The 131,665-nt window shown below is 52.7% G+C and overlaps 15 protein-coding genes across 40 annotated transcripts in view; 7 read left to right on the top strand and 8 right to left on the bottom strand.

Annotated features, from left to right (window-relative positions):
• Window positions 1-230, top strand: part of ALDOA (aldolase, fructose-bisphosphate A) — a 5,870-nt gene extending 5,640 nt beyond the window's left edge. For all 3 annotated transcript variants that reach the window (XM_081089357.1, XM_081089356.1, XM_081089355.1), the window contains one exon: window positions 1-230. This exon is cut by the window's left edge and continues 73 nt beyond it. In XM_081089357.1, the coding sequence (XP_080945483.1) occupies window positions 1-23 (23 nt within the window). In that variant the 3' untranslated portion in view covers window positions 24-230.
• A 3,023-nt stretch (window positions 231-3,253) lies between these two features.
• PPP4C (protein phosphatase 4 catalytic subunit) lies at window positions 3,254-11,387 on the top strand. Of its 3 annotated transcripts, none has more exons than XM_081089883.1 (9): window positions 3,254-3,359; window positions 3,516-3,672; window positions 7,578-7,629; window positions 8,139-8,189; window positions 8,376-8,477; window positions 9,086-9,259; window positions 9,357-9,483; window positions 10,287-10,476; window positions 10,562-11,387. In XM_081089883.1, the coding sequence occupies exons 2-9, from the start codon at window positions 3,575-3,577 to the stop codon at window positions 10,689-10,691; spliced, it is 924 nt and encodes a 307-aa protein (XP_080946009.1). In that variant the 5' UTR covers window positions 3,254-3,359; window positions 3,516-3,574; the 3' UTR covers window positions 10,692-11,387. The 3 variants fall into 3 exon arrangements, with proteins under 3 accessions (XP_080946009.1, XP_080946010.1, XP_080946011.1); XM_081089885.1 differs by having other exon boundaries at window positions 3,286-3,359; window positions 8,139-8,267; XM_081089884.1 differs by lacking the exon at window positions 8,376-8,477 and having other exon boundaries at window positions 3,257-3,359.
• Window positions 11,381-15,722, bottom strand: TBX6 (T-box transcription factor 6; the record flags this gene model as incomplete). Its single annotated transcript, XM_081089888.1, has 8 exons — window positions 11,381-11,991; window positions 12,073-12,256; window positions 12,339-12,412; window positions 13,453-13,523; window positions 13,606-13,752; window positions 13,835-14,102; window positions 15,287-15,521; window positions 15,605-15,722. 8 exons carry the CDS (start codon window positions 15,720-15,722, stop codon window positions 11,784-11,786), a joined length of 1,305 nt encoding a protein of 434 aa, XP_080946014.1. The 3' UTR covers window positions 11,381-11,783.
• Window positions 15,723-16,747: 1,025 nt separating this feature from the next.
• Window positions 16,748-20,009, bottom strand: YPEL3 (yippee like 3). Of its 2 annotated transcripts, none has more exons than XM_081089886.1 (5): window positions 19,865-20,009; window positions 19,013-19,195; window positions 18,867-18,910; window positions 18,569-18,677; window positions 16,748-17,233 (listed from the first exon to the last, which is right to left on the bottom strand). In XM_081089886.1, exons 2-5 carry the CDS (start codon window positions 19,127-19,129, stop codon window positions 17,144-17,146), a joined length of 360 nt encoding a protein of 119 aa, XP_080946012.1. In that variant the 5' UTR covers window positions 19,130-19,195; window positions 19,865-20,009; the 3' UTR covers window positions 16,748-17,143. The 2 variants fall into 2 exon arrangements, with proteins under 2 accessions (XP_080946012.1, XP_080946013.1); XM_081089887.1 differs by having other exon boundaries at window positions 19,765-20,001.
• A 1,171-nt stretch (window positions 20,010-21,180) lies between these two features.
• Window positions 21,181-27,557, bottom strand: GDPD3 (glycerophosphodiester phosphodiesterase domain containing 3). Of its 2 annotated transcripts, XM_081089869.1 has the most exons (10): window positions 26,753-27,555; window positions 26,448-26,490; window positions 26,106-26,241; window positions 25,984-26,029; window positions 25,713-25,831; window positions 25,539-25,628; window positions 25,079-25,212; window positions 23,089-23,148; window positions 22,933-22,984; window positions 21,181-21,374 (listed from the first exon to the last, which is right to left on the bottom strand). In XM_081089869.1, the coding sequence occupies exons 1-10, from the start codon at window positions 26,889-26,891 to the stop codon at window positions 21,237-21,239; spliced, it is 957 nt and encodes a 318-aa protein (XP_080945995.1). In that variant the 5' UTR covers window positions 26,892-27,555; the 3' UTR covers window positions 21,181-21,236. The 2 variants fall into 2 exon arrangements, with proteins under 2 accessions (XP_080945995.1, XP_080945996.1); XM_081089870.1 differs by lacking the exon at window positions 26,448-26,490 and having other exon boundaries at window positions 26,753-27,557.
• On the bottom strand, window positions 27,530-33,800 carry MAPK3 (mitogen-activated protein kinase 3; the record flags this gene model as incomplete). The annotated part of the gene is made up of 9 exons (XM_081089868.1): window positions 27,530-28,116; window positions 28,920-29,074; window positions 29,167-29,276; window positions 29,432-29,563; window positions 29,947-30,061; window positions 30,321-30,437; window positions 30,618-30,807; window positions 32,502-32,684; window positions 33,631-33,800. The coding sequence occupies 8 exons, from the start codon at window positions 33,798-33,800 to the stop codon at window positions 28,952-28,954; spliced, it is 1,140 nt and encodes a 379-aa protein (XP_080945994.1). The 3' UTR covers window positions 27,530-28,116; window positions 28,920-28,951.
• A 38,042-nt stretch (window positions 33,801-71,842) lies between these two features.
• CORO1A (coronin 1A) lies at window positions 71,843-77,767 on the top strand. Of its 3 annotated transcripts, none has more exons than XM_081089352.1 (11): window positions 71,843-71,933; window positions 73,899-74,097; window positions 75,415-75,537; window positions 75,628-75,757; window positions 75,840-76,024; window positions 76,151-76,270; window positions 76,472-76,576; window positions 76,686-76,831; window positions 76,948-77,005; window positions 77,112-77,327; window positions 77,551-77,767. In XM_081089352.1, exons 2-11 carry the CDS (start codon window positions 73,900-73,902, stop codon window positions 77,653-77,655), a joined length of 1,386 nt encoding a protein of 461 aa, XP_080945478.1. In that variant the 5' UTR covers window positions 71,843-71,933; window position 73,899; the 3' UTR covers window positions 77,656-77,767. The 3 variants fall into 3 exon arrangements, with proteins under 3 accessions (XP_080945478.1, XP_080945480.1, XP_080945479.1); XM_081089354.1 differs by lacking the exon at window positions 71,843-71,933 and adding an exon at window positions 72,155-72,343; XM_081089353.1 differs by lacking the exon at window positions 71,843-71,933 and adding an exon at window positions 73,303-73,425.
• Window positions 77,768-80,232: 2,465 nt separating this feature from the next.
• BOLA2B (bolA family member 2B) lies at window positions 80,233-80,988 on the bottom strand. The gene is made up of 3 exons (XM_081088988.1): window positions 80,850-80,988; window positions 80,664-80,761; window positions 80,233-80,376 (listed from the first exon to the last, which is right to left on the bottom strand). The coding sequence occupies exons 1-3, from the start codon at window positions 80,910-80,912 to the stop codon at window positions 80,277-80,279; spliced, it is 261 nt and encodes an 86-aa protein (XP_080945114.1). The 5' UTR covers window positions 80,913-80,988; the 3' UTR covers window positions 80,233-80,276.
• Window positions 80,989-81,332: 344 nt separating this feature from the next.
• Window positions 81,333-84,621, top strand: SLX1A (SLX1 homolog A, structure-specific endonuclease subunit; the record flags this gene model as incomplete). Of its 3 annotated transcripts, none has more annotated exons than XR_013995864.1 (6): window positions 81,333-81,520; window positions 82,013-82,064; window positions 82,160-82,498; window positions 84,043-84,170; window positions 84,268-84,408; window positions 84,481-84,611. XR_013995864.1 is itself a non-coding variant. In XM_081088964.1 (6 exons), the coding sequence occupies 6 exons, from the start codon at window positions 81,333-81,335 to the stop codon at window positions 84,508-84,510; spliced, it is 825 nt and encodes a 274-aa protein (XP_080945090.1). In that variant the 3' UTR covers window positions 84,511-84,621. The 3 variants fall into 3 exon arrangements, 1 of the variants encoding a protein (XP_080945090.1); XR_013995865.1 differs by having other exon boundaries at window positions 84,261-84,408; XM_081088964.1 differs by having other exon boundaries at window positions 84,321-84,408; window positions 84,481-84,621.
• Window positions 84,622-84,856: 235 nt separating this feature from the next.
• LOC308517700 (sulfotransferase 1A1-like) lies at window positions 84,857-92,194 on the top strand. 2 transcript variants are annotated; one of them, XM_081088973.1, is made up of 8 exons: window positions 84,857-85,826; window positions 89,339-89,521; window positions 89,624-89,749; window positions 89,838-89,935; window positions 90,918-91,044; window positions 91,140-91,234; window positions 91,680-91,860; window positions 91,995-92,194. In XM_081088973.1, exons 2-8 carry the CDS (start codon window positions 89,374-89,376, stop codon window positions 92,105-92,107), a joined length of 888 nt encoding a protein of 295 aa, XP_080945099.1. In that variant the 5' UTR covers window positions 84,857-85,826; window positions 89,339-89,373; the 3' UTR covers window positions 92,108-92,194. The 2 variants fall into 2 exon arrangements, with proteins under 2 accessions (XP_080945099.1, XP_080945100.1); XM_081088974.1 differs by lacking the exons at window positions 84,857-85,826; window positions 91,140-91,234 and having other exon boundaries at window positions 87,981-89,521; window positions 90,918-91,072; window positions 91,661-91,860; window positions 91,995-92,185.
• A 127-nt stretch (window positions 92,195-92,321) lies between these two features.
• On the bottom strand, window positions 92,322-95,427 carry LOC308518589 (SAGA-associated factor 29-like; the record flags this gene model as incomplete). Its single annotated transcript, XM_081090305.1, has 6 exons — window positions 92,322-92,517; window positions 93,163-93,325; window positions 93,428-93,463; window positions 93,607-93,753; window positions 93,823-93,952; window positions 95,400-95,427. The coding sequence occupies 6 exons, from the start codon at window positions 95,425-95,427 to the stop codon at window positions 92,401-92,403; spliced, it is 621 nt and encodes a 206-aa protein (XP_080946431.1). The 3' UTR covers window positions 92,322-92,400.
• Window positions 93,622-97,612, bottom strand: LOC308517703 (uncharacterized protein). 2 transcript variants are annotated; one of them, XM_081088987.1, is made up of 5 exons: window positions 97,253-97,612; window positions 97,068-97,165; window positions 96,684-96,779; window positions 95,464-95,552; window positions 93,622-93,753 (listed from the first exon to the last, which is right to left on the bottom strand). In XM_081088987.1, exons 1-4 carry the CDS (start codon window positions 97,553-97,555, stop codon window positions 95,519-95,521), a joined length of 531 nt encoding a protein of 176 aa, XP_080945113.1. In that variant the 5' UTR covers window positions 97,556-97,612; the 3' UTR covers window positions 93,622-93,753; window positions 95,464-95,518. The 2 variants fall into 2 exon arrangements, with proteins under 2 accessions (XP_080945113.1, XP_080945112.1); XM_081088986.1 differs by lacking the exon at window positions 93,622-93,753 and adding an exon at window positions 93,920-93,952 and having other exon boundaries at window positions 97,253-97,609.
• Window positions 97,550-101,172, top strand: LOC308517702 (structure-specific endonuclease subunit SLX1-like). Of its 2 annotated transcripts, none has more exons than XR_013995866.1 (6): window positions 97,550-97,922; window positions 98,415-98,466; window positions 98,562-98,900; window positions 100,440-100,567; window positions 100,654-100,805; window positions 100,878-101,172. XR_013995866.1 is itself a non-coding variant. In XM_081088985.1 (6 exons), the coding sequence occupies exons 1-6, from the start codon at window positions 97,735-97,737 to the stop codon at window positions 100,905-100,907; spliced, it is 825 nt and encodes a 274-aa protein (XP_080945111.1). In that variant the 5' UTR covers window positions 97,550-97,734; the 3' UTR covers window positions 100,908-101,172. The 2 variants fall into 2 exon arrangements, 1 of the variants encoding a protein (XP_080945111.1); XM_081088985.1 differs by having other exon boundaries at window positions 100,718-100,805.
• LOC308517698 (sulfotransferase 1A1) lies at window positions 100,983-105,590 on the top strand. Of its 4 annotated transcripts, XM_081088967.1 has the most exons (10): window positions 100,983-100,999; window positions 101,293-101,496; window positions 102,154-102,224; window positions 103,241-103,423; window positions 103,526-103,651; window positions 103,740-103,837; window positions 104,316-104,442; window positions 104,538-104,632; window positions 105,076-105,256; window positions 105,391-105,588. In XM_081088967.1, the coding sequence occupies exons 4-10, from the start codon at window positions 103,276-103,278 to the stop codon at window positions 105,501-105,503; spliced, it is 888 nt and encodes a 295-aa protein (XP_080945093.1). In that variant the 5' UTR covers window positions 100,983-100,999; window positions 101,293-101,496; window positions 102,154-102,224; window positions 103,241-103,275; the 3' UTR covers window positions 105,504-105,588. The 4 variants fall into 4 exon arrangements, with proteins under 4 accessions (XP_080945093.1, XP_080945094.1, XP_080945092.1 ...); XM_081088968.1 differs by lacking the exon at window positions 100,983-100,999 and having other exon boundaries at window positions 101,010-101,496; window positions 102,164-102,224; XM_081088966.1 differs by lacking the exon at window positions 100,983-100,999 and having other exon boundaries at window positions 101,185-101,496.
• A 127-nt stretch (window positions 105,591-105,717) lies between these two features.
• On the bottom strand, window positions 105,718-130,590 carry SGF29 (SAGA complex associated factor 29). 10 transcript variants are annotated; one of them, XM_081088981.1, is made up of 12 exons: window positions 130,375-130,590; window positions 129,776-129,954; window positions 125,336-125,437; window positions 114,173-114,261; window positions 109,941-110,016; window positions 109,256-109,328; window positions 108,254-108,318; window positions 107,220-107,349; window positions 107,004-107,150; window positions 106,825-106,860; window positions 106,560-106,722; window positions 105,718-105,913 (listed from the first exon to the last, which is right to left on the bottom strand). In XM_081088981.1, the coding sequence occupies exons 4-12, from the start codon at window positions 114,245-114,247 to the stop codon at window positions 105,797-105,799; spliced, it is 882 nt and encodes a 293-aa protein (XP_080945107.1). In that variant the 5' UTR covers window positions 114,248-114,261; window positions 125,336-125,437; window positions 129,776-129,954; window positions 130,375-130,590; the 3' UTR covers window positions 105,718-105,796. The 10 variants fall into 10 exon arrangements, with proteins under 10 accessions (XP_080945107.1, XP_080945103.1, XP_080945102.1 ...); XM_081088977.1 differs by lacking the exon at window positions 129,776-129,954 and having other exon boundaries at window positions 130,375-130,587; XM_081088976.1 differs by lacking the exon at window positions 125,336-125,437 and having other exon boundaries at window positions 105,718-106,462; window positions 130,375-130,577.
• Between the last annotated feature and the right edge of the window lie 1,075 nt (window positions 130,591-131,665).

Genomic DNA, 131,665 nt, shown 5'->3' with positions numbered 1-131,665 from the left:
TCATCTCTAACCATGCCTACTAAGCAGAGGTGATCTAAGGCTGCCCCTCGAACACTCCAGGCCCCGCCCCCTCCCACACTCACTCTTGAAGAGGCCTCATCCCGGGCTCCAGGCTGCTCTTTCCCAGCACTTTTGCCTCCCTTGTGACATTGGTTGCGTGGTGTTGTCTGTGTATGCCAACTCCAATGCCCTTTCCAGCCCACTGCCAATAAACAACTATTTAAGGGGGAGTTTCTTGTCCATGTTTGTAGCGTTGGGGTCAGGGGAGTGTCTGGGGAGGTGGCCGAGTCCAGAAGAAAGAGCTCTTGTTTTATGTTCTTCCTTCCTGGGTAGGAAAATGGTGAAGGGATGGGGTAAGACTTTCCTGTTTCATTTTATAGTTGCCCAGGGTTTCAAGAGGAGAGCTTGTGAAATTTTCTTCAACCATCAGAGGCTCTTCCCCCTTCCACTAGCAGCATCAGATAAGGCTCACAGTCGGGGAGTGTGTGTAACTGCTGGTTGTAGGAGGCTGCAGGCTCAGCCGCTTAGGCCTAGACCTCAAGGGTGCAGAAGGCCCTGTGACAAAAACAGCCACAGACAACAGCTGAGATTTCCTGAGTCTCTGAGCCAGGCAACATGAAAACGTTCTGTATGAGTAGATGTTTTTCCCAGTCAAGCTTCAGGCTTTATTGCTGGAGATCACACTCTTTCTTGGTGGAAACAAGAATATTAATGCAGCCTGGCGAGTGTGGTTCAGTGGTTGTGGGTTGACCCGTGAACCAAGAGGTCCTCGGTTCGATTCCCACTCAGGGCACTTGCCCGGGTTGTGAGTTCGATCCCCAGGGGGGATATGCAGGAGGCAGCCGGTCGATGATGTTTTTCTCTTGATGTTTCTGTCTGTCTCTAAAAAATCAATAAAACATACTTTCTTTTTTTTAACGAATATTAATGCAGCCCTGCAGGTGTGGGCCCAGCTAGGTTTCAGAGGTGGAGTGTGGATTTAGAAACCAGGAGGTCATGTTTTGATTGCAGGCTCGAACTCCCTAGGGGCATGCGAGAGGCAGTGGATCAATGATTCTCATCATTGGTGTTTCTCTCACCCTGTCCCTCTCTGAAATCAATAAAAAGATATTTAAAAAAAAGAATATTAATGCATATTTCCTTAATCTACACTGTTGAGTCTGTCAGTCTTACCATTTTAATAGGAAATGGGATTAAACTGGCTACTTAGTCTTCTTGGGCTGTGGAACCCCTTGAAGAATCTGGAATCCTCTCCAACACCAACAATGTGCAGAGACAGAACTCGGGTTCCAGGTTAAGAATGAAGCCTCCAGCAGCTAGCTGCTGCATTCCATGGAGCCAGAACAAGGGCCCTGCACTTACCCCTGTCATGCTGTTGCAGAAAACGGGGAAAAAAATCAAGCAACACTTAGAGTTTGGAATTACACATTTTTTTAAATCACCGGTGGGCTTAGAGAAAAATAAATTCAAATTCTAAGCAGACCTACAAGCAGAACTTTCCTTTTTATTAAAGAGCCAGCCCTATGTGTGCTTAGTGGTTATCTCGCTGGAAGCTGTGGCCTTGAAAACAACACAATGATATCCAATTAAAAAATACATCTAGCCAAAACCCATTTGGCTCAGTGGATAGAGCATCGGCCTGCGGACTGAAGGGTCCCGGGTTCGAGTCCGGTCAAGGGCATGTACCTTGGTTGTGGGCATATCCCCAGTGGGAGGTGTGCAGGAGGCAGCTGATCAATGTTTCTCATCGATGTTTCTATCTCCCTTCCTCTCTGTAAAAAGTCAATAAAATATATTAAAAATAAATAAATAAATAAATAAATAAATAAATAAAACATCTGGTATGGCTTGGGAGTATGGGCGTGTCTAGTGTCTGGCCTACAAGGCCAGACAGCTAAGTTTATCTTCCTTATTATTCAAGCAGCCTAGAAAGCAAAGTTATATTTTTAGAATAAGAGGCTGTCTAAAACAGAATTTCAAACAGTAGTTTTACAAAATAGGGGTTAGCCTTCTCTGCCTCGGACCCTCCCCCAATCACCCAGGCTGGGTGCAGCAGTAAATACACCAGATATTCTCAACTGTTGAAGGTCCTAGTCATAACCAGGGACCTAGTATTCCTGCCACTTCTCAGATTTTCTGATATGGACCCTTTCCTGTCTGAGCTTCCTTCTAGAGGAAAAAAAAAAATCTTGGTCTTCTGATCTCTCTGGACCTACTAAATCCATGTAGTAATAGATATAGAACTGATTAACCCTAGGACCTTCTAGGAGTTTAAGAACTTGGCCCTTTCCTTCTCTGTACATTTCTATATGTTGCCGACATACAAAATCAACACTCTCCCACAGCCCCTGCAAACTCTGGCCCTCATTCTGTGCCTACGGTCAACCCTGAAACACCTGAAATAAAGCAAATGAAAACTGAAGGTCATGGAAGACGGTGAAAAGGACATTCCAAAAGGGAGCACCTCCGTACAAGACTCGTTTAAGGACTAGTTGCTTCCTCTGCCTGCAGGAACAGAGACTAGGGGAGCAGAGGAACGCGAATACCACTGCAGGGAGCTTTGGGCTTCTTATGACTGAACTCTGCAAAGTGTGATTGATGGGTGGAAGCTAAATCAGAACACAGCTGTTCTGGGTTCAAATTTCAACCTTGACTCAAACCCCAATTCTTAGCTATGCAAATGTGAACAAGTTACTTAACCTCTCTAAGCTCGTTTCCTCCTTTAAAAAGAAAAGGGATAAAATGTGAAGACGACAGAAAGCAACGGAGGGGTGTCGAGGGGACCCCGCAATCAGAGGCCATGCGGACCGGCACAGGCGTGGCGAACTTTGTGCCTCTAACGGGGAGGTCTTCCCGGCAGAGTCCCCCGTGGCCGCGGGAGGCGGTCGGGCTGAGGCTGCCTCGCCCACCGGGCAGCATTCGGGGCGCCCGGTGCCAGGGCGGGCGGCCGGGGGGGAGCCAGGCGAGTCCATCCTCGGGCTGTCATGGCGGAGGCCGACCAACACAGGCCAACAACACGTGTATCCACGTCCCTGGCGGAGCCGGCCGGGCCTCGGCCTCCCCAACTGAGCCGGGGGCGACCCGGCCCCGAGATCGCACCCCACGGCCACAGTGACTTCCGCCCGAGGCTCACTTCCGGGTCCCGGCTCCCCTCGGCCCCGGCCCGGAGGTGGGGGCGGGGGCGCGGCGCGGGGCAGGGCGTGTATGACGTCACATCCGACGCGCGGCGGAACTCGCCTCCTTTGCTTCCGCGGAGGGGCCGGAAGTAGAAGCGGCGGCGGCGGCGGCCCGGAGCGGAGGGAAGGAGGGTGAAGGCGGGGAGCCCCGGAGCCGGAGCCGGAGCCGAAGTCACAGCGGCGGTAAGAGCCAGGGACCCCCTAGACTACCGGCCCCCGCGGGGCCAGCCGGGGCGGTGGGCCGTGAGGGGGGCGGGCCAGCCTCGGAATCGAGTCCCCCCCCCCCCCCCCAGCGGACCCCCGAGGGACCTTCTCACCCGCTCGCTTCGCCTCTCCCAGGAGAGCCCTGTGCGGCGCGGAGGGGCGGCGGCCCCGGCTCGGACCCGCCGGGGTGGGCCATGGCGGAGATCAGCGACCTGGACCGGCAGATCGAGCAGCTGCGGCGCTGCGAGCTCATCAAGGAGAGCGAAGTCAAGGCCCTGTGCGCCAAGGCCCGGTGAGCCCCGGCGCGGGAGGCCCGCGGCCCCGGCCTGGAAACGCTCCCGGAGGAGAGCGGACGGAGGCCTGGGCCCGAGCAGCCCGCGGGGACGGCAGGCCTGGACCGAGACTTGGAGTGCGGGGGGATGTGTTCAGTGAGGCGGCGAGTGACAGAAAGTACGGGGGACGCGCAGGGAAGCGCCCCTACTATGTGCCGGGGGGACTGACCTTTGCGGGTAGGCCTTGCAGAGGAAGAGGACACGCAGGAACGTCAGCAAGAACCGAAGTGCAAGGCAGGGACGCTAAAGACCCTGGTTTCTAACACAGAGCCCAGCCACAACCCCGGAGGGTGGGCATGGTGCCCCCCTTTGACAGACAGATGAGGGCTCTCCTGTTCAGAGCCAGCCCAGCGAGGGCGGGAGGGAGCCTGAGCCAGTGCTCGGGTCCTGTTCTTTTCAGGCCACGACGCGAGGTGGAGTGAGTGGGGTCCTCTCGTGTGCAGGCTGGGAGCCTGAGACATGGCGGCAAATAGGTCAGCGTAGAATTCAGCGTGAATTCGTGGCACGAGGGAGGCCCGGCTTCGAGCTCTGTGGGAGCAGGAACGCGTAGTGATTAAAATCCCGGGCTCCGGGAGGTCATGGCTGTAGGTTGGAATCTGAGCTTTGCCACTTACTGTCTGTGCTGGTGGTCCCTGAGGTCTCCCGAACGCTTTGTTGTTTTTCATCTGTAAGTTGGGCATCATAGTACTGAATAAGATGGCTGGAAGAGTCCGTAAGTTGGTGCTTGGGGTGAAGTTAGCAGAGTGCTTTGGTGCAGCGTGAGTGCTCAGCAATCCTTAGGTGTCACTGCTGTCACTGTGTAGGGAGATGGCAGTGCTGGTACGGACTGAAGTCATCAGGGAACTTCTAACAGAAAGTGGCCTTGAAAGAGGGAAATAATTAGGGTAGCGGATGGGAGCAGGGCCAGGGAGGGCGGCCGTCCCAGCAGGATGAGAGGAAAGATTGGAGGTCCTGAGGCGTGTGGGCAGCCGTGAGGAGACCAGTTACCTGCCTCCTCTGAGGTGCTGTGTGACTGGCTTCCGCCAAGCTGGAGACTTGTGAGAAAAGAGCCAGCCTGGCCGGGGTGGCTGAGTGACAGCATCGACCTATGAACCAGGAGGTCACGTTTTGATTCCTGGGTGGGGAACATGCCTGGGTTGAGGACTTGATCCCCAGAAGGGGATGTGCAGGAGGCAGCCAGTCAATGATTCTTTCTCTTCATTGATGTTTATATCTCCCTCTCCCTCCTCCTCTGAAATTAATAAAAATCTATTTAAAACAGAGAGAGAAAAGAGCAGAATTACCCTACATTTACTGAATAGCAGAAGCACTATTAGCCTGGCTTTGTACTGGCAAAGAATTTATATCCATTTCCTCCCCACCACAATCTTGTGAGGTTGGAATTGTTTGCTCCATTTTACAGAACGGAGGCTGTGACTCCTAGAGGCATAGTGACTCGACTAAAGATCACCCAGAGAGAGGGGGGCAGAGCTGGGTGCCGAACTTGTGGCTCTTTGCTTGGCTCCCTCCCACCCCAGACACTCTAGCCCCCAGACAGGGCCTGTGTGGGTTTGGTGAACAGGCAAGGCCCCTTTTTAAATGCTTGTTTGTGGCTCTTCCATGTTTTGTCTGCTTCCTCTGTCTTGATGGCATTTTTAGGAACTTAAAACCAATTGCTGCCTGGCACCATTCTTTTTCCCATATGTCTTATCTGCCCCCGTAGGACCTGGATCAATTTGGTGGTGGTGATAGCTAAAGCTTGGGAAGCATGGTGGAGTTTCCAGAATAACAGAGAAGTTATATATTCAGTCACCATTGTGTTTGGCAGCAGCCCTCTGGAATAGGAGGGCAGGAGTGAGTATTTGAGAAGAGAAATGAGTCTTAGAGGAGATAATGTCTTACCCACAGCCTGACTGATGGTTGGAGGGGAGGTTGATTTTGCATTCAGATCTTTTACTGCTCTCCATGCTCATGGGCAGCCAGGCAGAGACAGTTAGACTATGAGAGGCTACAGAGGACGGAGGGGTGGGAGGTTGTGTCCAGCTGAGATTGAGCCGGAGCTAGGAGGAGGTACTAGAGAGGCTCGAGTTGGCCGCCATTATCTCAGGCCCAGTGTGAAGGAGGCGAATTCTAGCACCTGGCCATGGCTTCCTGGGGGCCCACCAGTGACCCAGGCCAAGGCTGGTAGTGTCGAGAGCTTTGGCTTGCTCAGAGGGTATACAGACTGGACCCTGGGAATTACAGAGGCCTGAAGTGTGTGAGCTGACTTGCTCTTATTAAAAAGTCAGCATATTCGAAGAGCAGGGATTTTGCGTCAGGTGGTCTTCAGTACGAATCCCATCGCTGAACAGTATGACCCCGGTCAAGTGACTTGACCTCTCCAAGTATTTGAAATCATCATGAAACTCAAATGAGAGTCTTCATATCCAGAGACAGGCCCTGGCACTTGGTGAGCACTTAGAAAGGCAGTGTTAGCTGTGGACGTAAAGCTGAGCAGGTGCGAGCCCTGAGAGGGCTGGTGATGTGCTGCTGGTGACAGAGATGGGGTCAGAGGCGGGGTCTCCATTCCACACCATGCTGGGGCCCTACTGGCAGGCACTGCGGTGAAGTTTTGACCCCGAGTCCGGGAGAGGCTGGCATAAATTCTCAGGAAGTTGGGCTCCTGGGTTCCAATTGAGACACCAGCTTTGTGACCTTGATCCTGCCCCTTTTTTTCTGTGAGCCTCGGTTTTTTACCTGCCGGATGGGGAGGAAAAGAAGCTCCCCCAGTCAGTTGAAAAGGTTGTTATCAGCAATTGATGAGGAATGATGTTCAACACAAGATGCAGAACAGGTTGGAGATCCTGGTTGCTGCAGGGCCCCCAGGCTACAGCCAGGGCCTTCCTCCCATTCCTAGAAAGCAAAGCACACCTCCTTGGAGCTGCCTTTGTCATGCGGCGTGCCCTGAGGGGTCTATAGGAACCGAGTCCAGGAGACCGGCAGAGTCAGGGCTGAGCCAGGCCTGGGCCACATCAGAGTGGCTTGATGAGAGCGCACAGACCCTAGAGTCAGGTTGCTTTGGTTCAAGTCCCACCTGTATGACTTCAACCATTTTCTTCATCTGAGAAGTGGGAGTCATCACAGTGCCTGCCTTTGATTGCATGTGTCATCCATGCAAAGCTCATACTAGAGGCCTGGCGTATGGTGTTAACTGGAATGTTCACCGCTGCTATTACCATCAAGGATGAAATCTGGAAATTGTACTAAAATCGGGTGTCTGAACCTGACAGTGGTTTTAGGTCATGCTCACTCACTTATGTCAGACGCATTGCAAGGAAAGATGACAGAATGAAGTCCTCACTTCCTCTAACTAAATAATGAAAAAAAGCAACAACGTATCACTTTGAAGATCCCTTTGATGACGGCCTGCCCAGGGCGAGCCCCTTGTGCCTTTAGACAGCCTGGGAGAAGGCCCCTGTGGGGTGGAGAGGAGCTGCAGGAGCTCCGCCAGGGCACAGCCTCGGAGCACTCGAGCGGAGCGGGCAGGGCAGGGAGCAGAGGGCTCTGCAGAGATGTGTTTGCTGGGAGTGCGGGCGCGTGAGAGGAAGCGGTGGAGGGGGAGGGTTGGGGGGTCAGGGCTGGGAAAGTCACAGCCTACCGGGGAAAGGCGTTGAACGCTAGAACAAGAGTTTGGGCTTTGGCTTGCCGGCAGTGGGGGAACCACGGGAGGGGATTGAGCAGTGAGGGCTGTGGTCAGCCTGTCCTGGGGAACTTGCGCACCTCACTCCTGCCCTGTAGAGTTCAAGGACTGCCGCATACCCCCCCACCTCCCCCCCCCCAAAAAAAAAAAAAAAAGATCGGGAATTGGCCTGGCCTGGCTGTGGTGACCCTGTTCTTCTGTCTCCAGGGAGATCCTGGTAGAGGAGAGCAACGTGCAGAGGGTGGACTCGCCAGTCACAGTGAGTACCCTCCGTCCCCCCCGAAGCCAGCGTGGTTTGGAGGCATGTAGACATTCGCTGTAGCCTTGTGGGCTCCCTCCTCCCTGGGAGCCCCATCTTCAAGGGCCCCTCGCTGTAAGAAATGGAAGTTGTGGGAAGGGGCTTTTGACTTGTTGGAGAGAGACTCTGGGCCAGGGCAGAAGGACCCTCCGTTTGGTAAGTGATTCTACTCCACGTTTCTACATGTTCTTCATTGTCAGGACTTCATTCTGGGCACCTTGAGGGGAGCAGGGAAAGCAGGGGCCAGGTCCTCCCAGAGCTTCAGGTCTGAAAAGACCTGGCTCTAGCTCTTGCCCAGAGAATAGCTGGCATTCACTGTGGGACGGAGGGGGTTGCAGACCAGGCTAACGGGCGGGACAGTAGGTTTTGGGCCGAGAAGCAGGGGCTTAGCTAAGAGTGACCGTTGGGAGATGTCCCCTGGGAGCAGAGGCTTTCCGATGGCGAGTTCCCACACACCTCTCCCTTCCCAGGTATGCGGTGACATCCATGGACAATTCTATGACCTCAAGGAGCTGTTCAGAGTGAGTGTGGGGCAGCACTGGGGAAGGTGACCTGGAGGGTGACTGGAAGGCCCCTTTGAGAGGGAAAGCTTGAATTTGGTGAGTGGAGTGGGGGCAAGTGGCCTCTAGTTAGGTGGGCCCTTTGTGAAAGAAGGGCTTCAACGTGACTGAGTAGGGGACAGTTTAGGACCTTCTCCCTCCCCCCAGGTGGGTGGCGACGTCCCTGAGACCAACTACCTCTTCATGGGGGACTTTGTGGATCGTGGTTTCTACAGCGTTGAAACGTTCCTCCTGCTGCTGGCACTTAAGGTGGGGACTGCTGTCTTCTGGAGCCCAAACCTGGGCCACCTCAGGCCTGACCTGTCTGCATCCTTTCCGCCCTCCTCTCCTGCTCCATCCACCCCCAACTCTGAGCTGTGCTGCTGGTGATGACATTCTGCTTGGCAAGGGTGGTCACAGAAGCTTTCCTTGACTTGGGGGCACCTGATTGGGCCCCTGGAGGATGAGGTCAGAGGGGTGGCATTGTAGGGGAGGGAATAGAGGCTCAGTCTGTTCAGAAAATGACAAGGAGTTGAGTTCAACTGGATACAGCATCCACTGGTGGGAGAGAGGTTGTAAGGGGCCAGGTGACAAAGCGCCTTGAATGTCTTGCTAGTCTTGGCCCTGGTCTCTATCTGGGAGGTGAAAGAAGAACCTGTAGGTGTGTAGTTGATGGGGTGCCGGCGGGGGGGGGGGGGGTGTATTTTCTGAAGGAGGGCTGGGAGCCTGTGAGGTGGGTGCAACACCATTCAGGCAAGAGATGGCATGCATCTGGGCCAGGGTGGTGATGAGGATGGAGTGGGGCTGACAGATGTGAGGAGATGTAGGAGGGAGAGAGAGAGCCTGGACCCCAGCCCTAGCTTGGTGGTTACTTTCAGGTTCGCTATCCTGATCGAATCACCCTGATCCGGGGCAACCACGAGAGCCGTCAGATCACACAGGTCTATGGCTTCTATGACGAGTGCCTGCGTAAATATGGCTCGGTGACCGTGTGGCGCTACTGCACTGAGATCTTTGACTACCTCAGCCTGTCAGCCATCATTGATGGCAAGGTAGGCTGCCCAGGGCTCCGTGGGGGTGGGGGTGGGAGAGGTGGGAGAGGCACTGGGCCTCAGCCTCCCTTCCCTCCTGTCTTGCTCTCCCCTGTAGATCTTCTGCGTGCACGGGGGCCTCTCCCCCTCCATCCAGACCCTTGACCAGATCCGGACGATTGACCGAAAGCAGGAGGTGCCTCATGATGGTCCCATGTGTGACCTGCTCTGGTCTGACCCTGAAGGTGAGGGCAGGTGGGGCCGGGCAGCCAGGCTTCAGCCTTAGTTTGCTGAGACACTGAGTGCTTTGGTTAAAGCAAGTGCCTTGAAAGGACACTGAGACCAGGTACGTTGGGGAAGAGTAGAGCGGGCTGGTCTTCACTGGCGTCTGTCCTTGACCTGCAGACTGGCTGGCGCCCTCAGAGCAGGGGCATGGGGAGCTGGGTGCTTTGAGCTTGGGCGGAATTAGGGTCTGTGTATCAGGGCCTTGTTTAGGACAAAATCATTGGCTCCCTGCCTGCGAAGGGGCTTTTGCAGAGGTCAAATGCTTACAATGATCGGCCCCTGAGAACCCCTCATGTGGGGAGCTCCTGAGCTAATACGGAGCAGGGCTGAGGCTGAAAGCCTAGGTACCAGTCCAGGGCTCCTTCTGCTATAAGACAGTCTCCACCCTCCCCCTGCCGTGCCCGAATGCCCTGTTCCTGCTCCCAGACGAGCTGTGGCAGCCCTGGCTCACTCCTGTATGCGGCAGCGTGGTTCTTAGAAGCACCTCCTTTCACTCCCTGTGTACCTAGTTGGACAGTAACGTGCATGGCCACTCCGATTGAGGTGACTCCAACTATCAGGAAAGTCTCGTCATTGGAGCTTACCTGCTTCAACATTTGCAGAACCCCCAGAACCCCCCAGAACCCCCAGAACACAACCAGGCCCTGTCCTCTTGCCCCACGGGCCTGATTCGGGGAGGGGGCAGGATTTCTCCTTCGAAGGGCAGTGGGCAGTCAGATGCCTTGAGGACACCTCTCCCCATCTCTGCCTTCATTTGCCTCAGACACAACAGGCTGGGGTGTGAGCCCCCGTGGGGCTGGCTACCTATTTGGCAGTGACGTGGTGGCTCAGTTCAATGCAGCCAACGACATTGACATGATCTGCCGTGCCCACCAACTGGTGATGGAAGGTTACAAGTGGCACTTCAATGAGACTGTGCTCACCGTGTGGTCGGCACCCAACTACTGCTACCGGTGAGCTGCCTGGGTCAGGGGTCACGGTGGGGGTGGGATCTAGGCTGACACACGCTAACTGCCGCCCTCGCCCTCCGACTTGCAGCTGTGGGAATGTGGCAGCCATCTTGGAGCTGGATGAGCATCTCCAGAAAGATTTTATCATCTTTGAGGCTGCTCCCCAAGAGACGCGGGGCATCCCCTCCAAGAAGCCTGTGGCCGACTACTTCCTGTGACCCCTTTGTCCCCTGCCCCCCACCCCCCTCCAGTTCCTCTGGCCCTTGGACCACTGTGACTCTACCCTCTTCTCCAGATGGAGGCTGGGCATGGGGGGCTGTCCCCAGCTCTGCTCTCCCTCAAAGAGGGCACTTCGAGGGTGAGGACTTTCTCTGGAGAGGCTCGGAGCCTGAGCTCCATGCTCCTCCTTTCTCCCCACCTGAACCATGAAGTTTCCAATAATTTTTGTTTTTCTTTTTTTCATTTTTTTTGGTTTGTTTTTAGATAAAAATTTTGAGAAAAAGAAAAAATTCTAATAGAAGAACTATGGTCTTTGGATTTGTGTCAGACTTGATTGGGGATGAGTAGTGCTGCTGCCTGGGACCTGGGATGGACCCCACCGGAAAGGTGAGGCGCAGGCCAGCTCACCTGCCCAGAGCCTCCTGATCCATCCACTGACAGTGACCGCTCCTGAGCGCGAGGTAGAGGCCGGCCCTCAGAGACGGCCTGTTTAATTCTCAGAACAGTGAGTGTCAGGACATTGCTTCCCCCGTTTTCTTGAAGAGGAACCAGGCCCAGAGCAAGTGGATTTACACACACAAGATCAAGCAGCTGGAAATGGCAAGTCTAGATCAGGGGCCGGGGTCTCCCCACAAAACCTTTGCTCACCCAGTCCCTCCCAGGGCCAAACACCATTAGCCCAATGTTTCCGGAGCACGGATGTCTTTTGAGTTTTATTAACAAAAATACTCTGGTGTGGCTCGCACTGGGGCAAGGAGGTAATGACTAGCTGAGCCCAAGGGTGAAGCCAGGAGTTGGTGGTGCTGGTCCAAGGCCCCATTTGGCCAGGCAGAACCTCCCTCTCTTCGCACAGAGGTGAGAGCCTGGAAGGGGAAGCTGGCCCCAGCTGGACTCCCAGCAGCTTAGCCAGAGCTTTGAAGCCAGAGGGGGGTGGGAATGAAGTCAAAGTGTGAAGTGGGGTGGAGGAGGCCCAAGGCAGCCATTTGGTGTGGGGGATGGGGTCAGTGGAAGTGAGGGGGCTACAGCCTGGGGGAAGGGAACTGGAAATCTGTAATGGAAGACTGAGGGAGGCAGAGGGGCCTGGCAGTGGCTCAGTACATTGGTTTGGACCCCATATCCAGATAGGCCCCAGGGTAAGGTAAGGGCAAGGGGCCTCCTTGGAGGAAATGTGAGGCAAAGGGTGCTGGGGGTGCAGCCGCTGGGTATCCTGAGCTTCCTGGCCCAGACTGCAGCTCTAGGAATGCAGCTGAGTAGGGGGCTGGGCGCCCCGAGTCTGGAGCCTGAGGGAAGCTGGGGTTCCTGAAGTGGAAAAAGGTGTCAGAACATTGGAGAGGGACCCCCAGACTGGAACAGCCCAGTCTGTGCCCTGGTCCCACTCACCTGGTTGGAAGGTGACTGGGAGCCCCATGGAAAGCTGCAGGGTGCAGAAGGTAGGCCTCGGCACTGGAGCCACCACACAGAGGAGCTGGGGCAGGGGCAGCTTCCCTGGGCGCGGGGGCCTGTTCTGGATCTGACTCACGAACATCCCCGCCCAGGGTGGAGTCACAGGGACCACCTGGTGCATCTCGGGAGACAGAAGAACCAGGTTGGGCGAAGGGAGATCAGCACCTCAGGCCTGGCCCCATCACCATGGGGCCAGTACTCACCTCCACTCCCATAGGCCTCTGTGGCTATTGGCTCTGGGCCCCGCAGTTTCCTCTTAACACGGGCATCTCGCTCCCTGGGAAAGACAGTGATGATGGTGGTGATGATATCACTTACCAGGTGCTAGACATTCACCCTACCAGGTTTCATACTATACCCATTTTTTCAGATGAAGGAACTAAAGGCCAGAGAATTAAATAACTAGAAAGTAGTAAAGCTGGGACTTACTCCCCACTTAGAACTTTCCAGTGGTTTCCTATTGCATTTAGAATAAATGGAAACTTCTTCCCAAGCTACGAGGCTCATCCCACCTTGCTCTGGCCATCCTCACTAGCTGCCTTTCAGTCTTCTCTTCTGTCCCCTATTCACCTGCTTAACTCATCCTTGTCTCCATTCAGGCATAACTTCCTCAAGGAGGTCGTCTGACCACCCGTAGCACAACATGCCCTCCCTGGTAACATTTGTAATAGTTACACTGTTACATTTGTTAGGGTAATCTTGATTAATGTCTGTCTCTTCTGCCTTGAAGGCAAGGACCAGTTCAGGGGGCTGTCCTCAGAATAAAAGCCAAAGTCCTAACTAACCCTTTACTGTTTAACATAATCTGTCTCCACCTCTCGCCATTCACGGGTGTGTTCCCACCTCAGGGCCCTTGCACATGCTGGTTCCACGCTCAGCATGCTGTTCCCACATATCCACATGGTTCCCTCCCACGTTTCTGTCTAGTCTTTTCTCAAAGGTCTCTTCTCAGTGAGGCCTTTCCAGGCCTCTTATCTAATAAATACCTCACTGCAATTCTTCCTTGCTTGCTTTTGTCTTTAGAACGTACCCCTAACATATATCATCACTGTTCTTGTTTAGTTGTCTACTTTGCCCACCAGTGTATTAGTTCCATGAGGACAGGGCTTTCATTTGTCCTCTTTACTGATGCTTCTCCAGTGCCTAGCACTGTGCCTGGCACATAAGTGCTAAATGAGTATTTGTTGAATCAATGAATGAATAAATGTTTTTATTTATCATTAAATGTCTATTAATTCCCCACTATGTGCCAAGCACATAGTGGGGAATTAATAGACATTTGGTAAATGAATGAGTGAATGAATGAACGGTGCCCACCTCTTACAGTTTCTGCCATTCTCCCGGAAACCTTTGGCAAAGGGGTTGGCTGCAATCTTCAGTTGTGTGATCTGGGGGCACATATCCAGAGTCAAAGCTCCTGCAGCTGAGGCAGGGTACCACCACCCACCCCCCTCAAGCAGGGTCACTCACCCGTGGGTTCTGGTAGGCTGTCACAGAGATGAACATGGTCTCAGGGAAGCGAAAGGAGGCAACGCCCCCCCAATGTTGGCTGCAAAGCTGTGCGGCCCGCACTAGGTGTACGCGGGGCTGATACTTGTGCATGGAGTGCAAGATCAGCTGGGAGGGAAGAAACAGAAGTGACCCCTAGCCCTGGGTTCCAACCCCAACCCCCAGCCTGGGGTCCCAGCCTGGGCCTCACGTGGCCATGAGGGTCCAGTGTGCTGTTGGTGAGCTTGACCCGATGGAAAGAGACAGGCTGCCGCATCCAGTGGGCACCAGTAGCAGGGGAGTCAGGGTGAATGTAGACACGGTCAGGCAGGCGGGGCTCGGCTTTGCCGCTGGGCTCCCAGCGCCGTCCCTGCCAACGGTAGCGAGCTCCGTCCACTGGCACCACATCCAGAAGGAACAGGTAGCGGGCCTCAGGGTCCAGGCCAGTGACTGACACTCGACAAGCAGGGAACATGCGTCTGGATGGGAAAGAAGACAGGAGTGCCTTGAGCTACCCAGCAGTCACAGGCAGGCACAGTGCTGACAAGGGGGCAGAGCCACCAGCTCAGAGTTTTGTCAGGGAACACTCGAGCTGGAGTTAGAACTGAGGAGAGGGCCTGGAAGCTTGTTCCATCCCATTTTATAGATAGGAAACAAGAAACAGGTTAGGTGATCAGATCGGATCAGAGTCACAAAGGTTGAAGCAGAGCTCGCAATCCTGACTCTGGGCCCTTCAAACTCGATTTGCAGAAGCAGGGGGGGTGTCACACTTTTCTCCTGGAAATCTTGCCAGGAGCCTCTTCGCTCTCCACCCTGAGGATCTCACCCGATCTCCAGCACCATAATCTACAGCACTGGACAAACTTGCTTCAGGGAAGAAAGAAAGAAAGAAAGAAAGAAAAAGCCCTGGCTGGTGTGGCTCAGTGTTTGGAGTGTTGGCCCTTGCACCAAAAGGTCTCAGGTTTGATTCCTGGTCAAGGGCATGTACTCAGGTTGCAGGTTCAATCCCCAGCCCCGATGAGGATGCATGTGGGAGGCAGCAACCATTGATGTTTCTCCCTCCCCCTTCCACTCTCTAAAAATCAATGGGAAAAATGTCCTCTGGTGAGGATTAGCCAAACACACACACACATCCCAACCCTGCTTTCAATGGAGAAGATACCATGCCAGGGCCCGAGTTCCTGGCCTAGATAAAGAGCTCCACACTGACCATATCCCTGCCTCCAAGGTGACCCCGGATCTAGTCATGTGCTGACAAACCTTAATGCTAACCCTGATCCTAGCCAGACTTCCCTGACGCTGGTCACTGGCTGGCCCTTGACTCTAGTTATAGTCTGAAGCCCAACTCCAGCCATAGACTGACCCCTTGATCTAGGCCACATACTAAGCTATAATCCAGCCAGACTTTCTGGACAGGACCCAGACTGACCTATGACTCTTCCTTAGGTTGGTCCCTAAACCAGCCACAGGCCTTTGCCACAACATGTCCGTGATCAGTCACTGAGTAACCCCTGGCCCAGACCACAATCACATTCTGAACGTCGGCAGAGCTCTGGCCCCCCTAGAAACCCTCAAACTAGCCCCATCACCAGGAACTCTGCCTTTCCCAGAGACCCCCCACCAGGAACACACTGGGTCCTCTGACCCTGGCCCAGCCCCTCACCTCCCAGCTTTGGTGATGATCATCTCTGTTCCCACAGAATTGAACTCTTTCCACAGCTCCTGGTTCTCCAGGCTCAGGCTGACTCCAGGGAGTGAGTGAAGGGCCTCTGGGGCTGGAGGAGACGGCTCAGTGCCCAGGGCTGGGGGCAGAGGGGGAAGAGGTGGGGGAGCCGCCAGGGTGCGGGGAGCAGCCTCAATCCCGGAGAGGAAGCAATCCAGTTTGGGAGTGTCCAAATCTGGAGATGGGGGGAGAATGAGGAGCCAGCCCAGGTCCACAGCAACCCTCAGTCCCTACAGAGGAGCTCCTCCCAAAGCTCACCGGGGTAGCGGTAACCCTCTGCCAGGGCAGGCGGGAAGCTGGAATCGGTCACTGGCTGGGGGGGCCCAAGGCGGTAGCCGGTCCCCAGGGAGGGGTACAATTCTCTTGGGTGATACATGGAGTAGTCCTGTCTGGCCTCAGGTCTGGCTGCCTAGAGTCCCCTGGTGCTGGGAGATGCCCCCTTTATAGCTCACAGCTCAGCCCCTTCCAGACCCAGGATCACAGCCCCTCCCTCTTTGGGGCCCTGGAGTTGGGCTGGGGTGGAGACCCCTGGGGCCTGGAAGGGGTACAAGAGGGGGCCGGATACCTGGGCACCCTCCCCCGCAGGCTTCATTAGCCTCGACCCCCTGCCCCTCATTACATAATTAACTCCTCGGCCTGATTGATCCCCGGCACTTGGACAGGGACGCAGTTTGGCGCTTCCGGCCAGCTGGTCCCCGTTCCCACGGGGGGAGCCCCAGCTAGGGCTAAGCTACTGAGAGGGCGGGGCCTGCACCCTGGGATGGAGCCTGGAGTCCTGGGGCAGACCTTGGCGGCTCAGACTCCTAGCAGGTGACCCCCACCACCCTCACTGGGAGGATGGGGCTTGGAGGGAACGAGCCGGCTGGAGGGATGGAGCCTGAGCATATTGTTACGCAGGGCACTGGAGTCCGCAGCCGAGGGCCGAACCCTGGAGTCCTTCCTGGTTTTCATTCTCCACCTTCATTCAAGTCTCAAAAGTTTACAGGTCTCCACAGCTCTACAGCCCCCAACCGGCTGCTGCCTGGGTTTTTCAGAAGGTCCCGTGCTGGGGAGCCCTGGGAACTACACTTCCCAGCAGACCCAGCGCCAACTTAGCCGCAGAGAAGATCGAGAGATGCCGCGGGGGCCGCTGGGTGGTGGCAAAACGCTAAGGTTGAGAAGACGATCAACCGAGATCAAGGTCTAGGGAGCCAGGGTGGGCTCTGGAATCCCGGGCAGTGAGACCTGTCCCGGGTCCTAGAGAAGATGGCTGAGGCCAGGCCGCAGGAGCGCAGACTCCCACCTTTAGCCGGTGCCTACCTACCTGCTGCCCCACTGGGGCTCAGATGGGAACAGGTCTATAGAGGCAGGATTCTGCACTTGAGTTCCCCCTTCCCGATTCCACATAAGCCTGGGGCTGTCTCCGCTTCATTGTTTTATTATATACAAACGCTACAGAACTAGGGGAGGGGACACGCGTGCGGTAAGAGGCGCCCAGTGGGAGGAGTTCACAGGGCAGACGCTGCACTGGGCTAAGAGAACAGCACACAGGGCCATATCGATAGGGTAGGCGGGGCGGGAAGAGATTAAAAAATGAGATCCAAGCCAGCCAGATCGCAGGGAGGTGGGGGTGGTGGTGTCCCACCTTCTGATCTCCCCCCAAGGTCACAGTGCATGCAATAAAATATATGTACAGGAGCCGAGTCCTTCCTCTGCAGGGCTCTGCGGGTCCAGAGCTCCCTTCCGGCAGGGAAGGGAAGCCAGTGGCGCCCCCTGGCGGCCAGGCCGGGCTGGAGCCACATGAGGCAAGAGTGGGGGTCAGTCCCAGCCGTTGTCTTTGATCATGTGGTTGAGTTCAATGATGTACTTCCCCTCTTTGTACTTCTGGCTGCTCTCGAAGGCCTGTTCCTAAAAGGAGGGGAGAGCCTGTCATCCCTGGAGCAAGGGCCTTACCAGCAGGCATAGAGGTTGGGGCATGGATATGACTGGCCCTATTTCATAGCTGAGGAAGCGGTCACCCAGAGAAGCCAAGCCATCTGCCCACAGACACAGAGCTGGTACGTGGCAGGGTCGAGTTTCTCACTAGTGGGATAGACAGAACTCCCTGAATAGTGGGCACTTTTTAAAGCGCTAATGTTGGCTCCAACAATGAGGATATGTAAGTGTCTACAAGACCCAGGGGTTACAAACTGGTAGCCTGAGTGCCAGTGTTGGCCTACACGTGTGTTTGTTGGCCAGCAGGGAATTTAATAGAAATAACTGAATTACTAACATAGAGGCAGGCTGTGCTGCCTCCAATCTATGTTGCCCCTTTTTCAGATCCCCAGTATCTGCTTGGCCCTGCAAGCACTTGAGATTTTGACCTCTACACTGGCCACCTCTTTGTTTTACAAAGTTCCAGGGAGGCCAAGCCACCTGCACAGGTACACAAGGCAAATCTGTGGCAGGGCCAGGGGTGAACTCTGGTCAGGGCTGCCTGTCTGCCTCTGCCTGGGGCATCCACATCACCGAGGCCCCACAGCTCCAAGCAGCTGCAGTTTCCCAAGAGCATCTGCTGCTGCTCATCTAATCTGATCTCCATAACAGTCTTGGGTGCCAAGTGGTGGCTTTATCCTCCACTGCCAGGTAAGGAAATGCAACTCGGAGCAGTGAAATCAGACCCTGGACAGCAGCAGTAGTAAGGAGGGCAGTGGAAAAGGAGGCACATGGACCCAAGCTCTGTGCTGCTGTGGGGTCTTGGGCAACCTCTCTGACCCTCTGAATGGTAATAGAAGCTGGGGTCAAGGGTTTGGAGTTAAAAACAAAACGAAGTAGGATTCTGGTCCCTATTATGTTACTTGCTGGATAAGTGACCTTGGGCAAGTTACCTAACATCTCTGGGCTTCCTTCTTTTGTAAAGTGAAGAGAAAGTAGACTCTACCTACAGGATTGTTGTAATTATTGTTGTGATGCACATAACAATAAGCATTTTTGGCAATAAATGGTAATTCTGATTATATCATCCTCTCTAAAAATGGGGTGCTTGTGCCTGTGAGGAGATGGATGGGTTAAGAGAAGAAAAAAAAAAGCTTTTGTCTGATGTCAGAGATGAAAACATGGTCAGGGGATGAAAAGACTGTTTGACTTTTCATCCCCTGACCATGTGTGAGCTGGGCCCATAACACTCTGCAAGATTATCCGATGGCTGCTTGTGATGTGAGGTCATGCCAAAAGCTAGCTTGGGGTCAGAGGTCACTGACTCACATATTTCCAGCCCAAAGTGGTCTTGCAGTTCTCGCAGTGGATATCAGCGACAGCATGAAGGCCTGTCAGCAGCACCCGCTCCTCGGCTGGCCCGCAGCCCACGTTCACCCTGTGGGGACATAGGGGCAGTCCCAGGGAGGGCCCCGCCATCACAAAGCCCAACTCTAGCTTGTAGCCAACTGTGTCTGTCCTTAGCTTCTTGCCTGAACCAGAGGGCTTTGGGAGTCTCAGCATGGTGCCATGGGTCACAGGTCACAACAGAGGTCAGGAAAAGAAAGACAGGAGGCCAAATACTCACACAGAATTGAAGAGGTAGGCACGCCCCTGACTGCCCTGGAAGGACTGAAGGATGGAAGGGAGAGAAGAGGGGGTCAGGGTTATTGGTGGGGAGCTGCCAAGCGGCCCTCAAGCCTCCCATTCCAGCCCCAGCTATGATCCGGTTACCTTGGAGATGAGGTCGTCGTGGTTGGCCAGGTGGGCACGGCAGTGGGCACAGCTATACCTCCGGTGACAATCATCCAAGTAGGCCTGAAACGTCTTGGGTTTTGAAATCCGCACCATGGCGGGGGCCAGGGGCAGTGGCCCCACGCGGGGAGCGGCCCACGGAGAGCAGAGGGAGCCCAGCGCCTGTTGGGGAGGGAGTGAGTGTATGGTCAGACCCCAGCCACACACAAGCAGGCACGCCCAGGGCCACGGGGACTCTCTGTGTCACACTTGGCTGCTGTCTCCTCTCCCCAGAGCCAGCAGCCTCTCCAGGGGCCAGAACTGGCTCAGTTTTGACTCACTGAAGAGGCCTCTAGTTGCATCATTGGGGAAACTGAGGCTAGGAGGAGCCCAAGATGAGTCACCCACCCGCTTTCAGCCTCACCCCAGCTGACCTGGCAACTGAAACTGGAGGAAGGGGCTCTAGAGTGGATGAGCTGTCAGCTCTGTTTAGGGGAGCGGGAAGGGGCTGGGAATGGGATGGTCTTTAGGACCTCAGCTGAACTGCGGGGGGCGGAGCTGGGGGGCGACTGCAAGTCCCACACAGGGAGCTCACCTGGGGGAAAGGTCCCGCACCCGGAGGAGGCTGGGGCCTCCCCGAGGTTGGAGGGTCACCGAGGGGGGTGGAGCTCTTACCTGGGGACGCCGAACCTCGTCTATGCCGAGGGGCTCTTACCTGCATCGCGGAGCCTTACCTGAGACCCGGGGCTCACCTGGGGCGCGGGGTGGGGGGCGGGCGCCGGGGAAGGGGACAGTCCTCGCTGGCGGGGCGGGGCGCGGGGCGACGCGCAGCCCTGAGGATGCGGGCCTCACCTCGCCTGGGCGCGCGGGAGCCCGGTCCGCCGGGGTGGCTGGCCTGGGAGTGGGGGGCCCTGGTGGGCGCCGTCCCCCACCCCGGCCCGGTTCCCAGTCGCCGCGACTTGTTTACACCGAGACCAGCTGCTGCCGCCGCTGCGGCGGGAGGGGGAGGGGGCCAGCCCCTGGGCCCCGCGGCGCCGCGGCCAATCGGCGCGCAGCATGCAAATGAGGGGGCGCGTCACACCGCGGCCAGCGCAGGCCGGGCTACCCTGCCCCCGCTCCGGCTCGGCCGCCCGGAAATGCGGCTGCCGCCCGCAGTCCACTCGCCGCCCAGCGGCCCGGCCCGGCTCGGCCCAGCCGCCCCTCGGGCCTCCCGCGGTTCTTGAAGGGGCACGTGTCTGAGGTACCTGACCTGCGCGGGGTTCGGAGGGGCACGGTGTCTGGATGCACGCCCCCGGGGACAGAATAGTCATAATGGTCTGCGTCGCCCACCGCCCGGCCCACCCTCCATCCCCGCTGCAGCTTCTGCTGCTGTTCGCGTTCTGCCGAGGCTGCCCGCCCGCAGGAGGCGGAGGTGGCTTCTCGCTGTGGTCCAGCCCGCGGTCTGGGCCATTGCACCGGGGACAGCCGCGGAATGCAGGAGCTAAGGGCGTGGTCGGTTAGACCCGGGACAGCGCCTGGGAACCAGCGAGCCCGGCTGAGCATCACCTCCTCCAGGTGGCGGCTCCTCCGATGCCCGTCCTGCAGGCGGAGTTGGGGTCCGCTGTGGGCTCCCCTGCCCGTTCTCACCTGAGTGTTGACACACGTGGGCCATGCTAACCTTGTCGTGTTCCCTGCACGGGGCCCCGGGGCCCGCCCGGGCCTAGAGTCGTCCACAAGCTTGTAAAAGCCGGTTTCGTAAATGAGTGACAGACCTACCGGCTGGAGAGGGCTGGGGAGCTGGGAGCTTCTGGAGCAGGAAGCCTGGGCGTGGAAGCTGGCGTGGGAGGCAGCGGGTGGTGCTGAGGACCCGCAGTCCGCCATGCCCACCTGTGCAGCCAGGTGAGGAGGCTCGGGGGTCAGCCAAGGCCCTCGCTGTGGGCCTGGCGCTCTTAGTGGCCTCAGGAGAATGGACCCATTATCTGTGGCTCTGAAGGGACATTCCTGAGGAGAGTGGAGGCCAGGCTGGCACAGGGTGTGGCATTACTCTGGGTCTGGAATGTGGTTGAACCAGTGGGTCAGGCTAGTTCCGGACCGGACTCCCGCCTTAGGCTGCCATCTTTAGAGTTTTCTAGCATCTCTGACACCCGGACACCCTCTGCCCGCTAAAAAGAATGCAAAAAGGCTTGACTAAAAATAAAATATTTATTGGGAAAGAGAAACATTGTTGAGGGCAAGGGCCTCAGGCTTAGGAGACGGGGGCCGCTGCTCTGTGGTTGTCCAGGTAGCGCCTCAGGGCTGTGGGGTAATCAGTCATGACGCCAGTGGCCCCCAGACTGTAGGCCACTTCAAAATCCGACTCTTCATTAAGGCACCAAAATACCACCTGAGCGGGAGAGAGGCATCGTTTCCAAGCAGCTTGACCTGGGACTCCCCGTTGCACCCAGCTGGCCAGAGCTCTCTGTGGAGGCCTCCCCGCAGCGGCAGGCTGGGGAGCTGATTGTGCAGTTTTCAGAAATTTTTCAACTTGGTTTTGGACACACCCATTATTAAATACCAAACTGCATAAACTTGCAATTCCGTAAACCATATTAAAAACAAAGGCAATAAAATCTGAAAACTCATCACTTCCTCATACTTCCATTTTACTATCCCTATGCCCTGGAGATGATTTATGTCTGTCCAATGTGTCCGGTGGAAATACTCTGCAAGGATGTGCTACCTCGCCTCTCTTCCCAGCTCCGTCCAGTGACTTCATACTGGTAGCCTGAAATCGGCCGAGGCAGTATATACGCCACGGAAAGCCAGTGGTGGACTGTTTGCCAGCGGGCCAGCGCCGCTGGCCTGCCCGCACCTGCCGCTGCTCTCCCTGCCCTGACTCCTGAGTCCTCTCCTGTGGGCACCGACATAGGTGGGACCGGGATCTGTGCCCTGCGCAGGCCAGTGGACCTCTGGGTTTCCTAATGAGACAGCTGAGCGTTCAGGTCCAGCCTCCTAGAGCTGAGGTGAAGCCCCCAGGAGTGGGAGGGCTCATCCTCACTTATCCTCGTCCCATCAGTGGCTGGTCTGTGAGTAAGCTCTCCCATCCATCCCCACTGTTACCCCTGGAGCCCAAATCCTGTCCGTGGCAGCATCAGCCTCCTCATGAGACGGCTTCCACCGTGGCCCCCACAGTCACTTCGCCAAACGGATGACCCTCACTCAACAGATCTCAACTGGATCACGGCTCTTCCCTCAAAAGCTTCCCCTCCCTTTGGGCAGAAGCCCAGGCTCCTTACGGAGGCCCTCGGCTGCCTTCTCCAGCCCCCCTGGTGCTGCCTCCTTTGGGCTGCCGCGGCGGGAGCCCTCTCTGCTTCTCAGACTGCCAGCCTCTAGCTCCTCTGGGCCTCCCCACAGGAGCCTCCCGCCTGAGTGCTCCCCCTTGTCCGCCCCCGGAGCCAGCGCCTCACTTCTCCCAGAGGCCTTCTCTGACCCCACAGGCCACCGCACTTGCCTTTCCTGTCCACGAGCTGCCCCTGTGCTGGTGATGGCCTGCTTCCTTGCGCTCCTCTGCCCCGTAAACTCCCTGCTCAGTACCATAGTGCCCATAGTGCCCGGCATATATGCTCAACCAAGGTTTGCTAATTAAATGACCTGGTCAAAGCTGAAGCTTGGGCGCAGGAGGAGGTGGGCAGGCTCCTGTTTCTCTTCTGTCTTTGCCCAGCCCCTCCTCAGAGGTCAGGACAGTTCAGTACATCACCATAATGGCTAGCATTTATCAGGCCCTTGCTAAGTACCAGTGACATACCCAGAAGAGCTAACTCTGTCATTATCCCCATTTACAGTGAAGAAACCAGGCTCGGAAGGTGACCTGCCCAAGCCGCCAGCCAGCCGGGCGGCAGCAGCAGAGCTGTGGCGGGAACGCTGTGCCAGCCCCGCCGGGAACTGAGGCGGCGAAGCCTCACCTGCACTCCCCGCTGCTCCAGGTGTTGGATCAGACTTTTCCTCATGATGAGCCTGGTGGGGAGGGGGTGGCAAAGGTCAAGATGAGGGGGACTGAGGAGAAGGGCGGAGGCAGGCCTCTTTGGGGACACTCCACCCAGCCGTCTCGCCCACCTCACCATTTAGTAACCGCGGCTGTCAGCTTGTTCAGCCCAGAGCAGGAGAATGGGAAGTAGGTCCTGCGGAGAAGGGGTGTCGTGGTCAGTCCATGGGTCTCCCTGTCACGGGGGTGGATGTGATCCCTGACCAGTGAACCTGCCCCCCGCTAAAAGAACCTTTGCAGCCCTGGCTAGTTTGGCTCAGTGGATAGAGTCTGTGGACTGAAGGGTCCCGGGTTCAATTCCGGTCAAGAGCTCGATCCCCAGTAGGGGGTGTTCAGGAGGCAGCTGATCAGTGATTCTCTCTCATCATCGATGTTTCTCTCTCTCTCTCCCTCTCTGAAATAAATTTTTTCTTTTTTTTTTTTAATATTTTATTGATTTTTTACAGAGAGGAAGGGAGAGAGATAAAGAGTTAGAAACATCGATCAGCTGCCTCCTGCACATCTCCTACTGGGGATATGCCCGCAACCCAGGCACATGCCCTTGACCGGAATCGAACCCGGGACCCTTCAGTCCGCAGGCCGACGCTCTATCCACTGAGCCAAACCGGTTTCGGCTCTGAAATAAATTTTAAAAAAATTTTAAAAAAGAACGTTTGCAGTTGCCCGGGCAAAGAATTCACCCTTTGTTCAGTGAGATCCTACTCCTGTATCCTTGACTCCATGCTTTGAGGGTGTGCCCACCCCTCACTGTTTCTCAGAAGCGGAAACTCAGTCTTGGAGAGTTTGATTAACTTGCCCGAGGTCACGTGCAAGTCTGTGGTGGGGCCAGGGCGGAAACCTAGCTAGATTCCCAAGCTGGACACAGTCTGGAGGTCCTCCCGGTTGGGCCTGACCAGCTTCTGAGAACAGTCAGCGTTTAATGGGTCGGCTACTTGCCCCTGCTTGCCCCACTCCAGGGGAGACTTCAGAGCCCCTCCACAGTGTCCCAGGGCAGGCTTGGGAGTCAGGCCCAGGGCAAGCCAGGCCCCGGACTTCTAGCCGTATCACCTCCAGCAAGTTACAGAAGCTCTGAGCCTCCGATTCTCCATGTTCTGTGGGCCACGATTCCTATAACTCCTGGGGGTGCTGCCAAGTAAAGCTCAACTGACGAAAGGATGTGGAAACACTAAATCCTGCATAAACATTCTATACACAGAGTTCTGTAGAATAATGATGTCTTTGTTGCAAAGGGTTGTGGGGGCTGGCTGGGCCTTCTCATGACCGCAGAAAGCGCTGGGCCACCACAGCCGATTCTCTGAGCAGGTGGGGGGGAGGGGGCGGCCGAGAGCTGGCGACGTATCCACATTCCTCATACTTTACCCAGATGTTACTTTGTTAATCCTTGTTTCCCCGCAGGAAAACACTGGCTTTTCCTTTGGGGCATCAGAGTGATGCTACAATTAACATGCGTCTCCCTGTACGCTGAGGGCCTTGCCCCACCCACACTGGTCTTTATTACTAGTGTTCCTGCACCTGGAAGAGTCGGCAGTCAATAAATACTAGGTGGCCGAAACCGGTTTGGCTCAGTGGATAGAGCGTCGGCCTGCAGACTGAAAGGTCCCAGGTTCGATTCCGGTCAAGGGCATGTGCCTGGGTTGCGGGCACGTCCCCAGTAGGAGATGTGCAGGGGGCGGCTGATCGATGTTTCTCTCATCGATGTTTCTAACTCTCTCTATCTCTCTCCCATCCTCTCTGTAAAAAATCAATAAAATATATTTAAAAATAAAAATAAAAAATAAATAAATACTAGGTGGATGAATGGATGAGTAAATGAACCTTTTGTTCCAAAACTCTATCCACACCTACATACCAGTACATTTGCACTGAGTTTCAGAGGGTTCATGGTCCTCTTAGTATCCATGAATGCTGGGTGAGAGCCCCTGCCTTCACAGTGCTGTGGGGTTATCCTGAACGTGGCTGGGGACCCTACAAAATGGGGCTTGAGATGGGGGGGTGGGGTTTCTAAGGACAGAAGCGGCTGGAAGCCTGGGGGAGGGTGGAGAAGGGCGATGGGGAGCTGTAGGTACCTATTGATGATGGTGGGCAGGAAGCACAACAGGAACCTCTCAGGGATAGGGACGAAGGGCAGCAGCCCCAGGTAATAGAGCAGCAACAGCCGGATGACTCGGCATCTGGAGAAGGAGAGCGGCATCTCGGGGTTCTGGGAGGCAATGGGGGGGTGAGAGGAGTCAGTCTGCTGCTGGGGGAGCAGAGAGGCTTGGGCTGCAGGGGAAACAGCTTTGGGTCATTCAGGAAACCCTACTATCTGCAGGATCAAAGCCACATCTTGGCCCCGCTCTCAAGGTCTGAATGCACCCTCCCTGTTCCCAGCAGCATGACTTGACTCGGCTCACATACTTCCGCCACCACCTCACCTCTCCAGATCCCCCAGAACCCCCGGGCCCCGCCAGCCTAGGCCCCCAGGTTGGGCAGGGCTCCAGCGCCTGGGAGGAGGGGCTGCAGGAGCAGGGAGGGAAGGGGCCTCACAGCAGCCTTGCACGTCTTCATGATTGAGCTCTTCTCCGAGGCCCAGATGGTGATTTCGTTGCGGTCAAAGTGCCTCACCAGGCTGGCTATCTGGAGGGAGGAGGAAGGAGATGAAAGGGAGTCGGGCCTCTCCCCAGGCCGGCCCGGCCCTCCCCACCGTGCCCACGGCACTACCTTGTGAATGAGCTTCTCGTTTTCCTCTTTGACCTCCACACTCATGGGCATGCGAGGGAACCTCTGGAAAACATCCTCCAGGCGCACCATGTGCCTGTCTGACCCACGTGCAAAGTGGCCTGGGGGGTTATGGGCAGAGAGCAGAGGAGGGCGGGCGGTGGGAGTGGGAACCCAGGGGAAGAGGGGCAAGTTCCGGAGCAGAAGAGAGGGCAGAGGTGGAGGCCATGGCCCCTCAGCTGGCCCAGCCCAGGGCTCACCCCCATGCTCTTACCTGGTGAGAAGTAAACCTCCAGCTCCTCCTTGTAGAGGGGCAGCTCCTGGGGAGGCAGGGGCATGTCACCAGGAGGCTCAGTGGGGGCTCTCTGGGTCTGGGGGGGCTAGGGCAAGGCCCACCTCAAAGTCCAGGCTGCCCACATCCTTGTTCACGCCTGACTGGCGGGACAGGTTCTCGTCGTGGGAAACCACCACCACACCGTCCCGGGTCAGCTGACAGTCCAGCTCCAGGAGGTCTGCGCGCTGGGCCATGGCGCTAAGGGAGCGAAAGTCAGTGGGCCGTGGGGCACAGGGTGGTGGGGAGGTTCAGGGTAGCGGGGGGCAATTTAAAGCGGGATATGCAGCCGGCGCGATGCCTCCCGGGGCTCCAGTCACCCAGACTAGGAAGTGCATGGCACCCCTTGGCTTCATGCCGCGCGCAGCTGGCATGACCTCACAGCTCGGCTGGGCGGGCGCACTCACTTCTCCATGGCCTCCATGGTGTTCTCCAGCCTCTCTCCAGACCCTGTGTGGGGCAGCGCGGTGGGTCCCTGGGGCTGGGCCCTTCCTCCCCCCGGCCCCTGCCTCATCACCCCGTCAGCCCAGGTGGGCAGCCTCCTTTCCTCCTTCCACATCCTGCCCTGTCACCTGCTCTCCTCCTGCCTCGGTCTGCCATCTTTCTAACATCTGGCCCCTTAGACCTACCCCTCTCTGCTGTCCACCCTGGCATGTGTCTTGCTCTCCCTATTCCACCCTCAGTAGCCTACAACCCCCACCCCCCAGCTCACCTCCCCGGTGGGCCCCCAGGCGGGGCCGGAAGGCCGGAACCCTAGGTGTGTGCAGCAGGCGAGGCCGGCGCAGGAAGAAGATGGAGAGCACGGCATAGCTGCCCAGGGCGGGCAGGGCATAGTACAGCACAGAGCTCATGGCCGCTGCCTCCCGGGCTCCGGCTGCCGCCAGCTCAGCTGTCGCCGGTGAACTGTGTTGCCTTGCCGATTGCCTGGCTGATGTAGGCTGATTCCACCACTGGTCACCACCACGCCCCTGGGACCTGCTCAGCCTGCTGCTGGCCCAGCGCCAGGCTGCAGGGCTCAGCTGGGGATGGAGTACAGGCGGGAGGCAAGGCCAAGCAGCTCTGGCCCTCACACCGCAGACCCTCCGCAGACGGCAGCGCCCCTCTCTGCTTGACAACACTGGGGGAGTCAGGTTCCCCCGCACGTCTGCTATAACCTCCCCCTTGACCGCTTGTGCATGTGGCCAGGGGCTACCATCCCCTCCATTCTAGAAAATCCAGGGGTGTGTAGGTGCCGGCATCACCCCCGAATCACCCCAGCCAGTTAGGAAGACATCAGAGAGGGGAGAGGACAGTGACAGAGAGGAAAAGTGACCCCACTCTGTCCAGGAGGTGGAGCTTCTCACACTCCCGTCTTCAACCCTGGCCAGCGGGGGAGCCAGAGGTGCCAGGGCCGGTAAAGCCACAGCTGGAGGCCGCTGGGCTGGAGGTCAGTCTTAGAGCAGCCATGGCGAGGGGCACGGCATCGGCAAACACAGACAGAGCCAAGGGCCATCATATACACATCTCTATATTTATATATTAGATACAGGCACAGGTGGGCAGGGGCCCCGGGCTCTCCACGCCCCCACCTCCACTTCTGCTCACCCACACACAGAAGCAGCAGGAGTTAGATGTGGCAGCTTAGGGGGAGGGGGCTTAGGCAGGGCCCAGCTCCTCAAGGATACTAGCCCTTGAGCCTTAGGAATGTTCCTTGAGGGGAAATGGGTGGGGTTTGAATGAGGTGAGTGGGGCACGGCTGGCCCTGAGTCCCAACTCAGTGTGCCCTAGCCCCGGCCGTCCCTCAAGAGGTCACAGGGCAGCCAGGGCCCTTCGATTCCAGAACCACCAGAGACTGGGACAGCTGGGGGAGAGGAAGGCAGAGCAGCTGAGGGGAATCTGCTTTGGGGCCACCTGAGCCACAGGTCCTAGGAGGGGGGAGGGAGGGGGCCTGGGCCTGCCTGAAGCCGGAGGCCCGAGCAAAGCGAGGGAAGATGGCCAGGCCTGCCCTGTCCCCGACCTGGGCTGCCGGGGTCCGGGCTGGGCACAGTGTCCATTTTCTAACAGTCCAGCAGGGGAGGGGCAGACAGGAGGCAGGGCCTAAACAAAAAGGCAGGCAGGAAAGGAACCATTAGCACCAGGAGAGCACCTGCCGGAGCTCTGACCTCAACCCTTTTTGTTTCATCCCTACAGTTGAGTGAGATGTGCCTGTTTCCTCATAATGGGGACAACCTTAGTACCTGTCTCACGGCACTGCTGCAAGGGTGAAATGAGCTCATACACAGAAACATCTAGAACAATGCCTAGTGCTCTGTGTTTGCTCTCATTATCAGGACTGTCCCCAGGAAATGGAGCTGCAGAAGGGAAGTGTCTTGCACAATATCACACAGCTTTTACTACGTGTCAGACCTGGGGTTTGAGCACAGGTGTGTCTGCCCGCCCTCTATCAGGCTCCAGCTGGCAGAAAGACCGGAGGTGAGGGAGGGAAGAGGGGTGTGGGTCAGAGTCCCCCAAAGGTGTGTGAACTGCTGACCGGGGCACCAGGTGTGAGAAAGGGTGGTATCTGGGTCAGGCTGAGAGCTGCTAGCTCCTCCCAAAGCAATTGCGGCCCCACCTGCCATACTGGGAGGGGCAAAACCTGGCTCCGGTCCTCAGATGGGTGAGAGGGGCCCGCAGTGACCTCTCGGGCTGGGGGCAGCAGGGTGTTGACAGATGGGAGCCATTTGGGGCTGGGGGAAGGAGGGACATGACGACTGGCAGGCCACAGGTCTATGGTGTGGGCAGTCTCTGGCCCTTCTGTTGCGACCACAGACATGGATCATGGGCATGAGCTTTGACTGTACAGGATGTTTGGTACCCTGGTCTCAGAGTGAATCAGCGCGTGGGCGGTGGGGCGCACTCACCCAGCCCCGGGGAGCGGAGGCATCTGTTCAGGTTAGGTGGCCTCCAGCACCCCAGGCTGGAAGCGGGCTGTCTCCTGGAATATGAGCTCCTTCAGCCGCTCCTTGGGCAGATCATCCAGCTCCATGTCAAAGGTGAAAGGTTCCTCGGCCACTGGCTAGGGTGGCAAAGATGTGAGGCTCAGGCCAGACCCTGAGGGAGGCCTACCCACCCACTGACCCGCCAGGCTGCTCCTGGTGGCTGACCCACCTCATCCGTTGGGTCGTAGTACTGCTCCAGGTAGGGGTGAGCCAGGGCTTCTTCTACTGTGATCCGTTTATTAGGGTTAAAGGTCAACATCCGGTCCAGCAGGTCAAGGGCTAAGGAAGGGCAGGAATCAGGGGTCAAAGCGAAGGCTCGGGAAGTTCCCAGAAGTACTGTTTTGCTTCTCTGTGCCCAGGGGGCCTGTCTACTCAGGCAGCTGCTGGGCTTGCACCCAGCCTTCATCCCCCGTCAGCCCCCGTGTCGCTCTTACCTTTGGAGTCTGACTTGGGGAAGAGCTTGGCCCAGGCCACCTTGGTCTTGGAAGGCAGAGACTGCAGGTAGTTCCGGGCCTTCATGTTGATGATACAATTCAGGTCCTCTTGGGATGGGGAACCCAGGATGCCTATGGGTAGGGCAGGTGACTTGGTGAGAGATCCTCTCTCCCTTCTGGGAACAGAAGGAGCCAAGAACAGGAGCTCCCACAACCCATCCCATGCCCTGACAGTTATCTCCAGCCAATACTATGATGATGAAGCCAGGGGTCTGGACGCGGGCAGCCCTCAGTTCAGAGCTCAGCTCCAGCACTTCCTAAGTGTGGGCTGCAGCCTTGCTTTTCCCATGTGCCAGCGGAGAGCATCTATATCACTGAAATACTGTGAGGTGCTGCAGGGGCTCCAAATGTGGTGGGACTCCTGATCCGACTCCCACAGACTCACCGACCCTGACCCCAAAGAAATCTCACTTCCAACAGACTAATCTCCCCCGCAGCTGGCCAGGCCCCCTCACCCAGAATGTGGTTGAGCTGGTCCAGGTAGTGCTTGCCAGGGAAGATGGGCCGGTTGGAGAGCATTTCAGCCAGAATGCAGCCCACAGACCAGATATCGATGGACTTGGTGTAGCCCTTGGGGGGGGGGGGGGGAGAGAAAGTGGTGGGTCCCGGGGCCAGCCTCAACGGGTCCCTGTTTTCTGGGCCAAGCCACCACCCCAACCGAGATTCAATGCTGCAGGAGGCAGAGAGCAGAGCCTGGGAAGAGCTAGTGCTTAGCTTCTTTCCAGACCCCAAGGACCAGAGTAATGTGACCCCGCCCAGGGGGTCCCTGCCTGGCTCCAGGGCTTCCCGGGACCTGGCCCCTTCCCTTTGGGGGTGGGTGGCCCCCTACCTTGGAGTTCAGCATGATCTCTGGGGCCCGGTACCAGCGCGTGGCCACGTATTCTGTCAGGAAGCCAGTGTGGTCATGCTCGGGGTCGGCGATCCGGGCCAGGCCAAAATCGCAGATCTGGAATCCAACCGGGGCTGCTAAGCTTGGCGCTCAAGGCCTCCCCGCCCAAGCACTCATTTCGCCATGCCCCTGCCCATGCGTTCCCCTGGCTGGCAGTGCCCTCCTACTCCGGGGGCTAGGAGTCAAATGGAAGCCCCAGACCCCGGCGGGAGAAGGGAACAGGCACCCAGTCCCAACCTTAAGGTCGCAGGTGGTGTTGATGAGCAGGTTGGAGGGCTTTAAATCCCGGTGAAGCACGTTAGCTGAGTGGATATACTTGAGGCCCCGCAGGATCTGGTAGAGGAAGTAGCAGACGTGGTCGTTGCTCAGCTGCTGGCTTTTGAGCAACTTGTACAGGTCTGTCTCCATCAGGTCCTGCACAATGTAGCTGAGGATGTGTATCGGAGACCCCACAGGTGGGGGCAGCGGGAGGCACTTGGTTAAGAAGAACAGGCTCTGGTGACCAGGCTTTGCATGCCCTCCAGCTGGCGCCCCTCAGACTCAACAGATCTGCCAACCCCTAGTCAAGCTGGGCAAGGCCCAGGCTCTCAGCCTCTGCTGCATCTCAGCTGGTGACCTGAGCAAAAGCACTTCAGTTCTGCAGGGCAGGAGAACTCCAGCGAAGAGCAGCAGCTCTGGGGTTAACCTGCTGGTGTCTGAAATCCCCACCCCCTGCTCATTGGTTTTATCACCTCACCCTGTCTGCACCTCTATTTCCTCGTCTGAAAAGTAGGAAAAAGAATGGTTCTTTCGAGAGTGGTTGTGACGATGAGATGAGATGACCCATGTAAAGAAGCCAGCCCAGTGCCTGGCACGCTGTAAGTGTTCAGCAACATGAACTCGTGTTGCTATTATAAATGCCTGAGCCACATGAGAGGGTTAAATGAGATAATGTATGCATACCATCTGGCATGCAATAAATGTTTGCTTAAAAATAAATGCCTACCTTATGGGAATGGTTTGTGCAAGACAAATGAGGAGGCACTCCCAACAGCACGCTCCTGTTCAAAGAGTGTTTGGCCGTGCATCAGGAGAGAGAGGAGTAAATGTCCTCAGATAATTTAAGATGACACTTGCATGCATGCATACATACATACACATGTCTCTTGGCTTGTCTCTACAAGAATAAGGGCTGTCTTCTAGAATCAGCCCCACAGGGCCTTCTGAGAACATGCGGGCCAACCCTGTTTTATAGATGAAGATGTTGAAGGTCACAGGGCAAGCTGGGAGTGAGCGTGGAGGTTTCCTGCCCGCAGTTTGTGGTGGGGGCCTGCAGACGCTGCGGTGCCAATCCCCATGCTTGGGTGGAGAACTGGGACTGACTGGGGGTGGGTGGAGTGGGCGAGAGGTGACGGTATTAGACGCTGCTAACAACAGAGGCAGGCAGGAAGTGGACAGCAAACTAGGAAAGTGATATGGGGGGAGGGCAACAAAGGCCAGGCTGTCCCTCCCTGGGCAAGGTGCAAGGCCACAGGTGACTGGGTGGGGCTCCCAGCAGGAAATCCTGGAGAAAGGACAGGGTTTCTTTTGGGGGAGGGGCAGAGGCAGCAACTGAAGGCTTTCTGAGCCTCAATCTCCTCATCTACGAAAGGGAGCCGAGACCTGTCTCATCGGGCAGGTGGGAGGCAGAATTCGAAATGTGAAAGCCCTGGGCAGGCACAGCGCCTGACGCATAGTAGGCCCGCAGAAAGGGACAGCTTTCTTCTTGCCTCCCAGGCTGAGGACCCAGAGGGGGAAGAACCGTCTGTTAAACAAGAACTGGCTGTGGGCAGAGGCTGGGTCCTGTCACAATATTGGACAAATCAGGAGACAAAGCCCCATAGAGGCCATCTTGCCCAGACCCCACAGAGGCACAGCAGAGAGAGCAGCCGTGCCCCAGGCCACACTGCCTGGCTGCAGCAGGCAGGATTCGCCCGAGGCTGCCCAGCCCTCTGACCTCCTGTGGCCTCTTTTCCCCTAGGTTTCTCTCACTGGGCTAGTTCTGGAGGGTGACAGGGCAGAAGGAAACAGAAAGAAACCCAATGTTCTCCCAGCCCAGCTCTGAGGCCGCCTGGGCAGCCAGCTGGCCAAGGTGAAGGATACACGTCCCTCATGGCATCCAGGGTAGGTGCCCGAAGAATGTCGCGGATGCTGATGACATTCTCGTGGCGGAAGCGCAGCAAGATCTGGATTTCCCGCAGCGTGCGCTGGCAGTAGGTCTGGTGCTCGAAGGGGCTGATTTTCTTGATGGCCACGCGGGTCTTGCGGACGTGGTCGTAAGCTGAGCTGAGAGGGCCAGAGAGGTGGTGTTGGTGTGGTCCTACAGAGGGGGAGGCCAGGCCGGCTGGCCCCACCCAGGCCGTGGCCGGGAAGGGAGGGAGCCGGAGAGGGCTCTGGCCAAGTCGTAAACAATGCTGGTTCCTTCCTGCTGCGAAGGCCTGCGCTCTCCAGGGAGAAAGCTGGGGACCAGCCAGGCAGCCCTTCGGTGACTTCACAAAGAGAGGAAGAGCGGCCGCTCAGACTTCCCCTCTCTGCAGCCCGCTCGCTTCCAGCGGCCCTGCCCCGCCCCGTGATGGGCTCCCGCAGCCCGGACAGGTCGGGGGCTGGCAGACGAGTGCAGGGCACACAGTGAGGCAAATACCGGGGAAGGAGGGAGTCACGGGGGCTGGAGGGAGGGATGAGGCAGGCAGGGCTGTCAGGGCAGCAGAGCTGTTGCCCATGAACAAAGCCCAGGGCACACCGTGGGGAGGGGAGAACGCACAGCGCCCCCCCCCCCGAAGTTGCGGGAGGCGCTCCCGGCCCGGCCCAGCCCAGCCCAGCCCAGCACTGCCCAGCCCCGTGCGCTGCTCGGCTCTCCCGAACCCCTCGCCGGCCTCCCCGGGGGCACCCCAGGCATGCCCCCCAGAGGAGGGTCCTCACTCCCTCTCCACGAAGGGCAGCACCGTCCCAGACCCCATTCTCCCCACCGCACCCCCGTGCACAGGGCCCCGGGCGCCGCAGCTCCCCCACACCCAGATCGCCTCCCTTCACCGCGGAGAGGTCGGTTCAGGCTCCAGCCCCTCCTGGGCGCACGCAGAGGTCCTCTCCCCGGGCGCTCCCAGCCCGGCCGACCCCCGCCCCTCGGGGCGCTCGGACCTCCAGGCGCGGAGAGCACCCGGCACCCGGGCCCTCCCGGCCCGCAGCCCCCGCCCCGCCGCTGCCCCGCCAGGCGCCCCTGCCCGACGCCCCTCACCTGACCATGCCGTACGCGCCCTCGCCGATGTACTGCAGCTGCGAGTAGCGCGGGCCCACGTCGAACGGCTGCCCCTTCACCACCTCCACGTCCCCCGCGACCCCCGGGCCGACCCCCTCGGCTCCCCGGGGCTCCCCGCCCCCGCCCCCCTGAGCCGCCGCCGCCGCCATCTCCACTCCTCCTCCCGCCGCCCGCCTCTCCCCGCGCCCCGCCCGCCTCTCCCCGCGCCCCGCCCGCCTCTCCCCGCGCCCCGCCCGCCTCTCCCCGCGCCCCGCCCGCCTCTCCCCGCGCCCCGCCCGGGCCCCGCCCCTTCCCGCCGCCTTGTCACCCGCGGAGCCGCGCGCAGGCCGGTCCCCGCGCGTCCCCGACCCGCGCGGCCCCGCGGCCGTCACGTGGCCCCGCGGGCGCGCGCGGCGTTCCCACGGCTGGTGCCCGGCCTCCCGCGCCGCGGTCGCGGTCCCGGCTGCGGGGCTCCCAGCGCTCCCGCCTCCCGCCTCCCGCCTCCCGCAGGACGGCCCGCCCCGCCCGCCTTTCGCGCACCCAGCGGGGCGGCCGGGAGGCTGCCCGCGGCGGGGACTGGGTTTGCTGGAAACACACCCGGAGGCTTTTCTCAAAAACAGCAAAATAGGCAACATTGCTGTTGTCCCTGGAGTTTGCAAAACTGAAATCCTGTCAAGATGGCTTTTGATTGAATGTATCGGGGCGCCATTGGTTAAAATCATATAGACCATTCTATAATATACATCAGCTGTAGATAGTGCTGTGTGTTCACACCCCAAGGCTCCTTCCATCACCTTTTACCCCCAATCCTCTCTTCTACCCCATACCCTCTTCTGCCTCCCGCAGCCTCCGTAAGACCGTCATCTTTTGATTCTATGCTAGACTTTATAGTTTGCACACGTATTTGATCGCTTCAGTTTCTTCGGACAACTCCACAATCTGGGGGTCACCTTATGGTTTGAGCTGGACGAGTGGGGCCATGCCTGTCTTGTTCCCCGGTTTTGCAGATGGGGGACCTGGGAGTTGGGGAGCTGAGGCTCAACAGGATATCTTCTGGCACAGAGGCAGGCAGGGCTCTTTTTAATTCCATTCTGTCTCCCAGAGTCACAGACTGTCAACAGTGAAGACCCTTCACTTCGCAGGGAAGACGGGAGCTGGTGTGCTCGCTTTGGCAGCACATATACTAAAATTGGAACGATACAGAGAAAATTAGCATGGCCCCTGCACAAGGATGACATGCAAATTTGGGAAGTGTTCCATATTAAAAGAAAAAAAAGAGAAAAAAAAAGATGGGAGCTGGAAGCTTCAGAAAAACACATTTGCTGGCCTTCAGTCAGTAATCGCTTTGTTTCTTTCTTCCGAAAAAGCTGGGAGGAGGCCCTTATACGTATTATAGATCAAGAGACAAAGTGGGCCAGTAACTATGATTCTGAAATTGCCCATAATTGGGTCTGTGACCGGGCACTCCAGTTCAGATTAATGAGACCAAGTTGCTGGCTCCCAATAGCCCACAAGTCAGGGAAGGTTCAACAGGTGCTAATGAGATCAGTGCTTCAAAAAGTTATTCATTTGATAAGCTGTTGAACGGCGCTGTGTGCAGAGCTCCGAGCTGGGTGCTCTGGCTGATGGAAGGTTACGGTGCAGTGTTAATTCGCGGTTAAGAGCCAGAGCTCTCTGGAGCCGGATTGCGCAGGTTAGAACCCCACCTTTGCCATTTACTCACTGTGTTACCCTGGGTGGATTATCCACTGGCCTCTCTACTCGTGGAGTTTACCTCTAATTATTGAAAAGATGCACCTACATAAATCGATTTAATACAAGATACATGGATGTGGTATAGGTGTGTGAGCCGGGGCTGGGTGAGGTCACTCTAGAGAAGGGAGGAGGGAGTGAGGGAGGAGGTGGCACTGGGGCCATTGAAGAAGAAGTCGGGTTTCGGAAGGTCGGGGCAGAGGAAAGGCATCAAGAAGAAGGAGCCGCGTGAGTCGAGGCCTAGAGGCAGGGGCACGATTGTCCGGTGTGGTGCAGTGGGAGGGATTAAGGGGAGTTCAGGCGGGCAGGTGGGTTGAGGCCAGATTGAGGAAGGCCTTGGATTCGGGCCAGTTTAGATGTTACTCAGGAAGCAGGAAAAGCCTTCGGGGGACTTTTGCTCGACCATTTTGCAACGTCAGGAGAATACAGTGACTCAGAGAAACGCCGTGGATTTCAGCATGGAGCCATGTTTCCTGAATGGGAGTGAGTGTCCTGCCTCGGGCAAAGCTGGTCTATCCGGAGGGGTGCCTGCCACCTCATGCTGTGTCTTACTCTCCCTCAAAGGCGTGTGACTGAGACTCCCCTCTCGTGGCCGAGGCTGGTACTTCCTTGGAGACTGGAGTGGGATTTCTCTATTTATAGATTCATATTCAACTTATAAATATAGACTGAACATCTATTCTGTGCTAGGCGCTGTCATGTACTTTATCTCCTACCGTTCTCACAGCAACCACATGAAGTGGATAGTATGAACATTTAACGGGGAAAAGCAGAGCGTACTGAGCTATGGAGTTGGAAGAACCTGAAAGAATCATTTTCTCTGTCACGTGGTTCATCCTCTCACAGCTCACTGCACTGCTTGAGTTTTTCGAACAGCTGCCACTTGGCTTACCTCTGTCCTCTTAGATCGACCTGGACTAAGTATTAGATCAGTTCTTATCTGTTTGTGATGTCAAGGTCACAGGGGGAGGCCAGTGGGTAACTTGCCCAGGGTAACACCCATTCCCATTTCGTCAGCACCAACTGAGAAAGCAGCAACTGTGCAGGAATAGGGGTCAGAACACATTTAACAATTTCTTAAGTTTTAATTACCGACCATTTTTTTCAACCCCAAACCCTCTGTTACAGAAGTACCTTGAGACACTTCTTCCTATACTAGAGATTAGCTGTGACCAGACATGTCCCCTCTGGCAAAGGCTTTCTTCAGCTGCTACCTTCTCTGAAATCTCTGTGGTTAGCTCTGCCTGCCGCCCCGGGGCCCCTTCCCTGGGCTGTCCTCACCAGCCTTTTTTCTCCTGTGGATGAAAAGGGACCACATACTGAACCTGACAAGCTCAGGGAAGGCCTGCGTGTGGGTCTTGCAAACTCGGAGACCTAAAGTAACCACAAAGGATGGTCTGAAATGAAAACTCTTTAACTAAAAGCTGTTTATGGCAGGTAGTCATGTCCTAGGCTAGACTCTACCCCTGCAAAGGTCATCTTCACCTTAACTAAGCCTGTCTATTGTCTTTTGCATCTACAATAACATTCCTCTGGAATGTCTAGACCCCTTTTTCTAGACTCCTCAGGGCACAACCAGTGCACCAAGGCAGAGAGCTCTCACTGTTATTGTTGCCGTGTTAGTTATTGACTGTTAACTATCCTGTACCCACCCATGTAAAAGAAATATGTGCCTATCATTTTACTTTTTATACAGTCCCAGAGGTTCCCCCTCCTCGATTTCTCCCACCTCCCTAACCTATCACTAATGGATTTCATGTTCCACATACGTCTCTTCTGATTGTAATCTCTCTCTATAAAAGCCTAAGTGACCATTACAACCGGAAGACCAGAACGACCGGTCGACCGGTCACTATGACGTGCACTGACCACCAGGAGGCAGACACTCAACGCAGGAGCTGCCCCCTGGTGGTCAGTGCGCTCCCGCAGCAGGAACGCCACTCAGCCAGAAGCCAGCTCCCGGTTGGCAGCTGTGGGAGCCGTGCCCGCCCCGCCTGGGGCTCCTCCCTGGCCGCCTGCCCCTTCGGCACTGCTACATCCCTGGCGGGGGGAGGGGGGGGATGCCCCCCGAGGGGTCCCAGATTGTGAGAGGGCGCAGGCCAGGCTGAGGGACCCCACCTGTGCATGAATCTGTGCACCGGGCCTCTAGTGTATAAATTAAGGTGCAAAACTACCATTATCTCAGTCTGATGATATTCTGCTTCCCAGCAACTGTGGACAGTTTGGCTCAAATAAACTCATAAAAATTCTCCGTAGGTTTGAATGTTTCTTACATCGACACCCCACAGTGTCTCCTTTAGTTACATCATATTCCTGCTGTGACAACTTGTTCCTGTACGTAAACTCTCTAACCTCAGCCATTGCCTTTCTGCCGCCGGCCCGTTCGGTTCCTTGTTTGCGGAACAGCGCCACCTGGAGGCTATTCGACGTGTAAGCTTCAGCATGTCCAATGGACACGCCCTTTTACCCCCAAACCCATTTCTCTTCCAGACTCTCCATCCTTTTCTTTTCTTTTTTTTTTAAAAATATATTTTATTGATTTTTTTACAGAGAGGAAGGGAGAGGGATAGAGAGTTAGAAACATCAATGAGAGAGAAACATCGATCAGCCGCCTCCTGCACACCTCCCACTGGGGATGTGCCCGCAACCAAGGTACATGCCCTTAGCCGGAATCGAACCCGGGACCCTTCAGTCCACAGGCCAACGCTCTATCCACTGAGCCAAACCGGCCAGGGCCAGACTCTCCTTCCTTTAGTGCGGCTACCACTCTCTCAGAGTTGAACCATTATTTTACTATTTTTTCATCTCTCTATATCTAACCATCTCCTCACCATTTTATTACCATAGTATTTCCCAAAGCCATCCTCTCTACTGTTGATCAAGCCCTAAATTTCATATTTTAATTTTATTTTAAAAGATATTTTCAGAATTTACCCAGAAGTTGCAAAAACAGTTCAAAGAATTTCAATATACCCTTCATCAGCACTCTAAATGTTAACATTTAAAATAAACATAGTACGCCAAAACCGGTTTGGCTCAGTGGATAGAGCATCGGCCTGCGGACTGAAAGGTCCCAGGTTCGATTCCGGTCAAGGGCATGTACCTGGGTTGTGGGCACATCCCCAGTAGGAGGTGTGCTGGAGGCAGCTGATCGATGTTTCTCTCTCATCGATGTTTCTAACTCTCTATCTCTCTCCCTTCCTCTCTGTAAAAAATCAATAAAATATATTAAAAAAATAAAATAAAATAAAATAAACATAGTACAATTATTAAAATCAGAATGTTAACAGGCATAGAGTTAATCTATAGCTCTTTTTCAAATTTTGCAAATTGTTCCTCTAATCTGTTCATCTCTGTCCACCCCCTCCCCCCCCGCCCCGCCCCCGCCAGCCGTATAACTAAAATCCCAGATGTGACTCCCGTTGGTCATTGGTTCTGTTTGGATCCTGTACAAATCCCTGAACCAATCACTGTGGAATTGGGGGTTCACTTATCTCTACCTGTGTGACATGAACTGGGCTGGGGGAAGGATGCCTGTCCCAATGAAAACTGGGGAGCTCTCCACAGAAAGCGCTGAGCAGACAAAACAGCAGTACCCATTTCAAAGGTTCTGTTTAGAAATTCTAAATTTCCCATTAACTACCAAGTGGAGTCCAAATTCCTTTACCAACATCCAAGGCCCTACCTACTTGGATCCATATCTATATTTTCTGGCTCATTTTATTTATTTATTTTTGTTAAAACATGTTATTGATTTTCAGATAGGGAGGATGGGGGGGGGGGGGAGAGAGAGAGAGAGAGAGAGCGTGCTGCCTCCTGCATGCTTCCTACTAGGGATCGAGCCACAACCTGGGCATGCACCCTGGCCAGAACTGGACCATGACCTCCTAGTTCAGAGATCAATGCTCAAATGCTGAGCCACACCAGCCGGGCCAGCCTTTTTTTTTTTTTTTTTTAATAAGCATTCCTCAACTTGCTGCAAGACTTTGGTTAATTTACAGAGTTTTAAAAAAGTTGATTCTTTTTTTTTTTAATTGCTTTTATTTAGGAGCGAATTTTCATAGGTCCTCCCTTTCCTATTTATGCTGATATCATCCAAATCAACATTTAATTAATATTGATGTTCAAACATCAGTTCACCCACCGAATTCCACTGCTGTGCTCAGGTCTCTTTATATGATCTGCAAAGATGTCCTGAAAGATTGTGCTTCTTGCTTGAAACCAAGCAGAAAGCAAGTAAAGTTCTAAAAGTTCCCCCATCTTACAATGTTGTAACTTCACTGTAACACTGTGAAAAGGGGAAATGAGGTTTATTTAGCTTGAGCAGTTCTCACTCTTCCTGCTACTCGGCGCTCACAAGTTATCTGAAGAATCTAGAATCTAAAATCTTGTCAGAGTGACTAATACCGAAGCCATTGGTGAATAGTTTTATAATTTCCATTTTAAATTTTCTTGCAAGTCAGAATGCTCGCCCCAGTGCTTCTCCTGCTTTCTAAAACTTCTCCAAGTTCGTCTACAATAGTTCCCAAGCCATTTCTCCAGTTCCCTGCCGCACCTTGGCAGATGGACTGCACCCAAAATTTGGGGCCTTCAACCAATTTCAACTGAGTTGTGTTCTCTTATCTTCCTTCACTTCGCTGGGGCCTCCCTTTCCGTCTAACTACACGCTTAGACCATTGTAATCTCCAGCATCATTCTCTCTGTAGCAGGCAAACCAAACGAGAGTTGAGAGGTTCTCCTTTCTCTGGGTCATCTGTTAATATTACACCATCTGTGCTCTGCAAGGGGCCCGCTTCTTCCTTCTTTTCTCCCACTCTAGCTGTACACGCCCTTTCTGATGCCTAGAGCATGTTTCGCAACCTCGGTTCCACCCGAGTCACAGCCATCCGACATGTTCTTATGGGCTCCCACAAGCCTTCTGTGTTTGTCCCTGAGCAGGTAGCTCTTCTTCCGTTCTCTGTCAGAGAGTGTGCCCTGCGGCCACCTCAGTTCCTTGAAATGCTCCTCCCATTGCTTGTCAGGATCTAAAAGGGATGAAGGAGTGACTGGTTTTTGTTTGGATATTCTTTTTTTCTTTTTTTTAAAATATATTTTATTGATTTTTCACAGAGAGGAAGGGAGAGGGATAGAGAGTTAGAAACATCGATGAGAGAGAAACATCGACCAGCTGCCTCCTCACACCCCTCACCAGGGATGTGCCCACAACCAAGGTACATGCCCTTGACCGGAATCGAACCTGGGACCCTTCAGTCCACAGGCCGACGCTCTATCCACTGAGCCAAACCGGTCAGGGCTGGATATTCTTGAAACAATAATTAAAACTACACATATTAGTTTAGTATTGGAACATACAGAGCCATATATTTAATACATGCACGGAGGTAATTGTTCATTCATTTAGCATCCAATAATTAATTTATGCATTAATTTACCACCCAATGATTAATTTAGCATTGTCATGGTCATAGGAATTTGGAAAAGGCATATCAGGAAAAGCTATACTGTGTTCCAGCTGAGGGTGGAACTGTGGGGGCCGGGGGACTTCATTTATGTGACTGCCACCTGGGCTGGGCTGGCTGAAGAACAGGCTCACCCATACTGTCTCCAGGAGTCCTCACCAGCACAGTGATGGCAGGGTAGTTGCACTTCTTACCTGGGAGTTCCAGACTCCAGGAGCGCGTGTGCCAGTGAGAAGGTGCAATTGCATGGCCTTTAAGGACCCTTCCTTGGAAGCCACAGAGCATCGCGTCCACCGCTCTATTTATTGAACCATTACAGCCAGCCCAGATTAGGGGAGTGGACAGAGACCCCAACTCTTTTTAAAAAATATATATTTTTATTGATTTCAGAGAGAAAGGGAGAGGGAGAGAGAGAGAGAGCAACATTAATGATGAGAGAGAATCATTGATCAGGGGCCTCCTGCACGCCCCACACTGGGAATCAAGCCTGCAACCCGGGCATGTGCCCTGACTGGGAATCGAACCGTGACCTCCTGGTTCATAGGTTGACACTTCTGGGCCATGCTGGCTGGGCTAGATCCATCTCTAGGGGGCGGAGTGTCAGAGAATGCATGGCTCAGAAGAACTGTTCAGCCAACCCACAGAAAGATAAGCTTCATCAAATGGTTATTGTTTTAAGTCATTAAAATCGTTTGTGGCCATATTTTAAAACTGCCTCAGTTTTATAAATAATTTTCTATAAAGGTGAAGTATATGTCCCTGGCTGGAAGGTTGCCAAACCAGTGATCAGAAATATTTATTTTCAACAAATTTCTTCTTTAGATCCGTTAAAATATGTTGGCATAAAAACAAAACATATGCTTCTTATAAAAATACACACATATAGCCCTAGCCGGTTTGCCTCTGTGGATAGAGTGTCAGCCTGCGGATTGAAGGGTCCCGAGTTCAAATCCGATCAAGGGCCCATGCCTGGGTTGCGGGCTCGATCCCCAGTGCGGGGTGTGCAGGAGGCAGCCGATCAATGATTCTCTCTCATCATTGGTGTTTCTCTCTCTCTCTCCCTCTCCCTTCCTCTCTGAAATCAATAAAAAATATATTTAAAAAATATGCACATACAGAAAGTAGGAGAGTTCTCCACCTCAATTATCTATTTATTTATTTTCCAAAGTTGCATATGCACATGTTTAGAAAGTCTATGAGGCTTATTGTGAAAAGCTGGGGTTCCCATACTTTCCTGTTCCCCAGGGGCACTACGTTCAACACCTTGAGCTAATTATCTGGTATCCCCCCATATATCTAAGTGGCATGCGCATATTGCCGCTTCTTGAGTTTTGGGATTTAGGCATTAACTATCATTGTGCTAGTCAGGGCTTTAACGCTCACCTTCCAGACATTCCTCCCTTATCCCCATGTTACTCTATCATACACAAATGTGGCTACATAGATATTCAGGGTTTACATCACTGCAACTATGTACACACTATTCATCCTGACCATGTGGTTACAATGACTGCTTCTCCCGCACCTCTTGTTTCCCCTCTCTCCCACACCGAGTTAATAGTGTCCAGTTCTTGCTGTTTTATTTGTTTGCTTTATATGTATAACATGAATTCAAGCCTAGACTCTGCCTTGAGGTTTAAATATCTCATTACATTCAAACACATTAGATTCTCCGATGGCTTCATTTCTTAGAGACACACCTCTCTGCAGCTTCTGACCTGCCTGCACCTGGAGTGGCTGTTCCCCCGGCTGCAGAGCGGTCTCCTGGGCTCCCTTCACCGCCCACTGGGACTTCCTTCACATCTTCCTTCCTCCCTCCCTCCCTCTTTCCCTCCCCTCAACCCTCCATCCCTCCATCCCTCCCATCATCACTTCCTTCCTTCTTTTTGCTGCAAAAAGCTTTGTTGCTTCCATTTGGTCCAATGCTGGGGAGAGGGCGCCCGGGTTAAAAGGATGCCCAGTGGTTTCCGGGAGCGGCTCCGGCCGAAGGCAGACGCCAGGGGAGGCAGAGGGGCCCTCAAAGGCCTCGGCTCCAAAGGCCCCTAGTCGCGCTGGGGCCCGTGGGCCTGTGGAGGTGAGTCAGGTGCTGTCACATCCTCCTCCAGGAAGTCACAGAGCAGAGGGCGGAGGAAATTATGGGGACCCCAGCTTTTCATAAAAAGCCTCACACAGATCCCCCAAGGGCCTGGTTCCGGTTGGCTCTTCTCCATGGCCGTGGCGGCTTCCACGGCACCCTGAGGTTTGCCCACTGATCTGGGGAAGGCTCCAGCAGGGCCTGGAAGAGAGTGCGGCCACTGCGCTGGTTTTGCATCTTTAGGAGACACGGGGTGCCCTTGTGCTTCTCCTCGCCCAGCTCGCCAAGAAGCATCCCCCGCCCTCCAGAGCCACACTGTTTAAGGCAGGTGTAGGCGGTCACAGGTGCAGGGGGACTAGGCTGTGGCCGGCAGCCTCCCCCTCGATGGAACAATTCTGGTGAGTTTGGGAGCGCATGGCTGTTCAGCAATGATCAGCAATGAATTAAGATCAAAAACGGTGTTGGCTGATCTTGGAGGCTGAGGATGTTTGAAGTGGGTCTGGAGGTGGTGACTGGAAAAGAGGTTGGAGGCGGGTCAGAAGCTGGAAGGAGGGGTGTCCCTGTGTCTGTTCCATGCAAACACTGTTGAAACAAGAGCCAGATCCGGGGACTGCCACGGGCAGTTCACCTCTTTCTTGAGTCGATGCCTAGTTTCCTGGATTCCGTGTCTTTCTTGCTTTAGCCCTGGCTTTGGTTGGTATGTTCTCTAGAACCTTGATAGGTAAGGGTGCATCTTTGAGCGTTTGCTAGTGGGAAAATGTCTATTTTACTTTCACACGTTATCGTTGGATAGAGAATCAAGGTGGAAAGCTACATGTCCGCGGTGTTTTTTTTTTTTTTTTTTTTAATATATTTTATTGAGTTTTTACAGAGAGGAAAGGAGAGAGATAGAGAGTTAGAAACATCGATGAGAGAGAAACATCGACCAGCTGCCTCCTGCACACTCCCCACTGGGGATGTGCCCGCAACCCAGGTACATGCCCTTGACCGGAATCGAACCTGGGACCTTTCAGCCCGCAGGCCGACGCTCTATCCACTGAGCCAAACCGGTTTCGGCATGTCCTCGGTGTTTTGGATGCACAGCTGTCCCTCCGGCTCCGTTGTCAGCACTGGGGACCCAGTTCCAAGCTGGTTTACGACGGTCAGAAAACCTCTCGTCTCTGGGAGCAGGCGGGCTCTTCCCTGGCCCCGTGCTCTAAAAGTCTTGGTCTGCACCCGTTTCATCCACTGTGTTGGGCCCCATCAATCTGCGAAGACACCCCCCAAGTGTTTTTTCTCTTTTACTGTAGAATGTGTATGAAAAGAACTATCACCTCGGTCAAGAAATGAAAGATGGCCAGCTTCCCAGAGCCCAACCCCATCCCAGGCTGGTCCCTGCTCCGAGGTCACGACCATTTTGACCGCCGTGGTCACCATCTTCTGGACTTTCTTTGTAGTTTTCTCCCAGGTGTAAACCTCTAAGCCACCCCGTTGGGTTCTGCCAGCTTAGTAGGACTTTATAAAAATGGACGGCATCACAGTCACCACCGTCACCATTTCTAGGTGCACAGTTCAGTGTTAAGCATACTCACATGTGGTGTAACCCGCCTCCAGAACTCCTTCCATCTTCCCCAACTGAAACTCTGCGCCCAGTAAACAACAGCTCCCAACCCCGTCCCCCAGCCCCTGGCAACCACCATTCTCCCGTCTGTCTCTATGAACTCGACTTTTCTAGATTCCTCATATAAGTGGACTCATACAGTATTTGTCTTTTTGTGACTAACTTCTCTGAGCACAATGTCCTCAAGAGTCATCCATATTTTGGGATTATATCAGGATTTCTTTCCCTCCCTTTTTTTTTGTTAATCCTCATGCAAGGATATTCTTTTCTGTTGGTTTTTAGAGACAATGGAAGGGAGGGAGGGAAGGAAGAAGGGAGAGAGAGGGAGAGAGAGAGAAGCATTGATGTGAAAGAGGCATATTGATTGGTTGCCTCCCACAGGTGCCCTGACCTGGGCCAGGAATCGAACCTGCAACCCTTTGGTCCATGGGCCGGTGCTCTAACCACTGAGCCATGCTGGCCAGGGTAAATTTCTTTCCTTTTTAAGGCAGAATAATATGCTATTATTTCATTATTTACTCATGCACCTGGCCACTGTCTTTTCGATAGTAGATGTTTTCCTCAAATACCTGGAGCAGCGTGGGCGTCCGCTCACACCTCAGCTGGGCCCTTACACGGCTGACCGCGCTCTGCACTGTGGGAGGCCTGTGCTGTGCAGTCACGCAGGGAGACCCCGCTGGCCACATCCTCCTCCAGGACGTGTTCTCCAGGAAGTTCTCCAGGGAATAGGAAGTTATGGGGAACCCCAGCTTTTCATAATAAGCCTCACACAGATCCCCAAAGGGCCTGATTCAGGTTGGTTCTTAGGTTGGCCAGATTCTCTAGAGACGGTTCTGCCAGTCTCCTGCCCGAAGGTGCCAACTTCTGTGTCTGTGGCTTTTGTGAGGAAAATCTGTTGACTTCTCGTTTTTCCCACTGCCAGCTCAAGGTCTGCCTTTCTCAGTTCCAGCAAAATCACTTACCACGTGTCCGTTACCACCTGTCTTTTTTGTTGTTGTTGTTAATCCTCAACTAACGATATTTTTTCCATTGATTTTTAGAGGGAGGGAGGGGGAGACGGGGGGGGGGGGGAGAGAGAGAGAGAGAGAGAGAGAGAGAGAGAGAGAGAGAGAGGTGAGAGAGACACATCAATTGGTTGCCTCCTGCACGGAGATCAAATCTGCAACCCAGGTACATGCCCTTGACCAAGAATCGCACCAATTCGCAGGGCAATGCTCTAACCACTGAGAAACACCGGCTAGGGCTAGGACTAGTGCCTGCCTTTAAAATGTTTTTCCCTAATGATCTTCTCTCCCTTCTCATTATTCTTGTGGGTTTGTGGCATTTGAAAAACCTTCTTACTGCCATTTTATTATCGTTTTGGTGGGAACCGAGTTAAATACATGTGTGTAACCTACCATCTTGAATATGAAGAGTTCCAATTTTTAAAATTAAACCTTTTCTTGATGTATAGAATACAGACATTAATTTGCTTGTGACTAAATTTTCTGATTCCTAATAAATTGTTCTGAAGTTCAGAAGAGAAAGGAGTGGCTTCATGAAAAAATTGGGACTTTGGGAGCATGGGCTGCTTGGGTAGGTAAAAGGGAGTGAGGAGAAACACCAAAGCAGGAGCCAGTGAACGAAGGGGTCAAGGGTAAGAGTGTGTGGAGAGGAATATGGAGGCAGGGTACAGAGGAACCCCGAGGGCTGGGACAAGAAGACTGGACTTCCTGTTAGAAGAGAGTATTTTAGCATGTGTCTCAGCTTCAAAGTGTGGCAGGAAAACATTCACACATTTGAATGTTGATGAAGACATTTCCAAATATAGATAAGATGTGATAATTTGTACTGTCTCCCGATGATATTCCCGATGGGTGCTAGTACATCATATGATTGCACCACTTATAGTTTGGGTGAAAAAGTACAAGTTCAGGATGTCAGGATTGTGCTCGAGGCCTGCGCATCCCAAGTGGATATTATGGGAAAGAAGTGTCTTGTCAAGGGCTCAGCAAGCGCTGGAGACATGAATGTGAAACTCACTTAGCAACACCGGCAGCCCCCTTAGTTTACACGGTAGATCTAAGACAGCGTTATCCATGTACTGGTTGATGGAAAGGAGGAGATCGGCGAGAGAAAGTATAAATCCTGAAAGATTCGTACAGAAAAAGTTAGCTCTGGCCCGCCTGGCTCCACGGTTAGAGTGTTGGCCCGGGCACCGCGGGATCGTGGGTTCGATTCCGGTCAAGGGCATGTGCGGAAGCCAACCAATTGATGTGGCTCTTTCACATCAATGTTTCTCTCTCTCTCCTCTCGACCCCTCCCCCACCCTCCCACTCTCTCTAAAATCAGTGGGGAAAATCCTGCAGTGAGGATTAACCAAAAAAAAAAAAGTTAATCATTTCCCCACTAACACTCCATTTCATTGCCCCGAGGTAACCAATGTCAGCCACTTGATGTGCATTCCTGCCCACCTGGTAAAGAACATCCTAGACGTGGCACTCTCAGAGAGCCTAAAAAAGTTCTGGGGAATGTAAACATTCAAAGGAAATGAGCCTGAAAACAATAATAAGAAGGGACAGCCACCCTGGCTGCTGTGGCTCAGTTGGTTGGAGCATCTTCCCATACACGGAAAAGTTGCACGTTCAATTCCCAGTCACAGCACATACCTCTGTTGCAGGTTCAATACCCAAGAAGGCAGCCATGCAATGTTTCTCCCATCCCCCCTCTCTAAAAATCGATAAGCATGCTCTTGGGTGAGGACTGAAAAAAAACAAACAAACGGGCAGCCAATGGTCTGCACTCAGGCCTGAGAAATCTTTTCAGGGTGATGTAAATGGTCCAAATTAGATTATGGTAACCGTTTCACAACTCCTTAAATTTACTAAAAGTCATCAAATTGTGCACATAAAATGAGCGAATGTGAATTATACCTCAATAAAGCCATTTAAAAATGTTTTTTTACTAGAGGCCAGATGCATGAAATTCTTGCAAGGCTCTTGGCCCTTGCAGCTGTGGCAGCTTGCCTGAGCCCTCACAGCCCTGGCTTCGTCCAGAAGGTTGTCCAGAAGGACGTCCGGAAGATTGTTTGGCTGTCCGGTCTAATTAGCATATTGCGCTTTTATTTTTATAGATTGATTTCAGAGAGGGAGGGAGAGGGAGAGAGAGATAGAAACATCAGTGAAGAGAGAGAATTAATAGGCTGCCTCCTGCACGCCCCCTACTGGGGATCGAGCCCACAAACCAGGCATGTGCTTGAACAGGGAATTGAACCATGACCTCCTGACACTCAACCACTGAGCTGCACCGGCTGGGTCAATAAACCTTAAGAAAGAAAAAAAGCAGCCAGGGCGCTAAGGACAGCCAGGTGCTGGGCCGAGCATGGCTGGGAGAGGCAGACGCTGCCCTGTGAAGCCACCTGGCCCCTTGGGAATGTCCACTCCTAATCCCTGGAACCTGTCACTACGTCACCTTACCCAGACGAGAGGACTCTGTAGATGCAGTTAAGTTTACAGACCCTAAACTAGGGAGATCATCCCTCTTCTTCATGGAGCCCAACTCAGTCACATAAGCCTTTAAGAGCAGAGAACTTCTCAGGCTGGACGCAAGGGAGGCGGGCAGAAGGGGAAGCCAGAGATCTGAGTCCCTGCTGGCTCTGGATGTGGGGGCCGTGGTCTGGCACCGTGCGAGGCCTCGGGAGCCCAGGGTGGCCCCAGTGGACAGCAGTGAGGACATGGGACTCAGTCCTACCCACAACCACAAGGAGCTGGTTCCTGCCAACAACCTGAGCAGTGGATTCTTCGGTCTCCTGTTAGAATCCAGGGGCGGGCACCCGGATGCCCATGAATCAGAGCAGGGAAACCAAGTGAGCCAGCCTGGACTCTGAGCTACAACTGTGTCTCCAAGTCTGTAGCACCTTGTTGGGGCAGCAATAGAAAACGAGTATAATACCTAACCATGACTCTGATGCCAGCCCCTGCTACAAACCTTTCAATGACTTTTTATTGTCTAAAACCAGATAGAGTTTAAACTCCTTAATGTAGCACGTATGGCCCTCCTGGCCCAACCCTGACTCACTCGTTAGCTGGAGGGCTACGTGCCCGTCTGCACACCGGCCACCTCTCGCCCCTTCCTCTCCCTAGTGTGCCTTTCTCGTTCTTTTGAACTAAGGTCAGGCATCACCTGTTCCAGGAAGACTCTCCTGTCTCTGCTCCATCGCACCCTCTGGCTAATTCCATCGTTACAATACAGCAGCATAATTATAAGAATATCGTGTATAATTACAATTACAAAGTATTGCAATGAACCGTTTATGTGCGCCCACTCCCTTCTAAGGCCGCAACTTCCTTGAGGGCAGGAACAAGTCTTATTCATCTTTGCTTCCCCAGCGGGTGCTCAATGAATAGTATTTACACATCCCATTTGGAAGAAAAAGTTTTGGTAACGAATGAAGAACCTCATTCACCTACAGATTAGATTCTGAAGGGTCGTTCACATGTCTGCTCATTTGTAAGAAAGTAAGGGGGTGGAGGGGGGTGGGGCGGGGGAGGGGTAGGCTTGCCACAGGACTGTGCATTAGTTCTCAAGCCCGAAATCAAGCGCCTCTTAACCTCCTTGCAAATACTGTTGTTATCATAACACTGCTGCTGACACCCCCTTCCTCCATAGCTCAGTGTCAGAGCTGCTAGCAAACAGCCAGGCCCACACGTGCCTCCTGGTTACCCACTTGGGTGTGGTCCGTGTCAGAAGGGCCTTGAGTGTGATCCTACCAGAGGCAGGGGACTGAGTTTCACATGGTACCTCACTGAGCTCACTCAGCCTGCCAGTTTTCCTCACTGATACCAAGCGAATAGGCGCGGGAAGCATGTGCCCATCTGTTTTCCTCTTCTCTTGATGATTAATGTCAAGGACACTTTTTTGCAGGTTGCATAATTATCTCTCTGTTCTTCCGAAAGGTTTCTATTGGGGGGAAATGCGTCTCATAGACACATGACCACTCACCATTTCCTTATGACTTACAATTATTTATTGTTAATATCACACTTTCTAAGTAGTATACTTTTTTTTTTTTAAATCCTCACCCAAGGATATTTTTCCATTGATTTTTAGAGAGAGTGGAAGAGAGAGGGGACGACAGAGAGAAATATCGATGTGAGAGAAATGCATCAGTGGGTTGCCTTCTGCATGCGCCCTGACCAGGCCTGGGCCAGGGGAGGAGCCTGCTACTGATGTACGTGCCCTTGACTGGAATCGAACCCGGGACCCTTCGGTCCACAGGCCGACACTCTATCCACTGGGCCAAACCAGCCAGGGCTCTAACTAGTACTCTTAACACTGATAAGGGGATGGCGGGTTAACAATGTCGTAAAACACCTTAAACCAAACCCAGGAAACACACAAAAGATGAAGGGGGAATGCTAACGCTGAGCAATGCTGAAGCGATCGCACACAACCACGTCATTCCATCAGGCGGAGTTGGCGTTGGCAAAAGCTTTTCTTTCCTATAAAGGTTTATAAATTGAACAAGTAGAGAAAATTGTGTTTCGCCTTGAAATTGAAATTGTGTTGTAATATTGAATCGCACACATTTAGAGGCAAAAGTTCAAAATGTCCACCATTAACTTCCACAGATTGTTGAGAATGAGGACCCGGGAACTGACACGTATTTAGCTTTCTAGATTTTGTTAATCCTCTCCCGAGGATATTTCTTCCATTAAGTTTTTTTTTTTTTTTTTTTTTTTTGAGAGAATGGAAGGGAGGGGGAGAGATAGAAAGAGAGAAACATCGATGTGAGAGAGACACATATATGGGCCTTCATGCACATGACCCGACGGGGGCTGGGGACTGAGCCTGCAACACAAAATATTACATTTAGTATCTGTGAAATATTAGCAAAGTTCTAAGAATGTTTAGGTCTAGAAACTGCCATAAATACTGTTTTTGTTGTCTTAACTTAAGCTTGTTTTTTAACTTCTGCAGAAGAATAATAGAAAAATATATTGGCTATCTCAAAAGCTAAAAGCTGTACTACCACCTTCTCACAGTTTGAAATTTTGAATGGGAAACATCATAAATTTCATTGTAAATCAGGTTCATCTGAGATAATTAACAAGTAAAATTAATGAAGTATCATTAAACTCCTATACTAATCATGATTAACAATTTCTCATAATTATTAAAATACTAGGGAGAACCAAGATGGCGGCATAGGTTAACGCCGGAGTTTGCTGCTTTGAACAACTACTTCAAAAGTGAAACCAAAAAACGGAAGGGACATCACCCAGAACCACAGGAACGCTGGCTGAGTGGAAGTCCTACAACTAGGAGGAAAGAGAAACGCATTCGGACACTCAGAGGAGGCGCAGTGCTGAAGTCAAATTCTGAGGTGTGGAGTGCGCGGAGCGGGCTGGCGGCGGAGGGCGCGGTTGGCGTTTTCAATCGGGAGGGAGTCGCAGACTCTGAGCTCCAGATCTGGGCGAGTCTTTAGGGACCCAGACTCAAACGGGAGAAGCAGGACTGTCTGGCTTCGGTCAGAGCGAGTGCAGCTTTCTCTCCGAGGTTTGCAGCCATTGCTGGGACTCAGAGAGGCAGAGCCCCTGGGGACAGGACTGAGAGCCGCCATAACTGCTCTCTCTGGCCCACCCTATTGATCCTGTGCGACCCGCCCCGCCCAAGCCCTGCACAGAGGCATTTGCCGGATAGCCTCAGGCAAAGGCTAGATTAGCACCTCCCTAGAGGACAGAAGTTCTCTCACTGCTGACACAGCTGATTCTCATAGCCACTTGGCCTGGAGGTCAAACCCTCCCTGGTATTAGCTACAACAATCAAGGTTTAACTATAAGACTGCGCACAAAGACCACTAGGGGGTGCACCAAGGAAGCATAACAAAATGCGGAGACAAAGAAACAGGACAAAATTGTCAATGGAAGATATAGAGTTCAGAACCACACTTTTAAGGTCTCTCAAGAACTGTTTAGAAGCCGCCGATAAACTTAATGAGATCTACAAGAAAACTAATGAGACCCTCGATCGTATATTGGGGAACCACCTAGAAATTAAACATACACGGACTGAAATAACGAATATTATACAGACTCCCGACAGCAGACCAGAGGAGCGCAAGAATCAAGTCAATGATTTGAAATGCGAGGAAGCAAAAAACACCCAACCGGAAAAGCAAAATGAAAAAAGAATCCAAAAATGCGAGGATAGTGTAAGGAGCCTCTGGGACAGCTTCAAGCGAACCAACATCACAATTATAGGGGTGCCAGAAGATGAGAGAGAGCAAGATATTGAAAACCTATTTGAAGAAATAATGACAGAAAACTTCCCCTACCTGGTGAAAGAAATGGACTTACAGGTCCAAGAAGCGCGGAGAACCCCAAACAAAAGGAATCCAAAGAGGACCACACCAAGACACATCATAATTAAAATGCCAAGAGCAAAAGACAAAGAGAAAATCTTAAAAACAGCAAGAGAAAGAAACTCAGTTACCTACAAGGGAATACCCATACGACTGTCAGCTGATTTCTCAACAGAAACTTTGCAGGCCAGAAGGGAGTGGCAAGAAATATTCAAAGTGATGAATACCAAGAACCTACAACCAAGATTACTTTATCCAGCAAAGCTATCATTCAGAATTGAAGGTCAGATAAAGTGCTTCACAGATAAGGAAAAGCTAAAGGAGTTCATCACCACCAAACCAGGATTATATGAAATGCTGAAAGGTATCCTTTAAGAAGAGTAAGAGGAAGAAAAAGGTAAAGATGCAAATTATGAACAACAAATATGCATCTATCAACAAGTGAATCTAAGAATCAAGTGAATAAATAATCTGATGAACAGAATGAACTGTTGATTATAATAGAATCAGGGACATAGAAAGGGAATGGACTGACTATTCTTGGGGGGGAAAGGGGTGTGGGAGATGCAGGAAGAGACTGGACAAAAATCGTGCACCTATGGATGAGGACAGTGGGTGGGGAGTGAGGGCGGAGGGTGGGGTGGGAACTGGGAGGAGGGGAGTTATGGGGGAAAAAAAAGAGGAACAAATGTAATAATCTGAACAATAAAGATTTAATTAAAAGGAAAAAAAAAAATACTAGAGGCCCGGTGCATGAATGCATCAGTGGGGTCCCTTGGCCTGGCTTGCAGGGATTGGGACAAAACTGGCTCTCCGACATCCCCTGAGGGGTCCTGGAGTGTGAGAGGGAGGTTCTTGGGTGATGCACCCCGGAGTCAGGCTCCCTCCTCTCTGGTTCCAGGTGCATCACCCAATAACCTTAGCTACCAAGTCACCGCAGCTTGGCAGCTCCTGCATTGGACGTCTGCCCCCTGGTGGTTATTGCGCATCATAGCTACAGGTCGAATGGTTAGGCTGTCGAATGGTTATATATATGGAAATATAGATATTTCACAATTCTTGTAAAAACATGTTTATATTTTAGAAGGGTAATAAAATAAGTTGACAGTAGGATAACCCTTAACTCTTTTCATTGAATGGTAGAAAAATAGAACACTTAGTTCCTTAAAATTAAGATCAGAGCAAGGCCATATATAATCTTTAAAAAACAACAGCTCAGCCAGTGTGGCTCAGTGGTTGAACATTGACCTATGAACCAGCAGGCCATGGTTCGACTCCAGGTCAGGGCACATGCCCAGATTGCAGGCTTGGTTTCCAGTGTGGGGTGAGTAGGAGGCACCCAATTAATGATTCTCTTTCATCATTGATGTTTCTATCCCTCTCTCCCTCTCCCTTCCTCTCTAAAATCAATAAAAATATATGCTTTAAAAAAATAAAGTGTTCAGTTTAGTCATTTGGTCCTTGGTATATTCACAAAGTTGTGCATCAATCACCACAATCTAATTCCAGAACATTCTTATCACCCAAAGAAATCCTCCCACTCATTAGCAGCCATTCCCCTGCCCTCTCCACACCCCAAGTCCCTGGAAATCACTAATATAATTTTCATTTCTAGGGATTTGCCTATCCTGAATAGGCCACATGTAAAGTTTTCGTTTAATCTGATTAATTTCTAAATTCAATTTTGCAGCCAGCTTTTCTTGTTAGAAGAGTGAAAAAAAAAATCAAAACATAGTATCTGATCCCCCAAAAGTTATTTTAAGTTCAAGTGATTTACTTCAGCTCCCATTTATCTTTTTTTTTCAGCTTTCATTTAATTAAAGCCAATTTCTTTTAAAAAAATCTTTATTGTTGAGATTATTACAGATGTCCCTCTTTTTTAACCTCCAATGCCCCCCTCCGCCCGGTTCCCAACCCGCCCCAGGCCTTTGCCACCCTATTGTCTGTGTCCATAGGTAATACATATATGCATATAAGATCTTTATTTTTTATTTATTTATTTATTTATTTATTTATTTATTTATTTATTTAAAATATATTTTATTGACTTTTTACAGAGAGAGGAAGGGAGAGAGATAGTTAGAAACATCGATGAGAGAGAAACATCGATCAGCTGCCTCCTGCACATCTCCCACTGTGGATGTGCACGCAACCCAGATACATGCCCTTGACCGGAATCGAACCCAAGACCCTTCAGTCCGCAGGCCGACGCTCTAGCCACTGAGCCAAACCGGTTTCGGCTATTTTTTATTTTTAAAAAAATATTTTTATTGATTTCAGAGAGGAAGGGAGAGGAAGAGAGAGAGAGAGAAACATCAGTGATGAGAGGGAATCATTGATTGGCTACTTCCTGCATGCCCCCTACTGGGGACCAAGCCAGCAACCTGGGCATGTGCCCTTGACCAGAATCGAAGCTGGGACCCTTGAGTCTGTAGGCTGACGCTCTAGCCACTGAACCAAACCATCTAGGGCAGCCGTGGGCAAACTACGGCCCGCGGGCCGGATCCGGCCCGTTTGGAATGAATAAAACTAAAAAAAAAAAAAGACTGTACCCTTTCATGTAATGATGTTTACTTTGAATTTCTATTAGTTCACACAAACACTCCATCCATGCTTTTGTTCCGGCCCTCCGGTCCAGTTTAAGAGCCCATTGTGGCCCTCGAGTCAAAAGGTTTGCCCACCCCTGGTCTAGGGCAATGGTTGGCAAACTACGGCTCTCGAGCCACATGTGGCTCTTTGGCCCTTTGAGTGTGGCCACAAAGTTTCAATCGCACTGTACGTGCGCGCCCGCATGTGGTATTTTGTGGAAGAGCCACACTCAAGGGGTCCCAGTTTGCCGACCCCTGGGCTAGGGTAAGATCTTTGTTTAATCTCTTTCTGTCCCCCCATCCCCTTTCCGTTTGAGAATTGTCAGTCTGTTCCATTTCGATGCCTCTGATTCTCTTTTATATACCAGTTTATTCTGTTCATTAGATTTCTTATTCATTTATTTTGATTTTTAGATTCAACTGTTGATAGGTATGTATTTGTTGCCATTTTGCTGTTCATATTTTTAACCTTTTTCTTCTTCTTCCTCTTCTTGAAGAATACCCTTCAACATTTTATATAATACTGGTTTGGCGGTAATGAACTCCTTTAGCTTTTTCTTATCTGTGAAGCTCTTTATCTAACCTTCAATTCTGAATGATAGCTTTGCTGGGTAGAGTAATCTTGGTTGTAGGTCCTTACTATTCATCACTTTGAATATTTCTTGCCACTCCCTTCTGGCTTGCATAGTTTCTTTTGAGAAATCAGCTCACAGTCGTATGAGTATTCCCTTGTGGGTAACTAACTGCTTTTTTCTTGCTGCTTTTAAGATTCGCTCCTCGTTTTTAGCCCTCGGCATTTTAATTATGATGTGTCTTGGTGTGGTCCTCTTTGGGTTCCTCTTGTTTGGGACTCTCTGTACTTCCTGGACTTGTAAGTCTATTTCTTTCACTAGTTAGGGGAAGTTTTCTGTCATTATTTCTTCAAGTCGGTTTTCAAGATCTTGCTCTCTCTCTCTTCTTTTGGCACCCCCATATTGTGAATGTTGGCATGCTTGAAGTTGTTCCAGAGGCTCCTTACACTGTCTTAATATTTTTGGATTCTTTTTTCTTTTTGCTCTTCTGGTTGGGTGTTTTTTGCTTCCTCATATTTCAAATCACTGATTTGATTCTCAGAATCTTCTACTCTACTGTTGAATCTCTGTATATTATTCTTTATTTTAGTCAGTGTATGCTTAATTTCTGACTGATCCTTTTCAATTTTTTTTGGAGGTTTCTAGAAGATTCTTGAGTAACCTTATAACTGTGGTTTTGAACTCTATATCCAGCAGTTTGCTTTCCTCCATTTCTTTCATTTGTGACATGCTTCTTTGTCTCTGCATTTTGGCTGCTTCCCTGTGAGTGTTTCTATGTATTGGGTAGAGCTGCTATGTCTCCTTGAGCTGGTAGAGTGGCCTTGTGTAGTAGGTGTTCTATAGGACACAGTGGCTCAGCCTCCCCAGTCACTTGAGCTGGGAGATCTAGATGTGCCCCTTTGTGAGCTGTGAGCACAGTCTTGTTGTAGTTGAGACTTGATTGCTGTTGGTGTCACTGGGAGGAATTGACCGCCAGGCCAATTGGCTGTGAGGACCAGCTGTGACTACAATGGAAGAGCTGCTGCACAGGAGACACCGTCCCCCTCCCCCTGCATGGAGCAGGACTTGCTTCAGTGAGGCTTTGGTGCTCACTGAGTCTGCCCCTTGAGTGTGTCACTTGTGGATGTGTAGACTTGTAATCTGGTATGGTCTGACACTGACCACTGGGTACACTGGCTCTTGTGTCTCCAGGGAGGTGCAAAGTTAGCCACTGCCTGGGACCACCCAGCAGGAGCTACAGAGAGATCTTCAGATTTCTCCCCTTTGTATCGGGGTTGGAAGTGCCCAGATGAGGCCCAGCTATGAAGCAAGGCAGGCGGGTGCTGGTGACGGGTCTTGGGCCTTTTATTGATAGGTTTGGGACTCCCTGACCCAGCTGTAGCTTGTTTGAGAGATTTTAGCTTGAGCAAGGACAGGCCATTCATATGCAAAAGCAGCTGCACACAGCTTGGATGGGGTTATACATTGGATTAGGTGGGATCTTAGGGAATCACCAGGGTGGAGCAAACAGAAATGGCTGCCATTCAGCCCTATGACTGGGGAGGTCCCAATGAGCACCTCTGTCTGGGAGAAAGCTGCCCCCGAGTTCCTGCTTTGATGCCAGACAATCCAGTTCCTCCTTGTATGAGTCTGTGTCCCCCAGGGCCTCACCGTGGGGGTGGAGCTCAGAGAAAGTGTGACCTTGTAAGTTCACTTCGTGGTGCCAGCCTTTTAAGAGGAACAGCTGTGTCTCCAGCAAACTCTGTGTCACTGAGTCCCAATTTACACTGGTTTTTATAGCCTGTAGTTCTTACTGCTTGTAGGGACTTCTTTTCCAAGCTCTGAGACACTGGGTTGGGGGTCAGATATGGGGCTGGGACCCCAAAGCCAATTTCTTATTATACACCTTGGGGACATTACAACCAATGTTATAGAAATAAAAAGGATTATAAAAGAATATTTTAAACAATTATATGCCAGTAAATTGGATAACTTAAAAGGAATGGAAATAAAACATTAGAAAAATAAAAACTACCAAATTTCAAGAAGAAATAGAAAATTAGAATAACAAGTAAAGAAATCGAATTTGTAATAAAAAACTTTCCACAAAGAAAAACTCAAGCCCTGATGGCTTCACAGTGACTATTACCAAATATATTTTTATTTATTTATTTACTAGACGCTCGGTGCACAAAAACTTGTGCACTGGGGGGGAGGGGTGTCCCTCAGCCCGGCTTATGCCCTCTTGCAGTCTGGGACCCCTCAGAGGATGTCCACCTGCTGGCTTAGGCCCACTCCCTGGGGGATCGGGCCCAAGCTGGCAGTCAGACATCCTTCTGGCAGCCCGGCAGCCCTCTGGGGATGTCCACTTACCAGTGGGGAGCAGACCTAAGCTGCAGTCGGACATCCTTAGTGCTGATGAGGAGGCAAGTGAAGCTCCCACCACCACCTCTGTGCTGGCAGCCATGAGCCTGGCTTGTGGCTGAGCAGAGCTCCCCCTGTGGGAGCACACTGACCACCAAGGGACAACTCCTGCATTGAGCATCTGCCCCCTGGTGGTCAGTGTGTGTCATAGTGACCAGTCATTCCCAGTCATTCTGCTGTTAGGGTGAATTTGCATATTACCCTTTTATTATATAGGATAGAGGCCTGGTGCACAGGTGGAGGCCGGCTGGTTTGCCCTGAAGGGTGTCCCGAATCAGGGTGGGGGTCCTGCTGGGGTGCCTGGCCAGCCTGGATGAGGGGCTGATGGGTATTTTCAGCTGGTCACATCCCCTCCAGGGTGGGGGTCCCCACTGGGGTGCCTGGCCAGCCTGGGTGAGGGGCTGATGGCTGTTTGCAGGCTGGTCAACCTCCCCCCCGCAGTGGGAACCCTCACCCTATGGAGGTTTGGCCAGCCTGGTTGAGGGGCTAGTGGCTGTTTTCAGGCTGGCCACACCCCCTTTAGGGTGGGGGGGCCCATTGGGGAGCCTGGCCAGTCTGGGTGAGGGCCTGAGGGCCATTTTCAGGCTGGCCAAGACCCCCGGCAACAGAAGCTCCCAGCTTCTCCTTTTTTTCTTTTTTTTTTTAGTTCTGAGACTTATTTACCTTCTATAATTGAAACTTTGTAGCCTTGAGTGGAGCTCAGAGCAGGCCAGAGCGGGCGGGAAGCTTGGCTTCCTCCATCACTGGGGTAACCAAGCCTCCTGCTCGCTCCAGCTCCGTGGCTGCTGGTCACCATCTTCGTTGGGTTAATTTGCATATAGTCGTTCTGATTGGCTGGTGGGCGTGGCTTAAGGCATAGTGAAGGTATGGTCAATTTGCATGTTTTTCTTTTATTAGTGTAGATTTATTTATTTATTTTCTAAAGAGTTTTTAGATTTTTAAAATTATTTTTATTATTATTTTTTAAATATATTTTACTGTTTTTTTTTTACAGAGAGGAAGGGAGAGGGATAGAGAGTTAGAAACATTGATGAGAGAGAAACATCGATCAGCTGCCTCCTGCACACTCCCCACTGAGTATGTGCCCGCAACTAAGGTACATGCCCTTGACTGGAATTAAACCTGAGACCCCTGAGTCCACAGGCCGATGCTCTATCCACTGAGCCAAACCGGTTAGGGCAATTTTTAACATATACATTTTTTTATTTCAGAGGAGAAGGCAGAAGGAGAGAGAGCAACATCAAAGATGAGAGAGAGCCATTGATTGGCAGCCTCCTGCACACCCCCTCACCAGGGGCCAAGCCTGAAACCCAGGCATGTGCCCTGACAGAGAATCGAACCATGATCTTCTGGTTCATAGGTTGGTACTCAATCACTGAGCCACACTGGCTGGGCTGTGACCAAATACTTAAAGAAGAATGAGTGCCAGTTCTGCATAAACTCTTCTATGAAATAGAAGAGGAGGGAACACTTGCCAACTCTTTCTATGAGGCTAGCATTACTGTGATACCAAAACTAGACAAAGACATTACAAGGAAAACAACTATAGATAAATATCTATTGTGAATTTAGAGGCAAAAAATCCCAAGAAATATTAGCAAACAGAATTCAGCAACTATAAAAAGGACAATAGACCATGACCAAGTGAGAGAACTCAGGAATGCAAGGTTGGTTTAACATTTAAAAATAAACTAATGTAATAAATCATATTATTTAGAATAAAGAAAACACACACAATAATCTTAATATATGCAGAAAAACCCTTTGACAAAATCTAAAGTCTTTTCATTATAAAAACATGCAACAAACTAGACATAGAAGGGAACCTCCTCTACCTCCTAAATGGTATATGTGAAAAACCCACAACTAACATCACACTAAATGGTGAAAGTTTTTGCAGGATCAGGAATAAGGCAAGGAGGTCTACTCTTGCTACTTCTATTTGACATTGTACTAGAGATTCTGGCTAGGAAAATTGGGCAATAAAATGAAATAAAAGGCATCCAGACTGGAAGTAAGAAGCAAAACTATCTCTATTCATAGATGACATGATCTTTGATATAGAAAACTAGAGGCCCTGTGCATGAAATTCATGCATTTGGGAGCGGGGGTTCCCTCAGCCCGGCCTGTGCCCTCACAGTCCAGGACCCCTCACTCCTTACCTCCTGCCTGCTCGCTGTTCCTTAACACTTGCCTTGCTGCTTCTTAGCGCTGCTATGGAGGCAGGAGAGGCTCCCACCACCACCACTGCGCTCACCAGCTGTGAGCCTGGCTTCTGGCTGAGCGGCACTCCCCCTGTGGGAGTGCACTGACCACCAGGGAGCAGTTCCTGTGTTGCGTGTCTGCCCCCTGGTGGTCAGTGCACATCATAGCAACTGGTTGTTCTGCCATTTGGTCCATTTGCATATTAGGGTTTTATTATATAGGATCCTAAGGTATCCACTAAAAAAATGGAACAATATCACTAATATCAGGGAAATGCAAGTCAAAACCACAATGAGGAATCACCTCACACCTGTTAGAATGGTCATGATTTTTTTAAAAAGCAAAAAATAAAAAGTGTTGGTGAGGATGCAGAGAATTAGAACCCTGTGCACTGTTGGAAGGTAAAATGGTGCAGCCACTCTGAAAACGGTATGGAAGTTCCTAAAAAAATTAAAAGTATAATTTTGCAACCTGACTTCTGGGTATTTATGCAAAAGAACTGAAATCAGGATCTTGCAGAGATATTTGCACATCCGTGTCCATTGCAGCATTATTCACAATAGCCAACCTGAATGGTCATCGAGGGATGAATGAGTCAAGAAAAGGTGGGCTGCTCTGCCTGTGCAGCAGCAACTCTCAGTGCTTCACCAATAAACTCTCTCTCACTTTAAACTCTTTTTGTTGCTGTTAATCCTCACCCGAACCCTACAACTTAAAGAATTAGAAAGAGGAAGACAAGAGCCCTAGCCGGTTTGGCTCAGTGGATAGAGCGTCAGCCTGCGGACTGAAAGGTCCCAGGTTCGATTCCGGTCAAAGGCATGTGCCTGGGTTGCGGGCACATCCCCAGTGGGGAGTGTGCAGGAGGCAGCTGATAGATGTTTCTCTCTCATCGATGTTTCTAACTCTCCCTCTCCTTTCCTCTCTGTAAAAAAATCAATAAAGTATATTAAAAAAAAAAAAAGACAAGAAAAGCCCAGAGTAAGTAGAAGGAAGGAAATAATAAAGACCAGAGCAGATATAAATGACATAGAGACTAAACAAACAAAGAAACAAACAAAACAATACAAAAGAGGACCAGAGGATGTATTTTTTTCATTTATTTTTAGAAAGAGTGGAGGGGAGAGAGGGAGGGAGAGAGGAAGAGGAAGAGAGAGAGAGAGAAAGACATTGAAGTGTGAGAGACACATCAATTGGTTGCTTCCTGCACGACCCCCACTGGAATGGGGAATGAACCTGCACCCAAGTATGTGCCTTTGAATAGAACCTGGGACTCTGGTGCCTGGGGCAATGCTCTAACCATTGATCCACACCAGCCAGGGCTCTTTTAAAAAAATATTTTTTATTGATTTTTAGAGAGAGAGAAAAGGAGAGGGAGAGAGAGAGAGAAATATCTATGTGGGCAAAACATCAATTGTTTGCCTCCTGCACATCACCCACCAGGGATTGAGCTGAAACTCAAGCAGCATGTATCCTGACCAGGAATCAAACCTGCAACCTTTTGGTGCATGGAACCACACCCAACTAACTGAGCTATATCGGCTAAGGCTCACGTTAAACTCTTAAACAAGAAAAAAAAAAAGAAAATGTGGTATATTATTCAGCCATAAAAAGAAAAAAATTCTGTTACATGCTACAGCATGGGTGAGCTTTGAGGACATATGCTAAGTGAAATAAGCCAGTGACAGAAGAGTAAATACTGCATGGTTCCACTATATGAGATATCTAAAGTAGTCAGATTCATAGAAACAAAAATTAGAATGGTGATTGCTGAGGGCTGGGAGAGAAGAAAATGGGGAAGTTGCTGCTATTCAATGGTTATAGAGTTTCAGTTATGCAAGATGAAAAAGTTCTAGAGATCTGCTGTACAACACTGCTGATAGCTAATAATACTGTACTGTACACTTAAAATTGTTGAGAGTAGATCTTGTGTTTTTTCTATAATAAAAAATTGGAACTAATTAATAAGTTTAGCAAAGTTGCAGGATATAAGGTCAATATGCAAAATTCCATTAAAATATCACTTGCAATGAAGAGTCTAAAAGAAAATTAAGAAAACAATTCAGCCCTAACCGGTTTGGCTCAGTGGATAGAGCGTCAGCCTGCGGACTCAAGGGTCCCAGGTTCGATTCTGGTCAAGGGCATGTCCTTGGTTGCGGGCACATCCCCAGTAGGGTGTGTGCAGGAGGCAGCTGGTCGATGTTTCTCTCTCATCGATGTTTCTGATTCTCTATCCCTCTCCCTTCCTCTCTGTAAAAAAATCAATAAAATATATTTAAAAAAATAAAAATCATCATTCTCCAAAAAAAAGAAAAAAGAAAACAATTCAGCCCTAGTTGGTTTGTCTCAGTGACAGAGCATCAGCCTGCAGACTGAAAGGTCCCGGGTTCGATTCCAGTCAAGGGCACATGCCTGGGTTATGGCTTGATCCCCAGTAGGGGGCATGCAGGAGGCAGCCAATCAATGATTCTCTCTCATCATTGATGCTTCTATCTCTCTCTCCATCTCCCTTCCTCTCTCTAAAAATCAATAAAAAAGAAAAACAATTCAATTTATAATAGCATTGAAAAGAATGAAACACTTAAGAGTAAATTTAACAAAAGATGTACAAAACATACACTCTGCAAACTTCAAATTATTGTTAAAAAGGTTCTAAATAGGAGGAGCAACAAGGAACCATGGCAGTTATGGTTGCTGTTTTCTTACTAGGGAGGGAAAAGTTGACGCACTTCCTGATGTTGCTGTTTGCTTCCCAACCCCCGGAACTCGCAGGTAACTGGCAGTGAGGACCTACCCATCCCAATGGAAAATCCTTATCAGGAGCCTCTTTAAAAAATGTATCTTGTGTAGAAAACATGTAGGTTTTAAGAATGTACAGCTTTTGTCCCAGTTTCTCTCTCCATTTTCTGGATGCTTTCATGGTGGGCACATTACAGGTGTTTGTGGGAAGAAATAAAAAGAAGTTACAAAATGAGTAAGAGAGTTCAAATGATAGGATTTATGCCAGTTACATGCAAGGTTCCTGCATATCTCAAAGATATGGGAGTAAATGATATGACATTATCAATGAACGTATCCTATATAATAAAAGGTTAATATGCAAATCGACCAAACGGTGGCATGATCGGTCGCTATGATGCACACCGACCACCAGGGGGCAGACGTTCAACACAGGAGCTTCCTCCTGGTGGTCAGTGTGCTCCCACAGGGGGAGTGCTGCTCAGCCAGAAGTCAGGCTCACAGCTGGCAAGCGCAGCGGCAGTGGGGCCCACTTCCATGGCAGCGCTAAGGATCCCTCAGGGGATGTCCGACTGCTGGCTTAGGCCCACTGGGTCTCTGGTTTTACAATAAAAAATAAAGAAGGTCTAAATAGATGGAAAGACACTCCATGTTAATGGATCAAAAGACATAAAATTGTTAAATTGTTCTACAAACTAAACACACTCTCTATCAGAATCCCAATGGCTTTTTTGTAGAAATTGACAAGAGTATCCTAAAATTTATATGGAAACTCAAGGGTACCAGAATAGTCAAAACAATCTTGAAAAATACAAAGTTGGAAGACTCACACTTCCTAATTTCAAAACTTACTACCAAGTTCCAGCATGGTACTGGCATAAGGATTGACATATAGAGCAATGGAGTAGACTCTAGAGTCCACAGATGGTCAATTGCTTTTTTTTCTCTTTCAGCTATTTTTAAAATTTCTTTTTAATATTTTAATTTAAATTTTTTACTAATCTATATTTATATATAGACTTATTTATTTCAGAGAGGAAGGGAGAAGGAGAGATAGAAACAGCAGTGATGAGAGAGAATCATTGATCGGCTTTCTCATGCAGGGGACTGAGCCCACAGCCCTGGGCATGTGCTCTGACCAGGAATCAAACTGTGACCTCCTGGCTCATAGGCCGACACTCAACCACTGAGCCACGCTGGCCAGGCCAGCCATTTCTTTTAATTTAGTTTGTGCTGAATGCAAATCAATGCCATAACATGAGAGGTTACTATGAAACAAAACCTAAATACACAAACACAATACCCAATCCAAAATAGGTGTACAGCATTCAGGTATAAAACAAAAGGAAATGGCCATTCACACACACAGTAGCTTGAGATCTGTTGACTATGATGCTCATGTATAGTTTTCTAAAGATGGAACTGAAAGTGGGCCAAGAGTCTGAATTGAACAGATATTCCTTCAAAGAAAAAATGCAAATGACCAATTAGCACATGCAAAAATCCTCAACGTCATTAGTCACTAGGGAAACGCCGGTAAAAAGCTCAGTGAGAGCCTGGCTGGTGTTGCTCAGTGGTTGTGCCTTGTATTAAGATGTTGCCAGTTTGATTCCCGGTCAGGGCACATGCCTGGGTTGCCAACTCGATCCTCAGGGGGAGGGGGTGCAGGAGGCAGCTAATTGATGTTTCTATGTCTTTTTCCCTCTCCCTTCCTCTCTCTCTAAAATAAATAAAAACTTAAAAAAAAAGAAAAGCATAGTGAGATTCATTTCACACCCACCAGGGTGGCTATTAAAAAAGAGGTAACAACACATTTTGGAAGGAAGCAATCACCAGTGTATCTTTTTTTTTTTTTTTAATGAACAAGGAACTCTTTACCTGGAGCCTCCTCCTCACCCCCAATGACTACTTCTGATCTCATTGGCCAGTTTGAGGCAAGGGACCATTTCTGACTCAGTCACTGGCACAAGCAACGGGATTTTCATGATTGGGTTAGACCAGGGGTTCTCAACCTGTGGGTCACGACCCCTTTGGGGGTCAAACGACCCTTTCACAGGGGTCGCCTAAGACCATCAGAAAACACATATGTAATTACATATTGTTTCTGTGATGAATCACTATGCTTTCATTATGTTCAATTTGTAACAATGAAAATACATCCTGCATATCTGATATTTACATTACGATTCATAACAGTAGCAAAATTACAGTAATGAAGTAACAACGAAAATAATTTTATGGTTGGGGGTCACCACAGCATGAGGAACTGAATGAAAGGGTCGTGGCATTAGGAGGGTTGGACAAATGATTTGGAGTGCAGTGGAGGTTAGGTAGGCCTCACCACTGCGGACTTCTGAAGGAATTTCTAGTTCCTATTAGAGTAGAGAAGAGATGATGATCAGGCAGAAACAACAGAGGTCGACTGCACCATCAGCAACGGCGGGAGTGTGGTGAGAAAGCGCTCCCTTGGATCCCGCGGACGCTGCTGCCATCTTACTGGGTGATTCCAGAGGTCACTTCACTCACTCTTTGGTCCTCAGCTTCTTCGAATGAAATGTTCCCTCGAGCTTTGAAATACGTGATGATATATATTGCCGTGTAGTAAAGGAAAATGGCTCACATGCTTTTCTGTGACTCAGATAAGGACTTAGAAACAATGTTTGTACCTACCATTCAACTCTTATTTATGTACTTTATGCACTTTAAGACTCCTGTGCCATCAGAGACACAGGTGGTTCAGTGCCAATGGCTGCCGAAGTCAGGCAGGTTAGTCTGTGTTTCTGTCTACCCTGATTTGACTTTGGGGAACCGTAGTGGCCATGATATTTGCCTCTCAGCATCCATTCTAAGGCCTCGTCTTAGGCCAAGTAGTTTGTTTTGTTCTTGTTAATCGTCACCCGAGGATACTTTTCCATTGATTTTTAGAGAGAGTGGAAGGGAGAGGGAAAGACAGAAAGAAATATCGATGTGAGAGAAGCCCGGGCCGGAGAGGAGCCTGTGACCGAAGTACATGCCCTTGACTAGAATCAAACCCGGAACCCTTTGGTCCGAAGACCTTCACTCTAGCCACTGAGCCAAACCGGCCAGGGCAGTCCAAGTAGTTTGGATACGGTTGACTCCAGCCTCCCAACTTGAGGAATGGCCACTTGACCGAAGCTCGGCCACTCAGTCTATTCCATCCCTCTGGCCACAGGTATGGTTCGAGGATGGACAGGTGACCCCCGCTGGCCCAGTGAGAGTCAGCTCGCGGTTTTTGCTGGGAAAGAGGAGCTCTTTTTCCTCGGGTTGCCCATCTGGAAAGGCTGTGAACCTGGAGTTCTGGTGGTCACCTTTGACACAGTGGCGAGAACCTGCCCAAGAATGAAACACGGAAAGACGAAATAGAATCGTGGTGATCTTGACAGCATCATGTGAGCATCTGGATCCAGTCCGTGGACTTGTCAGATATATAAGCCACTAAATTCATTTTGCCTCCACTGGTTTAACTGTTTCTGTAACTTGCAACCCAGAAATACCTGACTAATAAAGACAATTTTCTTGCTTATAGCTTGGATTAAATGCTCTGATGCTGTATAAATATGCGAGTAAAATCTGGATATAGATAAAAGGATATGGGTTCAGAAACAGCCACATACAAAGTGAAAAAAGTTACAGTTATTTTACTCAAGAGCTACTGCATCCCCTTTCCTTTCCCCGATTGGTTTACCATAAGGAAGGAAACAGGACACCCCTTTCCCCGATTGGTTTACCATAAGGAAGGAAGCAGGACACCGTGTGTGTATTTGAAAACACCTACAGACTTGGTGTCTAGTTATTTTGTGTCGAAGCTTCAGTTGAGTGTGAAAAAGAGACAGGGGTGTTGTCTCCATCCTGGTAACATGGCACGGTGGGGTTCGGAGCCAGGGTTTTGTTCAGACTGTCTGGCTGTGTCACCGGGTCCTGGTTTCATCGCCCATAGAAAGAGGGAGCTGGGTTAAGAGCCCTGCTAGCACTGATGTCCCCGAGGGAGGCTGCAGGAGGGAGCAGTATCATTTGGAGAGACCTAGCTGGGGCTGACAAGACTTTGGGATAAAGTTCTCCCTGCGGTCATGTGTGGTGAGCTTGGTGTGTCAGCCCCAAAATGGAAGTTGATCCGTGGGGAGTCTAGTGTTCTGAAAATGCAGCACAGTGGGAATAAATCAAGCTGAGGCCTTCTTTGCTGAATGTCCTTTGCTTTACATGCATTATCAGTTCTGCTTTTCAGGTCAGTCAGACAGGCCTCTGAGACTACCCAGCAGCTGTTCATCTCACCGTGGCTCTGAGAGCTGGGCAAGCCTGGGGCCGACCTGGCTTCATGCGCAACGAGGTCACGGAGCTCAACCAGGTCATCAACTCAGTCTCCGCTCTCTCTGCCCATTCCTCACTCCCACTGGTTTTCCTTGACTTCGTTCTCAGGAAGGTTTTCCCCACATAGGGACAGAAATGGCTCCCGAAAGAAAACACGCATGGATTGGCCCTGCTTTCAACCTGGACCAGCTGTGCTGGACAGGCACAAGCCCCAGGCCAGTGATGGCCAACCTTCTGAGCTCGGCGTGTCAGCATTTTGAAAAACCCTAACTTAACTCTGGTGCCGTGTCACACATAGAAATTTTTTGATATTTGCAACCATAGTAAAAGACATATTTTTGATATTTATTTTATATATTTAAATGACATTTAACAAAGAAAAATCAACCAAAAAAAATGAGTTCGCGTGTCACCTCTGACACGCGTGTCATAGGTTCGCCATCGCTGTCCTAGACCCACCAATGCCGTTCATGGAGTTTGGATTTTATTCTGAGGAATAAAGGAGGAATCTTGAAATGGGGCTGACGTGGTCAGATCTGTGCATTAGGGAGGAGCCTGGCTGAGGGACAGGGATTGGGGCAGTGGAGGAGACAAGCTGGGGAGACTGGTTAGCAGGGTGTGGGATCATTCTGGGCAGAAGTAGGAGGAGCTGGAAGAAGGTAAGGCTGTGGGGACAGAGGATGCAGGAGCCAGGAAAGAAAGTGGTGAAGGCAGAACGTATAAGAGTTGGTGGGTGCTTAGCAGTGTTGGTGGAAAGGAAGAAGTATTTATGTTTATTGAACACCAAGTGCTGGGCCCTGTGCTGGGGACATTAAACTCCGTCTGTGGAGGAGCTGGACTGTAAACAATTACCCTCCAGGGCGCTGATTCCCGGATAGAGGGGTGCAGCACGGGCCACCGGCACCGGGAGAAAAGAAACCATCTAAGGACTGGCTGTGGGGGAGGGGGTGTCAGGGGAGACTTCACAGACAAGGAAATGTTGACCTGGATCTTAAAGGATAAGTAGCGGGTGCAAGAGTGTGGTAGCAAAAAAGGGGTAAGAAATTTTGAGCCTGTGCTGAGGGTAAACAACGGAGTCCAAAAAATTGTTGATCAGAAAAACAACATCCAAACCAATGACATATTTAGTTTTGCTCATATAACATTTTTAGAAACTTTTAAATTAGTTGCAACATTGAAAGATCTGGAACTTTCATATAAAAAATCCATATTTGTAACATCTTGGAAAACCAGGTTTAGCTACACAAGGCCCACATTCCCGCGTGACCACCAAATGCAGTTCCCGTTATAATTCATCTGCCCACATCAACTACTCGTGTACCTGCCTCGTCCCGTGAGATGATAATGAGAGATAATGGAGCGGTTGTCCATTTAAGTCCCTGTTTCAGAGCAGCTTTCTCCACATCAGGTGGCCGGAACACCCACCTCTCCCCTTCCCCTGTACACATCCGAGGGCTCAGCCTCTGCGCCAGAGGAGTGAGGGCGCATGGTGCGCTGAGGAAGGGGCAGCAAGGCCGGACGGGTGGCTGGGGGAGGATCATCAGGGGCTTTGCACACCGTGCCGCGGGAGTTTCAACTTCCTCCTACGGGTGCTGGTCGGGTTTTGTAAGGTCGCCCTAGGAAGACCAGAGGGCGACTCTAGAGACGCCATAAAAGATGAACGAGAGGAAGGTCGGGGAGCCAGTGGTCCAAGCAACACAGCTCAGGCAGTGCTGGTGGGCATGGAGAGGAAGGGAGAGATTCCAGGTCAAGACTTCCTTCTCTGTGAGGCCCTCCCGAGGGGCTAAAGGGACATGCAGGTCGAGCCATATAGTTGGCAGTCAGAACGAGGGAGGAATGGGAGCAGATCTGGGCCGCAGTTCAGAGTAGGGTCGTCAAAATGTGTAGTTAAAGCTGGGATGCGGGTGGGATGGTGTGGGGAGTCTGGGTGGAGTCCTGGGGAGCGCCCCGCACAAAGCGTGTGAAGCAGAGAGAGGACGCTCAGCAGGGAATCGAGAGCGAGCGAGCTGCAGAGCAAAGAAGAGGAACAGGGGCCCAGATGCCGAAGGAAAGAATGGCTCCGGAGGGAGAGTAGGCAGTAGCCTCAGATTATCCCGAAAACGTGCTCTTCCGGGTACTGTTCAGGCGGTGATGGGTGGCCTTGTGGGGGCAAGTCTGCGTGGAGAGGAAGGAGCAGAGGCCAGACTCATGTAGGTGGAAGCGTAAGGAGGAAACGAGGAAGTGGAGGGCGTGTAAACAGCTCTTTCAAGAAACGATTGTGAACGGCAGGAGTGCGAGAGGGAAGTGGTTTGAGGTTGCCACACTGAGGGAGGTTCTCCCAAAACAAAGGGGGCTGAAGCTTGCTTTTATTTTTATTTTATTTTATTATTTATTTATTTATTATTTTTTATATGAAGGCAATTACATATGTGTCCTTATCCCACCATAACCACCCCCCCCCCCCGACCTCCCCAACTCATGGCCTCAGCCCCCTGTTGTCTGTGCCCATTAGTTAGGCTTGAAGCTTGCTTTCATATACAGAAGAGAGAGGGTCTGTGCCGAGGAGAAGCTGGCAGTACAGGTAAAGGGCACGTGACGGAGCGCGCTCACTGAGGAGGTGGGAAGGGATGGGTCCAAGGAGGAGGAAAGGGCGATGGGCCCAAGGAGAACACCTCCTCTGTGATGAAAGTGAATGGCTGTTTAGAGGGGATGCTATTGCTGGTGGGAGGAGAGGGGTTGAAAGCGTTCTCATCTCTTTTCTCCATAAAATAGAAGCCATGATCATCTCATAAAGGTGAGGAAGGCAGCCCGAGGTAGATGGCTAGTGAGCAGTGGCTCATATGATTGACTGAGGCCTGAGCCTGGGGACATGGCTTCCTCGGTGCCTCCTGCTTAAGCCTGAGTGTGGGTCAGGGCGAGCCTGCAGTTGGACGGAAGATCACAGCTGAGAGGAGGCCTGTAACCTCTTGCACTGAGACGCTAACACCTCTTTACTTAGAGACTTGTGTGGGCTGCTCCTTACCTATGGGAGCAAACTCCTTCAGAAGACACAGGCTGCCGAGCCGTTTGCTCAGTGGTTAGAGTGTTGCCCTGAGGACTTGAAGGGTCTCGGGTTTGATTCTGGTCACTTACCTCGGATGCAGGTTTGATCCCCCGGCCTCTGGTTGGGCACCTGCATGAGGCAACCAATCAATGTTTCTCTCTCTGTCTCTCCCCCTCCCTTTCCTTCTCTCTATAAAAAAAAGAAAAAAAAGAAAGAAAAAAGGAAGACACAGGCTGAGGCCTCTCATGATCTGCCTCCTGCTGGTCTTCCAGCTCGATCCCTTCCTCCTTCATGCCAAGCACTTGAGGCTCCAGTCGTGGTCTTTATCTGAATTGCTTCTCTCCCTTTCCCCTCCCTTCTCTGCTTGGCAAACTCCTATTCAAGACGCAGTTTACATGTAACATCACCCATCCAGTCCACTAACATCTATGGACTGTCTACGAGGCTTCAGCCCCCGTTCGCCCTCCTGCCTCCGCTGCTCTCCACCTTTGTGCACACCTCGGCTTCAAGAGGTCACCTGGACCCCCGAATGGACTGAAGAGGCAGGCAGACTTGTATTTGAACCTGGGGTAGGTTGTTTTTCTCCTCTGAGCCTCGATGTTGCTGTCTGTGAAAAGGGACGATAAAATGCCTCGTAGGGCTTTTAAGATTCTTTAGTGATCGAATGTTAGTGCAGCACCGAGGGGCTAGGACTCTGGGTTGTAAGTGACAATCTTAATTTTTAAAATCTCCTTTTAGCCTTAACCGGTTTGGCTCAGTGGATAGAGCATCAGCCTGCGGAGTGAAGGGTCCCAGGTTCGATTCCGGGCAAGGGCATGTAGTGGCGGGCACATCCCCAGTGGGGGGTGTGCAGGAGGCAGCTGATCGATGTTTCTCTCTCATAGATGTTTCTAACGCTATCCCTCTCCCTTCCTCTCTGTAAAAAATCAATAAAATATATATATTTTAAAAATCTCCTTTTACAGTTGATTTGTTTAAATAAGAATCCAAAGAAGGTTTACACCTCACAGTTGGTTGATATATTTGTTAAACTCTTTTAATATCTCCCCCTTTTTTCTCTTAATGCCATTTATTTGTTGACGCTAGGTCATTTGTCCTATGACATTTCCCACATTCTAGATTTAGCTAATTGCTTCCTTGTGGTATTATTTAACCTGTCCTTCTATCTTCCTTATTCACTATAAACCAGTAGTTAGATCTGGAGGCTTGGTTACATTCAAGATGATGCTTATGATAGTGATTCTGGTAATAACACTAAAAGGTACTATTGCATGCTTATTGCATCATTTTATCAGAGGCACATAATGTCAGGTTGTCCTACTTTTGGTGATGTTAAGACTGACCACTGGATTCTTTTTTTTAGGCAATCATGGAAATTTGCACATGACTTGGGTATTAGATGATGTGAAGAAATCATCACTAATTTTTAAAGGTATATTTGTCTATTACATAATGGTATTGTGCGTAGGTGAAATAAAAATTCCTATCGGACATGCAGTAACATAGATGAATCTCAAAACATTATACTAGTGAAAAAAGCCCGTCAGTGGCGGCGGCAGGATTTGAATCCACCCCTTGACATTCATGTTCTGGGACCTCTGCTCAGGCTGCCCCTCGGCCTGCAAGACCTTCTGCCGTCAGGCCTGTTGGCTCTTTCTCGTCCTTGCAGCTCCTGGTCCAATACCCTGTACACAGCAATAGTGATAACAGGAACATTTAGTAAGCACTTGCCCGCTCCACATGGGACGCATAAGGCTTCCTGTCCCCGTGATCTCATGAGGTGAGTATTACTCTGTTATAGAGGCCCAGAGAGGTTAGGCAACCTGCCCAAGGTCACTCAGCAGGGGTGACAGTGGGAGTCAGACTCATGAAGCCTCTGATGCGGGAGCAGGCCTTCCTTGCCCTCGGGACGTGGCCTCTGAGGCCAAGGATGGGACCAGGCCCCCTTCCTCCGAGTCCGAAGTCCAGGCTTCTGCCCGCCTGGCTCCCTTGGGGCTAGTTGCTCCTCTCCTTCCAGTAGCCTGAGCGCCCCCTGGGCAGGAGCGGCTCTTCACCGGTTAGCCCTGCACAAGGAGGGGCTCCTGTGCCAAATTATTTCATTTGCCCCCCCCCCCCCCGCCCCCCGGCAGGCAGAGCAGAGTGCTCGTCCACGGAGACATGCGGCTCCTGCAGGGCCACCCGTTTGTAAGCGCAGGAGCCTGGACAAGCCCGGCCGCCGGCGCAGGTGGGCGCGGGGCCCCCCTCCTCGGCCGGGCTCCGCCGGTCCCCGCGGCGGGGCGGCGGGGTGGCGTGGGGCCCGCACACAGGGAGGGCCGGCGAGGCGGCCGGGAGAAGGCTGGAGGGGCGGAAGGAGCGGAGTGTGTGCGCATTTTGACATTAAAAAGTGCGGATGAGCTTGTCAGGCTGGGAGCTGGCAGCGACGGGCGCGGCGGGCGCGGCGGGCGGGGCGGCGCTCGCGGAGGGAGGGCCGGTCCTGCCGGAGCTCCGCCCAAAGGGGCGCTGCCACCCTAAGGAGGCGGGCGGCCGGCTTCTCATTCATTGTCTTGACAAGAGCATCCTCGGCGGGCCGTCTCCGGCTCCCCAGCGCTTCCTCCTCCCTCTCGCCCGCCTCCGCCGGGGAGGTCTCCGCAGCAGGTAAGCCTGCGGGCCTGGCCCGGGAGGGGCTGGGCATCGCGGTCCCGGCCACCTGTGGGGCGGCGGGCGCCTGGCACCGCCGCTGTGGGGGCGGACGGACTGGGCGCTGGCGCTGAGATGGGGACCGAGCCCTGCGGGAGGGACGCGCCTGCGGGCGTGGGTGCGCGTGGGAGGGTCCATCTGTGGGCCCCGGAGCTCCGCGGGGAGGCGAGGGCGAGGGGCCACGGCGGCCGAGATGAACGTGGGGGGTCAGGACACGTGGGGGGCCCCGGCTCTCCCCAGAAAGGGAGCCTTTGGGTGGGGTGGGGGCAGGGTGGGGTGAGCGAGCAGCTGCTCTGAGCTGGGAGACAGGAAGGGGTTGCGAGCAAAACAAGAAAAGACCAAGTTCCCCTTTCCGCGGTTTCTGGGCCTGGTACCTGCGGTGGGGGAGGAGGCAGGGTGGGGCGATGGCTTCCTGTCCTCCGACCTCCGGTTTGGGGGTTCCTGCTCCCCAAACCCAGGCTTCTCACCTGGACTGACCCCTGCCCCAGCCTGCTTCTCACACCCTCAGACACGCTGCGCACTACAGCCTCCGGGGAGGCACGGGGTGGGCGAGGGTGCTGAGCCGCAGAGAAGGACCAGGCCCAGAGTGGGGCACCTGGAGAAGCTGGGGAGCAGCTAGAGGCCCTCCCAGCAGGCAGCACGGCCCCCATCCTCCCCAGGAACCCCATTCTGGTACCTGGGGAGCCAGAGGCGGTCCCCTCCGCTTCACTTGCTCTCTGCCCAGCCAACGGGGGAAACCATCCCAGCTGGACCTCAGAGAAGTCGGCCGCCTCTCCCTTCTTGTGTGGAGTTCCAGTGTGCGTGTGTGTGCGTGTGCGTGTGTGTTTGGAGGGGTGCGGGGGAGATGGCACCGGGGCACCTGCTGAAGTGGAGGCGAGAGGCAGAGGAGTGGGAGGAGGAGAAACCCAGACACAGGCCATCTGCCCATTTGTGGTGCCCAGAGGCCTGCTGGGGAAGCCATCCTGACACTGGAGAGCGGAGAGCTGGCTCCTGGGCAGGCCCCTGTGCCTGTCCCTCCGTTGTCCACGCTGTGCCAGGAGGCGAGGAGGCTCCCCCTGTGGGTGTGAGGGGCGTGCGGGCTGGATGCTGAGGCTGAGAGAAACCCTCTCCACACTGTCTGCGCTGGAGCCCCCCGTGTGAGCCATGGGAGAGCGGCTCTGTCCATCAGCCAGTCCCTGACAAAGCGCAGTAGGTGCTGCCCCCAGCCGGCTCTGCTGCAAGGCCCTGGCTCGGGGCTGCAGAAGCAAGAGCCGAGGGGTGTGGAGAAGGTGGGCCTTGCAGGTTAGCTGGGAGAGGGGTGCAGAAGCTGGGAGTGCGAGGGTAGCAGGATGTCAGTTACCCAGAGCCAGGGCGGGGAGTCCCGGATGTTGCTGCTGGGGAAGTTAGCTGCGACCTTAAATGTCAGGCTGAGGGGTTCCTGGGGGAGACAGGGACTGTAGGTCACAGTTGGCCTGAAGGGAGAAAAGTTCTGAACCTCTGTCTCCCCCCGCCCCCCGTCTCCTGCCTCCCCTAGAATGAGCCGCCAGGTGGTCCGCTCCAGCAAGTTCCGCCACGTGTTTGGACAACCGGCCAAGGCCGACCAGTGCTATGAGGATGTACGCGTGTCACAGACCACCTGGGACAGTGGCTTCTGCGCTGTCAACCCCAAGTTTGTGGCCCTGATCTGTGAAGCCAGCGGGGGAGGGGCCTTCTTGGTGCTACCCCTGGGCAAGGTGAGCATCTGGCCATCCAGTGGCCCCCTGAGTGGTCCTGATTAGGTGACTGTCACCAAGCTTCCCTGGGCCACAGTGTTGTCATCAGTAAAACTGAGCTGGGCTAAATGAGCTTTAAGCTTTTGCCAGCTCTTAAATGGAAATTGAGCCCTGGCTGGTTTGGCTCAGTGGATAGAACGTCGGCCTGTGGACTGAAGGGTCCCAAGTTGGATTCCAGTCAAGGGCACATGCCCGAGTTGGGGCTCAGTCCCAGTAGGGGGTGTGCAGAAAGCAGCCAATCAATGGTTCTCTCTCATCATTGATGTTTTTCCCTCTCCCTTCCTCTCTGAAATCAATAAAAATATATTTTAAAAAAGGAATGGAAATTAAGTCTCAGAGCATGAGAAGGATCAGACAGTGAGTCCTGAGACAGGGTCTCCCAAGTCTCAGCCTGGGGCCTTCTCCCCCAGGAGCACAGAGACGGATGGGCTGGGGTCTGGGCAGGCCCAGCAGTGCTCTTAGAGTTGGGGGCACTCCACGTCTGGGCCTGTCAGAGCCCTTGGGGACCCAGCAAGTTCAGGCCCCAGCCCCCGGGCAGGGATGATATAGAGGGCCCTCTCCTGTCCCCCGCCCTGCTGTCTGCTGACCCCGACTCCCAGCACACTGCTGTGCTCTACCGGGTGATGCAGGAAGGGGAGATGGGCCCTAAGTTGTTACCAAAAAAGGGCCGATGGAAGCAAAGAGAAGAGGAAGTGGTTGTCAGGGTGAGAGCCGGGCCTGCTCTTCACGCAGGAAGCCCTTCTGCACAGCTGTCCCCGGAAGTGGCCATTTCCAAACCTCTGCTCCTGTCTGGGGGCCGTTATGACTTCCCGGTCCCTCTCCTAGAAGGGCCCATGCCCACAGCCCCACCATTCTCACACACTTGCCTGGGGAACGCTCAGCCCAATGCAATGGACGCCCTCTTCCCCACCCCTGTCCCCGGCCTTGGCCTGTGTGCCTGGAAGCCTCACTCAGGGATGTGGGGTGGGGGCGGGGGCCCTCAGGGCACAAATGAGAAACTGAGATAGAGGTGGAGGAATCTGCCAGGATCTGACAGCAGGCAGGACCAGCCCCACACCCCAAACTGTGCTTCCTGTGGCCCTGCGGGCCGGCCCTTCTGAGTTGCCCTGACAACTCTGGCCTCTGGCAAACAGGGGACCAACTCCTGCCGCCCTTGGCCTGCTCCGCCTCCCGGGCTCCTGCGGCCTTGCCCTCTGTGCCTCTCGGAAGGGCTGTGGGGAGGTTGGATTGGGCTTGGAGGGCAAAAGCACCTCCCTGACGCCCTGCTGTGCCCTCTAGACTGGACGCGTGGACAAGAATGTGCCCACGGTCTGTGGCCACACAGCCCCCGTGCTGGACATCGCCTGGTGCCCGCACAATGACAACGTCATTGCCAGTGGCTCAGAAGATTGCACAGTCATGGTGAGTGGTGGTGGGGTTACCGGTGAGGAGGGGGCCCCAGGACAGGATCTGACATGTGGAGTGCCCGACTCACGTGCCCCTTCTCTGCAGGTATGGGAGATCCCCGATGGGGGCCTGGTGCTGCCCATGCGGGAGCCTGTCGTCACCCTGGAGGGCCACACCAAGCGCGTGGGCATCATTGCCTGGCACCCCACAGCCCAGAATGTGCTGCTCAGTGCAGGTGCCTGGGGGGAGGGGCGGGGGGTCTGGCCTCTGACAGCGAGGGGGCGGCTCATGGCTCTGACACAGGGGGCATTGCCCAGGTTGTGACAACGTGATCCTGGTGTGGGACGTGGGCACCGGGGCGGCAGTGCTGACGCTGGGCGCGGATGTGCACCCGGACACCATCTACAGCGTGGACTGGAGCCGGGACGGCGCCCTCATCTGCACCTCGTGCCGCGACAAGCGCGTGCGCCTCATCGAGCCCCGCAAAGGCACTGTCGTAGCTGTGAGTTGCAATGAACTGTGTGACCCTTGACCCAGGGACCTTCACCCCTCCTACCCACCACAGCCGGGGTGCTAGATGCGGTCCTCTCTTGCCCCTGCCTGGCCGACCACATCCCTTCCCTCCCAGGAGAAGGACCGTCCTCACGAGGGGACCCGGCCGGTGCGAGCCGTGTTCGTGTCGGACGGGAAGATCCTGACCACGGGCTTCAGCCGCATGAGCGAGCGGCAGGTGGCGCTGTGGGACACGGTGAGCGCAGAGGATCTGGAGGCTTAGTCCCGGCCTTGCCCAGCCCACGCCCTATGTCCACGGCCCGTTTACCCGCCTGCGCTGGGGGTTTCCACTGGCTGGTCTGTAAGGGTCACCCCCACCCGGTGACTGCCCAGTGAAGGGCTCCGCCCGGGGCCCGACGTGGCCCAGCTCATTGTTCTCTCCCACCCGTCTCCACAGAAGCAGCTGGAGGAGCCGCTGTCCCTGCAGGAGCTGGACACGAGCAGCGGCGTCCTGCTGCCCTTCTTTGACCCCGACACCAACATCGTCTACCTCTGTGGCAAGGTGGCCCAGTGGGGCGGGGGCAGGGGAGGGCGGTGGGCAGAGGGCCGGGAAGGAGCACGGCGGCAGGCCCCTGTCGGTGCTGATCTCCCCTCGTACCCTCCACCCGCAGGGTGACAGCTCCATCCGGTACTTCGAGATCACTTCCGAGGCCCCGTTCCTGCACTATCTCTCCATGTTCAGCTCCAAGGAGTCCCAGCGTGGCATGGGCTACATGCCCAAACGCGGCCTGGAGGTGAACAAGTGTGAGATCGCCAGGTGACTGTTCCCTGACCCTGACCTGAGCATGCTCCTTGGGCAGCGCTGATCTCAGGCTGACCTTCAGTCTCAGCCCCGCTGTGCTGCGGGCGCTGCTCACCTTCCTGTTTCCACAGGTTCTACAAGCTGCATGAGCGCAAGTGTGAGCCCATCGCCATGACAGTGCCTAGAAAGGTGATGCCATACCCTCCCTGGGCTCTGGGCCGGGTACACCTTGCAGAGCTGCAGGGTGGTGGTGTGGCCTAAGCACGCTCTTAACCAGCCTTGGTCTTGCCCACAGTCGGACCTGTTCCAGGAGGACCTGTATCCGCCCACTGCAGGGCCTGACGCTGCCCTCACGGCCGAGGAGTGGCTGGGGGGTCGGGATGCTGGGCCCCTCCTCATTTCCCTCAAGGATGGCTACGTGCCCTCAAAGAGCCGGGAGCTGAGGGTCAACCGGGGCCTGGACACTGGGCGCAGGAAGACAGCACCAGAGGCCAGTGGCACTCCAAGCTCGGTGAGAGGCGGATGGGAGGCTGGAGCCAGGGTGGGAAGACAGGGTAGGGAGGGGCTGCCAGTGGGTAATCCTGAGGCCTCAGAATGCAGCTTTCAGGCTTGTAGGCCTGCAGCTCTCTGGGCAGCAACTGGCTGAGAGACAGAGGGCCCAAGCTCTGGGGCTCTCGGCCAGGGTAAGGGGAGTCCAGGGTGGAGCGGGCCTAACACAGCGCTGGGTCCTCCAGGACGTCGTGTCCCGGCTGGAGGAGGAGGTGAGGAAGCTCCAGGCCACGGTGCAGGAGCTCCAGAAGCGCCTGGATAGGCTGGAGGAGACAGTCCTGGCCAAGTAGAGACTCCGGGGCCTTCAGCTGGGGCCCACCGCGTCGCCTCCCCCGCCCCCCCTTTCCTCCCACTCCTTAGGCCACAGTGGCAGATAAAATAAAATGGCTTTATTTTCTGGTACCTCTCAGACTCTGATGACTGTGCGCCTGAGTGCTGAGTCTGAACTCCCCCCTCAGAAGCCTTGATGGGATTGGCCCATGGCAGGGGCTGAGGGATGCTTCCAAATGCTCTGGAGTAAACCACAGGTCTGGTGGGGGGAGCAGCCCATTCTGGTGTGGTTTGGGGGTGTTTTGCAGCTGGCAGGTGTGAGCTACTCAAGGCCCTAGCCCGGGGCTTCAGTAACTCCCACGTTTACCCCAAAGCTGCCTTTTCTAGTTAACCACATCAGGTTACATGTAACGCACTAACAACACTGTTGCTTGTGGGGAAATGAAACAACTAGCTCCTACAGGACCTCTTTCAAACTGTAGGCCCGAGGGGTCCTTTTGTAAGGAGAAAGCTTAGAACTAAAGCCCAGGCCCAACCCTAGTTTACAGGCGAGGAAACTGAGGCACCGAGTAGTTGAAGGGCAGGTCCTGAGTCATGACTTGTCTCCCCGCCTAGTTTGGAGCCTTCCTGTGCAGGGCTGCTGCCTCTCGAGCCCTTACTGTGGGTCTCGCCTGGGCCTGGCCTGTGAGGCAGGGACCTGAATAACCTGTCAGGCTCCATCAAGTGGGGGCTTGGGAGTGGGTTTGACACCCACCTTAGCAGGTGACCCCTGAGTTGGGACACAGGCTATGAGGAGTAGGTGTCCTGGCCACAGCAGTTTGGTTCATACCACACAGGGGCAGTGAGGACTCGGTGCCCATCTGCTGCCCCTTCTCCCTCTTCAGCATGCCAGAGAAAACCACCTGGGCAGAGCGGTGAGGCAGCCGTAAGATTGTCCCTGTCTGCCCATTTTGGTCTCACCCTCTAAGCAAGCCGTTACTCTGGGCAAGTTACTTCTTTCCAATAAAATGGGGAGGGATCCCACAACCCTGTGAACACAGTGGTGGACCCAATCAGGGGTGTGACAGAATCCAGAAATCTGAACTCTGGGCCTATGGAAGGTGAGGTGCCTTCTCTGAGCCTCTCCTGTACAGTGGGGACAGGCCCTTCTGAATGGCTTGTCACTAGCTGTCCTCCTGGCCCAGGAGAATTGAAAAACAGCCCAGGAAAGAATCTGGGAGCCCAGAAGGTTTCACCTGGCATCACCCCGACTTCCAGGTTTCCAACCCATTCTCCAGAACAAGAGGAGATGGGGGTGGAGGAGGAGGGGAGATAATTTAGGGGCCAAGACACTGGCCTTGAAAACACAGGGGAACAGAGTGGGTGGAATGGCTGACATCTGTAATCCATACTCCCAAAGAGCCCTGGCCCCACTAGGTCTCAGGGACTTCACGTGCAAGGCCTTACCAATCCTGGTACTTGTGTTCAAGCTGATACGAGAGGCATCACCTGTCCCTATTTTGTGGCTCTGGTTGGCTTTATTTTCCTGTTCTACCCCTATTCATATCCTCTGCCCACACCTCCATTCTTGAAAACGACATGGTGCCTGGCCAGTGTGGCTCAGTGGCTGAGTGTTGACCTACGAACCAGGAGGTCACGGTTTGATTCCCAGTCAGGGCACATGTCCAGGTTGTGGGCTCGATCCCCAGTGGGGGGAGGGGACGTGTAGGAGGCAATGGATCAATGATTCTTTCTCATTATTGATGTTTCTCTCTCCCTTCCTCTCTAAAATCAATAAAAATATTAAAGAAAACAGAAAACCACATGGTCCTCTCAAGGGGGTGTGGCCACACCAAGCCCAGGGCTAAAAGGTCATTGGACCTTCTCCAGCGAGTCAGAAAACATCAGCATCCCAGCTGCTGAAGAGCCCTTGCTGGGGTACCATGTCCCTGTGGGAACCTGCAGGGGACGTGTGGAATCCTCGATTATGCTTATGACATGGGGTGATGTTGGTGAGAGGGAAAGGTTAAATTGGCCAGCACCCTGAAACTCCGAGCACTTTCTCATCTGTGCATTTTTGTTGTTAATCTTCACCCAAGGATTTTTTTGTCATTGATTAGAGAGTGGAAGGGCTCGGGAGAGGGAAGAAAGGGACATAGATGTAGGAGAAACACATTAATTAGTTGCCTCCTGAACCCAGACCGAGGTGGGGATCAAACCTGCAACCCAGGTACATGCCCTTGATCGGGAATTGAACCCAGGACCCACTGGTTTGCAGGCCCATGCTCTAACCATCGAACCACACGAGCCAGGGCTCATCTGTGCATCTTGAAGGCTGGCAGAGGGCAGGAACACCCAGCAATGGTCCACAAATAGGTGGTTGGTTAGTAGGACTCTTCGAAAAATTAAAGAAAAGGCCTGGGAGGCCTGTCCCGAAAGGGATTTCAAGGACTGAACTTTCACTTCATAAGTGGGGACACAGAGGCCTTTGGGCGGAGAGGGACCTGCCCAAGTTAAAACAATGAGGAGACAGCGAAGAGTGCCAGGGCAGGGAGAAGCCAGGCTCTAGACCAGACAGCCCCAGTGCCCCTCCCACACACAACACAGCGACACAGAAGCTGGCCCTGATTCCTAATTTAATGGCTGTGCAGGTGCTGGTCTCTTACTTCTGCCGCTCACGGGCCCACTGCTCTGGGGTCAGGGTTTTCTGCTCAAAGGCATGGATGTGCGGGAGCTCTTCTGCTAGACACGCGTTCACCAGCCTGCGGGAGAGACGTGGTTCGGAAACCCAGAGCCTAAGTCGGTCCTCGCAGCTGGGGTGACCCAGGAGGCTGGAGGTGTCCCCAGGTTGTGGCGCCCAGGGCCTGGGACAGGAGCGGTAGGGGGCCCAAGCCTCAATACCCCCAGCGGGGCCGAGAAGGCGAGGTCCTTGGGGCTGTAGCCCACAGGGCGGGGCCGCACTGCCGGGGCAGGGAGTTGGTTGCGGGGTTCCGGGGGCCGTGGGGCCGGGACAGCGCTGAGCGAGGGGTGCCCGGGCCTCGGGCCTCACCGGTGTCTCTGGAGCAGCGGCTTCCCCTCGAACTTGGCCGACACCACCAGGACCCGGAAGCTGGACGCGCAACGGTTGGGAGTCGTGTCCTCCACCTCCTACGGGGCAGAACCATGGGGATGGGGCCAGGCCGCCCACCCACAAGCCTTCTGCCCTCGCCGGGCAGGTCCGGGCCGCGCAGCTCACCACGTGCTCTGCCTGCAGGTCCCGCCGCAGCTTCTCCCGCAGGTGCTCGGCGCTGAGTTCCATGGCGGCCGGCGTGGGCGGCCCGGCGCGGGCAGAACCCCCGATCCCACGCGGGTCGCGCTGCTTCCACCCTCACTGCTGCCACTTCTGCTGAGGCCTCTACTTCCGCCCTTACTGAGGCGCCGAAGCCCAGCACTTCCGCCCTCACGGAAACCCAGTTTCCAACCGCCCGCGTTCCGCGCCTGCCGCCCGCCAGCCAATCAGAGCCTGCGCACGGCCGGGCTCCGCCCCCGCCGACGCTCATTGGTGCCGCCGCCCGAGGTTCGGCGGCGGGTTTGGACTCCGGGCTCCAGCCAGGAGAGGGTGCCCGAACCCGCGCTGCTGCAGCCGCCACCAAGGGCTTTCCCCAGACTAGTGTATCGCGGCCCTGGCAGCCCAACCCTCCCCGACTCAGAGGCCACAGCAACCAACCCCCACGTCCTGATGGGCCCCGAGGGGGGCGCGGCGAGGCCCGGGTGCTTCTTGGGCGTCTACCTGCTCTATTGCCTGAACCCTCGGCACCGGGGCCGCGTCTACGTGGGGTTCACCGTCAACCCGGCTCGTCGGGTGCAGCAGCACAACGGAGGCCGCAGAAAAGGCGGGGCCTGGCGGACCAGCGGGCGCGGGCCCTGGTAAGAGGGGTGGCCACGCAAGAGGAGGGCTTCGGGGAGGCGGCGGGCCCGGGCAGAGTCAGTGACAGGGGGCGGGGCCGGCGTGGCGCTGAGAACCGGGCCTTGGGGCGGCTGGTGAGGTGGGTGGCCCGTCTCCGGGGCGGGGCCTGCGGGGAGGAGGAGCCTGTGGGACTAGGATGTTAGGAAGGGGACTGATGGTTTAGGCGTGGCCCCGCGACAGGGGTTGGTGAGCCGGGCTGGGATGGAAGCTAGAACCTGGGAAGGCAGTTAAGCCCCTGTGACCGGGGGCGGAGCCGAGGAGGCCGGTGTGAGGGGCGGCCTCTAAGGAGGGCAGCGCCTCGTGGACGAGGCTTGACGCCCGCGGTGAGGGCTCCACTCCTTGGCAGGACTGAAGGCGACCCGTGGCGAGGGGATTGGGCTTGGCACGGGTGGAGCGGGGGTGGGGCGGGGGCCGGGGCTTTTCACGGGCCACGGCCTCGTTCTCTTCCCCAGGGAGATGGTGCTCATAGTGCACGGCTTCCCTTCCGCCGTGGCCGCCCTTCGGGTAAGGAAGGAGACGGGGTGGCAGGAAGATGGGCTGGGGCGCGGGGCCCTCCCGGGGCGGCCCTGAAGTCCTCCCTCCCTCCCTCCCGCCCGCAGTTCGAGTGGGCCTGGCAGCACCCGCAGGCCTCGCGCCGCCTGGCGCACGTGGCACCACGCCTGCGCAGCGAGGCCGCCTTCGCGTTCCACCTGCGGGTGCTGGCGCACATGCTGCGCGCGCCGCCCTGGGCGCGCCTCCCGCTCACCCTGCGCTGGCTGCGCGCCGACTTCCGCCAGGACCTCTGCCCGCCACCCCCGCCTCACGTGCCGGTAGCCTTCGGGCCTCCGCCGCCGCGGATGCTGGCCCCCAAGCGTCCGGCCCGTCCCTTTGCTGACACCGAGCCCGAGCCGCACCAGGACGCGGAGGCCCCCTGCACCCTGTGCGCGCGCGCGCTTCAGGTGAGAGGCTCACCTGGGCTCCAGATTGGGGCAGGTCTGGAGTTCAGACGACTGAGGACCAGGCTGTGTACTGGAGGATGGCGCCGCCCACCGACAGCCTCTGCCCGCCTTGCTTCCATCTCTAAAATGGGGACCATAGTACTTGCGGCCATTCCTGCCCGGACCTTTGCCTTTCTTTCACGGGAAAGTTCCTCCCTAGACCTTCGGTCTTGATGAAATGCCACCTCTTTTCCGTGAGGTCTTCCTTGGCTCTCTCTCAAAGTGCAACTTTCTCGGTACTGCTTTCCTTTTTAAAAAACATGTTTGTATTGATTTTAGAGAGGAAGGGAGAGGGAGAAACATTCCTAGGCTGCTTCCTGCACGCCCCCTAGTGGGAATCAACCTGGTAACCCAGGCATGTGCCATGACCAGAGTCCAAACAGCAGCCTCTGGGTGCAGGGACAATGCTCAACCAACTGAGTCACACCGTCAGGGCTCCTTTTTTTTTTTTTTTTTTTTTTTTAAAGGCTTAACACTTATTGTCTAACATCATGTACAGTTGACTTGAACAATATGAGGAGTAGGGGTGCTGAACCCATGCAGTCAAAAAGCCACATATACCTTATTACTTCCCCCAACAGCCCCGCTTCGGTATCCATTGGGGATTGTTTCCAGGACCTTCCCACCTCCTTGGATTTTCAAGTCTCATATAAAATGGTATAGCACAGTGCAAACAGCCAGCCCTCTGCATCTGTGGATTCCCAGCCCTGGACCAAAAATACTGTTTTGTAATCTGTGTTTGGTTGCATCTGCAGATGCAAAACCCAGGGATATGGAGGGCCCACTGTTTATTGGGGGAAAAAATCTGTGTGTAAATGGACCACCCCGTTCAAACCTGTGTTCTTCAGGGGTCAACTATTATTTTATTTTATTATCAGTCTCACCCCCCTCACCCCCATACTACACTCCACAAGGGTGGTTCTTATTTAGTACTGTAGAAGGGTGTGATACAGAGCAGGTGGCAAATAAATATTTAGTATATTAACTGAGATGACAGGTCTGACTTTCACTCACATTAAATGTAAGTAAACTGCATACCTTACATGTCGCTAAATTAGGGGAATACTTATACCGTTCGAACATCACAGAGTGCACGTACGCACACCTAGATGGTGTAGCCTACTACACATCTAGGCTATTTGCTAGACGTACGTCACCTATGTGGGTCCTTGACCAAATCGTTGACTCGGCACGTGACTGTACTTGCCACTCAGAGATTAGCCACGGAGATCACGTAGCCTGTAAGGAACTCTAGGTCTAGCTGCAGTGGCCGTGCTGTTGTAGAATCACTAATACTCAGAGAGAACTGGCCAGCTTAGTCCCTGTGAGCAAGCATTAGAACTCCTCCACACCTGTGTCCTCATCTACAATATACAGATAGGAGTAGTATGTGCCTCATAGGTGATGTAAAGCCCCTGGAACAGTGTCTGGTCCATAGAAATTCTTTGAGTGTTAGTGACATCACTACTCCCTTTTCTCCCTTCCCTGCCTGCCCCCTGGGACAGGATGAAGAAGGCCCCCTGTGTTGCCCCCACCCTGGCTGCTCCCTAAGGGCCCACATGACCTGCCTGGCAGACGAGTTCCTGCAGGAGGAGCCCGGGCAGCTTCTGCCCCTAGAGGGCCGATGCCCTGGGTGAGTCCAGCATCCCTCCCCCAGCCCGGGTTACCTCTGTGAAGGCACTGCCTAGGCCCAGGGCATCTGAGTCCTCATCTTGGCACCCAGGGCCTAGGCTGAAGGAGGCTTGTGATCTGACTGTCTCCTACCAACTGCACCCCTCGGTAGCTGCAAGAACTCACTGCTGTGGGGAGACCTGATCCGGCTGTGCCGGATGGGCTCCGAGGAGGAAGAGGAGAACTTGGAATCAGAAGAGGTGAGAGGTGTTTTGGACCCTGCTCCAGCCTATCCCCTGGGCTGCCTCTGACCACCCTTTTTGTCTCCACAGGAACACTGGACAGACATGCTGGAGATCTGACCGTCAGCACCCCCAGCCCTCCACCCATTCCTTACCCGTGCCTCTGCCTTCGGGTCTGGGCAGTTTTTACTTGAGTACAATAAAAAGTCTGAGTTAAGGGCATCTTCCAGTATTTGCTGGGGTGTGTGTGGAGTTAGGGGGCAAAGGCCCTGCCAGTCACTGGGGCCCGAGGAGATGAGAGGCTGGGGGAGGGGCCACTGACCCCAGATGGACCAGCCTCTCCTCTGCTGGAGGCCCTTCTGCCTCAGCTTTCCCCTGGCCTGCCTCTGAGATCACAGTTCCTTTTGATTTAAAAAATATATATGTATTTCTATTGATTTCAGAGAAGGAAGGGAGAAAGAGAAATAGCAATGATGAGAGAGAATCATTGATGGGCTGCCTCCTGCAGGGCCCCTAGTGGGGATTGAGCCCACAACCCAGGCATGTGCCCTGACTGGGAATCGAACCCTGACCTGGTTCTTGGGTCATCGCTCAACCACTGAGCCACACCTGCTGGGCTGAGGTCACATTCTTGATGGCCTGGAGACTCACACCCTGACTCATAGCTCACCCGCCTCCAGTGCCCAGATGGACTTTGGACTTTAATCCAAACAGTAAGGACAAAGGACAAGCCCCCTTCTAACCCAGGGGAGGAAAAGCACCTTCTGGGGGCTGTTCTCCCACCACCCAAGTGAGGTCCCACGGGAACCGTGGAATGGGGTCACTCCCAGGGTTATGAGCCTCCAGTGTTCTTGCTCTTTCCCATCCTATGCTGCCTCAAGGAGAGCCTGCTGAGCAGTGCCCTGCCCCAAGCCCCGTCACCCACCCACCCACCCACATCACTCCAGCCTGGGCTGCCTGGGGCTTGTGGGCTGCCCCTGACCTGAACCTTTGGTCCTCAGACTGGCCTGGGGCCACCTTTCCCGTCCACTCCTCTGTCCTCTGGAGATCGAGTTTATTAGAAAAAGCTGTTGGCTCCTGCAGAGCTGGAGTTTGGAGTACAAGCCAGAAGCTGGGATTACAGCTCAAAAAACCAAAATATTAGGCCCTTTGGTGTTGCTTCTGTCTTTTATTTTCTGCACACTAAACCCACATCTTGGGTTTCAGGCCAGTCTAATCTTGGCTTCAGCGGGGGTGCTAATGAGGGGAGCAGAGAGGGGCCCTCCCACCCCAAACCCCATCTCAAACCCCACCCATTCCTGCAAGACAGCCAAGGCCCAGTGGTGGCTCCAAATCCCTCCCAGTTTGGACTTATAAAACCTGCAGCTCTCTGCAGTTCTGCACTCACCTATGTGACGGCACAACAGAGCCACAAGGCCAAGGTCTGGAGAGGTCAGGTGAGTGCTAGCATGGGGTGGGCTGGGCCAGACCTCCCACACTCTGCACTGTTCGCTCTCACTGCTTGATCTCTCCATTCCTGCCTCTACTGACCCTGCCCTTTCCCCATGGAAATCCCAGCTCATTCTGATACCATCTCCAGTCTGGCCTGAAACCCGTCCCTCTTCTCTCTTCCCTCTTTTGCTGAGGCATGCTTTGCTCATCACACCAGAATGGCTCCCAAAAGAAGCTGTTGCTCAATTGGCTGTGTGTGCCAGGACAGCACAGCCAAGGGTTCGGTGAGCCTGAAAGGGGGGGGGGGGCAGCAAAGGATTAAAGAAAAGACAGACAAAGAGAATAAGCTGGGTCTAGGTGGATCTTATGTGCCTGGCTGAGGCCACATAGAGAGATCCAGGTAGCCAGAGGTAAACAAGGTAGTGGTCTCCATAGTTATAATGTTCTTGTGAGTTTCACTTGTTTTGACAGCACTTGCTACACTTCCTGCAGCCCATTAGCCACCCAGATAGGATCTAGAGAGCATCATAAAGTCAAGCTTAATTATGCTAAGAGGGCTGTGCCCTCTAAGCTGGGACTTGTTTGTGGCTTTGCTAACAGGTCAGTCTGAGGCTTAACTCTATAGCCGCTTCCTACATCTCACTCTTACTTATTTTTAAGCTACTATAATGAAAAACATAAACATCAAGAACAAAACTCTGGCTATTAAAACAATAACAAAACAATGCCAATGCAAAACCCAAACTACAGACATGTTAACATTTTAAAACTTAAACATCAAGAACAAAGCCCTGGCTATTAACAAAATAATGCCAGTGCAGCACAGCAATAATAGAGAAATCAAACTACAGTAACATTTTTCTACTAAATGAAAGTTTCTTTTGTTGATTTACTCAGAGTCCTTGGACTTGGCTGTGCAAGACTGGGAGCTAACGAATGCCAACAAAGCCAGAAACATGGTTAAGGGAGTAGCTTCCACTTCTTGCTTTTCTACCATCTGCTGGGCCTCAGTCCTTAACTTCTTCAGCTGACCCCATGTTGGCACCTCGATCCCTTGCATAGTCTTCGTCATCTTCCTTTTCTGTATTGCTGTCATTGGGGCAACTCTCAGTCTTTTGAACGATGGGACAAGGAGCTTCTCTGGGTCCATTGTGGTGACGCATGTAATGCTCTGGTCCCAAATTGGCTGCACTGCTCCTTCTGGAAGATATAAAACACAACCTCTTCCCCACAGCATTACTAGATCTGGTAAAACTCTTGTCTGGTTTGTGTATCCTTCCACCAGGCTAACCCAGCAGCGGCTATTGTACAGGAGGCCCAATGCCTTTCGGCCGCTGTACAACTCTCTGCATTGTAATTCAAAAAATTTAACACTAACATTCTTCTCCCCGTTTTTTTGTTTTTATAGTTGCATTTTAAGAGTAGGATTGGCTCTTTCTGCTATTGCCTGAGTCCTGATCTATCACCCCAGGAAGAACTTGCCAATCCTGTGCTTCCCGGGGTGGCATGGTGAAGGCTTACTGAGCCGGCTGGAAAGGCTGCAGTGGGGTTAAGGATAAGACCCCTACTGTTTGGTGGGGCCGGGGCTGGCCCTGCTTAAAGTTTCCCTGCCTAGGGGGTGATTGAGTTATCAACATCCGTCTTGGAGCGGCATTCATTTGCCCAATGCTTTCTTTTCCTGCATCTTGGACATAGTCCAGGCTGCTTGTTTTCACTCCCTGTAGCCTGTTGACTTCCATTTCTAGCATTACAGTTTTTAGCAAAATGCCCTAGTTTGCCATAGTTAAAGCATCCCCCTTTCCTTTTCTGCTGACCAGCGAGTAACATCTCCTTTAATGAGGCAGCTCCTTGAACGTAGGCTGGTCCAATGTCGGCACCAACACGAATAAAATACTTCCACAATAAGTAGTCTCCAGGTGAGAGACAAGCCTTTGCAACAATGTTAAGCCTCTGGTAACCTTCCACTCTCCGTCTCGGTTCCCCTGCCACATTCATCCATTCCCTTTCAGGAGTGGGCTCTAGGTAGTCCCGAATCAGGGACCACAGACTGAAAGTAGAAAGAGGAATTTTCCCGAACCTTCAACTATATAATGATCTCTAAGTTGTTTTCCTGCCTTCTCCCATTTCTCTACATTTACCTTTCCTTCCCCAGGAAACCATGGGCAGGTTTTACTTAGAAAATCCAACAAATCGAAAAGCTGTTGATACCTCACAGAACAGCCCCTTGCTTGGAGCATAACCTTAAGCATGGATACGTATAAATCCTTTTCCTGTGATCCTGAATTTCCCATGTTTGACACCTAGTTATTACTAAACTTCGCTCCTTACTTTCCTTCTTGTTTTCTGCACGTGCTTCACTGGAGCGTCCTTTCACCTGACAAATATAGTTCCCCTGAACTCAGGCCCCACGTTGGGCGCCACGTGTGCTGGGCCAGCGCGGCCAAGGGTTCGGTGAGCCTGAGGCGGGGCGGCTAGGGATTAAAGAAAAGACAGACAAGGAGAATAAGCTGGGTCTAGTGGCTCTCCTGTGTCCGGCTGAGGCCACACAGAGATCCAGCCGCAGGCTGAGCCTTCATTCTACAGCCAGGGGAAAACTAGTTGGTGTTCTGCATGGTTACAATGTTCCTGTGAGTTTCACTTGTTCTGGCAACACTTGCTCCAAGTCCTGCCGCCCATTACCCAGATAGGATCTAGGGAGCATCATAAGGTCAAGCTTAATTATGCTAAGAGGGCTGTGCCCTCTAAGCTGGGACTTGTTTGTGGGTTTGTCAACAGGTCAGTCCAAGGCTTAACCCTTTAGCCGTGCCCTACAGCTGTGTTTCTCTCTGAGCCAAGATGGAGAGTGGTTGAGCAAGTTGGGTCACAGGCCCAGCTGGCTTTGGGGAGGTTTCTGTACGTGAGGGCTGAGGGAGCTCAAGGAGGGAAGGATGGGGAGGAGCCCACTGGGATCAGATCCAGAGCTGCAGCAGCAAGTACTGAAAGGAAACACTTGGCAGGCCCCAGAGTAGGAGTTTTCTCAGGTGCACACTGGAATCTCCTGGTCAGCTTCCAAAACCCAGGAACCTGGGTCCCACCAGAGCAATTTAATTAACTTGGGGTGTGGCCCAGGCACTGGGATTTTAAAATAAATATTTTTAAAATTGATTTTAGAGCGAGGACAGAGAGGGAGAGATAGAGGCATCAATGATGAGAGAATCATTGGTTGACTGACTCTTGCACGCCGCTTACTGGGGATTGAGCTGGCAACCCAGGCATGTACCTTGACGGGTAATGGAACCTTGACCTCCTGGTTCATGGATAGATGCTCAACCAGTGAGCCACTCTAGCTGGGCAGGCATTGGGATTTTTAAAAGTTCTGCGGGTAAATCCAAGGTGCCTCCAGAGTTGTGGCCCCACTGTGTTAGGCCCGGCCGGAATCCAGCCCAGCACTCACTGGCTCTGAGTGTAGGCAAGTTGCTCAGCCTGTTTCCTTACCTTAAAGCAATTAAACAGAAGACATTGTTGTGATGTTGTTAAGGGAGGTTGGCCCCACTCCGGCCCTGACTCGGCAGCATGGAGCTGGTCCAGGACACCTCCCGCCCGCCACTGAAGTATGTGAAGGGGGTGCCTCTCATCAAGTACTTTGCAGAGGCAATTGGGCCACTGCAGAGCTTACAACCCAGGCCCGATGACCTACTCATCAGCACCTACCCCAAATCTGGTAGGTGATGAGGACCACCCACCCTCTCCTGGGCTGCAGTCCCCACCTCGGGCCAGCAGGGGTGTGCCCTCAGCCCCGCTTACCTCCCATTTTCCTCTCCAGGCACCACCTGGGTGAGTGAGATCCTGGACATGATCTACCAGGATGGCGACTTGGAGAAGTGTCAGAGGGCTTCCATCTTAACCCGGGTACCCTTCCTTGAGTTCAAGGGTCCAGGGTGTCCCACAGGTGTGTGGTGGGGTGCTGGAGGCCAGTGAGGTGGAGGGAGGGAGGACCTGGGCTCCAGCTCACTGGACCTTTCCTATCCATGGCTTAGGTATGGAGGTTCTGAAAGATACACCAGCCCCACGGCTCCTCAAGACACACTTGCCCCTGGCTCTGCTCCCACAGGCCCTGCTGGACCAGAAGGTCAAGGTGAGTGGCAATGGAAGCTAGAGAAAAAGGCAGCTGGGGTCAACCCAGCTTTGGCCCCATCTTCTAGGAAGGTTTTCTCACTTCCTCAAGCCTGGTCGCATCTTAAACGGGGAGAAGTCCTCAACCTCATGCTCCGGAGGGTCAGATGGCCAGTGACAGCGAGACTTCCCAGGCCTCGGTGCTCACAGGCCTGTGGAGGAGGGCGGAGGGAATTCTGCACGCCTTGTTCCAAATCGGAACAGTGGCCCTGAGAAGACTGGATGAGCATAAAATACAGTTCCTGGAACCAGCCAGGACTCTGGCATCAGAGCAGGCTTCAAATCCCAGCTCAGTCACACGCAAGGCAGCCTCTAAGCCTGTTTCCCTCTTGGCCAGACCAAGGGAGAACCTCCCTTGCAGGGAGGCTGTGAGGGTGGGATGTGATGCTTAAAGAACCTCTAGTGCAGGGGTGGGCAAACTTTTTGACTCGAGGGCCACAATGGATTCTTAAACTGGACTGGAGGGCCCGAATAAAAGCATGGATGGAGTGTTTGTGTGAACTAATATAAATTCAAAGTAAACATCATTGCATAGCCCTGACTGGTTTGGCTCAGTGGATAGAGCGTCGGCCTGCGGACTGAAGGGTCCCAGGTTCGATTCTGGTCAAGGGCATGTACCTTGGTTGCGGGCACATCCCCAGTCGGGGGTGTGCAGGAGGCAGCTGGTCGATGTTTCTCTCTCATTGATGTTTCTAACTCTCTCTATCCCTCTCCCTTCCTCTCTGTAAAAAATCAATAAAATATAAAAACAAAAAAACAAAAAACAAAAACAAGAAAAAAAACATCATTACATAAAAGGGTACGGTCTTTTTTTTTTTAGTTTTATTCATTTCAAACGGGCCGGATCAGGCCCACGGGCCGTAGTTTGCCCACGGCTGCTCTAGTGCCTGCTGTGCTGTGCGGTGACGGTGCGGTGCGGGCTGGGGTGTCTTCTGCCTCTCCAGGTGATCTACGTTGCCCGGAATGCCAAGGATGTGGCCGTCTCCTATTACCACTTTTACCGTATGTCCAAGCTGTACCCTGAGCCTGGCACCTGGGAGAGCTTCCTGGAGAAGTTCATGGCTGGGGAAGGTGGGCCTGACTCTGGAGGAAGGAGGGGGTGAGCTGAGGGGCAGCCAGCTGGAACGAATACCAACCTCTGTCCGTGCCCCCTGCCCTTTCCCCAGTGTCCTATGGGTCCTGGTACCAGCACGTGCGGGAGTGGTGGGAGCTGAGGCGCACACACCCTGTTCTCTACCTCTTCTATGAGGACATGCAGGAGGTGAGACCCCGCTACCACGTCCCTGCACAGGGGCGAGTCCCAAGACCTTCTAAGCCCTGCTTCCCTATGGCAGACCCTACCTGGGTCCTAGGCCCACCTCACCTTCCCTGCTCCTTGGGCAGCACACTCCGTACAGCTCTTATCTCCTAGCGCCTGAGTCAGTGCCAAGTGCAGTCACTGATCACCCATTTACTGCTACTGCGTCTCCCTGGGCCCAGCAAGGACAGAGGGCTGTCCGTGCCCTCACCCTAAGGAGCCAGATACAGCTTCTTAACAGATCACAGGGCAGAAGGCAATTAATTTTGCCCCAGGAGTGCCAGAGTACAAAGGACCAGAGTCCCGGAGCAGGGTCGGAAGTGGCCATGACGGTAGGGTGGGGCCTCCCTTTGGTTTGTTCAACGCACAACCCAAGCCTCCACTGAAGAGCCACCCCCTGCTGCTCCAGGACCCCAAAAGGGAGATTCGGAAGATTCTGGAGTTCGTGGGCCGCTCCCTGTCAGAGGAGACCGTGGATCACATTGTGCGGCACACATCGTTCAAGGAGATGAAGAAGAACCCCATGGCTAACTACAGCACCATACCCGTGGAGCTCATGGACCACAACATTTCCGCCTTCATGAGGAAAGGTGAGTGCCCACCAGGAGGGGCGCTGGGGAGGGAGGGCGGGAGCAGCGGCTAGAGCTGGCCCTGGGCCACTTGGGGCCTCTGCTTTGGCCAGGACCTCTAGCCTCCCTCCTTCCAACCCCGCCTCCCTCCCCAGGCATCACGGGGGACTGGAAAACCATGTTCACTGTGGCCCAGAATGAGCGCTTTGATGCCCACTACGCTGAGAAGATGGCAGGCTGCGACCTCAAGTTCCACACAGAGCTGTGAGTGGTGTTCATGGGACCGCTCCCCAGGGAGTGTGTGCGAGTGGCCCGACAGGGGCCTCAAGAATAAAGTACAGCTTGTGTTGCATGGAGTGTGCCTGTTGGAAGAAAAGCAGACCTGAGCTGAGAGAGAGAGTAACTGCCCGCGGGGACCAAATGAGGCCCCAGTTCCCCAACTTGCCCTCTGTGGGGAGGGGTAAGAACCCAGGAGACATGGCAAAGGGGAAGAACATTTATTTCTTCACATAATGTCTTGTAGCATGCCCCCGTGAGGCGGCAGGAGACTGCCAGACTGCATCACTTTTTCTTGGGCTCCTTACAAGCCACCACGTACCTCTGGGCCACATTGAGGGGAGGGGAGTAACCATCTGCATAGGAAGTGTCTTCAAACAGGACCGAATAGTCATCCTGGGGCTGCGGCAGGAGGCAGACAGGAGGCGCTGGTCAGAAAGCCCCAGGCCAGCGCCCCCCTCGCCCCAAACCTAGACCGACAGGCACCTGTGGTGTGTGGGCTCCTAGCTTTTCCCGTCTCATCTTCACTCAAGAAGTCTAGATGTTTGAACCTGCTCCCTGCTACAGAGCTCCTCAGCCACCAAGGGCCAAGGACGGGGGTGAATAGCAAGGGAAAGGACTCGCTAGCTACACAGGCGGCCACACGGAAGGGGCCCTTAGGTTAAGGGGAGCAAGGACAACTCAGAGGGCAGCAGGCAGGGGTCCTGGAGGAACAGGGGAGACTAGCCTTTAAACTGCCATCAGTGATGGGTGATTAGAGTGCAGGGTCGGGGGTGAAGGCTGGCCCTGAGCAAGGCTTCCATCTCGGGGCTCAGGCTCCCCACCTCAATGCGAAAGCGAGGCTAGACTAGAGGACACACCGGGGCTTTCTAAGGCTCCGCAGGGCGCCGGCACTGCCTGGAGGACAGGCTGGAGGGGTTACAGCTCAGGACCCTGCCAGCTCAAAGAGGCTACAAGGACAAGAGGGAAGGTAACGGACCCCATGACCTGTCTGGTCAGCGGGGTGGTCCTTGTGTCCTGGACGATCTCCCCCGGGGGCTGCCTTACCCATTGGGGGGGTGTGTGGATCAGGGCACGGTAGAAGCAGGTGGTCTGGGGATACAGGGCCAGCACGAGCTGCTCCTTCTGGAATAAGGCTTCGGGGTCCGTCTCAGGGTTGGCCTTCCACTGGGGCAGTGGGATGATGCGCCGCCGGCTCAGGGTGTGTCTCCTGGAGGGGCGCTTAGGTCAACCCATGGCAGGTGGGGGGCTCTTTCCCAGCAGCAGGGCTGTCCCCAGGCTTCCCTCGCCCCGCCCTGGCCAGCACACTCACTCTTTGCCTTCCTCATCAATGTCATTGACCTCATACCTGCGGGCAAACGAAAGGAGAGCAGTGGATGCAGGGCGGTGCACACCAGGTGGGGACTGGGGAGGAGGGCGAGGAGGGAAGTAGCCCAAGGAGCTGGCTCTTCACGTGTCCCAGGTCCCACAGGGCTGGGCGTGTCCACTCACTTGTTGGTGGCATGGCTGTAACTGACCACCTCAGCCAGGATCCACTGCTCATCCCCATCCATGGCCTTGACCCGGGCAGCCACCTTGTCTCCAGGTTTGGCCACGTAGTCCCCAGAGGCCGGAATGGCCCCGCAGAGTGGGGGCGGCCTGCGGAGGGGATAACGTGTCAGTCCCAGCCCCTCCCCTGCCAGCCCCCCTCCCTGGGCCTGCCCTCACTTGTCACCAGGCTTCCCGATCCACAGCGGCAGGGTCATGGCCGACTGCTGCAGCAGCGTCATCAGCACCCCCCGGCGCATGGTCTTGCGTGGGGGCTCCGAGTCATTGTACAGGCCCGCGATCTTGGCCGCTGTGGGAAGGAAGTGAGCCCCTGAGGCACCAGGGATAGGGTGCCTGCCCCTGGCTCCCCACCTCTCCTCGAGTTGGCACCAAGGGTCCAGTGTGCTCCCCGGCCCGCCACTGGAGGCTCCTGCTGAGAGACCACCAGGCCACACTCACCTGGCCAGACGGGTTAGTGGATACGGTTTGGGAAAGAACAGAAGAGCCAAAAGGGGGATTCTGAGGCGCTGGGCGTGTCTCTTATCTGGGTGCCGGTTACACCCACTTGTTCAGTTAGTGAACATTTTATTGCGCTGGGGGTATACTTACATGTATTTTCTATTAATATGTTATAATTAAGCAAAAAGTTCAAAGAGCTATCAAATGTGGACAGAGCCCTTACCTCCTCGGGCATGGCTCAATACACCCAGTCAACTTCAACCCAACTGGCAGTGTGACAATTTCATGGGCGAGGAGTCTGCCCCTGGGTACATTGGACGGGCGAGAGAGAGGTGGGACCGCAGTCTGAAGCGATATGGAAGCCAGCACCCTGTGTAAGCCCCTCTGAAAGGCTGGCTCCAGGACATCCCGCTGTGGCTCTCAAATAACAGCCAGGTTCTCGCCTCAGCAAGAAATGGGCCTGCGGGTAGCAGGTGACTGCCCCAGGCAGTAGAGGATGGAAGCCAGAGGCATTGGGGCCAATCAGCCAGTGTGCGGAGGGAGAGCGGGAGGCCTTGTCTCTGACCCGTGGAGGTCAGACCCGGGGACTGACCTCCATGCCCTTCCCAGTCCGACGCTCAAACATGATTGTTTTGCTGTAGGAGAGCCTAGGTCAGAGGTCGGCAAACTCATTAGTCAACAGAGCTAAACATCAACAGTACAACGATTGAAATTTCTTTTGAGAGCCAAATTTTTTAAAGTTAAACTATGTAGGTAGGTACATTGTTATTGACTTAATTAGGGTATTCCTAAGGCTTAGGAAGAGCCACACTCAAGGGGCCAAAGAGCCGCATGTGGCTCGCGAGCCGCAGTTTGTGACCACTGGCCTAGGCCAAGAGCCAGGGGGTGGTATAGCAGCAAATGATTAACTCAGCAAGCCTGGGGTTTCAAACCCTGCACATTCCAAAAAAGGTTTGGCCTTTGACCAACTTCTGAGAGAGACCCTCTAAACCCTTGGACTATCTTGCCTCAAAAGAGTATCTTTATTTTCCTGTGTCAGGGTGGAAGGAGAAAGGAGTGACGGCTATTGGATATGGGGTAAAATGTTCTGAAGTTGGTCATGGTGATGGTTGCACGGCTCGTTGAATAGACTAAAAACAAATGAATTGTAACTTTAAATGGGTGAACTGTAAGGCATGTGAATTAATATCTCACACGATGGATAATCCAACAGGAACGGTAGTCCTGCCCTCCTCTCACCTTCATGACATCATCTTGGGTCCTGCCCCTCCAATCTCTCTGAACACAACCCCACCCGCCGCTCCACAGCTTGGCATCACAGCCCATGTTCCCCTGTAGGAATGGAGGGCTGTGGCCTGTTACCTGCGTTTGTTTGATCAGCTGATGGAGCTCGGTGAGAAGTTCTGCGATGCGGGAATCAGCCGACACGAGGGCCATGGTACATACGGCGCCTGGGGCGGAGGGGGAACAGAAGAGAACCTTGTTAGTGTTGTTATGGGTTAAACTACTGCTCCCTCAAAAAGGATATGTTGCCTGGCCAGCGTGGCTCAGTGGTTGAGTGTTGACCTGTGAACCAGGAGACCACAGTTCAATTCCCGGCAAGGGCACATGCCTCTGTTGCAGGCTCCATCCCCAGCAGGTGGGGAGAGAGGGGTGCAGGAGGCAACTGATCAATGATTCTTTCTCATCATTGATATTTCTCTCCCTCTCTGAAATCAATAAAAATATTACGTAAAAAAACCCCCAAAAAACACATGGTCCTCTCAAGGGGATCTGGCCACACCAAGCCCAGGGCTAAAGGGTTATTGGACGTTCTCCTATGGGCCAGAAAACATCAGCATTCCAGCTGCTGGGGTACCATGTCCCTGTGGGAACCTGCAGGGGAAGTGTGGAATCCTCTATTATGCTTATGACATGGGGTGATGTTGGTGAGAGGGAAAGGTTAAATTGGCCAGCACCCTGAAACTCCAAGCACTTTCTCATCTGTGCATTTTTGTTGTTAATCTTCACCCAAGGATTTTTTGTCATTGATTTTTAGAGAGTGGAAGGGCTTGGGGGGGGGGGGGGGCGCATAGATGTAAGAGAAACACATCAATTAGTTGCCTCCTGAACCCAGACCGGGGTGGGGATCAAACCTGCAACCCAGGTACATGCCCTTGATCGGGAATTGAACCCAGGACCCACTGGTTTGCAGGCCCATGCTCTAACCATGGAACCACACCAGCCAGGGCTCATCTGTGCATCTTGAAGGCTGGCAGAGGGCAGGAACACCCAGCAATTGTCCACAAATAGGTGGCTGGTTAGTAGGACTCTTCGAAGCATTACAGAAAAGGCCTGGGAGGCCTGTCCCGAAAGGGATTTCAAGGACTGAACTTTCACTTCATAAGTGGGGACACAGAGGCCTTTGGGCGGAGAGGGACCTGCCCAAGTTAAAACAATGAGGAGACAGCGAAGAGTGCCAGGGCAGGGAGAAGCCAGGCTCTAGACCAGACAGCCCCAGTGCCCCTCCCACACACAACACAGCGACACAGAAGCTGGCCCTGATTCATAATTTAATGGCTGTGCAGGTGCCGGTCTCTTACTTCTGCCGCTCACGGGCCCACTGCTCTGGGGTCAGGGTTTTCTGCTCAAAGGCATGGATGTGCGGGAGCTCTTCTGCTAGACACGCGTTCACCAGCCTGCGGGAGAGACGCTGTTCGGAAACCCAGAGCCTGAGTCGGTCCTCGCAGCTGGGGTGACCCAGGAGGCTGGAGGTGTCCCCAGGTTGTGGCGCCCAGGGCCTGGGACAGGAGCGGTAGAGGGCCCAAGCCTCAATACCCCCAGCGGGGCCGAGAAGGGGAGGTCCTTGGGGCTGTAGCCCACAGGGCGGGGCCGCACTGCCGGGCCAGGGAGTGGGGTTGCGGGGTCCCGGGGGCCGTGGGGCCGGGAGCGCGCTGAGCGAGGGGTGCCCGGGCCTCGGGCCTCACCGGTGTCTCTGGAGCAGCGGCTTCCCCTCGAACTTGGCCGACACCACCAGGACCCGGAAGCTGGACGCGCAACGGTTGGGAGTCGTGTCCTCCACCTCCTACCGGGCAGAACCATGGGGATGGGGCCAGGCCGCCCCCCCACAAGCCTCTGCCCTCGCCGGGCAGGTCCGGGCCGCGCAGCTCACCACGTGCTCTGCCTGCAGGTCCCGCCGCAGCTTCTCCCGCAGGTGCTCGGCGCTGAGTTCCATGGCGGCCGGCGTGGGCGGCCCGGCGCGGGCAGAACCCCCGATCCACGCGGGTCGCGCTGCTTCCACCCTCACTGCTGCCACTTCTGCTGAGGCCTCTACTTCCGCCCTTACTGAGGCGCCGAAGCCCAGCACTTCCGCCCTCACGGAAACCCAGTTTCCAACCGCCCGCGTTCCGCGCCTGCCGCCCGCCAGCCAATCAGAGCCTGCGCACGGCCGGGCTCCGCCCCCGCCGACGCTCATTGGTGCCGCCGCCCGAGGTTCGGCGGCGGGTTTGGACTCCGGGCTCCAGCCAGGAGAGGGTGCCCGAACCCGCGCTGCTGCAGCCGCCACCAAGGGCTTTCCCCAGACTAGTGTATCGCGGCCCTGGCAGCCCAACCCTCCCCGACTCAGAGGCCACAGCAACCAACCCCCACGTCCTGATGGGCCCCGAGGGGGGCGCGGCGAGGCCCGGGTGCTTCTTGGGCGTCTACCTGCTCTATTGCCTGAACCCTCGGCACCGGGGCCGCGTCTACGTGGGGTTCACCGTCAACCCGGCTCGTCGGGTGCAGCAGCACAACGGAGGCCGCAGAAAAGGCGGGGCCTGGCGGACCAGCGGGCGCGGGCCCTGGTAAGAGGGGTGGCCACGCAAGAGGAGGGCTTCGGGGAGGCGGCGGGCCCGGGCAGAGTCAGTGACAGGGGGCGGGGCCGGCGTGGCGCTGAGAACCGGGCCTTGGGGCGGCTGGTGAGGTGGGTGGGCCGTCTCCGGGGCGGGGCCTGCGGGGAGGAGGAGCCTGTGGGACTAGGATGTTAGGAAGGGGACTGATGGTTTAGGCGTGGCCCCGCGACAGGGGTTGGTGAGCCGGGCTGGGATGGAAGCTAGAACCTGGGAAGGCAGTTAAGCCCCTGTGACCGGGGGCGGAGCCGAGGAGGCCGGTGCGAGGGGCGGCCTCTAAGGAGGGCAGCGCCTCGTGGACGAGGCTTGACGCCCGCGGTGAGGGCTCCACTCTCTGGCAGGACTGAAGGCGACCCGTGGCGCGGGGATTGGGCTTGACACGGGTGGAGCGGGGGTGGGGTGGGGGCCGGGGCTTTTCACGGGCCACGGCCTCGTTCTCTTCCCCAGGGAGATGGTGCTCATAGTGCACGGCTTCCCTTCCGCCGTGGCCGCCCTTCGGGTAAGGAAGGAGACGGGGTGGCAGGAAGATGGGCTGGGGCGCGGGGCCCTCCCGGGGCGGCCCTGAAGTCCTCCCTCCCTCCCTCCCGCCCGCAGTTCGAGTGGGCCTGGCAGCACCCGCAGGCCTCGCGCCGCCTGGCGCACGTGGCACCACGCCTGCGCAGCGAGGCCGCCTTCGCGTTCCACCTGCGGGTGCTGGCGCACATGCTGCGCGCGCCGCCCTGGGCGCGCCTCCCGCTCACCCTGCGCTGGCTGCGCGCCGACTTCCGCCAGGACCTCTGCCCGCCACCCCCGCCTCACGTGCCGGTAGCCTTCGGGCCTCCGCCGCCGCGGATGCTGGCCCCCAAGCGTCCGGCCCGTCCCTTTGCTGACACCGAGCCCGAGCCGCACCAGGACGCGGAGGCCCCCTGCACCCTGTGCGCGCGCGCGCTTCAGGTGAGAGGCTCACCTGGGCTCCAGATTGGGGCAGGTCTGGAGTTCAGACGACTGAGGACCAGGCTGTGTACTGGAGGATGGCGCCGCCCACCGACAGCCTCTGCCCGCCTTGCTTCCATCTCTAAAATGGGGACCATAGTGCTTGCGGCCATTCCTGCCCGGACCTTTGCCTTTCTTTCACGGGAAAGTTCCTCCCTAGACCTTCGGTCTTGATGAAATGCCACCTCTTTTCCGTGAGGTCTTCCTTGGCTCTCTCTCAAAGTGCAACTTTCTCGGTACTGCTTTCCTTTTTAAAAAACATGTTTGTATTGATTTTAGAGAGGGAGAGGGAGAAACATTCCTAGGCTGCTTCCTGCACGCCCCCTAGTGGGAATCAACCTGGTAACCCAGGCATGTGCCATGACCAGAGTCCAAACAGCAGCCTCTGGGTGCAGGGACAATGCTCAACCAACCGAGTCACACCGTCAGGGCTCCTTTTTTTTTTTTTTTTTTTAAAGGCTTAACACTTATTGTCTAACATCATGTACAGTTGACTTGAACAATATGAGGATTAGGGGTGCTGAACCCATGCAGTCAAAAAGCCACATATACCTTATTACTTCCCCCAACAGCCCCGCTTCCGTATCCATTGGGGATTGTTTCCAGGACCTTCCCACCTCCTTGGATTTTCAAGTCTCATATAAAATGGTATAGCACAGTGCAAACAGCCAGCCCTCTGCATCTGTGGATTCCCAGCCCTGGACCAAAAATACTGTTTTGTAATCTGTGTTTGGTTGCATCTGCAGATGCAAAACCCAGGGATATGGAGGGCCCACTGTGTATTGGGGGAAAAAATCTGTGTGTAAATGGACCACCCAGTTCTAACCTGTGTTCTTCAGGGGTCAACTATTATTTTATTTTATTACCAGTCTCACACCCCCCACCCCCATACTACACTCCAGAAGGGTGGTTCTTATTTAGTACTGTAGAAGGGTGTGATACAGAGCAGGTGGCAAATAAATATTTAGTATATTAACTGAGATGACAGGTCTGACTTTCACTCACATTAAATGTAAGTAAACTGCATACCTTACATGCCGCTAAATTAGGGGAATACTTTTACCGTTTGAACATCACAGAGTGCACGTACGCACACCTAGATGGTGTAGCCTACTACACATCTAGGCTATTTGCTAGACGTCCGTCACCTATGTGGGTCCTTGACCATATCTTTGACTCGGCACGTGACTGTACTTGCCACTCAGAGATTAGCCACGGAGATCACGTAGCCTGTAAGGAACTCTAGGTCTAGCTGCAGTGGCCGCGCTGTTGTAGAATCACTGCTAATACTCAGAGAGAACTGGCCAGTTTAGTCCCTGTGAGCAAGCATTAGAACTCCTCCACACCTGTGTCCTATCTACAGTATACAGATAGGAGTAGTATGTGCCTTATAGGTGATGTAAAGCCCCTGGAACAGTGTCTGGTCCATGGAAATTCTTTGAGTGTTAGTGACATCACTACTCCCCATTTTCTCCCTTCCCTGCCTGCCCCCTCGGACAGGATGAAGAAGGCCCCCTGTGTTGCCCCCACCCTGGCTGCTCCCTAAGGGCCCACATGACCTGCCTGGCAGACGAGTTCCTGCAGGAGGAGCCCGGGCAGCTTCTGCCCCTAGAGGGCGGATGCCCTGGGTGAGTCCAGCATCCCTCCCCCAGCCCGGGTTACCTCTGTGAAGGCACTGCCTAGGCCCAGGGCATCTGAGTCCTCATCTTGGCAGCCAGGGCCTAGGCTGAAGGAGGCTTGTGATCTGACTGTCTCCTACCAACTGCACCCCTCGGTAGCTGCAAGAACTCACTGCTGTGGGGAGACCTGATCCGGCTGTGCCGGATGGGCTCCGAGGAGGAAGAGGAGAACTTGGAATTAGAAGAGGTGAGAGGTGTTTTGGACCCTGCCCCAGCCTATTCCCTGGGCTGCCTCTGACCACCCTTCTTGTCTCCACAGGAACACTGGACAGACATGCTGGAGATCTGACCGTCAGCACCCCCAGCCCTCCACCCATTCCTTACCCATGACACTGCCTTCGGGTCTGGGCAGTTTTTACTTGAGTACAATAAAAAGTCTGAGTTAAGGGCATCATCCGGTATTTGCTGGGGTGTGTGTGGAGTTAGGGGTCAAAGGCCCTGCCAGTCACTGGGGCCCGAGGAGAAAAGAGGATGGGGGAGGGGCCACTGTCCCCAGATGGACCAGCCTCTCCTCTGCTGGAGGCCCTTCTGCCTCAGCTTTCCCCTGGCCTGCCTCTGAGATCATAGTTCCTTTTGATTTTTTAAAAAATACATTTGTATAGATTTCAGAGAAGGAAGGGAAAGCGAGAAACAGCAATGATGAGAGAGAATCATTGATGAGCTTCCTCCTGCAGGGCCCCTAGTGGGGATTGAGCCCACAACCCAGGCATGTGCCCTGACTGGGAATGAACCCTGACCTGGTTCTTGGGTCGATGCTCAACCACTGAGCCACACCTGCTGGGCTGAGGTCATCATCTTGATGGCCTGGAGACTCACACCCTGACTCAGAGCTCACCCGCCTCCAGTGCCCAGATGGACTTTGGACTTTAATCCAAACAGTAAGGACAAAGGACAAGCCCCCTTCTAACCCAGGGGAGGAAAAGCACCTTCTGGGGGCTGTTCTCCCACCACCCAAGTGAGGTCCCACGGGAACCGTGGAATGGGGTCACTCCCAGGGTTATGAGCCTCCAGTGTTCTTGCTCTTTCCCATCCTATGCTGCCTCAAGGAGAGCCTGCTGAGCAGTGCCCTGCCCAAGCCCCGTCACCCACCCACCCACCCACATCACTCCAGCCTGGGCTGCCTGGGGCCTGTGGGCTGCCCCTGACCTGAACCTTTGGTCCTCAGACTGGCCTGGGGCCACCTTTCCCGTCCACTCCTCTGTCCTCTGGAGATCGCGTTTATTAGAAAAAGCTGTTGGCTCCTGCAGAGCTGGAGTTTGGAGTACAAGCCAGAAGCCGGGATTACAGCTCAGAAAAAAAAAAAAAAGCTATTAGGCCCTTTGGTGTTGCTTCTGTCCTTTATTTTCTACACACTGAACCCACATCTTGGGTTTTCAAGCCAGTCTAATCTTGGCTTCACGGGGGGGGGGGGGGGGGTGCTAATGAGGGTAGCAGAGAGGGGCCCTCCCACCCCAAACCCCACCCATTCCTGCAAGACAGCCAAGGCCCAGTGCTGGCTCCAAATCCCTCCCACTTTGGACTTATAAAACTTGCAGTTCTCTGCAGTTCTGCACTCACCTACGTGACGGCACAACAGAGCCACAAGGCCAAGGTCTGGAGAGGTCAGGTGAGTGCTAGCATGGGGTGGGCTGGGCCAGACCCCCCGCACTCTGCACTGTTTGCTCCCTTGCTCCCACTGCTTGACTCTCCATTCCCGCCTCTTCTGACCCTGCCCTTTCCCCTGAATCCCAGCTCAATCTGACCCTGCCCTTTCCCCTGAATCCCAGCTCAATCTGACCCTGCCCTTTCGCCATGGAAATCCCATCTCAGTCCGATACCATCTACAGTCTGGCCTGGAACCCAATCCTCTTTCCATTTTCACTGGGGCATGTTTTGCTCATCACACCAGAATGGCTCCCAAAACAAGCTCAGTTGCTCATTTGTCTGTTTCTCCCTGAGCCAAGATGGAGTGTGGTTGAGCAAGTTGGGTCACAGGCCCAGCTGTCTTTGGGGAGGTTTCTGTATGTGAGGGCTGAGGGAGCTCAAGGAGGGAAGGATGGGGAGGAGCCCACTGGGATCAGATCCAGAGCTGCAGCAGCAAGTACTGAAAGGAAACACTTGGCAGGCCCCAGAGTAGGAGTTCTCTCAAGTGCACACTGGAATCTCCTGGTCAGCTTCCAGAACCCAGGTACCTGGGTCCCACCAGAGCAATGTCATTGCCTTGGGGTGTGGCCCAGGCACTGGGATTTTAAAATAAATTATTTTTTAAATTGATTTTAGAGCGAGGACAGAGAGGGAGAGAGAGAAACATCAATGATGAGAGAATCACTGACTGCCTCCTGCATGCCCCCTATTGTGGATCGAGCTGGCAAGCCAGGGATGTGCCTTGATGGGTAATGGAACCTTGTCCTCCAGGTTCATGGGTAGATGCTCAACCAGTGAGCCACTCTAGCTGGGCAGGCATTGGGATTTTTAAAAGTTCTGCGGGTAAATCCAAGGTGCCTCCAGAGTTGTGGCCCCACTGTGTTAGACCCGGCCGGAATCCAGCCCAGCACTCACTGGCTCTGAGTGTAGGCAAGTTGCTCAGCCTGTTTCCTTACCTTAAAGCAATTAAACAGAAGACATTGTTGTGATGTTGTTAAGGGAGGTTGGCCCCACTCCGGCCCTGACTCGGCAGCATGGAGCTGGTCCAGGACACCTCCCGCCCGCCACTGAAGTATGTGAAGGGGGTACCTCTCATCAAGTACTTTGCAGAGGCAATTGGGCCACTGCAGAGCTTACAACCCAGGCCCGATGACCTACTCATCAGCACCTACCCCAAATCTGGTAGGTGATGAGGACCACCCACCCTCTCCTGGGCTGCAGTCCCCACCTCGGGCCAGCAGGGGTGTGCCCTCAGCCCCGCTTACCTCCCATTTTCCTCTCCAGGCACCACCTGGGTGAGTGAGATTCTGGACATGATCTACCAGGATGGCGACTTGGAGAAGTGTCAGAGGGCTCCCATCTTAACCCGGGTGCCCTTCCTTGAGTTCAAGGGTCCAGGGTGTCCCACAGGTGTGTGGTGGGGTGCTGGAGGCCCGTGAGGTGGAGGGAGGGAGGACCCGGGCTCCAGCTCACTGGACCTTTCCTATCCATGGCTTAGGTATGGAGGTTCTGAAAGATACACCAGCCCCACGGCTCCTCAAGACACACTTGCCCCTGGCTCTGCTCCCACAGGCCCTGCTGGACCAGAAGGTCAAGGTGAGTGGCAATGGAAGCTAGAGAAAAAGGCAGCTGGGGCCAACCCAGCTTTGGCCCCATCTTCTAGGAAGGTCTCATCTTAAACGGGGAGAAGTCCTCAACCTCATGCTCCGGAGGGTCAGATGGCCAGTGACAGCGAGACTTCCCAGGCCTCGGTGCTCACAGGCCTGTGGAGGAGGGCGGAGGGAATTCTGCACGCCTTGTTCCAAATCGGTACAGTGGCCCTGAGAAGACTGGATGAGCATAAAATACAGTTCCTGGAACCAGCCAGGACTCTGGCATCAGAGCAGGCTTCAAATCCCAGCTCAGTCACACGCAAGGCAGCCTCTAAGCCTGTTTCCCTCTTGGCCAGACCAAGGGAGAACCTCCCTTGCAGGGAGGCTGTGAGGGTGGGATGTGATGCTTAAAGAACCTCTAGTGCCTGTTGTGCTGTGCGGTGACGGTGCGGTGCGGGCTGGGGTGTCTTCTGCCTCTCCAGGTGATCTACGTTGCCCGGAACGCCAAGGATGTGGCCGTCTCCTATTACCACTTTTACCGCATGGCCAAGGTGCACCCTGAGCCCAGCACCTGGGAGAGCTTCCTGGAGAAGTTCATGGCTGGGGAAGGTGGGCCTGACTCTGGAGGAAGGAGGGGGTGAGCTGAGGGGCAGCCAGCTGGAACGAATACCAACCTCTGTCCGTGCCCCCTGCCCTTTCCCCAGTGTCCTATGGGTCCTGGTACCAGCACGTGCGGGAGTGGTGGGAGCTGAGGCGCACCCACCCTGTTCTCTACCTCTTCTACGAGGACATGCAGGAGGTGAGACCCCGCTACCACGTCCCTGCACAGGGGCGAGTCCCAAGACCTTCTAAGCCGCGCTTCCCTATGGCAGACCCTACCTGGGTCCTAGGCCCACCTCACCTTCCCTGCTCCTTGGGCAGCACACTCCGTACAGCTCTTATCTCCTAGCGCCTGAGTCAGTGCCAAGTGCGGTCACTGATCACCCATTTACTGCTACTGCGTCTCCCTGGGCCCAGCAAGGACAGAGGGCTGTCCGTGCCCTCACCCTAAGGAGCCAGATACAGCTTCTTAACAGATCACAGGGCAGAAGGCAATTAATTTTGCCCCAGGAGTGCCAGAGTACAAAGGACCAGAGTCCCGGAGCAGGGTCGGAAGTGGCCATGACGTTAGGGTGGGGCCTCCCTTTTGTTTGTTCAACGCACAACCCAAGCCTCCACTGAAGAGCCCCCCTGCTGCTCCAGGACCCCAAAAGGGAGATTCGGAAGATTCTGGAGTTCGTGGGCCGCTCCCTGTCAGAGGAGACCGTGGATCACATTGTGCGGCACACGTCGTTCAAGGAGATGAAGAAGAACCCCATGGCTAACTACAGCACCATACCCGTGGAGCTCATGGACCACAACATTTCCGCCTTCATGAGGAAAGGTGAGTGCCCACCAGGAGGGGCGCTGGGGAGGGAGGGCGGGAGCAGCGGCTAGAGCTGGCCCTGGGCCACTTGGGGCCTCTGCTTTGGCCAGGACCTCTAGCCTCCCTCCTTCCAACCCCGCCTCCCTCCCCAGGCATCACGGGGGACTGGAAAACCATGTTCACTGTGGCCCAGAATGAGCGCTTTGATGCCCACTACGCTGAGAAGATGGCAGGCTGCGACCTCAAGTTCCACACAGAGCTGTGAGTGGTGTTCATGGGACCGCTCCCCAGGGAGTGTGTGCGAGTGGCCCGACAGGGGCCTCAAGAATAAAGTACAGCTTGTGTTGCATGGAGTGTGCCTGTTGGAAGAAAAGCAGACCTGAGCTGAGAGAGAGAGTAACTGCCCGCGGGGACCAAATGAGGCCCCAGTTCCCCAACTTGCCCTCTGTGGGGAGGGGTAAGAACCCAGGAGACATGGCAAAGGGGAAGAACATTTATTTCTTCACATAATGTTTTGTTGCATGCCCCCGTGAGGCGGCAGGAGACTGCCAGACTGCATCACTTTTTCTTGGGCTCCTTACAAGCCACCACGTACCTCTGGGCCACATTGAGGGGAGGGGAGTAACCATCTGCATAGGAAGTGTCTTCAAACAGGACCGAATAGTCATCCTGGGGCTGCGGCAGGAGGCAGACAGGAGGCGCTGGTCAGAAAGCCCCAGGCCAGCGCCCCCCTCGCCCCAAACCTAGACCGACAGGCACCTGTGGTGTGTGGGCTCCTAGCTTTTCCCGTCTCATCTTCACTCAAGAAGTCTAGATGTTTGAACCTGCTCCCTGCTACAGAGCTCCTCAGCCACCAAGGGCCAAGGACGGGGGTGAATAGCAAGGGAAAGGACTCGCTAGCTACACAGGCGGCCTCACGGAAGGGGCCCTTAGGTTAAGGGGAGCAAGGACAACTCAGAGGGCAGCAGGCAGGGGTCCTGGAGGAACAGGGGAGACTAGCCTTTAAACTGCCATCAGTGATGGGTGATTAGAGTGCAGGGGTCGGGGGTGAAGGCTGGCCCTGAGCAAGGCTTCCATCTCGGGGCTCAGGCTCCCCACCTCAATGCGAAAGCGAGGCTAGACTAGAGGACACACCGGGGCTTTCTAAGGCTCCGCAGGGCGCCGGCACCGCCTGGAGGACTGGCTGGAGGGGTTACAGCTCAGGACCCTGCCAGCTCAAAGAGGCTACAAGGACAAGAGGGAAGGTAACGGACCCCATGACCTGTCTGGTCAGCGGGGTGGTCCTTGTGTCCTGGACGATCTCCCCCGGGGGCTGCCTTACCCGTTGGGGGGGTGTGTGGATCAGGGCACGGTAGAAGCAGGTGGTCTGGGGATACAGGGCCAGCACGAGCTGCTCCTTCTGGAATAAGGCTTCGGGGTCCGTCTCAGGGTTGGCCTTCCACTGGGGCAGTGGGATGATGCGCCGCCGGCTCAGGGTGTGTCTCCTGGAGGGGCGCTTAGGTCAACCCATGGCAGGTGGGGGGCTCTTTCCCAGCAGCAGGGCTGTCCCCAGGCTTCCCTCGCCCCGCCCTGGCCAGCACACTCACTCTTTGCCTTCCTCATCAATGTCATCGACCTCATACCTGCGGGCGAAGGAAAGGAGAGCAGTGGATGCAGGGCGGTGCACACCAGGTGGGGACTGGGGAGGAGGGCGAGGAGGGAAGTAGCCCAAGGAGCTGGCTCTTCACGTGTCCCAGTTCCCACAGGGCTGGGCGTGTCCACTCACTTGTTGGTGGCATGGCTGTAACTGACCACCTCGGCCAGGATCCACTGCTCATCCCCATCCACGGCCTTGACCCGGGCAGCCACCTTGTCTCCAGGTTTGGCCACGTAGTCCCCAGAGGCCGGAATGGCCCCGCAGAGTGGGGGCGGCCTGCGGAGGGGATAGCGTGTCAGTCCCAGCCCCTCCCCTGCCAGCCCCCCTCCCTGGGCCTGCCCTCACTTGTCACCAGGCTTCCCGATCCACAGCGGCAGGGTCATGGCCGACTGCTGCAGCAGCGTCATCAGCACCCCCCGGCGCATGGTCTTGCGCGGGGGCTCCGAGTCATTGTACAGGCCCGCGATCTTGGCCGCTGTGGGAAGGAAGTGAGCCCCTGAGGCACCAGGGAAAGGGTGCCTGCCCCTGGCTCCCCACCTCTCCTCGAGTTGGCACCAAGGGTCCAGTGTGCTCCCCGGCCCGCCACTGGAGGCTCCTGCTGAGAGACCACCAGGCCACACTCACCTGGCCAGACGGGTTAGTGGACACGGTTTGGGAAAGAACAGAAGAGCCAAAAGGGGGATTCTGAGGCGCTGGGCGTGTCTCTTATCTGGGTGCCGGTTACACCCACTTGTTCAGTTAGTGAACATTTTATTGCGCTGGGGGTACACTTACATGTATTTTCTATTAATATGTTATAATTAAGCAAAAAGTTCAAAGAGCTATCAAATGTGGACAGAGCCCTTACCTCCTCGGGCATGGCTCAACACACCCAGTCAACTTCAACCCAACTGGCAGTGTGACAATTTCATGGGCGAGGAGTCTGCCCCTGGGTACATTGGACGGGCGAGAGAGAGGTGGGACCGCAGTCTGAAGCGATATGGAAGCCAGCACCCTGTGTAAGCCCCTCTGAAAGGCTGGCTCCAGGACATCCCGCTGTGGCTCTCAAATAACAGCCAGGTTCTCGCCTCAGCAAGAAATGGGCCTGCGGGTAGCAGGTGACTGCCCCAGGCAGTAGAGGATGGAAGCCAGAGGGATTGGGGCCAATCAGCCAGTGTGCGGAGGGAGAGCGGGAGGCCTTGTCTCTGACCCATGGAGGTCAGACCCGGGGACTGGCCTCCATGCCCTTCCCAGTCCCAGGCTGTCGTGGTGCACCTCCCTGTCATAGCCCACACTAGGCTGAGGTTACAGGCTCCCCGGCAGGAAGACATGACTGCTGCTCCCAGGAACCCTCACTCAACCTGGTGAAGGAACACCCAACTAACTTGTCTCTAACTCACCGATCCGCCTCTCTTCCAACAGAGACTTGATTTCCGCAATCTTATCGAGGGCTTTCCGGAGGATGCTGAGGGTGGGAGGAGGGAAAGAGGAGGTCTGGATGAGGCACTATGCATGGACTTCCTCTTCTGGTCAAGAACACTGGCAAACCTTGTGAAAACTATGAACCCCACATAGGTGGCTTTAGTCTTAAAAGCATACAAAAGCTGGTAAGACCGCCCGACCAGTGTGGCTCAGTGGTCGAGCATCGACCTATGAACCAGGAGATCATGTTCGATTCCCAGTCAGGGCACATGCTTGGTTTGCAGGCCCCATCCATGGTTAGGGGGCATGCAGGAGGCAGTCGATCAATAATTCTCATAATTGATGTTTCTGTCTCTCTCTCCCTTTCCTCTCTTTAAAAATCAATAAGAAAACATTGAAGAATAAGGACTTTGGGATTAAATTTGGGCTCCCCCACTCACTAGTTGTGTCTTTTGGCAGATTACACAACCCTTTGGCATTTCAGTTTCCTCATGTGTTAAATGGGGTAATCCCATTTTAGAGTTGCTCTGAGGGTTAAATGAGGTAAATATAGAAAGTGTTGTAACAGCACCTGGCACAGAGTAAGGCCACATAGAGCTGGTATTGTTACTGTTACTACCACCACAATAGAGAATGCACTTCCCAATGTGAGGAATGGCCAAGAGCTTGTAAAACACTAGTCTTAGGCACTTTATATGCATTATCTCATTTATGTTGACAATTCTATAGGTAGTTATTATTCCTATTTTAATGATGGAGCAACTGAGTCCCAGCTGAAGTGACTGCCCAAGGTCACGTGAGAGGCAAATGGCAGTGCTGGGACCTGACCCCTGCCCTGCTGCTAGGGAGGGGGGAGCAGTTTAGAAGTGGGTTCTAGGGAAGGTGGCCCTAAGGGAGAGGCTCCTCCATGCCAGGAGGTTCCTGCAGCCCAGCACCTGGGCGAGGCAGGGGGGCGATGGCAGGCAGTGGCTGGTACTCACTTGCACTCGGCCTCTGCGTCGGCTTTGGCGGTTGTATAGAGGCCCCGCAGCTTTGTCCGGTAATAGGGAGAGACTGCAGGTAAGCACAGGGAGACAGGAGTGGGCGGGGGGCAGCTGGCAGCCGTGTGGCTCTGCTTCCAGTGTATCGGAACCAGGCCTTGGGGGGCATGAGCTCCGCTGGCTCAGAATGCTCCCCGAGGCACCTGCACCCCATGCACAGCGCGCTCACTTCTCCATACGGTACAAATGCCATCACTGCACGCAAGGGAGGACTTCTCAGCACATGGAGAGCAGAAAGCAGTCTCAAGCTGCTCAGAGCCGGAAAGCCCAAGGCCAGGAGCCTGGCCAACTGGGGGCCTCGGTGCACCCTGGGAGGGAAGCTCCCTAGAAAACACCAGCTAACCGGGGTGCTTGTGCCGTTTAAGGTGTTTCCCTAGATGCAGCCTCATTTCACTGGCTTCTAGTCCCTAGAGTTGGGGGATTTTAAGGTTCCTTAGGGCTAGGCAGTCTGGTGTCTGTCTCCTAGGTCACCGTAGGCCCCCAGCGTAAGGGAAAACTGTCCCTCTGGCCTAAGGAGCAGCTCATCTTGGATGACTGCAGATACACGCAAAAGCTTTTGAAACGACAGCAATCTTGGCCCACATCTGCTTCTCATCCCCTTTCTCTCCAGAGCCCAGCTACTCACTCTTGTTCTCTGTCTGCATCCGCTCGTGGGTCTTCTGGATGTTCACTAAGTTGTGCTCACTCCGCGAACGCTCTTCCTGCAAAGGGGAGGTCAGCAGGACAGGAGCGAGGCCCCCCATCCCGCTGGGGCACCCTGCACCCAGGCCACAGGCCCATCCACATGGCCTTCATTTACTAGATCTGAATTCAGGACCAGTTTAAAGACCTCCCTCCCCCACTAATGCGAAAGCATTACAAAAGGCATTCAAGTGAAATCATAAACTAGATTTACGGCTCTCCATCAGAAAAGACAAACTGACCTACAGCTTCAATACAATCCCCAACAAAATTCCAGCTGGTAGAGTTTGACAATCTTATTCTAAAATTCATATGGAAATTCAAGTAACCTAGAATGGCCGAACAATTTTGAAAGAGGAAAACAAAAACATTGGAGGACTCACATTTCCTGATTTCCAATCTTATGACAAAGCTACAGCCGTCAAATGCTGTGATGCTGGCATATAGAACACTGCACTAGAATTGAGAGTCCAGAAATTAACACATCTGTGATCAGTTCACCTGGGAGAGGGGATGGGGAAGGATGCTGGTACAAGGCTTCCCCACATCAGTGGGCTGGGACCACAGCTGCAACTGAGGGTGCCAGAAGCATGGATGATTCTTAGTCAGAAGCCCACGTACTTGGCAACATGGCGTTAATGGTGAATGCAGCTCACGAGTCTAAACAGCCCACTCGTTCTGTACTATATAACCCCACCCTACTAAATGGGAATGACCAAGGAGAGGTGGGGAGGAGACAGGACACGACACCTGCTAGACTAGCATTGCTGCCTGCGATCTGGACCGGCACTGCGGCTGAACCCAACTAACATCCTTCCAGGGGTGGAAAAGTTTGGGTAAAAAGCAATGACAAATGGAGAGAAGGAGAAATAGTAGCTGAGGATAAAAGAGTGGGCTACACAGTGTTGTAAATTCAATCTTATTTTAATGCCTCACGATAGACTCAGTGAGAGAATACTATTGGCTCAGTTACGCCAGATGCCAAAAGGGTGAAGCCATCTATTTGCCAGGAACACCCCTGCTTTTAGAATCTGATGAAGTCCAACGGGAGCCTGCAATCCTGAGGGGCCTCTCCCTGAGAGACATTCTGGTTATATAATCTGACGATAAACTGGACTAATTGCTGAAAACTGAAAGGAATTCTAGCAATTCTATTCTTTAGCTCTAAAATTTATGAACTACTTTTAGAGCCGTTTTAGGTTTACAGAAAAATTGAGCAGATAGTAAAGATTTCCCGTATGCTTGCTTTCCCCTGCAGTTTCACCCTATGAACCTCTTGCATTAGTGAGGTCCACTTGTTACAGTTAATTAACCAAAACTGATCATTATTAACTAAAGCCTATAGATTACATTAATATTCATTTCCTGTGTTGTACATTCCATGGGTTTCGACAAGTGCATAGGTCATGAACTCACCAGTAGGGTAACATACAGAACAGCTTCACCTCCCTAAAAATCCCGTGCTCCCCCTACTCACCCCTCCCTCCTCCAAGCCCCGTGTCTTTTTGCTCCCTCACTTTGCCTCTTCGGGAATGGCAGCTGGCAGTCGTACAGCCCGTGACCTTTCAGACGGGGTTCTTTCACTAGGACTCTGTGTGCCAGGGTCTTCTGACTTAGTTTTCAGGTTCCAGCCACTACAGAGGGTACCACTTGGGCAGGAATTTCTAGGAACTGCTCCATCTTGAAGCAGTGCTGAGAAAGGGACAAGGGACCCAATGGTCAGTGCAACCTGCTGTGCACAGATACACAGCACCCTCTTTTTGTGAATGAAAAGCTATGAAAAAGCATAGGGGACAATGGGTCTCCCTAGATTAAAGCACGAGGCACCACATGCTGGGTCCAAATTCCCCTGGGGAACAGCCCCACCCCACGCCAGGACGCTTCTGAAAGGCTGTATGAGAAACTCAGGCTATGTGACATCCAGGTGTGACGGCTTCGCATCTAACCCAACACCTTTGGGCACAAACATGTACCCTAACTGCACCCAGGCCGCCAGCCCAGTGGCCACAAAATGCACAGCGGAGTAAGCAACACTGGCCCACGCTAGAAAAGGGTGTGCGCTGTGGGACAAGCTAAATGCACTTTTAGTGAGAAGCATCATTCAGGGGAAAAGATGTGTGACTCTGAAAAAGACTGAAGTGAGTTCTCTTTCCAGAGGAAGGGAGGGACGAGAGTGAGCCTGGAAGGATGACAAAGCTTTAGTGAATGGTTTCGGCCAGCTCCACACACAATGCTGGATGATTCCAGGACCCATCTGCTGCTGGTAAGGGGCTCGCACCCTGACCCACCAGGCCTCCTGACTATTTTAATCCAGATGGAAGCTACTGTAGCCTCGGGGCACAGGCTCACCACACTGCCTGCTGAGCCCCAAGGGGCATGCTATGGCATGCTCTGACCTCCACGCCTCCTCCGGAAGCCCTCTAGGGCACATGTCAGTTATATCAATGTACCGTGACTATCCCGACCCAAAAATTGACCAAAATAAGGCATATCCCAAAGTACAGCTAGCAGAGCTGGGACTTGTACTCTGAGTACCACCTGTCCTCCCCTTATGAGGGAGGTGGGCCGTGGGGTATGAGAGCACACACAGGAAACCAGGCTCAGTACAAGCCTCTGAGCTGAGACGCGGTGACTGGCCTTATCCCCAGAAATAACAGAAGCAGGGCCACTGTAATAAAGCCTGCCCATAACAACATCTGGTAAACAGGCAGGGCCAATTCCGTTGGGAAGACATAACGAAGAGCCTGTGACTTTACTGACTTGTTCCATAAGGAGACCAAGTTTTACGTGACCATACTTTGCTGTTGTGTAACACAGGGCATTGCTGGTAACACGTAAATACGGGTTATGATAACACTGATATGGATGACCAGCTGAACCGGGAGACTGAGCGAAAGCCTCAGTGGATTACTCATGGAAAATGAGGGGCCTGAGGAAGAACTAAATTTCGCTAACCATCAGCCGATTTCTGTGCTAAGTATTTCTACACGAATTTATCATAATATACAGGTAGTGGTAGGTGAAGGGGAAAATGCATAATCAAATTAGTTCAACAAGAAGAAAATGGATGCATCCTAGCCGGTTTGGCTCAGTGGATAGAGCGTGGGCCTGTGGACTGAAGAGTTCTGGGTTCAAATTTGGCCAAGGGCACATGTCCAGGTTGCGGGCTCGATCCTCCGTAGGAGGCATGTAGGAGGCAGCCGATTAACATTCTCTCTCATCATTGATGTTTCTAGCTCTCTCTCCCTTTCCCTTCCTCTCTGAAATCAATAATATATATATATATATATATATATATATATATATATGTATAGAAAATGGATGCAATGGCTCTAAGTATAGATTAGTTATTTCTCTAAGTTTCTCTCTACCTCTGCAGGCTGCTCCATGCTGCTATTATTGCTGTATCTCTGATATAAATGCTACTAAAAACAGATGCTCAAACATGATTGTTTTGCTGTAGGAGAGGCGCTAGGCCAAAGGCCAGGGGGTGGTGTATGCAGCAAATCATTAACTCAGCAAGCCCGGGTTTTCAAACGCTGCACATTCCAAAAAAGGTTTGGCTTTTGACCAACTTCTGAGAGAGACCCTCTAAACCAGTGGTTCTCAACCTGTGGGTCGTGACCCCTTTGGGGGTCGCCTAAGACCATCGGAAAACACATATATAATTACATATTGTTTTTGTGATTTATCACTAAGCTTTAATTATGTTCAATTTGTAACAATAAAATTGGGGGTCACCACAACATGAGGAACTGTATTAAAGGGTCGCGGCATTAGGAAGGTTGAGAACCATTGCTCTAAACCCTTAGACTATCTTGCCTCATAAGAGTATCTTTATTTTCCTGGGTCAGGGTGGAAGGAGAAAGGAGTGATGGCTATTGGATATGGGGTAAAATGTTCTGAAGTTGGTCATGGTGATGGTTGCACGGCTCGTTGAATAGACTAAAAACAAATGAATTATAACTTTAAATGGGTGAACTGTAAGGCATGTGAATTAATATCTCACACGATGGATAATTCAACAGGAATGGTAGTCCTGCCCTCCTCTCACCTTCATGACATCATCTTGGGTCCTCCCCTCCAATCTCTCTGAACACAACCCCACCCGCCGCTCCACAGCTCGGCATCACAGCCCATGTTCCCCTGTAGGAATGGAGGGCTGTGGCCTGTTACCTGCGTTTGTTTGATCAGCTGATGGAGCTCGGTGAGAAGTTCTGCGATGCGGGAATCAGCCGACACGAGGGCCATGGTACATACGGCGCCTGGGGCGGAGGGGGAACAGAAGAGAACCTTGTTAGTGTTGTTATGGGTTAAACTACTGCTCCATCAAAAAGGATATATTGCCTGGCTGGTGTGGCTCACTGGTTGAGTATTGACCTATGAACCAGGAGACCACAGTTCAATTCCCGGCAAGGGCACATGCCCGAGTTGCAGGCTTGATCCCCAGTGTGGGGTGTGCAGGAAGCAGCCAGTGAATGATTCTCTCTCCCTCATCATTGATGTTTCTGTCTCTCTTTCCTTCTCCCTCATCGATGATATTTCTATCTCTCCCTCTCCCTTCCTCTGTGAAATCAATCTCTCTCTCTCCCTCTCCCTCTCTCTCTCTCTCTCTCCATATATATATATATATATATTAGACCGAACAGCAGAACAACCGGAACAATCCAACAACTGGTTGCTATGATGTGCACTGACCACCAGGTGGCATGTGCAGAACATGGCAGGTGTTGGCCATGGTTGGGGGGTCAGCCAGACCAAGGTGGGGTGCCGTTTGCTGTCATTGGGGCGAGCCTCTGGTGGTTACTGAAAATTCTTTGCTCCCGCGTGCTGTGATCCCGCCCAGCGCTCGCACCTGCTGCTGGTGCTGGCCCCCCTCGCACCCAATGCCAGTGCCCAGCACTTGTTCTGATCACTTGGCACTATCAGTGGGTGTGAGCAGTGGCTCCCGGCCCCAATTGCCCCTGAGGGCTTCTCAACTTCCCCCTGCTCCTGAGGGGCGATCGGGGCAGCAACCTCCCTTGCATCCGCTGTTGGCGCTGGCCCCAATTACTCCATGCCATCAGCGCGTGGGAGCAGCAATGGGAGCGGGGCTTCTGGCAGACAGAGGGCTGGGGGCCATGGTGGGAGGGGCCGGGCGGGGGCACGGAGGGTGGGCTGAGACCCACTCCTGTGTCTACCACAGCCTCATGGCCCACAATTCCTTTCATGGTGCATGAATTCGTGCACTGGAACCCTAGTCCTATGTAATAAAGATGTAATATACAAATGGTCGTTACATAATGACCAACCGCGTAATGACCGGATCATGGATTAGCAGGAGGTTGGGGTAGCGAGCTACAAGCAGGTGGCAGAGAGCTACAGGAGGGGGCAGGGCAGCAAGCTATGAGGGGAGGGGCGGCGGGGAGCAGAGGGAGTTACAGGGAGGCGGCAGCGAACTACTGGCACACGGATTCATGCGCAGGGCTACTAGTATATATATAAAAGATATGTTGAGGAGAAACCAATATGGCGGCATAGGTAAACACCAGAGATTGCTGCCTCGCACAACCACTTCAAAAATACAACTAAAAGACGGAACGGACATCATCCAGAACCACAGGAAAGCTGGCTGAGGGGAAATTCTACAACTAGAAGGAAAGAGAAAAGCATACCAAGACTCAGAGGAGGTGCGGTGCTGAAGTAAATACAAAGGTGTGGAGGTGCATGTGGAGAGGGCTGGCGGCTGAGGACATGGTTGTCTTTTTCAATCTGGAGGGAGTCTCAAGCTCTAAGCTCCAGTTCCGGGCGAGTCTCTGGGGACCCAGACTCATATGGGGAGAAACTGGACTGTCTGGCATCAGTTGGAACTCGAGGGCAGCTTTCTCTCTGAGGCACTCGCAGGGATTGCCAGGGCCTCTGAGGGCAGGACTGAGAGCAGCCATACTGCTTGCTCTGCCCGCCCTGTTGATCCCCTGGGTGTCCGCCTGGCCCAAGCCGTGCATGGAGGCTTTTGCATATGAAAGGCCCAGCCCTTTGTAATCTAAAAATTACTTAACAAATTGCAGCTGCTCCAAGGCCCCAGGCAACTTGCATTGCTTTACAGCTGGCTTCTGCTGGATAGCCTCAGGCAGAGGCTAGATTAGCACCTCCTTAGATCCAAGAGCCAGTGTACCCAGTGGTCAGAGGGGGACCATCCAATTACAGCTCCTCAGATCCAAAAGGGTCACACTCAGGGGGCAGACTCAGTGAGCACCAAAGCCCCATTGAAGCAAGTCTTGCCCCATAAGGGTGTCTTCAGCACAGAAGTTCTCCCACCGTAGACAAAGCTGATTCTCACAGCCAATTGGCCTGGAGGTCAATCCCTCCCAGTGTTACCTACAACAATCAAGGCTTAACTACAACAAGACGGTGCACAAAGCCCACAAGGGGTGCACCAAGAGTGTCCACCTCAGGTAATTGGGGAGGCTGAGCCACTGGGCCCTAAAGGACACTTAGCACTGAAAGCCACTCTATCGACACAGCGAAGCATAAAAAATGCCGAGACAAAGAAACAGGACACAAATGACAGAAATGGAGGAAAGCAAACTACTGCATATAGAGTTCAAAACCACACTTTTAAGGTTTTTCAAGAATTTTCTAGAAACCGCCGATAAACTTAATGAGACCCTCAAGAAATCTAGTGAGACCCTCGATGTTGTGATAAAGGACCAACTAGAAATTAAGCATACACTGACTGAAATAAAGACTATTATACAGACTCCCAACAGCAGACCAGAGGATCGCAAGAATCAAGTCAAAGATTTGAAATACGAAGAAGCAAAAAACACCCAACCGAAAAAGCAAAATGAAAAAAGAATCCAAAAATACGAAGATAGTGTAAGGAGCCTCTGGGACAGCTTCAAGCGTATCAACATCCGAATTATAGGGGTGCCAGAAGAAGAAGAGAGAGCAAGATATTGAAAACCTATTTGAAGAAATAATGAGAGAAAACTTCCCCTACCTGGTGAAAGAAATAGACTTACAAGTCCTAGAAGCGCAGAGAACCCCAAACAAAAGGAACCCAAAGAGGACCACACCAAGACACATCATCATTAAAATGCCAAGAGCAAAAGACAAAGAGAGAATCTTAAAAGCAGCAAGAGAAAGACAGTCAGTTACCTACAAGGGAGTACCCATACGACTGTCAGCTGATTTCTCAACAGAAACTATGTAGGCCAGAAGGGAGTGGCAAGAAATATTCAAAGTGATGAATAGCAAGAACCTACAACCAAGATTACTTTATCCAGCAAAGCTATCATTCAGAACTGAAGGTCAGATAAAGAGCTTCACAGATAAGGAAAAGCTAAAGGGGTTCATCACCACTAAACCAGTATTATATGAAATGCTGAAAGGTATCTCTTAAGAAGAGGAAGAAGAAGAAAAAAGTAAAGATACAAATTATGAACAACAAATACACATCCATCAACAAGTGAATCTAAAAATCAAGTGAATAAATAATCTGATGATCAGAATAAACTGGTGATTATAATAGAATCAGGGGCATAGAAAGGGAGTGGACTGACTATTCGTGGGGGGGAAAGCGGTGTGGGGGTGTGGGAAGAGAATGGACAAAAATCGTGCACCTATGGATAAGGACAGTGGTGGGGGGGTGAGGGCGGTGGGTGGGAGGGGAACCAGGTGGAGGGGAACTATGGGGGAAAAAAAGAGGAACAACTGTAATAATCTGAACAATAAAGATTTAATTAAAAAAAGAAAAAGATATGTTGAAGACCTAATCCCCGATACCTGTGAATGTGACCTTACTTAGCAATAGGGTCTTTGTAGGTGTAATTAAGATGTACGTTAAGATCAAGTCATACTAGAGTAGAAGTGGGCCCTTAATCCAACATGACTGGTGTCCTTATAAGAAGAGAAGAAACAGAGACAGACACACACCGCCCGGGAGAGAGACACACACCGAGAAGGCGGCCATGTGACAGAGGCAGAGACTGGATTTAGGCAGCTGCAAACCAAGGATTACTGCCTAGGACTGTTGGCCACCACTAGATGCTGGGAGAGAGACAAGGAACAGATTGTCCTGAGCACCCAAGAAGAAACCCACCTGTGATTTTGGAACCAAGCCAACCTCTGGATTTTGGAATTCTAGAACTGTGAGAGAATACATTCCTGTTGTGTTAAGCCACCCAGCCGGTGATAATATGTTACGGCAGCCCTAGGAAACGAATGCAGTGGCAGGTAACCCTGAAATTGTATCCTAAGCCAATGATGTTTGTATTCAATATGTTGAGCTAAGTTATAAGGAGTACTTATTTTTTTCCCTTACTGATTAAGATATTACAAATGTGTCCTTATTCCCTATTCTCCCCCATCCCCCTACTCATGCCCTCATCCCCTGGTGTCTGTGTCCATTGGTTATGCTTATATGCATGAATACAAGTCCTTTGGTTGATCTCTCCCCCTTAGCCCCACCCTCCCCTGCCTTCCCTCTGAGGTTTGAGCATCTGATAGATGCTTCTCTGTCTCTAGATCTATTTTTGATCATCGATTTATATTGTTCATTATAATCCACAAATACTGAGTCACTTCCAAAAGCAGCAGCCTAAGCCCCCCAGCTCTGCTGACAAATGATTTAAGTATTCTGGTCTCCATTTAAAAAATTCTGAAAAAGGGGGATTCAAATAAGATTTTATATGAAGACAATTTCCATGTCATAAAACACTGTTACTTTTTTTTTTACGACAGAGGGAAGAGAAATCAACTACTAAAAACATCTGACTTAAGGAAAGACAAATGTATTGATGAAAATAAAATGCACTAAAAGGTAATTAGAAAGAGAATAAAAGACAATAAAAGGTAACAAAAAGAATAAGTTATCATACCCACAAAGATCAGATTCACACTGAGTAGAGTAATAAATTGTAAACTCCATGTACTTAGTCACATCTTCTTAAAAAATCTCTGCTTCTGTTTATTAAAAAAGTAATATTCACACTAGGAACAAAGAGGAATCCCCAGCTCCGGTCCCCTCTGTGAATGTGACCTTACTTAGCAATAGGGTCTTTGTAGGTGTAATTAAGGCACCTGAGAGAGGGCGTCTATGAACAGCCACAGCTAACATCACACTGAGTGTGAAAGACTGAATGCTTCCCCCAGAGCAGGAACAAGCCAAACTTGTTCTGCAGGTTCCAGCTAGGGCAAATAGGCAGTACGATGAAATAAAACAGTCCAGATTGGAAGGGAACAGGTAAAACTATCTCTATCTGCAGAGGACATGACCTTGTAATAGAAAATCCTATCCCACTACATCCACTAAACAATGTCAGAACTAGTAACAAGGTGAGATAGCAAGGCTGCAGGCCCACGAAGAGGCTTCCATCTGTCTCTGCCCAGCTCCGTCAGTCACCTCTCATCATTGTCTGCCTCACATTTTACACCCAGCAATACTGAGCTGTCCCTCTTTTGAACACAGGCCTGTACTTTCTTACCTCCGTGCCTGCGTCCATGCTGTTCCTTCGATCTGGGATGTCCTTCCCACAACCAGACCATCCCTAATCCTCTGATTTGGTGACTTATTCTCTAAGGCAGGGGTGGGCAAACTTTTTGACTCGAGGGCCACAATGGGTTCTTAAACTGGACCGGAGGGCCGGAACAAAAGCATGGATGGAGTGTTTGTGTGAACTAATATAAATTCAAAGTAAACATCATTACATAAAAGGGTACAGTCTTTTTTTTTTTAGTTTTATTCATTTCAAACGGGCTGGATCCGGCCCGCAGGCTGTAGTTTGCCCATGTCACCTACTCCACTAATCCTAGTCTGGGCCAAATTACCTTCTCTGCGTTCCCATAATAGCCTGAGCATCTCTCTACCACTGTGCCTACCAAGTCATATTAAAATTCTCTTTGTATTTGCCTCCTCCCCTAGCCTGTCCAATCTCTGGGGACAAGGGTCACTTTATCTTCTGTACCTAGCACAGAGCTGGCACACAGAACCCATCATCCTTCCTTTTACTCCCATCCATTCCTCAACCCATCACAGCCTGGCTCTCCCTCAGTCCTCGGGGATCTCCTGCCAGCTCCTGGGACTTCCCACTGCACTGAACACCTGACCACACGCTGCTTCCCCAAACCCTGCTCTTTGGGTTTCCAGGCCTCCAATCTCCCCTATTTCTCTAATCACCTTCACAGCCTTCCTGCTGCCCTCCTCCAGCCCAGTGTAAGATCACCCTGGGATCCTCTTCCATTCTCTAAGCACGAGCATGCTCACTGGCTTCCAGCCCCCACATTCTGAAACTTCCAGGTCAGTATCTACAGCCCTGCCCTCTCTCCAGGCTCCAACTCAGCTGCCACCCGAATAGTTCTACCAAGAGGTCCCCTCAGACGCCTCACTCTTCCTGTCTGGTACTGCTCTGCCTTCCAGATGTGGGTTAAAGACATCCATCCCTGTCCAGCCAGCTTCCCACTCTGGAAATCCTAGAGTCATTGATTCCTCCTTCTTGTTCATCTCCAGCCACCAGTCTCTGTGGTCAGTCTGCATTCAAATTCTATTTGCCCCAGAAATTAATCTCAAACCCAGCCCCTCTCTTCCATACCCGCCACTGTCTCAGTTTAGGTTCTCATCATATCATCACAATATCATCCCATCTCTGTCTCATTGTGGCTGGACACAAAGCCTGGTTCTCTAAAGGGGAAAAATCTTTGAGTAGATAATATATGTACATAGTAAAAAATAGTCACACAACTCAAGAAGTACAATGCCTCCCACCCCTAGAGGCAATCACTATTGTTTTTTGGGTATTTTATTTCTCCAGTGATACTACATATATACACAAGGTGAAACGTGTGTATTTCTTTTTAAAAATATATATATTTTATTGATTTTTTACAGAGAGGACGGGAGAGGGATAGAGAGTTTGCCCTCGACCGGAATCGAACCTGGGACCTTTCAGTCCACAGGCAGATGCTCCATCCACTGAGCCAAACCAGTTAGGGCGAAAAGTGTGTATTTCTTAAAACCTTTTATAAATGGTGGTTGCTGAGACAGACACACGAGATGAGGCTGAAATGTTCAGCAAACCAAGATGAAAAAGCTGACCACGTGGTCTGGAGGGGAAGGAGGTCATACACCAAACCAGGCAGGGCCTAACCTACAACCGGCAGTCTCTGTGGTCAGTCTGCATTCAAATTCTATTTGCCCCAGAAATTAATCTCAAACCCAGCCCCTCTCTTCCATACCCGCCACTGTCTCAGTTTAGGTTCTCATCATATCATCACAATATGGGGAATGAGGCCATTCCCCATATTGGCCTCAGAGCTGGGAAAGGAGGCCCCTCCAACACCCAGGCCCTCCACCAATCATCCGCCTCCGCACACATATAAACGGTGACTTGTGACTTAAAATGCTTCCATGTCATCTCATTTCTACCCACGGGAGAGAAGTTGGAAGTCCTGAGAGGAGCGCAGGACTCCGGAGGGTCACTGGGCCTGCTGGGAAGGGCCTTGCCTCGGCGAACCACCTAGTTTATGATTTTACAACAAACTACTGCTACCTCCAGATCTGGTCAGTTATGAACTTGGATTTTCTCACAAAACACACTCTAAGCAGAGGCTCACTACGATGAGAATGCCATGCCTACTGGTGCAGAGCAAGTAGGAACGAGGTACCGGGTCTGGAACTACACCCGACCTTATGTGCACCTGACGGAGGCCACGCAGATCCCGGCTGCTGCTAGCAGAGTCCAGGGTTCCAGGGGATCTTATCACTGTTCTTGAACCATGAGACTGGCAAGTCTTGCCTGGTTCCAGGCATCACAGACGCAGCGTCAGTGCTCTGAACTTTTTGGCTCCTACACTCTCTCGTCTTTCCAGTGACTTAGAAGGCCACACCATCCAGTTCTACCCACAGAGGGAAGCACTATTCTGGTATTTTTAAACATAACTGAACTCAGACTCCCAGTGTCTTCCCTGGTAGGTATCAGTTGAAATCTGTACAGCGCTGTCTGAATTAGCTGAGCTGCTTGGAGTATGCCCCAGGCTTGCCTAGTTCAGAAGTCTGGCAGATTTTTTAAAAGAACAGTTTAATTTCGATATAATTCACTCTTTTAAAGTGTTTGATTTAGTGTTGTGTGTTTTTTAGTATATTCACAAAATTGGGTAACCATCACCACTATCTTAGGATATTTTCATCTCCCCAATAAGAAACTTTTACCCACCAGCAGTCACTCCCCATTCCCTCCTCCCCCCAGTCATTGGAAACCATTATTCTATTTCTGTCTTTATGGATCTGTCCATTTTGGACAGTTCATATAACAGAATCATACACTGTGCAGCCTTTTATGACTGGCTTCTTTTTCTTAGCATGATGTTTTCATGGTTCCTCCATGTTGCAGAATGTATCAGTACTTCATTTCTTTTATGGCTGAATAACATTCCATTGTATGGATAGACCTCATTTTGTTCATCTATTCATCAGCTGATGGACACTTGGGTAAAACTACTTTTTGTCGTCGTTTTGTTTTTACTTTTTACTGAAATTTACTGGGGTGACACTGGTCAACAAGATTATACAGGTTTCAGGTGCACATTCTACAACACATCATCTGTACACTGTATTGTGTGTTTACCACCCCAAAACACTACTTTTTAAAATATTTTTTTAATATATTTTTTATTGATTAAGATATTACATATGTGTCCTTATCCCCACGTTACCCCCTACCCCCCCCCCCCCGCTCATGCCCTCACCCCTCCCACCCCCCCGTTGTCCGTGTCCATTGGTTAGGCCTATATGCTTGAATATAAGTCCTTTGGTTGATCTTTCCCCCTTACCCCCACCCTACCTTCCCTCCAAGGCCCGACAGTCCAATCAATGCCTCTCCATCTCTGGATCAGTCCTTGTTCGTCAGTTTATGTTGTTCATTATATTCCACAAATGAGTGAGATCATGTGGTATTTATTTACTCTCCAGTTCCATCCATGCTGTGGCAAATGGTAAGAGTTCCTTTTTCTTCTTCCTCTTCTTAAAGAATACCTTTCAGCATTTCATATAATGCTGGTTTGGTGGTGATGAACTCCTTTAGCTTTTTCTTATCTGTGAAGCTCTTTATCTGACCTTCTATTCTGAATGATAGCTTTGCTGGATAAAGTATCTTGGTTGTAGGTTCTTGCTATTCATCACTTTGAATATTTCTTGCCACTCTCTTCTGGCCTGCATGGTTTCTGTTGAGAAATCAGCTGACAGTTGTATGGGTACTCCCTTGTAGGTAACTGACTGTCTTTCTCTTGCTGCTTTTAAGATTCTCTCTTTGTCTTTTGCTCTTGGCATTTTAATGATGATGTGTCTTGGTGTGGTCCTCTTTGGGTTCCTTTTGTTTGGGGTTCTCTGCGCTTCTAGGACTTGTAAGTCTATTTCTTTCACCAGGTAGGGGAAGTTTTCTCTCATTATTTCTTCAAATAGGTTTTCAATATCTTGCCCTCTCTCTTCTTCTGGCACCCGTATAATTCGGATGTTGGTACGCTTGAAGTTGTCCCAGAGGCTCCTTACACTATCTTCATATTTTTGGAATCTTTTTTTTTTCTTTTTCGGTTGGGTATTTTTTGTTTCTTTGTATTTCAAATCTTTGACTTGATTCTTGGGATCCTCTTGTCTGCTGTTGGATCTCTGTATATTATTCTTTATTTCAGTCAGTGCATGCTTAATTTCTAGTTGGTCTTTTTTCATATCCTCCAGGGTCTCACTAAATTTATCGGCGGTTTCCATAAAATTCTTGAAAAACCTTATAAACGTGGTTTTGAACTCTCTATCCAGTCGTTTGCTTTCCTCCATTTTTGTCATTTGTGACCTGTTTCTTTGTCTCCGCATTTTTTATGCTTCCGTGTTGGTAGAGTGGTTTTGTGTGCTAGGTGTCCTGTAGGGCCCAGTGGCTCAGCCTCCCCAGTTACCTGAGGTGGACACTCTTGGTGCACCCCCTTGTGGGTTTTGTGCACAGTCTTGTTGTAGTTAAGCCTTGATTGTTGTAGGATCACTGGGAGGAATTGACCTCCAGGCCAATTGGCAGTGAGAATCAGCTGTGTCTGCAGTGGGAGAACTTCTGGGCTGAAGACACCCTTCTGGAGCAAGACTTCCTTCAGTGGGGCTTTGGTGCTCACTAAGACTGCCCCCTGAGTGTGTCCCTTATGGATCTGAGGAGTTGTAATCTGGATGGTCCCCCTCTGACCACTGGGTACACTGGCTCTTGGATCTAAGGAGGTGCTAATTTAGCCTCGGCCTGAGGTTACCCGGCAGGAGCTACGAAGAGAACTGCAGATTCCCCTTCCTTTTTTGGAGTTTTGAGGTGCCCTGATGAGGCCCAGCTATGAAGCAATGCAAGCTGCTGTGGGGCCTTGGGCCCTCTCTTGGAAGTTCTGGGTCTGTCTGGCCCAGCTGCAATTTGTTAGGTAATTTTCAGGTTGCAAAGGGCCGGGGCATTCATATTGAAAAGGCTCTGCCGCAGCCTGGGTGGGGCGGGGTCTCAGGGAATCAAAGGGTGGAGTAAGCAGCTCTGGCGGATCCTCAGCCCTGCCCTAAGGGGCCACGTGTCTCAGTGTCCCGGTAATTGCTGCAAGCACCTCTGAGGGAAAGCCGCCCTCAAGTTCAGAGTTCTGCCTGCTGCCAGACAGTCCAGTTTCTCCCTGTATGAGTCCTGGGTCCCCAGAGACTTCCCGGAACCGGAGTTCAGAGCAGTCGGGAGCTTGTGACTCCCTCCCGAATCAAAAAGACAGCTGCGTTCTCAGGTGCCAGCCCCTTTCCGCGCGCACGAGCCTCCGTACCTCTGCACTTTACTTCCGCAGCTCCTCTGGCTCTCAGTGTGCTTTTCTTTCCTTCTAGTTGTAGAATTTCCACTCAGCCAGCCTTCCTGTAGTTCTGGATGATGTCCGTTTTGTCTTTTCGTTGTATTTTTGAAGTTGTTGTGGGAGGCAGCAATTTCCCGGTATTTACCTATGCCGCCATCTTAGTTTCTCTAAAATATTTTTTTTAATTGATTTTATAGAAAGAGGGAGAGGGAGAGAGAGAAAAACAACAACAACAACAACACATTGATGTGAGAGAGAAACATTTATCAGTGCTTTCTGTACGCACTGCACCCCAACTGGGGACAGAACCTGCAATCTGGGCTTGTGCTCTGACCAGAAATCGAACTGGTGACCTGTCACTGCACAGGACAATGCTCAACCAAGTGAACCGCACCAGCCAGGGCTCAAAAAACTATTTTTATATAAAGATTTGGAAATCCTTCTCTTGGCTATCTTCTTCCCAAGATGCACTTTTATCATCATGCCCACAAGGCATTAAATACGACGACAAACAAATAGGAAACTCACCAGTGTCATTCCTTTCTTCTGGGTACCAATTCCTGTCCAATTACTGTCTGCTTCTGGTTACTCCCCAGGACCTTCAAATAGGTTTTCTTCTTCTTCCAATATCTTGTGAAGAGTGTAATATCATTATTTGCAAGAAAGCTGGCCTAATACCATCACAGTAGCAACCTCTGAGTGTCTTGCCTGGGACCTTTTCTATAATTTCCTTTGGGAAACTCTCTCTCTCACCTTGGCTCCAAGGATGAGAATCCTGCCTGGGCCAATGAAAATATGATATTCTCCCTGACCACCATGACTGGTTCAGGAAGAAAGCTGTGACCCAAGTCTGGACAAAAATCAATTTCAGATCATTTGCTGGAGCTATGTGCAAAGAGATACTGCCTTTCAGTTGTTGGTTAAGAGAGTAGCAGGGATGCCTGGAACTGATGAGGCTTTTGCCTGCCTGAGAGAGAAACCAACATGGAGGAAAGCAGAGTGGAGACAGAAAACACTGGTGACATAGTTTAGTTGTCTGGATCTAGCTGTGCCTGAAGCTGGTACACCCAGGCCTCTTCAGTTAAGAGTCAATAAGCTTGCCCTGACCGGTTTGGCTCAGTGGATAGAGCATCGGCCTGTGGACTCAAAGATCCCAGGTTTGATTCCGGTCAAGGGCATGTACCTTGGTTGCGGGCACATCCCCAGTAGGAGGTGTGCAGGAGGCAGCTGATCGATGTTTCTCTCTCATCGATGTTTCTAACTCTCTATCCCTCTCCCTTTCTGTCTGTAAAAAAATCAATAAAATATATATTAAAAAAAAAAGTCAATAAGCTTACTGGAGCTTACACAAGTGATTCTCATTTAAACCTTATAGCAATCCTATACCCTTTTCCCCCTGGGCTAGTGTTTGGGTTAGCTTTTTCTTACCTGCAACTGAGAAGTTTGACCACACTAAGTGTACCTACGAGGTAACACTTAGGTACAAAGGTTGCAGGAAGGAAGCATATAACTGCTAAACGTCCAGCATAAAACAACACTCTGGCCCTCAACCAGCAGTCAAGGCCTCATACAAATCCAAACATCCTATACGTAAACCACTCTAAAATTAATCCCATAGGGCGTAAGACAATACAAGCTTTGTTCTGAATCAAAGGGAAGAAAGGTATCTAAAACACTACCCTCAGACCCCATACCCTCAACCCAGCCACTATCAATAAGAATTTGCATTCATTAATTGGCTTTTTTTAAAGTTAAGGAGAGAATAACATTCCCCCACTTTGGACCGTCTGTAATGGAGTTTACACAGGTGATTCTCATTTAAACCTTATAGCAATCCTATAGCACACTCTCTTTCTCTCTAGGGCAGCGGTTCTCAACCTGTGGGTCTCGACCCCTTTGGCGGTTGAACGACCCTTTTACAGGGGTCGCCTAAGACCATCCTGCATATCAGATATTTACATTATGATTCACAACAGTAGCAACATTACAGTTATGAAGTAGCAACAAAAATAATTTTATGGTTGGGTCACAACATGAGGAACTGTATTTAAAGGGCCAGAAGGTTGAGAACCACTGATCTAGGGAAACTGAAGTTCAGATCGGTTAAGTTATACTAGGTCACTCAGTCAGGAAATACTGGTTATTAAGCTGGGATTCCAAGGCTGAGAACTCTAAAATCTATGCTCTTCCTTCCAATTCTGTTTTGTCACAACTTCACATATTTAATAGCAAAAGAGATCATGGAAACAGAAGCAGCTGCCACTGTAAACTACCAATCATCGGTTCGATTATTATGATTACACTGATGGTGATTTACTGTGGCATCTGAAAAAAAAACAGTAGAAAATTAATAACAGCTATTCCTTATTGAGTACCTACCATGTGCTAAGCACGGTTATGTAGATTATCCTATTTAACCCTCCTAACAATCCTGCAAAGAAAGTACTAGTCATTGAGTACTGTGGAGATGTAAGTGACTTTATCCAGGTCATGCAAGTAGGAAGTGGCAGAAGTGGGATTTAAACCCAGATTTGTCTGACTCTAAACCTAAGCCTTATAGGCTCAAACAGCCCTTATTATCATCAACACCCAACTCACCAAACTACCTTCCACTCCAGGGATATAGTGACCACAAATCCTGAAGTGACCGAAATTAAATATGTTTTTCCAATGCAGACAATTCATCAAAAATCTAAATGAGCCCTAACAGGTTTTGCTCAGTGGATAGAGCGTCGGCCTGTGGACTGAAGGGTCCCGGGTTCGATTCCGGTCAAGGGCACGTATCTTGGTTGCGGGCACATCCCCAGTAGGAGATGTGCAGGAGGCAGCTGATCGATATTTCTCTCTCATCGATGTTTCTAACTCTCTATCCCTCTCCCTTCCTCTCTGTAAAAAAAAAAAAAAATCAATAAAATATAAAACAACAAAAAACCTTTGTATACAAATTTAGAAATAAGAAAGAGAAAAAGAAAAAGAAAAAAAAAGGCTTGCCACTTACTATGTCTCTGCTTCTAGCTCCAGAAAGTTGGTCACTAAAAACTCTGGACTGTGATGGACCCACCCACTGAGAACAGGGTGCCTTGGGGTTGGGCTAGGTATTTATTAAGTGGACTGTGGTTTATTAAACACTTCCAAGACATTGCTTCGTATCCTGGACAGCACTTCTCAATCAGATCTACCTGTCCTATGACCCTACCCTACAATACCCACACCAAACAATTCCAGCGCCCCCACCCCCAGCCAGCACAGACTTCCACACTTCCGTTACGCCTGCCCGGACAGTTATGCTTCCCTGAAAGCCCTTAATTCTTCCCCTTCTTCGCCGCTGGATCTCGAAAATGTACTCATCATTCAGGGTTCAAATCAAAAGGCAGCAACATTAACAGTTTACAGCAGTACTGGCCAACCCTTTCCACACCATGGCGCACAGAGAACATGGTAATATTTGTATGGCGTACTGGGGTAGAGAACAAAGCAGCTCACAGCCAGAAATGACTGGCAGGGGGATCTGGCTGCCCCAGGCCCCTCTCGTATGCCCCAACACCAAGCGCAATCAAACGTCCAAGCACCACACGCAAACTTTCATTCTTGTTATTGTCACACATACACAGAAAGACTAACCATTTCACTTACTTGTCTCTCCTGCCGAACCATGAGCTCTCAGCAGAATGGGATGCAATTTTGTTCACTTTCTATTCCCAGGAACAAACACAGGGTCTGGCAGCTACTAAGTCCTCAGAAACAGATTGCTGAACTGAATCCTGGCAACCTCTTAAAACGGTCTTTCAAGTGATAAGCAGCAGCAATTCTGAAGCTGGGCTATTCAGGATCTTCTTCCCGATTGCAGAAAATAGTAGTTGCTACCAACATACTCTAAGAGGGATTGTCTACTTCCCACCTATGGAGACGAGGTACTTCCCTTTTATACATTCACTAGAGGCCCGGTGCACAAAATTTGTGCACTCGGGAGTGGAGGGTCCCTCAGCCAGGACTGCGAACCTTCGGGGGATGTCCGACTGGGGTGGGCCTATGCCGGCAGTCGGACATCCTTATGCTGCCGTGGAGGCGGGAGAGGCTCCCGTCACCACCGCTACTCTCGCCAGCTGTGAGCCCAGCTCAGGGCTTCTGGCTGAGCGGTGCTCCTCCTGTGGGAGCGCACTGACCACCAGGGGGAAGCTCCTGCATTGAGCCCCCTGGTGGTCAGTGTGCGTCATAGCGCTGTTCGGTCGATTTGCATATTAGCCTTTTATTATATAGGATTCATTTACCAATATTTATCAAGCACCTACTCTGTGCCAGGCCTGTGGGCTATAGAACAGTGAGAGAGACAAACAGTCCAGAAAGAAGCACAGACATTCAACAAATAGTTCCATATACGTCTCTGTAGGTGAAATAAATGTTCTAAAAAGGACATCTACAACAGAGTACAGTTAAGTAGATAAATCTCAATAATGACAGAGAATATCAGAGAACTGAAAACACAATTTTCAGGCAGAAAGAACCAACCAAGTGCCAAAGAGACTATCTACCATCCAATACCCAGTCGTGAACTTTCAAAGCCTCAAGGATAACTATGTGCTGGCAGGTTGATGGAGGAGGAGAGAGGAGATGCAAAAGGCACCAAGGATATAACTCAAGGTGTTTGGCCTGGGGAACCGGAAGAAAGGGAAGACGGGGGAAGGTGAAGGGCAAAACCCAAAATTTCAGATATTTAAGAGGTGCCCCGTGAGAGCTGAAGAAAAACCTGGAGTCCAGGGTGGAGCTCTGGGTTTGAAGACAGACACCTGAGAGTTGTCACAACAGGTGGCATTTATATTTAAAGCCTCGAAAACGGGTAACTGCTCGGAAGTGAAAGCAGGGGAGAGATTAGGAGGAGGCCTTGGCAAGCATTACAGCAAGAGGGCGACCATCAGCAGGAGGCCAGAGCGCCGAGGCCAAGGAGGCCAAGGACGGGAACGTCCCCCTCACCAAATGCAGAAGGTGTTTCACGAGGGGGCGGTGATCAGCTGCATCAACTACTGCGCGGGGCTGGGACCCAGCGCGCTTGGGGGCCTCTGGATGGCTGGTGGCCTCGGGAAAGAGCGGTTTCAGCGGAGCGGACCGGGCCTGACGGGGGCGCTGCTAGTGAGTCAAGACTGAAGTTGTGGCTGCAAACGGAGGCAATTGAGGGAAGGCAACTGGAGGTATATGGTGGGGGAAGGAGGTTGTTTTGTTAGGAGGGGCGCGTCTTGAGAATATAATAAAACCGCCCGAGCTCGGAGCCCACCTCAGCACTCGCCTTCTCGCCCCTGGGCGGAGGACCCCACCTTTGCGGCCTCCGCACCAAACTCCGCCCACTGCGGCTTCCCATCTTCGCGGGACCTGCTGCGCACGCGCAGACCCCGAGGACCCGCGTGGGGGCCCCTCTCCCTCCCGAGCCCCGCCTCCTCAGGGAGACCAGGCGCGTGCGCACGGTCTCTCGGGAGCTGCCTCAGCGAGGCCGGGAAATGGGGAGGCAGTGGGAGGACCCCAGCTCTACGTTCCCGCCACTCTCCCCGGGTCTCAGATAGAGTCCCAGCCCCACCTACCGGTCCACGGGCGGGACAAGCACGCGCGCTGGAAACTGCGAGGGCGGGTGTAGGCGCGTTCCTCGAATGCTTTTCAAAGTCTGTAGGTAATAACTCGCTTGCGTTCGAAGATTCGCGGCACCTCGAGAACCACTCTTGTACCCTTTTAAGAGCCGAGTCGCAACACGGAGGACCCCTTTACGCGTGCGCCGTCCATTTTATGTGACGTGCCGCGCTGCCCCTTGGGAAATGTAGTTTTTATTTACCCATTCCCGACTCTTCCGCTCAACCTCATTTTAACAAACTGGGGTCCTTGCGTGTTTTCAGCATCCTTTCCCATTCTCCAAAGCCTCTGTAAAAGAATAATTAAAAATAAAAAACATTAATAAAGAAAATTGTTGAGGGGGAGCAGTGGGTATATGAGAACTCTTGTTTTCTGCCTCAATGTTGCTGAGGACAAAAAAGTCTAATTTTTAAAAAATAATTTTAAAAACAAGCAAGTTTGGCTGGTCCGAGTGCAGTGGTGTCTTACAACTAAAAACAAGCAAGTCTGTAGACACAGATATCGAGTCTTTAGGGAATCTTTGCAGGAACATATTAAGGATGTGAGCAAACATTTACCTGTAATGGTTTACATGCTAGTATTTTATAATTTCTTACATAACCCCTACCAAAGTTTATTACATATTTATCTGTTTGAATATTTGGTACTCTGGCCAACTCAGTGAGGTGAGGATCATTGGTTTTGTTCATCTATGTATTTCCAGCACCCAGTATAGTGTCTGGCACATAATAGGCCAGGGGTGGGCAAACTTTTTGACTCGAGGGCCACAATGGGTTCTTAAACTGGACCGGAGGGCCGGAACAAAAGCATGGATGGAGTGTTTGTGTGAACTAATATAAATTCAAAGTAAACATCATTACATAAAAGGGTATGGTCTTTTTTTTTATTTTTTTATTTCAAACGGGCCGGATCCGGCCTGTGGGCCGTAGTTTGCCCATGGCTGTAATAGGCCCTCAATATTTTTGTATTCATTAGAAGAATCTCAGACTTCAACACAAACTGTTTCTGCCCAAAACTTCATGCATCATTTTCATCTACCAGCTTTTTTTATGTTTCCCCGTGGTGTCTATCTCAATGGATGACTTGACCTTTTACCCAGTCTCAGCCCTATATCCTGCATTGTAGAGACTTATGCCAGCAGGGATTTCACAAAGTTTGCATTTGTAAAGGTCTCAGGAGCCATTTCTCCTGCACATCAAATATGGACCTTAGTTGCTCCACAGAGATATTTGGGATTCAGTAATTTGT

Source organism: Myotis nattereri (assembly GCF_964212035.1).
Source record: "Myotis nattereri genome assembly, chromosome: 4".
Lineage (NCBI taxonomy): Eukaryota > Metazoa > Chordata > Mammalia > Chiroptera > Vespertilionidae > Myotis > Myotis nattereri.
This window is presented reverse-complemented; position numbering and strand designations above follow the sequence as displayed.

What these genes read in the sequence shown, in the direction of transcription:
- PPP4C (XM_081089883.1), top strand. Translation starts at nt 3,575, where the DNA reads ATGGCGGAGATCAGCGACCTGGACCGGCAGATCGAGCAGCTGCGGCGC. An exon ending in ACCTCAAGGAGCTGTTCAGA is followed by an intron (nt 8,190 to 8,375) that starts GTGAGTGTGGGG and finishes CCCTCCCCCCAG; the next exon opens with GTGGGTGGCGACGTCCCTGA. An exon ending in GCTCTGGTCTGACCCTGAAG is followed by an intron (nt 9,484 to 10,286) that starts GTGAGGGCAGGT and finishes CATTTGCCTCAG; the next exon opens with ACACAACAGGCTGGGGTGTG.
- YPEL3 (XM_081089886.1), bottom strand. Translation starts at nt 19,129, where the DNA reads ATGGTGCGGATTTCAAAACCCAAGACGTTTCAGGCCTACTTGGATGAT. An exon ending in ACGACGACCTCATCTCCAAG is followed by an intron (nt 18,911 to 19,012) that starts GTAACCGGATCA and finishes TCCATCCTTCAG; the next exon opens with TCCTTCCAGGGCAGTCAGGG. An exon ending in GCCTACCTCTTCAATTCTGT is followed by an intron (nt 18,678 to 18,866) that starts GTGAGTATTTGG and finishes ATGTCCCCACAG; the next exon opens with GGTGAACGTGGGCTGCGGGC.
- GDPD3 (XM_081089869.1), bottom strand. Translation starts at nt 26,891, where the DNA reads ATGAGCTCTGTGCTGTACTATGCCCTGCCCGCCCTGGGCAGCTATGCC. An exon ending in TGGGCAGCCTGGACTTTGAG is followed by an intron (nt 26,030 to 26,105) that starts GTGGGCCTTGCC and finishes CTGCCTCCCCAG; the next exon opens with GAGCTGCCCCTCTACAAGGA. An exon ending in CTGCCCACCATCATCAATAG is followed by an intron (nt 23,149 to 25,078) that starts GTACCTACAGCT and finishes CCTTCTCCGCAG; the next exon opens with GACCTACTTCCCATTCTCCT.
- CORO1A (XM_081089352.1), top strand. Translation starts at nt 73,900, where the DNA reads ATGAGCCGCCAGGTGGTCCGCTCCAGCAAGTTCCGCCACGTGTTTGGA. An exon ending in TCGTCTACCTCTGTGGCAAG is followed by an intron (nt 76,577 to 76,685) that starts GTGGCCCAGTGG and finishes CTCCACCCGCAG; the next exon opens with GGTGACAGCTCCATCCGGTA. An exon ending in AACAAGTGTGAGATCGCCAG is followed by an intron (nt 76,832 to 76,947) that starts GTGACTGTTCCC and finishes CTGTTTCCACAG; the next exon opens with GTTCTACAAGCTGCATGAGC.
- BOLA2B (XM_081088988.1), bottom strand. Translation starts at nt 80,912, where the DNA reads ATGGAACTCAGCGCCGAGCACCTGCGGGAGAAGCTGCGGCGGGACCTG. An exon ending in ACCTGCAGGCAGAGCACGTG is followed by an intron (nt 80,762 to 80,849) that starts GTGAGCTGCGCG and finishes TCTGCCCCGTAG; the next exon opens with GAGGTGGAGGACACGACTCC. An exon ending in CCGCTGCTCCAGAGACACCG is followed by an intron (nt 80,377 to 80,663) that starts GTGAGGCCCGAG and finishes TCTCTCCCGCAG; the next exon opens with GCTGGTGAACGCGTGTCTAG.
- LOC308517700 (XM_081088973.1), top strand. Translation starts at nt 89,374, where the DNA reads ATGGAGCTGGTCCAGGACACCTCCCGCCCGCCACTGAAGTATGTGAAG. An exon ending in CAGCACCTACCCCAAATCTG is followed by an intron (nt 89,522 to 89,623) that starts GTAGGTGATGAG and finishes TTTCCTCTCCAG; the next exon opens with GCACCACCTGGGTGAGTGAG. An exon ending in GGGTCCAGGGTGTCCCACAG is followed by an intron (nt 89,750 to 89,837) that starts GTGTGTGGTGGG and finishes TCCATGGCTTAG; the next exon opens with GTATGGAGGTTCTGAAAGAT.
- LOC308517703 (XM_081088987.1), bottom strand. Translation starts at nt 97,555, where the DNA reads ATGAGCGTCGGCGGGGGCGGAGCCCGGCCGTGCGCAGGCTCTGATTGG. An exon ending in CCGCTGCTCCAGAGACACCG is followed by an intron (nt 96,780 to 97,067) that starts GTGAGGCCCGAG and finishes TCTCTCCCGCAG; the next exon opens with GCTGGTGAACGCGTGTCTAG. An exon ending in TGGGCCCGTGAGCGGCAGAA is followed by an intron (nt 95,553 to 96,683) that starts GTAAGAGACCGG and finishes CCTCCGCCCCAG; the next exon opens with GCGCCGTATGTACCATGGCC.
- LOC308517702 (XM_081088985.1), top strand. Translation starts at nt 97,735, where the DNA reads ATGGGCCCCGAGGGGGGCGCGGCGAGGCCCGGGTGCTTCTTGGGCGTC. An exon ending in ACCAGCGGGCGCGGGCCCTG is followed by an intron (nt 97,923 to 98,414) that starts GTAAGAGGGGTG and finishes TCTCTTCCCCAG; the next exon opens with GGAGATGGTGCTCATAGTGC. An exon ending in TGTGCGCGCGCGCGCTTCAG is followed by an intron (nt 98,901 to 100,439) that starts GTGAGAGGCTCA and finishes CCCCTCGGACAG; the next exon opens with GATGAAGAAGGCCCCCTGTG.
- LOC308517698 (XM_081088965.1), top strand. Translation starts at nt 103,276, where the DNA reads ATGGAGCTGGTCCAGGACACCTCCCGCCCGCCACTGAAGTATGTGAAG. An exon ending in GAAGTTCATGGCTGGGGAAG is followed by an intron (nt 104,443 to 104,537) that starts GTGGGCCTGACT and finishes CCCTTTCCCCAG; the next exon opens with TGTCCTATGGGTCCTGGTAC. An exon ending in TTCCGCCTTCATGAGGAAAG is followed by an intron (nt 105,257 to 105,390) that starts GTGAGTGCCCAC and finishes CTCCCTCCCCAG; the next exon opens with GCATCACGGGGGACTGGAAA.
- SGF29 (XM_081088981.1), bottom strand. Translation starts at nt 114,247, where the DNA reads ATGGCCCTCGTGTCGGCTGATTCCCGCATCGCAGAACTTCTCACCGAG. An exon ending in AGCTGATCAAACAAACGCAG is followed by an intron (nt 110,017 to 114,172) that starts GTAACAGGCCAC and finishes TCCCCTTTGCAG; the next exon opens with GAAGAGCGTTCGCGGAGTGA. An exon ending in TCCACACACCCCCCCAACGG is followed by an intron (nt 105,914 to 106,559) that starts GTAAGGCAGCCC and finishes CTCCTGCCGCAG; the next exon opens with CCCCAGGATGACTATTCGGT.